Source organism: Eleginops maclovinus, chromosome 6 (assembly GCF_036324505.1).
Source record: "Eleginops maclovinus isolate JMC-PN-2008 ecotype Puerto Natales chromosome 6, JC_Emac_rtc_rv5, whole genome shotgun sequence".
In the NCBI taxonomy this organism is placed as follows: Eukaryota; Metazoa; Chordata; class Actinopteri; order Perciformes; family Eleginopidae; genus Eleginops; species Eleginops maclovinus.
The window spans coordinates 8,542,515-8,686,693 of NC_086354.1; the positions used below are offsets into that span (position 1 = coordinate 8,542,515).

Consider the following 144,179-nt stretch of genomic DNA (forward strand, 5'->3'; position numbering starts at 1 on the left):
GTCAGAGCAATGAGGGTTTTGGTACCTTGCTCTCTAGGACATCTCTGCAGTTTCTGCTGGAAAAACTGTCATCTCTTCATCTACGAGTTTGCACTCTGTTTTTGTAGTCCACCGGTGACCCTTCGGTTCTCAAGCCAGCTCCCAACAGACAGGGCTACTGCTGTCGGAAGGAATTCTCTGATCGGGAATTGAACACCGGCCGTATCGGTAAGAGCAAATCCAACCACTACAATAGAAGGTAATTTGATGCTTGCATACCAGTTTACTTATTTCTCGAGATCCATGGTATTTGATTGGTGGTGCTCACAGTATTGAAAAATTACCATTTCAGTATGTCCCAGAAACAATATCCCAGCTACTCTGTTAAGCATCATGCAAACTGTCTGTGTTGTTGGGTGAGACACAGAAAGGCAATAGATGAGTTGGAATTAAATATTGTTTGTTGGAAGGTAAAAGGTAATGGATATGTGCCAGGAGTTAGCTGAGCAGAGGGGTAGCCTGAGGGTTTGGGGAACTAGGATGATGGCATTGTTTTGAGTGGAAGGCAGAGCAGAGTATCCAGAGAGACAGGAGGGTAGATCTGAGTCAAGCCGGTCCAAAAGGGAATCTAAAGTGAAGCTGAGCTGAGTCAGAATTCAGGCCAGGGATACAAGGCCACAACGATAAGGACTGAGGCCCAGAGCAGAGGAAACTGCGGAGAGCAGAGAAACAGGATTTGTCTGGGATAAACAGGAAATAATCTAAAAGTTTAACATGAAAATGCTGAAATATGAGCTGCAATCTCGCAAGATTGATGTGTCAGAGCTGTGTCTTTGACGTAGTCTTGATATCTGGATGGAATGCTTCTGTGGCTTCTGCTACTCGTTCTTTAAATACAACACTAACAACTATACAGTAAATCAGATAACCTATGTTACTTCAGGGTGGACAGATGGATTACAGGTGGTTACATATGAAATTAAGTTGCCACATTTTATCAGAAAAGAAGAAGAAGGCACTACAGAGCATCAAAGGAAGGTTACAGGATGTCTAAAAGTGAACGGTGGCTGATGGGTAAATGTGCTAAAACTGCCTAAAACACTTGCATTAGGAGAAATTGTTGTTGGTCAACAATCACTGTCACTGGAAACTTAAAATGTAACCTAGTCATTTCAAATATACTGACAAAACACTCACAATTATGAAACAGTGATTGACAGTTGGTCAACTTTGTAATACCCACACATCAACCAGCACTGCGGTCCATGCTTTGTGCATCACTTATTGGTGTCCCTGTTACAGTTGTGTTTTTATGCTTTCTCTTATAGCGTTTCGTTTATGAAGCCTTTGAGCAAATGCTGCACATGTTTTGTCAAGTTGGTGAAGATGTTTCTTCATTTGCATGTGTTTTGGCATATTTGTGTTTTTATAATTGCATTGTTTTTGGGCTGTTAGCACGCTTGCCCATGTTGGCCACCATAGTAGGAAACAGGGGTCTTATCAGATGTCAAGCACTTATATAAAAACATATTATTCAGCTTTAAATACCAGAAGAACTAACGCATGCACAGGTTAAAACACAACATAACATCATACATAACATCTGGCACCCCTGTCTCCACTCTGATAATCACAGGCACTAACACAGAAAGAGAGAGGGAGTAGAGGGCATGACAGAAAGCTGTGTTCTATGGATTTATCCACCAACATTAGGGAGTGATGTTGTCTTCTTTAATGCTACATTAATCAATATAGCATTCAGAATCAGAATCAGAATGCTTTTATTTGTCTCACAGAGACACTCCTTTTCTTGAGTGCTATGAATTTGGGTTGGTAAAAAAAAAAAAAAAAAGGGGCAGATAGATTTTCTTGGCACCACAGTTGTCTTTTCTAACTCTTTTCAATTGTCTTTCTCATCTTTCCTTGACCTCATGATGTTTCCCATCAAGGTCAAGGAGAATAGTTTAGGAAAGACATAGGACGTTGTTTCCCTTTTTAGTATTGCAGCCTTAATCCAATATTGACTCTCTGTTAGCTCTGCTCCACCAATTCCTGAGGGAATGATCCGACTCTTTATCTGCTAAATGCTCCACTTAGTTCACCATTTAGTCTCTAATGTGTCTGTCCCCTGTTTGGGTCCGAGCAGGTAGTGTACAGTTGTGCATTATAATAAGCCATGGGCTATGGGCTTCGGTGTGAGTGTTCAGTTTGTGTTTTTTTTTGCAGCGAAAGTATGTCTTTTGGGAACTATGGGCCTTCAAACAATGGGCATAACGTTCCAGACAATCTGTGTAATGTGCTTCCAGACAAATACGCTTTTGCTCCAATAAAATACTAGTTAAGCTTTGCTCACGATTAAGCGGCAACAAGACTTTTCACGTTATGGTTAGGGCTAAGCAAATACAAGCCAGAGAGTATGGAATAAAACACACTTGTTCATGGTAAAGATAATGTTTACAGGCCATTGACAATTACAGATCTGTAATGCGACACAAACTCCAATTCTCATCCATGAACGTTGCAGCTACATGACGCTACTAGCACATACACATCATCTTTCTTCTTACAGAATGCACTACTTTAATTTTCTTTAAAAGTAGGCATTGGACACAAACCATGTTTAAAATATGGAATGCATCCAAGGATACCTGGTTAGTTTGTTATTAGTGATGCTGCCCCCTGTTGGCCATTTGAAAGATTGCAAGCTTAAGGCAATCCGGTATGGGCTTCGCTTTTAAGTTTAAGTTTGTCCCTTAAATTCTTGACAGCTGGTCTAGACTATTTAAAGCAGAGTGTTTCATGTGAATAATGTTACAATTGTCTGCTGCTAAAATAAATGCCAATTTCATGGGGAATTGTACATTTTCAGAGACTGTGCATTTAAACAAGTCATAACCCTAACCCTAAGGACTTTCATAAGGTTGCGATGTTACTGTATTATTTAAAGATTTGAATTTGTGTGGCAAAACCCCTAGAGTCGGATATTGGATAAAAATATTTGTTTGTGATTCTTTGTTTGTGCTTTTATTTCTCCATCTGTACACATTGTTGTGCAGTCAAAGGCACGTCCAAACAGAATACAAGGTGCCAACATTCAGAGCAGAGGTGTTTACCTTTTACAGGATATCCCCAGTTGCCTTTCTTCTGTGATTTCACAGGAACTCCATTACTATTGCAGACGGATATCTTGCTTCGGAAACACAATCAATACTCTTCCATTAAGGTGATGAACGGTCCGTTTCCCCAACATTCTGCAGTCAAGACAAATTCTCAGGAACCACTGATCCAAATCAGTCAATGTGGCCATGACAGCACTAAAGCCAGGCGATGTGAAGGGTAAAGAGAGTTGCTGAGTGAGGAAGTCCAGCCAACTCCTCCATCCCTACTGTGATGGTCATCTGCTGTAATGCATGCTATCATTCAGCAGTCAATCCATACAGACATTTATTCCTCAAATGTAGAGCGAGGGATACGATTTTATCCATCAACTCTCTGAGGGTTAGATCTTGTCTAAGAGGTAATTTCAAACTAAATTTAAATGGAGTCTGGCAGACCATCAACATCATTTTAAGCTTTAGAAGAGAAATGTAGACGTTGGTTATTTCCATCCTGTTCTGGCCTGTATTGGTAACTGACTTGGCACCTGTGGAAATGAAAAGTAAGTTTCAAGAGAACATATTTACCCAGAATATTTGCAGCCAAAATTCCTATCATTGTTTAACAGCCAAACAAAACAATCACTGTGCTTTATTTTATGGAAGAAATGCAAAGACACCCTTCAGGAAACAGGAATTGCTTACTAATTCAACAAATAAACATGTTATGAAAGGCTTGGCAAAGACAGCACCATGTTCATTTAATAAGGTCAGTTTTGTTGGCTTGCTCAGAACAAAGTTTGTCTTTAATTTAACAGCTGACATGTTCTACTACGGTAAACTGAAGAGAAATGCAGAGTGGCAAAGCAATTACTGAGTGACTGACAGGCTTGCAGCTGAATATTAAGGTAAAGCGAAAGAACAAATTCTGAATAACGTTCAAAGAAAGTTCACATTTTTCTGTGAAAGAAAAGAAATTGGTGTTAGTGTTTGATAGTAGTGACAGTTACTGCTAAAAAGATCAAACACAAAAAAATAATACCATAAGAATGTCTTATCAATGTTAAAAAGACACATCAAAGTCAATGGATACTCATTGCATTAGTAATCTCATGTATTTGGAATAACAAGTAGAAAGAAAAATCTGCCTCAGAAACTGCACATATTGAGTTTTACAGGTGTTTCTATGCAGGCAGGGACAATCTAATTCAAGACACTGTTGAGAAGAATTTAATCCCTTAGAGGCACTGAAGTGTGGCTAACAATTATTGTTTACAACAGATTAATCATTTAGCCTTTCATTTTCAAATAATAAAGTCAGACTAAGTGTTCCAGTCACAATAGCAGGATTTATGAGGATGTGCTTTGTTTGAACTACATGCTAACATCACCATGCTAGCAGATGACAAAAACAAGGAGGTTTAGCAAGTAAGATAAGTATGAGTAGGACATTCTGGCTTCATATGCATTTCTTTCTGACATTAAGGCCTTATTCAAGACCAAACAAGTCAAGACAGAAGTACTGATCTGTTCTAGGCCACACCACAGTCACAGGGCTGATGGTGATGAGATAATCATGATCAGCCATGAGGTTGAGGAGGATCAATGAAGAGGCCCTAAACCAATCAAAAGAGTCAGGAGCTATAGCTAATTAAATGACATCAAACTAAACAAAACCACTATAAGCATATTGATGGAAAATAATAATCGCACAAGTAAACATTTGGTAGTCAGATAAAAACTGACTAAAAGATTTGTGATGGATCATTTATTATTTTCTGTGCCTCACTAATTACAGACTTCAATCACTTCATTAATCATTTTAAAACTTATACCATGTTTATCATCTGTGTTTACTGTGTTAACATGCTAAGATTAGCTATTATTTGAAGCTAATATGAACCTCAGTCGTGTATATATATGACAGTGGCTCAGTCAGTAGGGGCTTGGACTGGGAATCGTCGGGTCGCCGGTTCAAGTCCCCGAACAGACTTGAAATATGGAAAGTGGACTGGTACTTGAAGAGGTCCCAGTTCACCTCCTAGGCCCTGCTGTGGTGCCCTTGAGCAAGGCATCGGACACCTCCAATTCCTCCCCATTACTCCCTGGGTGCTACCCACTGCTCCTAGTACTAGGATGGGTTAAATGCAGAGGACAAATTTCACAGTGTGTGCTCTGCTGTGTGCATGTATGTGACTAATAAAGAGGGTTTCATCCTCTGATTCTATTCTACATGTCAACAGTGGTAGCTTCATTTGGATTCCTGCTTTGGCAACATGGATGTGTGTACAAGATTTTAGTACAAAGAACCAATTGTAAGAAATGTTTCTGAGATATTTCAGAAGAAGCTGCCCCATCCACAGACAGGAGGATTCACATTGCCTCCCCTAAAGACATGTCACAAGCATGGCTCAAAATCCCATTGCAATTACCTAGAGCCCAAGGTGACAACTATAAATAACTAATTTTGCCGAAAGGAAAAAACAGATATAAAATAAATGTGAAGTCCTCACATTTCAGAAGCTGGAACCAAGGAGTGTTGAGTACTTCTGTTTGATAAATGACTCAAAAGTGTTCCAATGAATTATCTGTCTGACAGATAATCGTTTCGTCAATGTTTTTCTTTGTATCTACAATAATTGTGACTCTTGCTATTTCTAGACCTCTTTGGTACTTTCTCACAGTAACTCCCCCTGAACTGACAAAACCTCCCTAAAACTGTGCCTCAAAACACTGTCAAACATTGCTCATGCTATTTTGCAAAACTGCAAGGAACAAACAGAATGACATCAGGATGAGGGATTGTCCCGTTAATTCATTCATCTCGGCTAGTGTCAGATGATCTGAATAACAGTAACATCCACTCTCACTCTTTCCCAAACTTAATTAATGAAAGTGTAACGTTGTGGTGTCAGGCCGCAGATATGCTGTATATTAAAGCTGACAGAAGCAACAGCTTGCTCGTTGTGACCCTGAGCGGTGGCTGCATTTCAGTTCTGGTAAAGAGAAATGTCGGGAACTGGAGTCACCTTACAAACAAAATGCAACAATGGTCCCCCAAGCTGGGAAATTGCTTTCCGTCAGAAAAAAACACTCCAGTCGCGGAAATGTCCTTCAGCAACCCCTGATACACAAGCTGAACAACACTCCACTGCAGTGTTGTTCTGAGGGATACAGGGACTGCATACAATGATTATAATTAACAGTTACAACCTCCACAACTGCCCCCTGTCTGCTACTGTTTTGATCATACAGGCTGATTCTCTTCTTGTTGTTTCCTATCTTCTTCCAACAGCACTGTTCCAGATGATTGTGTAACTGAACAGACTTATGTAACTGGAAAAACGGCAAGCCAGTAACGAGTATAAGAAGTGTGTTTGTTGTACAGACATCTAACAAGCCATTGACATAGCTGTGTTCATGCTGTAGCTTAATCCTGTGACCTGGCTGCACCCATGATGGATGCTGTGGCCCTGTGATAAAACGGCTTGGCTGGAGTAGCTCTGCCTGTCAAACGGTCTCTCCTTATATCCACAGTCATGCTGCCCTCTTCTGATTCCGTGTGAAAGTGCATAAAGAGCCATCCTGTCAGCATTTGCCATGGAATCAAACATAAAGATTAAAGATTTGTCAGTCACAATCAATAATTACCTGCACCAAGGAAGTTATTCGGTGTATCTGTCAGCAGTGTTACAGAAAAACTGTATGCCCTGATTTTCACGGACCTAGGTGCGAATACCAAAGCTGGCACAAAAGGTTTAACTTGAAACTTAACATAAAACCACTTACTTAAAATGTAGGTGATCTCCTGACCTATGTCCTATCACCAATGTAAGTTTCACACTCCAAAACCTTTACTTTACAAGATTTCTTAAAACTAACTCAAGCTAAATTTCTCCATGAAATCTGGCAAAAGATTATAATGTTTTTGGTGAAACACCAATCTTTCAGCCAACAAAACATTGCCCATTTGCAGGTGTAATAGTCAACTAAGAAGTAAAGGCACTGAATAAAGCTTTGACTGCTGCAACATCTGTAGATTCTTATTTGCCTTATTATAAAAAATATACTTGTAAAGGCCACAACAAGGGTATTAAACAATGTTGTTTTTTTAAACCTAGTCAGGTGTTTTCAAGTCTTACTCAATAACAGAAGTCAGAAAATAGTTTAATCCAGCTACTGGACATTCAAGACATAAGCTTTGGTTGCTAAGGCATGTTTGAAGAAATGCTCTCCTTAAAAGGATGGCTTGCTGCTGCTTGCATGTAGACCAGTTTAATTTGATGCCATGCTGCCCTCTTGTGACTTCACGTGGTAAAGTGGTTTTCCATTGGTGCTTAATGATATCCTTCAGTAACCAGGACACTATTGTTATTTAGCTGATAACTTTATCCAAACCAACTTGCCCGCATGTTGACTGCAGGGGCTGGGAATCGAACCAGTGACCCTCTCATTAATAGATCAGCAGATGATACACCTGAACCACAACCATCATTTTCACATTAATAGTAATTTACTTATTGACGTTTCAGTAATATTCACATTAAGAAAGACATCCAATTGAGTACTTGGGTTTGTTTGACATGAACACCAGGTTGTTTGTAGCCACAAATGACTGTTTACCAGTGAAAACAGCTAATTGACGTAGACAGGTTATTAAAGTCCAACAGTAAAAACATTTTTGAATCAAGTTAATTGCCTTTCCAACCTCATTAAGAGGGAAAAAAGAGCTTATGGGCTGAACTATGTCAAGTTTTAATGCAATAATGTTTGGCTTTTTCACCACAGAAGATATGAGTTACCCCTGTGCAAGAGTTACTATCTATCTAAACGGTAGCCTTTCAATCAAAATGTTATTTACTTATTAAGATTATTCAAGAACCATTTAAGTTGGTGGCAAGGAAATACGCCTAGCTTCTCACTGCCCATGTCAGAACGCCTACACTGCTCTGCTTGCGTTCATTAAATGGCTAAATTTGATTACATCTTCACTCATTTCAGCCTTGCTTTCTTCTTGGCCTCCATTTACACACACCTGCTACTAATTTGTGTCTCTGCCATTTAATAGATCACGTCTGTATTTCACTCTAACTCCCTGATGAAGGCTTTTATCTTCTATCTGAAGTGTGTGGCTGTCAGCCATGTAATTGGCTTTTTATTTTACTCAGTCAGGACTTGGAGTGCCTGGGGTTATTTTGTTTCTCAGCCTCTGCTTCTGCAAGACCATACATTTGTTGCTGTGTTTTGTTTTAAGGGGAATCCTTGGGTTTTTTAAACCTGGACACATTAATGTGTATGTAATACACAACAGAGTTGGGAAAGACATTTTCCTGTAAGGAATGAATAAAGTATATCTTCTTGTTCTTCTTGTTCTTTTATTCCTAGAGTTTGTGTCTTTATTTTTAGTGTCTAAGTAACTAACAGGGACAACCGTTTTTGGAACTGTGCAGTAACTTAAAGCTACATCAATTTACACTCAATACAATTGTTTGTTTTCCACACAAAATTCTCCTTAAGAGGGACTTGATTAGACACAACAACCTTTTCATTATGTTTCCAGACACTTATTACAACAATCTGAGCCTGAGTCAAAGGAAAAACAAGTAGCACTTTGTTTTTTACTGACGCGATGGAATTGCTTTGAAGGATAAGACCTGTTTTGTGGCTGCAGTTTATTGCTCAATAATGGACCAATTCTAAATATTGTTGTCCCCATTTGTCTCAAAAATCCTTAGAAAATGGGTCGAGGTTTAAAAATACACAAGTCATTTGCTCTGCAGATATCATCACTAGATGACCTAACTAAGAGCGACCTTTAATAGGAATACAAGCAGGACACAACAGGGGAAATGCATTGTGCTTACTTGCTGTTTAGTTCTGTTGTTTTATCTTTATCTATGTAATAAGACCAAACTATTTGTATTTCTGTGCTATACTAAGAATAAATGTAGCTAATATTAGCAGATAATTTAAATAGTAAAGTTAGTGTAACCAGGTTGAAAATAACCCATACAGTGAAATTAAAACAAGATAATAAATATTTAATTTGGTTCAATTACAAACACTAGGTATCGTTATAGGTGTGTTTCACATATCTAGTTAAAAAAATAACTATTGCTATTTCATAAAAGATTAAAAAGGTTAAGTGTAATACATGTGTTTAAAAGACAAAGATGTATAGTTATTCATATTGTGTTTTATTTTGAAAGTGAATGAGGGTAATACTGGTCACTCATTGGTTCAGGTTAGCAGGAAGTGATTGTGAGTGATGGTTACGAGTGGTGACTTAACTGAAAAAGTCGCGGCACAGAGAGTGCTGAAGTTTGTATCAGTTTAAGAAAATAAGTATGTAGTTGATGTCTCAAGATTATCTACCCAACAATTTTTATCCAGACATTTTTCTATGTGCTGTCTCCAAGGAGCTAGGTATATCTCTACTCGAATGATTTCAAAGTGATTCTTCTTTCAAAAGGTGTATGCACAAACCCAAAGTCTGTCATCATTATACAATGATGTGCCATTTTTACTTTTATAGTAATATAATATATATATATATACTGTATATATACTGTATATTTGCCAACGTTTGATGAGATGTTTGGTGTGTATTAGTTTTCCCCACTAAAAAAACAATAATGTTTGTATGTAGTTTGAGTAAGTGAAACATCTAGAGTCGAGTCCTCACACTTTAAAAGCGACAACTCCATAATAGATAACACATTACAGGATAATAAATGTTAACACTCATGCATTTTGAGTGGTATAATACTTAAAATACATCATTAAACATGTGAACACTGCAGCGCACTGATCTTTAAAATAGATTTTATTTACCATTTTGTAATTCAACAGTTTACGATATACAGCTGACAGGACTAAGACATTTCAATGGATTTTGGCCCTAAAGGTTGAAGAACAGGAAGAACAGTCATGGTTAGATAGATAGACAGATAGATATGATAGAGGATACCAGAAGAACTGTGTTCTCCATCTCACTTGTGCTTTTTCTCTCCACTCCTCCCATGAAACAATGTACATTGGCATAGCAACAACACAGCATTTGTCCATTGACACCTGCACAGTTTATTTCAAACAGACCACTGAAAGTAAGACATTATTTAGCCAACTTGGTTTCTTTTTTTAAATGAATATTCTAATTATGTTTTTTCCTGTTGCTTAGACAAAAAACACAAATGACGTCTTTAAAGTGCTGAAACATAATGGTATGTTTGTATGAGCAGTAGTAAGAAATTCAAGAGGTAATGTTCTGTAATTTATGGAGAACCACAGAAACAAGGTGAAGTCACAGTTTTTTAGTATAGTAGAACACTTGTGTAGTGAATTTGTGTATAAAAATGGTCCAAAGCTTCATGTAGTTCTTCAACATCAGTGACTTTCTTCATGGCCACTTCAGTGTACAATGAAAATAGGCAATAGTATATAAGTATCTGAATACATGGGTCAGTTATGAACTATTTTAAATTGTGTTGATCTTTTTTTGAAGTCTCCTGTAGGACGTAATTGGTCCTTCTCTTTTGGTAGCCAGATAACTGAAAGTTTACTTTACCAACAAGAGAAATAACTCAAAATATAATAGTCACCGTACCCTTGTCTGATACATAGATGGCACATAATTGTTTGAATTGTCAACATAAAACAAAATGATGTCCTGATATTATAATTCAGAGCTGCACAAGAATTAAAATGTGAGTTAATGGGTCCTGATGCTAATTCAATGTTAGAGGCTGAGTAAATTTGGTGTTTTGATTTTTGCTAATATTGTAACAGCTAGCCAAAAAAAAGTTCAGTTAAGGGCCTCTGAATATTAAACAGTAATATACGACCGTTGGCACTGCACTGTGTAAAATGTAGCTTTAAGTTCACGTGACATTGTTCTTTAAAAAAAAAAGCATCGTCATGAAGCTGCAGCCGCCATCTACACCAGAGCTCACCTTAAAAACTAACCATTCTTTTGTAGTTCAAGTTTCGATCCAAAGCTTTTGTTTGGAAATGCTTTTTTAATATTAGCTGGCTTTATCTTAATATTTCACTGAATACAACTCAAAAAAAAAAAAAATGTAGTGACATTTAACATTGGACAATGATTAAAATCTGAAAGTAAAATATGTAGTTTTCTTTCTCTTCTTTTAGTACAAAATGTGTTTTTTTTTCTTAAAAGATAGACTATATTATTAGCAGAATAAGACGTGGCTAGTTCTGATAGGTTAGAGGTACATCGACATCAACACTTACACTACTCCTGCTCTACATGCAGGCTCAGCAGTACGAGCAAATCCACTACACACACAGTACACAATACACCTGACGTCGTCTACATTACACTACAAGAAAAAAGACAAATCATAAAACAAAATGAAACATTACCCGCCCTCCCTGAACCCACAAAAACACACTTACCCCCCCTCGAAATAAAAGCAAGGATAAACACACACATACACAGTCCGATTATATATTTTTTACATTACTGTACAAAAGGAGGAAGAGCTGTGGGGGCAGCGGAGTAATGGTAAGAGGTTTTGGGTATGTAGAGCGATGGATGGCATGGAAACATGGTGGTTAAGCCTCACCAACTACAGCATGAACAGGAGAGACAGGCAACCACAAACAGGAAATGGTCTGCAAGCTGTCCAAATATGCACTGAGAATAATAACTTCATATTGACCTTTTCAACAAAAAAGTGCGACACTCCTTAGATCGGAATTTTGAGTTGGATTAAGCAACGTAATATGTTTAAATTAATAGGTGGTGAATGTATTGTTTGATAGAGCACCAGAATGTAAAAAAAAAGACAACTAACTACCAAGGCTATAATTCTCCATCTATGGGAACAGCCATTGTGCTGTGTGCATTTCTAAACAAAGCCTGTTAAAAACTTAGAAATGTGTGCTTTTTCAGAATGCTCACTGCGCTTATCATGATTCATTTGAACTTCTGTGCTTAGCATTGACCACTCTTTGTTGCTGCCTTAATATGTAACCCTTTCTGTGTTGATTGGCTTTTTTTTCTTAAGTTCACAGTTCCACCTCTGTTGTGCGTACTACCCTGAGTGTCAGCATCACCCCATCTTGTGGATCACAGGAGCAAGTGCACTGTCAAGTAAATCATTGTGGGGAATAGTGGTCAAAGAAAGCAGACAATGTGTTGATATAATCTGAAGTTGTGCATCATTATTTCTGAACACTTTTGAAATGCCTGATATGCATTTACATATAGAAACTATTTGTGAAAAATATACTTTTTAGCTTGATTTCTTAGAATTGGAAATGATGATTGATACCTTCTCATGACTGTAAGTGAAATATGAAGCTGGAGCTATCTGCTCAGCTTGGTATAAAGTCTTTACAGTCTTTATGCTAAGCTAAGCTAGCCAGGTGCTGTCTGAAGCTTCCTATTTACTGTAGACACGTGCAAGTAGTATCTCAAACTTCTCAGCTAACTCCCAGCAATACATTTAAAACTAGTAGTATACTCCTTTAAGTCTCTCTACCCATAACAATGTTGTAAACACAAACAATTTATGTTTTATGCCACAAATGCGAATACAGTTATTGTAGCTCTGTAGTTCTCCAGACTTCTTTGATAATATTGGTGATTTGACAGCTCACAATAAAGAAGAACATGAAGGAACATTACAGCCAGACCTGATGCAATCCAAAAAAAAATCCTCCTTGCCTGCAAAGCTAAAAGCATCTCACTGCCACCCGAAAGGGTCCAACAAAAGCATCTTCAGATGAAAAGACAGAGGAACATGTGATCTTCACACAGCTCTCCAGATGACAAATAACACAACTCTTATCACATATTTGTTCTGTATTTAGACTGCCAGAAACTTCTATGACCACAGTTTCCAAAACCAACCCTATTGTGCATGCTATAGAGACCCCCTCTCTGTCCCATTACACCCTCCAAAACAAAACCACAATGAAAGTCACAGATGAGGAATGGTAAACATGGTTAATTATGTATTCTGTAGTTTTACATTTTTTTTTGTACAAAATAAACATATGCTGTCTTTATAATTATTTACTAAGTTACTTTACAATAAACAGAGGTAAAAAGGAGAATTCTACTGAGAGAACGATACTATACAGCTACATTTAAATCTACATCATTCATTTAAGATTTTTTATAGTGTATTCTTCTGGCAAAAAGCCTCATCTCTCTCAGCTTTTTGTCCCTCAACCAGTCACAGCTTGATTCAGAGCTTTAAAATAAATGCCGGTAAATACATTAAAGGTTCCACTGACTGTAAAATACTGACACCATAGCAGTCTTTCTCAGATATACAGTATATAATGTTGCCAAAAACATGTGCAGGTAACTCAGGTAATGTTTTTGGTAACATGCCTTAATGGGGCAGATTGCTATGACCCACGGGAGACACAGACTACGACACACCTAGCTACGTCTTCTAGCCCGGAACCTCCTTCACATCCCAAGATGCATTTCACTCAAAAATAATGCCTGGAAGACTTAAGGAGGGATGGCTCTCCTATGAACAGAGTTGCATCTGTATGTTTCATGTGTATGTATGGGTGATTTTAGGCAGCGGGGACAAGTTAAGTGGTTTCGATCCGTATAAATGTAACAGGCCACCTTAGTTGAGACAAGGTTTCCACAGGCAAGGAACAACAATAAACGTGTGCGTGTGTGTGTGTGTGTGTCTGTATGTATGAATGTGGAGGCAGAGAATACAGCACTGTTAACTGATATACCTCTGCTTAGTTTACAAAGTTTAAGCAGCTTTAGTGGGAAAACAAGTTACACATGGAGGACATTTCCACAGAAAATCAGTGTCAGTCGCCATCTCAGGTGTTAAATATGTGTGCTCTGTAAGAACTTTTTGAAGAAGAAGCAGCATAAAATAACAAGTTTAGTTTTAAGCTGAGATCAACTATGGTTGAGGTCACTGTGTGCTGTAAAATGTACAACGAATGTATCCGCGTCTTTTCCTGACCGTTTTCCATTCTACCGCATTATCAAACTGCAAATGGCCGGTTCAGGCACAGTTCACCCTGCTCCTCTTTACTACAGCACTAATGTGTAGCACATTTCAAGTCTCCGGCTCTCAAAACACTGCTGCTAGAAAGGCCCCAGTCCCTAAACAGACAAGGCTAACAGAATAAAGGAGAACAGTGTGTGTCTCTATGTTGCTGCATGCACAAAACAAACAGCGTCACAAAAGGACTGTACCTCTAACGGCATATGAAGATGTACAAGTTTTACAAAAAAAAATGAAAGGAAAAACAAACTGAATTATTAAATTATGTGTAACAAATTAACAACCCACCCACACATACACTAATATACACACAAATCTTTTGGATGACGACCCAACTATTTTCCTTTCGTCTTTTTTCTTCTTCTTCGTTTTTTCTAGAGACAACACGCAGATAGACAGAAGAGGTTAGGATAGATATAATAAGCCCTTACAATATGTAAAGGTCTCCAGCGAATGGGATCTCCCCCACAGAGGACTGTGGGAAAGTGGGGTGAGGATGGAGGAGAAGGGAGGAAGAGAAGGAAGAGATGGTGGAGTACTGTGGGGGCGCTGCCCTGGAAAGCGCTGACAGAACTGGGTGCCGTCTATGCGCTGGGGTTGGGGCTGTTGTGTGTTGTGTTGGTGGAGCCGTTGCTTCCCTGGATGGTGAGGCTGATATCATCCTTCCTCTCTTTCTCCTCCTCCTCCTTCGCCTCTTCCTTCTGCTCCTCCTTCAGCTCCTCCTTCTCCTTGAGGGGACGAGACTCCACAGTTTCTTCGGAGGCCAGGGGGGCGTAGCGGCCTGTCCGGTGTTCCTTCAGTGCAGGGCCCCACTTTGGATGTGGCCGGCAAGCGAACTTCAACCGCTGAGATGGAAAGAGACAGGAGTTACACACCAATCATAGCCTACAGAGGGCAACTCCACTGGTCACAAAATAAGTCGGATAAGCATACTTCTCCATTAATTTATTACCCAAGTAATATTTTCCTGACCAGTTTAGTGTCTCAATCGATACTTATAAGCCTCTTTCATAAGAGCATAAGTTTCATTTTTATAATATAGTCCCATTTATATAGAAATAGATAATAAAGCAGGGTATGCTTTGCAGGGTTTGCTTCGCAAGGTTTTTACCATTGTGTTGTCTGGTCTGGTTGTTGTTTCCATTTCAAAGTGATTTTTTAGTTTATGCGAGTTAATTGTAACATTTTTGTTGCCTTAAAGTGTTCAGTGTTTGGTTTTACCTAGCTCCACCCTCTTGTGTCTGTTCTGGATAATAATCGACTAAATATATGTAATGTAAAAGGTACAAGCGAGATTATTGGGTTACATCCTGTACCTCTCTGAAGGTGGCTCCTGGGGACCTTGAGATCTTGTAGAGGGCATAAATGGGTATGCAAACCACTGAGGACATTGCCATGCAGAAGCCGATACCCAGAGACCAGTTGGGATACACGTAATCATTGTAGGTGATGGGCTTGTACTGGATCACTGTGAAGATCAGGATGCACTGCAAGGACAGAACAGAGACAACCATGAAAAAACATTTACAGCAGGTGTCTGAATAATTTAACGGAAATGAATCTTCATTTTAAACACTGAGAGTAGGGATAAAACAGAGATCTATCTGTAACTCACATACAAAGAACAGAGTTTCAGATAATACAAATATATGATATGAATCATGGTAAATCAGTAAGCGTTTTCCATCCAAGTTACAGTTACTCCAAACAAATGGAAGTCAAACTACTTTCTGTATAGCACTACGGGTAAAATACTGGGATGAAGGAAATTAGACATTATGACGGTGGATGTTAAAGTAAATGTTTTACACACACACACACACACACACACACACACACACACACACACACACACACACACACACACACACACACACACACACACACACACACACACACACACACACACACACACACACACACACACACACACACACACACACACACACAAAAATATAACCCCTGAATCATGTTTAGTATTGTATAGCCAGATTGTTGCCCCACTGTCAACAGCAGCACAGCAGAAATGTGTCTTTATTCAAAAGTTGCAGATAATCATACTATAACTCATGACTGTTCCCGACAGCATCGAGTTTATTCTCAGTTATAGCAGAGGCCCTGCAGAGCGAAGCATTAATCTGTGTAGTGAAATGAAAGAGAGAGCAAAAGTGGCTGCAATACGCCCAGTAATCCAAAACAATGAATTTTTTGGTCAGCCCAGAAGCTTAGCGGACTAATACGCCTGCATGGGAAATACCATTGATAGCAGATCCATGTGTCCATTTCCCAGTCAGAAAGATTTGCTTTTAGAACTTTTATGTTAGTAGCCAAACAGATAGTGTTGGTGGCAGTTCGAAATGTAGGTCAGGTCCCTTACAATGCGTCAGAAACTCACACTGAACGTCCTTCATATCAACGTTTGGTTTGATTCCTGCAATAATGTTGCATTTTTACAACAAGTATGTTTGTGTGTGTGTGTGTGTGTGTGTGTGTGTGTGTGTGTGTGTGTGTGTGTGTGTGTGTGTGTCCACTTACAGAGATGATGACAGGGGAGATGAATCTCCAGCAGACTTTGAAGAAGAGAGGAGGAGGGAAGCCCAGCATCATCTCAACGTCTTTAAAGTATTGCTTGTGGCCTGTGATTGAAACAAAAATGATCCAGTAATGTCAAAGTTATTTGTTTCTTTTGACTATGTTGCCATGCTATGAAGAAAAAATAAATAATTTAGTTGGAGATTTACAGTGTATGTTGTGCCCTTCAACAATGTGCAATATCTCTGCTAGCGAATGGAAAATTCCCCTTCCAAACCAGAAATAACGCCCAAGTTGAAAAACACACTGTCAATATTTTTCTTAAAGAACTGTTTGTGGGTCACAGCAACATTACAAATCTAAGTTTATTTGAAATATATATTTAAAATAAAAGTGTTCCTCCTTACCGTAAACATACATGACGCAGATGCACATGATGCAGGAGATAATGACAAGAGAGAAACTAGCAGCGTAGTTGTCCATCAGTAGCAACCAATAGATTCCTGCCTGCACACAGAAATAAAGAGATTGAATGAAGACTCCATGAGAGAAAACATGTTGCGATTAGAGAGCGTCTTTGAGACGTACCCGTGTTGTAAGTGGCACTCCAAGTAAAAATCCAATTACGGCCACCGACAGCGTGACGACGGTTTTGTTCCTTATGATCCAGTCTGTTCCGATCTCATCTACGACGGCCGTCACCAGAGTCTCCAAAAGACAGAACTGCAAGAGTAAGGACGAAGGGTGAATTTATTTAAACAGTTGAGAAACAAGTAAGTACATTTTCTTACTTGATTAGGTTACCAGAAATCTTCATAGATCATTTGAGATGTTTTTTCCATGTTTAACCGTCAATAAAATCATTCCGAGTAAAAAAGCTGGACATTTTAGGACAGATAAAGTTACTGTTTAGCATTAAGTTTCTCCCCTATTTTAAATTTCCATAAACATTTGCAATGTAATGCTTTACAACAGTGTTTCCTAAGAGCTGTGCCAGAGAGGTTAATCTAAAATAGAAGTTAATTTCAGACAGGCACTTCTTATACGTGTATCAGTAACACTTTTGCAGAATATTGCATAAGGATTCTACATGGGTTTATTTTAAGAGGAAAAACATATTATGATTTTTTAAGTAGGGTTGTATGAGGTACTGTACATGTACCTACTGTAGACTGTTAGTACTTTAGTGGAAAATTGGACTGATCACCATCAGGGTTTGGATGGGTTTTAAGGCTATTTTGCTGGGCTTTTTTGTCATATAATTTACATTTTAACACATAGTATGCTACCAGTTTATGAAATATTACTAAAACCAAAGTACAGCTGATGGGCGAACAATTAGTTTTGTAGCTTTTTGGTAATAAACCAAACCAAAGTAATGGACCATTTATAAATTGGACCTGATGATGAGGCTACGTGAAAAGTCGGGATATCAAATCACAAGGATCAAAGCAACCACAAGGGGGCCCCATGGTTTAAATCCTTTTTGCTTCGGAAGATTTCTAGTGAAAAGACCCAGAAGTAACTGTAGTAAGTGGCTGCTGTGATAAGAGCTGTTCAAAAGCTTTAAAGCTTCCCTTTACGAAAGGAGAGGAGATGATGTTGTCACAATGCTTATAAAACATTTGACATATTTTGCCATATCTTGCCGAAGTGGTTTTATGACTTAAACTTTGTAACAACATGTTAAACCAAAAGGCAAACTATGAATGGTACACTACATAATATTGAACAAAAAAAAAAAGGGATTCAAATAACGTCAACATTTCAGTGTTGTTGGTTGTTTTTTCGGACCACCGCCTTTTTCTCTTAAAATCATATGGGAAACAGTGATGTTCTGTACGGTTCTCCAGCCTCACCTGAGTCCCCAGTCCCAGAAGGATGAGCATGAAGAAGAAGAGCAGTGACCAGAGAGGTGAGATGGGGAGCAGAGTGAGGGCTTCTGGGTAAGCAACAAAAGCCAGGCCCGGGCCATGGTCTGCCACCTCGGACACTGGGACGTTCAGGTTGTGTGCCATGAAGCCCAGGATAGAGAATATGACAAAGCCGGCATACACACTGGTCGCACAGTTAGTAATACTGATGATGATGCTGTCTCTGTATGAAGAAATAAAGAAGAAGAACAAACATTTTGGGCGTTAATTTAGCTGCTGGATACCAGAAATGCATAAATTAGCGACTTTGACACCATATCCAGCATTGTTGAAATGTAAACTTTACCTGGTAAGAAGGTGCAAGATTGACGAAAAGTGGGAAGTAAAAATGCACCAATTAAATATTACTACCAAAATTAAACAGGACCCCTGAATGTATGCAATCTTTCAAATGAATATATAATATATATATATATATTCATATATATATATATTCATTTGAAAGCGACGTTCAAATGAGGTACAATCCAAAGAAGCTAAAGCATTCAAGAATAATTGCGGTTCTATTTACCACCTGACACCACCGCAAAAATCCTTTTGATTCTCAAGCTGAAGGCTGACCTAGCAGCACCTTGTGAATACTTCTTTAAAATGTGCACACACCAATTTAAGGTTAGCAAAGTGCACAGGAAGTTCTGTAGATTTTGTATTGGGAACAGGGAAAATGGCACAAAACATTGGAAGTAGGGGGAAAATATGTCTCTCTGAAAGTGCACAGGAATATGTAGTAAAATAAAAAGAGAACATACTGTAGGTACGTTGGTCCATCACTTAATTTGTAGAAAATAGTTTTATTGAAGTTCTCTTAATATCAAGATCATTTTGATTCAAATGAAGACACAACGGTGTCAAAATGTTAACATAGTAAGTTTGACCCAAACTTCCTCCCGTAATTCCAGCGCAGAATTTCACCATGAAATGTAAGGCAGTAAAATTGCATAGAAATCAGAGAAATTGGGACGGGCTAAATGTATTACACTTATTGAAGACTACTGGCCATCAGCGAGAACCATCACTATCTCAGGGTAATGACACACCTGATGCATGACAAATGTTCTGCACTGTTTGCTTTTCGTGTGGTAAAAATGGAGAAAAACGCCATGTTTTTCTGCTGATACAGATAGTTCTAGCCAAATGAAAGGAGCACCAAGAATTGTGGTTGTTCACAGCGGCTCTCACTGCCAGTAGCTTTGTCAATGATTGATTTGGCTAGGTGTCAAAAAGTATTTTTCTTATCATTTTGTCATGCAGTTCTTTTTTACAACCACACAGATTATTTCTTTATCTTCCCAAAGTGTTTATCGTCTGTTTACTTTATTAAAAGCTGCAAACCAGTCTGCTCTGTTCCCTTTCTTCCTTTTAATGCTACTCACTCTCCCTGACTTGGACTTCAACAAGGTCATTTTGTGATTGGACAGTGTTTTGTTTTCTCACATCTCCTGTTGGAGTCATCACACAGGATGTCTGAGATGACTTTGATGCGAGTCCCTTCCACTCACAGACTCCCTGCACTTATGCGTGTGCACCAACTGGTGGTGTTACAGGAGTGCGGAGAGCGCCTCCACGGGGACGGAGCTGCAGAACACAAGCTGATTAGGTGGCTGTGCAGCTGTGAGCGCAGATAATGCAAGCTCAAGATCCAGGCAGAGGAACAAATGATATCTTCAGTCTTTCTTTCCTCGCCGCCTCCATCCTCCTGATGCCCTCACTCTGTCAGCACGTGTTCTCAGGAGAGTAAATGACATCTTTTCCTCTTCTTATCGCCTCCTTTCCTTCGTCTTAACCTTTTCCTTGGCCTTACTCCCTCGGTGTTCAAGCAAAGTGCAACCAGCCTCTTCACACAAGTCCAAAATAAAACACTATCTCTGTCCCTCCTGCTGCTCTACCTTATCTCACCTTCTCTTTCTAGACCTACGGCCTTCAAGTTGGCTCCTGAATATTTAACCCTCGCTGTCCTCTCACTTGATCCATCCATCTTCTCTTTGGCCACCTCATCTTCTCACTTCCTTTCCCAAGCTCCTCTGATTTGTGCAGATAATAAGATGCTGGTCTGTGTTGCCAAACAAATTCAGCAGCACAGCCTTTTGCATAAAAAGCATGGTCATTTTTCACCCAGGCCGGCAGACGCTTACACTGAAACTGCTTCTTTAGTCACATCCCATGGAAGCCTCCCATCCTTTAAAGCTTTGGAGATGCATAAATTTGAACATGGGCGGTCATTAAGCTGTCTTTGTGTCTGACAAGGACACATTTTTAGGAATATTTAGATAGTTGCCTGGCAACAGCATTGGTTTGTTCACAATTTGAATCCCTTTTCATCATTATCAAAACTCGAAAACATTACTAGGCTTTTTGTATCGGTTTTCCCCTAAATTGAGAGTTCCAGCTGACCTCTTATGGGGAGACATTACAGGTAATTATAGTAAACAAATAATGTATTCAACTAATAGATATTATTATGATCCTACATTACATTAACAATAGTATTATTATTATTCAAATTATTATTTGTATAACACTTTGGGGAAATGTTATGTTGAAATATGCAACTTAGCCTAAGAAATTGTCCTATTTGCATATTTACATTTGATTAAGCAAGGTTTCAAATTTGTGTATCGTTTTGATGACAGTTAGTCAAAGGTTTTTACAGAAGGAACTTGGATGTATATTTGAATCACTTCTTAAATGAGAAAATACCATGAACAAACACAAAACAATTTTAGCCATGTTTTTAGGATTAAATGTGATATAAATCCAGCTCTAACAGGTATATGAACAATGCACTCAGTTTTTACACAATCAAAGCCTCTTAGAATATAAATAGGAATGAAGGTGGAAAGTGTGATGTATGCAAGTGGAGATTTCTGGCTCAAAAGTTGAGAAAAAACTGCCTTTAAAGATAATCGTACAGAACGTTTACATGCACAAACACACATTTAACACACTATAGGAGAGGGAAAACCCATAAAAGCATAATTGGGCCTTCTCAAAAGGTGTATTTTTTCTCCTTCAACACATAGTCAGCTTTAGTTGATCCAAAGTCTGGAGTACCAACCTGAAGCAGTTGTTGTGGAACTTGTTATAGGAAGCCATGGTAATGAGACCGCCCCATGCGCAGCCCAGAGAGTAGAAGATCTGTGATGCTGCATCTCCCCACACCTACACAAACAAAGCCGCATACAGTCAGAAGCAGTACAAAAGTGGTAAAATGAAATCCTAACCCTATCTGCAAGTTCATCTTCCCTCTGTCTATTGATGTGTTTGAGTGAATACCTTTGCATCAAGGACCTTATGCCACTGGGGAGTCAGGTAGTACTTGATGCCGTTGATGGCTCCTTCCAAGGTGATGCCACGGATGAACAGGATGGTTAAAACAACGTAGGGGAATGTGGCTGTGAAGTACACCACCTTCACACACACAAACGTAAAAGTATTTATTATTCACAAATGAAATATTATCCGATTATATTTATTCATCACTTAACTGAACTCATTGCAATTTTGTTTATTGACTGCGAGGTAGTCAAAGCTACAGATATACATTACCATTTAAATGAATATTATATCAATATTATGATTCTGCAAAGCTGTCAGATAAATATATTGCAGAGAAAAGTACATTTTTCACTCTAAGATATAGTTGAATAATAGCTAAAACGAGCATGAAAGACCTGAAATTTGTTCTCAACTTGATACTTAGTAAATATACTTAGTTGCTTTCCACAACTGAATGCCTTAAGCCTTAATGTCAATGAATCAGTCTGTGTGTGGGTGTGTGAGAGTGAGACAGTGAGGCTGACCTTTCCAGAGGATTTGACACCCCTGATGAGACAGAGAAAGACGACAAACCAGGACACAGCCAGACAGCCGAGAATAGGGAGACGAACCTCTCCAAAGTTCCCAATATCATCAGAAATGTTCAACACATAGTGTCTGAAAAAGAGAGAGAGGGAAGGGACGTTTTAGTCACTCTGGTTTCAGGTCGACAACCTGACAACTCATGGTGACAAATCTTTAGGTCTCAAAGCATCTTCAAAATGGTAAAATGCAGCCGTAACAGCGTTGATAAGTGGGTAGAGCTATGGTGCTCCTGTGCTCTTTGCACACATTTTAATGAACCTTTTCTTACATTTTTCCCTACTCTTTCCTCCTCCTTGCATTGTGGACATTTGGATTGGACGCAAACCTCTCGGATAGGTTAAGGATGTGATAATATTAACGCAATAACTATCGAGAATCAGAGCCTGAAAAAAGGTCAGATATCAGTTGCAAATGATGTGCAGATCATGGCGCTATTAGCAAGCACCCTTATGGTATCATGCAGATCCTTGCTTGACTACATCCATGATGCAGATACTCCTTTACAATATTCCTGCACCTTGGAGTTTGATGAATGTAATCAGAAATGGTTATGCTATAGGACATTGGTTTTCACTTGACTTACTTCCAGTACTCCTCACTGGGGCTGGTCCTCTTGGTGCGGTTGACGACCTCGCTCACCCCTTCCACCAGGCTCTTGGTAGCGTTAGCCAGGGTGGCGGTGACACTGCTGTTCAACACACCGCTGCAGTCCGGTGTGTTCCAGGGATTGTTGCAGTATGTCCATGGCAACAAGTTTGTCATGGACATGAAAAAGTAGTAGAAGGCAATACAAATGACCACGTTGTAATAGATCCCAATGTAGGTGGACACCACCATCATGCCATAGCCCACACCTGAAAGTTAAAGAAGAGACGATGGGAAAACGTTAACGTGAAGCAAATGCAAAGGCTCCATCCTTAGGATGAATATGAATCAATTGTATTTGTCAAATGAAATCAAAGAACTTTAGTGAAACCTTGTTTGATTTCATATTGTCTTCAAGTTTGTCACAATGTGGGTTAATCCTCCCTTTCCTGCTATAATACATCATTTGGTTGTAGGGGCATCCACAAACAATGTTACATTTTTTTCTTCACTCCAAGACAACAAGCAGCTAAATTTGTTTATATAAAAGTGAATTCACCTCACATCACCTCACATTACACTCACTGGATCCTTAAATAACATCACATTCTTAAACATGGTGGAATGCAAAGATTGGAAACATCCTGTGCTAAAAGATATCCATCTTAACATCCCTCTCATAAGGCCAGTATATCCATACTCCATTGATGGTGACAAGATACATTTACGTTTTTCCCCCCACATGCCCATCTTATTACTGGAATTTTTGGCTGCCTGCCCTTAATATGACACCTTACATACATATTAATGTTTAGAGCACAGACTGATAACCTCTTACTGTGTATTTGTTTAGGGTTAGGACTATATATCATAACATGTTGTGATGCTTCATGTTTCAGATGAGTCTGACCTTACAATTACTAGGTATATGTTATTATCTTAAGAAGTTAAGAAGACGAAGACGAAGAAGAATAAGATGAAGAATAAGAACAAGAATAAGAATACGAAGACGAAGACGAAGACGAAGACGAAGAAGAAGAAGACGAAGACGAAGACGAAGAAGAAGAAGAAGAAGAAGAAGAAGAAGAAGACGAAGACGAAGACGAAGACGAAGAAGAAGAAGAATACCCTTTATTATATGCTCAAGGACAACTTGACAATGCCCAGGAAGTGACCTGGCCCCTGTGCCAGTCCAAACTCTTTACTTTTTGTCTGATCAAAACTTAAACCGGCGACCCTTGAGTTCACAAGTCTATTCCCTACACACTGAGCTACTGCCTCCCATGTTGCCCCCTAGTTCCACAACAGAACACTGCAGGCTCAATTTTCAGGAACCCAGCTATGACACATTGCAATCAAATGCGCCATGCAAAGTGTTAAAGAACATTTTTGATCATTTCCTGGCCAGGCTCACTTGGCTATGAGTTAGGATCAGTATAAACGCTTTAAAGAAGTTATTTGCGAAGAAACAACACTTTAACACTTACCTTTGAACATGGGGCTGATCTTCCATACTCCCAGGCACCCCTGGCTGGCAAACTGACCAAAGGACAGCTCCAGGAAGAAGAGAGGGATTCCGCAGAACACCAGCATGATGAAGTAGGGTAACATGAAGGCACCTGCAGGAGAGAGGCACTCAATCACTTCCTTTGTCTATGATCTATGGGGACTGGAAGTTGTATATAAAATAGGCAGTAAACACTCTACTGTTTAATTGTGTAAGTTTTAGTGCTTTATTGCTGGTGTGTGAGCACCTCTTTGTCCAGAAGTAGTAATAAAAATCGATGTTCTGCTTATAGAGAGTAATCCAACACACCAAGTAAAAGTTATTTCAAGCCTTATTGTGTGATTTCATGGAAAATTATACAAAACATCAGTCTGGTTACTGTTAAAAAAGTCACCAGGACATTTCCATTTCCATATTAAGCGAATGTATAACTGCAAAGTACGTTAAGCCATCTGAAGAAGCATTTGCAAAAACAAAATTGAAGGATATTGCAAAAAGAAAGAAAAGAACATAAAGAAAACCCCTTATAAACCTCATCTGTCGTGAGAACCTCCCCTGAGTTAGCAGAGAGGTCACTGTGCGAGTGTGTTCAGTGGTGCAGCAACTCTCTGGTGGTTCAGACTTGACCAGAAACCAGACTTTCATCCATTGGGAACGTCTGTGTGTAAGGACATTTATCTGGTTTGTGAGTGTGTGCGCGTGTGATTTTGAATATATGCCCTTTTGCGAATTGGGTAGGTGCAACCAGCTGATACTGTGCGATACCAAAATGTCCTCGGTGTGTGTAAACTGCTGGTAAAGCTAATGTGGGACCTACATATTGCCTAATCCTTGCATTTGAATTTTGATATTTTACAACCATGTGATATTAAAATATTTTCAGAGCTGAGAAACGGTACCTCGACCCAACTCCGGGAATTAATATTGCTACATATTGAGTCATTGTGCAGGGATGTAGGTGTTTTTACATACATCAAACATTCAAATATTAGAAGCACGAGGTCACCGACTTAAGAGTACCTCGACCAAATTCACCACTTGTCAGTATAGTTTGGTATTTGTCTAGTAACCATGGAAAAATATATAATTGTCATATCACGATGATCCAGGCCAACATAATAGGGATTCAGCATCAAACATATGGTTAAAGCTCTTAAAATGGCACCAGAACGAACTGGAATCACTTTTGTTACATATTGCTAAGATACAAATACTTTCATTGCCTTCATTTTTTTTTTTTTTTGTAAAAATCAAGAAACAGAATCAGGTTTATTGCAATACATACAAACGTTTGCTTTGGTGTATAATGGTTTATACCTAATCACACAAAAAAGGAATTATATTGAGACAAAGATAAGAGCAAATAAAGAATTGTTGTTAAAAACTTTGTAAAACTACAAAATAAAATGTAAACTGTACTATAAGAATATGTACAGTATACCTATAATACATCATAATACTCCCCTGCATTAAAAAGGATAAAGAGGTTGGTTCTTTAACATTATTATTCCCTTTTTTCATTATCATTTTTGTAAATCAGGCTAGACTTTTCACTTATCTACTAGGAAAGCGTGCAACACAGCATTTTCAAGTATGACTATTCGTGACTATCCTGATAATGTCAATTACAATACATCTATGATGATAACATCCTATATCAAGCCTTCTTTATTTCCTAGAAATATTAAGTACACATTTTAATCCATTTAATTTAATAAAGCCTTTTTTGTATGCATTTATCTTGATGGCAGAAAGACTTCAATGGATTGAATGCAGTTGGTTTTAATCAGGGTCTTGTGCTTTGAATACAATGGCTGCATGGCAAATATAGCACGTCAGCGGAAGCAGCTGGATCCACTCTGTGCACTCAGACACATTTTGACAGCATTCACACCCCAATTAACAATAATGTAGTGACGCAAATCTGGACTCGATGCTTAAAAAGCCGCTTTGTATTGAGGTTATGTGCATAAAGTGCGAGAGCAACATGGCTGGTGAAGGTTCAATCAGACAGACGTGATGTAATTAGCTGTGAAAGCAAAAAGGTGCACTGATTTGGAATACAGTTGGTGTATAGGTGATCTGTTAAGTGATGTAAAATGGGTCAGTTTATAATCACATTCATCACACAATTTAATAATATAGCTCACACTGAACACTCATGGATTTATTTTGTTTCGATGTATGTAAACCAAAATTACAAGACATTGACAGTAACGTTTTTATTTATTGTCTCCCGTCTTAATCTGTTATGTTTGGATTTAAAATTACAGCTGCTTCATTTTCCTGATTCGCTTTTGAAAGCCGACAGATGTTTTTCAGAAACAATTTACAATCAGAGACATTCCTTAACGGTTAAAGGAGTAAACTGATTGAATCAATCACTAGTTTGAACACAGCTAGTAAAGAATCTAACATATTTCACAGTAATTTAGCTGGTGAATTAGCAAAGTAGCTATGTTCTACCTATGCACTTTCTAGGCTTGATTTGGCACACTATAGGTTTTGTGAGAGCTGTTAAGATATTATAAATTATCATCCGTGAACACAAATATTACTTTTGTTTTAGGTAATAAAGATAATTTCAAAATTATATCTTTATGGAGCTAAACATACCTTACTTACAGATAGTCTACAGGTTTCAAACTTGTAAATGCTACGGGAGTTGATCATTTGGTAGCTCACAATTCGATTCTATATCAATTATTGATTCCATACACAGGAATGCTAATTTCAGGATATCCTCCAGTCATAGGTAGAGTGGCAAATTAATATAGATATTATATCTATAAGGATTATGAGGTTTTAGTGTGATGAAAATAGTTTTTATATTTAGATAATACAGTATAGCAATAATGTAATCACAAAGACAAAAGGTGACATTTATCCACACTAAACTTGCCCAATGAGACTTTATGTTCAAGTTATACAAATAATAAAAAGGTTGCCTGCATACATCAAACTGAAAGGCTAGCTGCCTTTTGATGCTTCGTAAACTTTCCTAGTTTTCAACTGAATTTTTACTTAATAACACTGTAAAACTGGTATTTCATTTATAAGCAAATCAAAATGAGTGATTTTGATTTGACTGATTATGTAGTTGTATGACTCTCCATTAAAAGTTCTTCCAAGGTCCTTTTGAGAAAAAAAACATGTTTAACCCACTTCGTAAATAAACTGTGTTTTGTTTTGTGTACACATGGATTTACAATGGGGAACTTCATGTTAAAGTTTTTATTAAAATGTACTTATTTCAACTGTACACTTCTCAATGTATGTAATAGGTTGGTCAGCATTTTTAAAGTCAACTCAATGAAAGACATACCTCCTCCATTTCTGTAGCAGAGGTAGGGAAACCTCCAGACGTTGCCCAGGCCCACAGCGTAGCCCACGCTGGTAAGGACAAACTCAATCTGGTTCCCCCAGTTCCCTCTCCGGGAGTTTTCATCCTTCTTCGCCGGCTCACCTGGAACTGCTCCATTCTAAAACAAAGACAGGGGGACAGATGTGACTTTGGATGGCTGGAGAGCGAATGTGTTTCGGAGAAAGAGCATCCAACGATTGCACAACACATGTTAAAAGCACACAATCCTGTGCTTCTGAAATGCCACATTTGCCCTATTTGTGTGTTTCAATCATACGAGTGGTGAATAATCAACATCTTTAGGTTGCATGTGGAGTTATTCATGTTTTACAATATTCCTGTAGCATTCTATCTGCTCTAACCCAGAGTGGACCATAAGGTGGGTTAGCTGGAGCAGACGGGATGTAAAGTGAAATCAGCGCCTTAAGAACAGCCGATAAGCATTTGGTCTTGTCGTCCTGATTTCGAGCTTCTCTTCTCCTCTCCTCCCTCCCTCCATCACTCCATCTGCTGGCATCAGATGGTCCCTCTCCTCTGACCTCCTTCCTAACCTCAGCTGTGTCGGACTGTCTGTGCTTTTGTGGGTGCACATGAACACACTCGTGCTCTTGCAGAAAAATAAATACAGCTAATTTTGATCCGCTCTTATTTGCACAATGTAATTGTAGTACTCTCGGATCAGCCATGAACAAACTGAAATGATGTCATTATTCAGTTATTCAAACACATTCTTCAATTTGTTGTGAAATTATTTAGCTGTGGCTGATAATAATAATAATAATAATAATAAAAGAAAGTATATGGAGTAAACACAGTTCTCTGGGCAAAAGGACAATATTGGAAGGGGTTGGTTATGATGCTATCGAAAAGAAAAAAAAATGAAAGAAGATTTAAGGAAATTAATAAAAAAAAAAAAAAAATTGTGGCCCTGAATTACATGTGAAATTGTGTTTATCTTAAAGCAAATAGCATTTTGATGCAACATGCAGAATTGGAGTTGCTTGAGTTGGCTAATTCTAATATTTGTGTGAATTGGAACATTTTGTTTTTGGTACACTACGACGATGTAAGTGTTAATCTTTCCATGAAAACGTTTGACTAAAACTTAAATAAATTCTAGAAAGCAAACGATTAAAAAAATGGTCTGTGCCACGAAGGTCTAGGGAAGAAGGCAATATGGATTATTAAACTAGTTCAATCAAGTTTTTTTTCCAGTATGATATACTTAATGTTTTGTCTGCGGTTTATAATATTGTTGTTGACACTAAAGGTGTAAAGATTTGGTTGTGGGAGTTTGTTTTCTATTTTTGGACTTTTTATTGTAATTTTTAAATATGTAGACGCAGCACTCTGGTTCTGGCTTATATGCGTTAGCAGTGTCTATGCGAGCTAGACGCAGTTGTATGCATGGCACCATAATGAAAACTACTTTCACTCATTCATGCCGCCTGTGTTATCTGTGTAAAGCAGGGCCAGATTTCCAGAGGCTCAGTGAATGAATAGCCTGAGAAAAAATGGACTACTTGTCATAAAAAAAACCCTTCTTTTATGCAGCATACGGTTCATTTTGCTGCAAAACTTTAAAAATCATACAATCTTTAGCTGTCATTAGATAACAAAGTACATTCCTGTAAACAAGTGAGCTATGGACACACAATGCCATAGCTTTTCAGCCAAGTTCAACTGTTTTATTAACAGCTTCATTTATGGACAAAAAAATAATATAAAGTGACATTTATGTTTTGTTCCAATAACAGGAACTGCTGCAGGATACCTAGCCCTAGGGAAAGCATGTTGTTACTCACACACAAACACACCTCTCCCAAGAGAACGTGCTACTTCCGACACAGGGAGAAATATTGTTCATCAGCAAAAATATCAACAAAACAACTATGACAGAAAACAACCTCTTCATGTTGCCCCCATTGGTTTCAAAATTCGACTCGGAGGCAGTGCCAAGCACAACTAATGAGAGAGAGTCAGTAAAACAGCTAAATAAAACAAAACAGCTGCCATGCTTTCTCAAAAGCTTCATCTTACTTTGAGTCTGGCTGTGCTTGCATGTCAGGAGGGCAAAACAAAAAGGCAACCTTGACCTTTTTTTTGTAAAGTAGAGCGGAGGCTGCAGGTGGTACAGACAGGAAGATCAACAAACACAAGTTGTTGATAGCGAGGAGATGCTCAGAGTGAAGCCACGATCACAGCAGTGTGAAAGGAGCAACCCTCCGGAGGATCACGCGCTACGATGTCCCTGTCTGGAGTTGATTTTGGAAGGAAAAGCAGCAGAGGAGACGTGTTCAGCTGTGTGTGTGTGTGTGTGTGTGTGTGTGTGTGTGTGTGTGTGTGTGTGTGTGTGTGTGTGTGTGTGTGTGTGTGTGTGTGTGTGTGTGTGTGTGTGTGTGTGTGTGTTATTGTGGCACCCTCTATTCAGCAGTACAGCATGTACATCTGACTTCCCTATCAGCAACCAGGTGTGGGCCTTTAGAAGATACACAAACACATGCATGAGTGCTCAGGTTGACAGCTTGGTTCTGGCCTGCACCCTGACAAACAGAAAGGAGAGAAAACTCTGGGAATAGCAATGACCCATGAGTCCATGGCGCACACTCTTTGAAAATCAACCTGACATATTGAAGATAGGCGCACGGTGTAGTTTAAATTCAGTGTCAAAGTGAGTGAGTTTGAAGGAAGTGGAGGGCTTGTGTGGAAGATGTTCTTTTACAGTGATAACCGGCACTGGCCAGTTGCAGTGTATTCGCTATATTTAGTATTAAAAAGTCTTTACTGCTGACATTGGCATTATACCATTATAAGTGAGGATAGGCAGTCTGTAGCCAATAGGAAGCTCTAGAGAGGTGGTTTAAACCTTGGATGCATATTTGTTTTAATTTTTAGACATGCTGTCACACATTAATGTTATAAGCATGGATTCAAAGCAGCATGTAAAGCCAATTTCCATGCTAAAAAAAAGCACTGAAAGAGCACAATTCAATCTCAAAATAAAGCTTAAAGCTATAAAAAAATATCCTTGCTCTGATACCAACCTGATCAAGCAGATCAAGTATGTGCCTGGCAAATGTTTTTTTAATTGATTTATTATTTAAGGAAGGTTTCTTTCAATGTTTTTTTCCAGCTTGTCAAATTTGAAAATGTGTTCCTATCTTTGTCATTTAGCTAATGTATTAGACTGTTGGTCGAGTGATACAAGCAACTTTAATGATACACTTTGGGCTGCAGGAGACCACAGTAGATGTTATTTGATGATTTTTTGCCCTTTCCTAGGCAAAACAAGTGATTAATTTATGTATACATAATTGTCTGATTTATTGATAATGAAAGAAAAAAGAAATTGTAACCCTGAATGTAGCTATAAATGAATGACACATTATTCAGTCATTGCATGCAGATTAGCTGAGAATGTTTTGGTTTATTGTGTTTTATTTAACTTTATATGCTATAAGCATTAGTTTTCATTCAAATACGGCCCAATAACAGGATACATTGTAAAAAGGAAACTACAAAAGGACAAACAGACTGAGAAAAAGTTCAACCTTGAATTTATTTGAGATCAACACAATCCAGTAGAAACCAGACAGCATCAAACACTATGTATTGGCTTAACCCTCTGTTCCAAAGTTAAACTGTGTTTATAGTTTCATTCCTCTCTCCCTCAACTGACCCCAAGTCTGCCTCTCTCAGCCCAGGTGTTGTAGCCTGTGGTGTTGGCTCCAGGGAGCCCCCTGGTCAGTCGGACAGACAGACACTCCTCTCTCCCTATCTCTCCATGTCTATGTCACATGCTTTTCTGGGGCCATCTGGGCTTTACATAAGACCACACATGGCCCCCCATCCGTCTCTTCTTGGATTTAGTTTGCAACTTTTTTCTCTGTCTTTGAGTCACAGCACGTTCTCTGTTGTTGCATCAGGACAACAATGAAATTATCAAAAGAATAGCAAAACATTTAGAACAACACATTTTTTAAAGGACTTTTCACAGAAAATGGGCGTGTGCTCTCCAATGTTAAGGTTGCGAGTATGCCATTTGTTTTGATTGAGATAAGAATAGGGACTCCATGCTTGAACCAGAAAACGGTAAACCCCAAAAAACATACGACGTAACTGCAAATAACATGAGGGTGACGCAGCTATGTTGTTGTAAGATTACTGACCGTGTAGATGATGTTTATATGACGGCTGGCCTACATACCCCAAAAAGTTTAGATGCTGTACACACAGATAAGGAGCTAATCCCTGCTGTTAAGATATCGTTGGAATGTTCTTCATCACAGCTTGGCAAGGTTCAGTTGCGAGAGATTGATCAGAGATTGACGCGGACAAAATGGAAAAACAGAATACTTATATAATATACGACAGAATGGGTAATTTGTCTCAAAGAGATTCACAGTGTGACAGGAACTGTGATTAGCTGGTTGCTCAATCACCAAATAACCAAAAGAAGGACAATAGGCCTGCTACTGTTTAGTTACGCACACCTTTGCTAAAGCGATTGTTGCTACTGTGAATTAAGCACAAACAGTACATTGTTGTTGGCAGCAGAAGAGTGGAAAAGTGCTGCCTATTTCGTAATCATAATGTCCCAGGTTTGAGACTAACAGTCTGTCAGACTGAATACACAATTCCTAACTCATCTCTCCGCTAAGCTGACCTGGAAAAGACTGCCAGCTCAGTGCCCAAAATGTGAATGAACAGAGAAACGCTGATCTATGTTGTGCAGGCTCAGACTGGAAGTGACACAAGGCGGGATCAGTGCGATTTACCCCCAAATCCTGTCGCTCCACAAAGGCCTGCAGGTGTAATGGAAGGAGTGCTGAAAACGGTCTAATGCACAAAACCTTCAAAATCTACCATTGAATTCTCCTGAAACTATTCTCTTACATTTTAACTACTCTGGTCAAGCACATACTGCAGTTTGACTGGTCATTAATGTATGTTTTATAAGGTTCTACATTTTGGAACTTTGGGTTTGGCCAGTTCAAACAACAAATGTTATCAAAATGATGCAAATAACTTTCATCAACAGCAAACACACTAATGGTTAAAAATCGAACAACACCTCAATCGGACAACATCACGTTGTATCAAGCTATGAATCACAAGGTCGCCACACCCTAAAATATATACCAATTGATTTTCTATTTTACTGTTAATCGAACCATCATTTATTAAATAAACCTCACACTTTATATATAAAAAAAGAAGAAGAAGGAATTAGTTACAATTGATACCATAAGCTCATTAGGAAAAATGATTACTTAGGTAGTAAATAAAGTGAGAATTAGGCTAATATTCTCATAGACTTCTATTTAATTGACGTAACTGGAGATGCTGATTGGTTGGAATGCATCAAGATCGTGTGCCAAAAATTCCAACTTTATTTTTTTTGTTTAGTCAAATAGAACAAATACTATTACTATCAAATTGTAAATGTAGATGAGGAAAATATAAGGTTTTTCCCTCCTATAAAAGCTGCTGCCTCTCATCCTCCCTCTACTCACACTGCAAAGAGAGCACTTCAGCTTCATTGACAAGCATAGACATGCACTCACATCCACCAATTGTGGATGAACGCCCAAGAGTTTACACACATGTACAGGACCACACTGACAGACGCAGCAAGAACCTTCGAACCGAGGTCTCGCAGACATTCTGTGAAAGACACTGACCAGAGAAGTGTAGCAGGAACTACAATCGTCCTTCTAGCTTAGGGCAACACACACACACTTGAGGTTTATTTCCTCGCTTTGAACCTTGGTTAAGAAATACAAATATGGTTTGCATCTCTCGCACATTTCACTAGGTCAACTTCTGGGCTTAAAAAAGGTGCATTACAGCTCTTCAAGCAACAAGAAGGCACACAGTAGAGTGCAGAGCTCTGCAAAGGCCTGATAATCTTGCTTGCAAAATACGATTTGTAAATGTCATTCAGTTGCTGACTGTGCGTGTCATTTCCTGCCTTAAAAAATTCCATTTAGTGACACCTCCTATAGAGCGGTGGCATTTTAATGACAGCTCACTGCTCTCAACCAAGTCGTCTATTATATGCAAATCTTCCTTCATGTAACTTTGAGTTGCTTCTTTAAGCAAAAAACATATCGTCACATGCTCTTAAGTGTAGATTGAAAAGCTTGATTGATGGGGGAAATGTGTCTTAAAACAGGTTTATGAAAAAACTAAATGTGACTGCTGGTGGATTTGTTTTAGCAAGAAAAAATGTAATAAACGTGGAGGTAGTAATGTGACATTTTTTACATCCCACAGCTGATTTTCAAAATTATAATTCAACACGTCTATGTTGTCTCACAGTTGGGAATACTACTGAACACACAGAACAGTTTCAAACTCTCAAATATAGAGATGTCTTTCTTTATGCTGTTTTACGTCACATAAAGAATCAATATATTTGGTTTTGGGTTGACCAAACAAGAAATTTAAAGATAGATTGATCTTTTTATGACATTTTTTAAGAGACAATCTGCACAATATGTAAGACATCCATTACTGTGATGATTCAAATAATATGCATCACTAATGATTACATTGAAATTAGACCTAATGGTTAGTATCCTCGGACAAGGAAGACATCAAACATCTTCTTAACTGAACCTGCCACTCGGTTGTGCACATCTTGAGATTAACGTAATTACAATTTGATGTGCTTGATATAAAACCACAGGATTCTGTGTATTATTAGCTAGTGCAAGCTGTCACATTCATCACTCTGTTGGTGTTGGAGAGTAGCAAAAACATGCAATCCTTTTTAAATAGAGTGGCATTTATTTCCTTAAAATACCTTCTTTAGTAGAGCAAAGGCTTCTAGGCAGACACCTGTTTACGAGGTAACAGCCAACACTGCATTGAACAGTTTATCTAGCATACAAAATAATTGTTTATAAAGCTTATACAACCTAAGAAGAAGTAGTACCGCTCTTATTTCTTAATTTTACAGGGGCGGTTACAGGTAGTGAGGTTGTAATGAAAGGTAATTGTTTTTCTTAGGGATTATTGTCACCGATATAAAAATATGCCCGCTGAGACAAGAACATTTATGGTTTACCCAAAAACAATTATACCAACATACAGTAACTTTTATACAATTACACTTTTGCAATTCCAGTCCATTTGAGAAGAGTCCAAAAATAGCTCTATAGCACTAAAAGAAAACAACTTTCAATTACATTTTTGCTGGTAGTTTTAGATGCTGCTATACTTGAGTTGCTGATTAAGCACAATGAAATAAGGACCAGATAATGTGTTGGTCATTGTTGTTCTAAAGAGTAATCCCAACTGTCATTCAGGTAGCTACTATTTTTGTGTATGCGAGTGAGACAACAGTGTGACAAAAAGATCAACACTTGATCCAAACATGTGTATTTTTTCAGAAGGATTTGTACCCAAACAAACTGTTGTTATGCAATGTGCTAATTTATGGAATACCTGTATTTGGTTTTAGAAAAGACAGAATATATTACAAGTGCAAACTTCTTGGGCTGGAACATGGAAAGGAAAAACCCCAGTCTGTGTTTGTAATCTTCTTTCTGGCAGACTAGGCAATGGAAAAGCACTGCTGCCTCCCACCGGTTAAAAACAACCCCCCATTTGGTCACTTCAAAAGGGAAACGATCTTGATGTGTATTTGAATATAGAGCAGAGAAGGGAGATCCTATCACAAGTGGTCACTCGAGATGCATGTGGAGACACATTCTAATGCCATGTGTAAACTGACCTACTTGGAGCTGTTGTGATCGGATCACCCAATACAAGTGCAATAACATGGCATTGTTCCAGATGGTGTCTAGATCGAGTTAAGACCCATTGCACTTCACAACTGGCACAATTTATCCAATCTTTTAAAACATTTATATTTTGCTATGATTGCCAGTGCCAGCATTAGTTTGCTCTTCTATTTACCCACTTCCATTTTTATTGCAGTCAGGGTCTGGTTTTCATTCAAACAAGTAGCTCTAAAAGCAGCTCTAGTATCTCATTTCAACTACTCCTATTTTCTGTGTTTTGTAGAGCTCTGCCAAGGTGAACTACTACAGTTTGAGATCTACTTCTCTCTCATGATTATTGGCTGCTTTATGGTATTCTGTGCTTTCTATGACTTTTCTCACATACTATTCAAGATAGACAAAAGTGTACTTCTCTGAGCAAGGACAATATCCCTTGAAATAAGTGATAACGGCTTTATAGGCAGATTCAAAGTCTTTAATGCCAGACCCAACAGTGCACATTGGGCAAACTTTATCAACTTTATGAAAATTGCCCATTTAGCACTATAACCTCTTTATGATTGGTTGCCATCCTAGACATGTTTGTCCAGTCAATTTGCTTAATCTTCTCATATATTCAAACCACTGTCATGTGAGTCTATGCTATCAAAAAACCACAAAAATGACTCTTAGATGAGCCGCTCCTCAAACTGACTTTCTGTACCCTGCTATTTATTCAGGACCCTTTTTTTCAAAGTGGCACACGTAATCTCCCTCGCTCCACCTATGCAGAGTTTAGTAAACATGTCTGTCTGCAGTGACTGAATCCACTCGGGCTATTATAGGACAAAAAGCCCACCGGATCCCCCCAAAAACAGGCTGCTCAAAGCTCTCTTTATGAGTGGGCTGTGAGGTGAGAGTAATAGGCCTAAAGACAGTGTATACCGTGGCTTCTCAACCTGCTACCATTGGGGCCACATACCAAAGGATCCCATTGGGCAGGGACTGAATAAATTCCCCGTCCACGGCTGATTAATTGCAACCAATGGATGGGTTGTCAGGAGGAGGAGAGAGGAGGAGAAGGAGAGAAAGCCGAGCCCTGTCAGATGAAGGGTGGGATAGATGGCCGCCCAGAAGCTAGGGGTCACCTACAGGTTACATCATTCCTTACATTCAGAAAGTCGCTCAGCAAATCAGGCGTCATTTGTCCCACTAAATCACTTTTTAACTATTCCCTTCCCTTAGTGCACACTGGTCTGCGTTCCGTCCAAGTGTTGGTGGTGAGCATCCTTTGGAATTTACGCAAGGTGCAAATAAGCAAATAAGAGTATTTCCGGTTGTAAATGAGGGTCAGCAGCAGACCCGGGAGAAACCACTGTCTTGTCCATAATACATGCTTTTATATATGATGTCTTTATTTTTATTTTTTCAGAGTACTCCAGATAAAACTCCTAGAATCATTCTTTGAGTGTGCAATTGAGGGTCTGTCCAGGGTGTGTGCCGTTGCCCAGTGAAAAATCTGAAGTTATAAAGTGTCAAGATGACATTTAGTTAAAACAACCTCATCTGCGTCTTCAAAAAACAATTTGAAGTTTGTACCAAAGGCAAAATACCAGATAACTACCCCAGGCACCTTTTGACGCTGAAGCCCTGTGCATTTACCATTGCATATTTGATGATGACAGGTGGACAGCTCTACAAACAGACTTGAATGCATATTGGTCCTATGACCCAAATCGGATAGATATAGATATTTATTTACGGATGTAAACTCATTCTATATTCCAAGCCACTTGGCCTTTACTCTGTTCTCAAGACTCTGCATTATCATTATCACCAGCTTTATGTTCAACATTCAGGTCCTATGTCGAATTTGACTTGGTAGTTTTATCCAGTATTAAAAAAATGTCTTTGTTGTGCAACAGTTGTAAAACACAATCTGCAAGTCACTTAGGTGGACAGTTGAGGCACCAGTTTGTAATTCAATGGCATAAATGCAACCTGCATCTTTTACAAAAAATAAATATAATTTGTTTTAAACAGACGGAATACAGGTCTATCTCTCCATTCTCTTTTTGTGATAATTACAATTACAATTACTGCACACATTAGGTACTACAATCCCCACACAACTTTTTCTTGTAAATAAAGATGTGTTATCAAGCTCCTTACCGTAACAACATTTTCCATGGTGAGGAAGTTGATGCAAGCACAGCATCAGCCCCTTTAATAGTCCCAATGATGACTGAGACGAAGTTCTCTATCTCTGTGATACTTACAGCACAAACCCTGCCAGGCTGTAATCCTCAAATATCTTCCCGTAGGGGGTGGAGGAAGTGGGCTAGTTTGGTTGGTGTCTTTGTAAAAAAGGAAAGGAGGGGGGGAGGCCAAAAGGGAGCCAAGAAGGGCCGAGCAGGGCCAAGAAGGGCAAGGAGGGCAGGTTGTTTCTAGGGCAAAGGGCAAGGTTTGGGCATCTGATGTCAGAAAAATATCTTGCACTAAAAAATATGTGTGTGACTTACTACATATGCATTCGCTTGTGGACATGTTCATTCATGAGTGATAGATTATCCTAGTTAGGAGTGCATGAATATGTGCGCAGGTGCTATGATATGATTTCAGGAAAGATAATCACAGATTCTAATTGTCATTGGATTTTCAGTAATCTCTTTGCGTCTCAGTTACATGCATGGAACATGCAAGTAGCATGGATCTATTATAACATTTTTGGTAACCACTCAAATTCTACACAATCTGTTTTGAAATTCTCTTTTTGCTATTCATTTTTTGCGAGCATAGGATGACAGCACCCTGTCATTGCATCGTTTAGACAATCTCCCAATCCATTTCAGAAATAGGTTGTTTTCTCTAATGTGACAATGGGATAATGTGAGAGCAATTAAACAAGAGAGATGGGAAGAGACATCCTGAAATAAATACGGACACTGAGAGCTCTGTGAGAAAAAGATAAATTGCAAAAAGACAGAAGTTGGAGAGCAAGGCACAGGGGGCAATGATGGCTGATGAGTACATATAGACATGCAGGTTTTAGCTGGAGCCACTGCAGCCGTGTGCACCGTCCACCCCTCCACCCTCTCTCGCTTGTTCACTCATTTGCTTAACAAGTTCATTTGTGCATGGGCCTTCATCGTGTATGGCTGTCAAGTGATGCGCGAGACTGGCCTGCGGAACTGTTGGCTCTTGCAAGCTGTTCACCTGCATCCCTCTCACCCCCACCCTCCCACTTACAAACATGTAGAGACACTCACACACAACCAATTGCAACAGCATAGACTATTCACTGGCATACATTAGGGCCAATAGTGTGAGTAAATGGTGCGTGAATACTTGGTTCAAGCTGCAACATTTCCACGATTTCAGCTGTGGAGCTAAGATTGAAATTGTTTTGTGGATTGTTCGGTTGGTTGTAGAGCTGAAATGATGTGAAACTTTGTGAGTTTCCAATTTTGCTCAGAACATGCCGCATTCCTTGTGTCGCTATGGGTGATAGCTTGAGTATTAAGAAATTGTAAGTCAGTGCAGGATGTTTTGTTGTCGTTTTAGTGATGATTGTCTCTCACCACTTGGTAGTTTTAACTCCTTATTCGTGAATCAGCTAAACCCACTTGGAAACTAGGACGAGTTGGTACAAAAACGTAACCAAGCACTATCCACAACTTTTGTTTATGGAGGTCAGATTATGTAGAACCATGCTCTACCACGCGGTAAAAATGTGCCAATAAATTGCAATACAAAGACTTTACAACAGAAGTCTCTATAGACTCCACAAGGTTTGATAAAAAAACTTTTTGTGTTCTTTATTTAATGTTTTGTTATAAATGAGATTTCGCCCGTTGCATGGGAAGCATAAGCCCTTGGCACAACACATTCAGCCAGTTCTCTGTTTGAAGAAATAATACATTTATAAAGTAAAGCTTTTAATCAATTTTCATGGCTTAAACAATCTCTAATCATATTTAATATCTTACGGGATCTCCAAGGTAACACGATGTTAACAGCCAAAACCCTAAGTTGTGTACGTATCTTAAATCCAAGCAACAATTTCTCATTGTTTTAGACTTATTCACTTGAGGCAGTATTAAACAGCATCATCTCCATAGAGTTGCCCTCTATCCTGCTGCTTCAACAAGCCCCCCCCCCCCCCCCCCCCAATATCCCCTGCTAACACAGAGAAACTGCTGCTTCCACAAGCCTCATCATCAGCTCTTTCTCCCCTGGTTCTTGCTTCCTAAAAATCCATGACACAGCTGAGGAAAAAGCCTCATCAGCCTTTTCTCTTCACCTTTCTTCAGAGTATTGCTCATACTAAAAATAGTTTTTGCAAAAACGTCACTATTGTACTGTAAATGTGTACAGGTTGGAGCAGTAAATCACATTTGAGTATTGGGGTGTTTGCTCTGTTGCGATAACGCTATAATTTATAAATGGTCCATGTTAGGCGTTGGACATCCCACATATAGTATGGAGAACGGTTTTAAATGAACCCAATGTCTACATTAGCCCTTAATAATATAATACAGTACTCAGTGTTAAAATGTGTAGGATTGAAGTAGACTAGTAAATCGATGTTAAACCCAGTGAGGTAGGACAAGATTGAAAACGTTTTTTTTTTTTACAATTGAAACAATATCTGAGCTCCTTATGACTTCACTGAAAAGACTTCCAGGACAAATTATAGGAGCCAATCAGTAACCAAAATGATTGTGAATGTCCTTTTTGCATATGCAGTAAACCAGTGTTATGTTCGACTTTACAGTAACAAAGCACCAGAAGCAGGGTAAGTCAACAGTCAAAATGGTATTCTGGTTGCACAAATTTTTATATCTGTTAGTCATTAAGTTCGCTTTTAAACTCTTAAACCATTGTTGGTGATTGTTGGCAGCAGAAAGACTAACAAAGACCTTTTCTGATGAGGTTTTTTTTTGTTTTTGTTGAGCTTCAATGAAGTGTGTTTAACAATCATCAGCGATTAAAATGACTGTTATTTATCCAGAATCTTTGTATGTTACCAAATTATAATAGTCCTGGTCTTAAAAACCTTGATAAGCCCATATTGAGAAAATTAAGATATTTCAGCATGTCAGGCCAAACATGAATGTGTGTATTTGGGTTGATTCATATAACTTCTGGCCACTCTCTTATACAGTAAGAAGGAGAAGCCAATTGAAGCACAATTGTGAAAGGCAGAAACAATGAAGCAGACAATTTGAAATGGATAACACAATAAAATCACACACCAAAAAGGAAAATGAAAGTTTCAGCGTTCAATGTATTCGGCAAAACAGATTATTTTTCTATGGTTTTGAATATTCATGTTTATTTTGGCTGCCAGCATCTTTGCTAACATTATGGGTTGCTACTTCTTACGTTTACTTAAATCAAACTGTTTAGATTATGTGGCAGAGAAGGAAATTTGTTTTAAACTATTTAATAGTAACACGTTCCCCATGCAGTCATGCAAAGGTGATTATAAGTGTGTCTTGTGTGTCTAGATCCCATAGGTTTAAAAAAAAAAAAAAAAATAGTTTGCAGCTCCCACAGGAAGCCTAATTTGGGACCAAAATAGTAGATGAGACTGTATCAAGAAAAAGCCTGTTATATCACAGATGCAGGGGCAAACATATGCCCATCAATGAGGACACATGAGTGTATACTGGAATGCACATGAATTACCATACAAATAATACAATGAATACCTGGTATGCAGGATTTACTCTGTACCTATAATCAGCTGTAGGTTAATGGCAAAGTCAACTATGCATCCCCTGGAAGGTTTGGTGACAATGACTTTCCATACTATTATCCCACAGTGCTAGTAGTGCAGTAGTCTGAATTGGATTCCTGCCATTTCAAGGGAAAAGCAAATCTGAACTCCCAACAATGGTCCAGTTTGATCCGGCTAGTAATGAAGAGTTCCAGGAACTTGAATAAATGGATAACCATGCTAGTTTGGTACAGTTAAGGTTCAAGGGCTTCTTAGGCAACCTAGCAGTAGGGTATTCCTTGCAAATGCTTTGCTTGGAAGCAAATATCACCTTGAGTTCTTCTTGGGAACTTTGGTTGGATGTTTTAGAAGTAAAATATACCCAAGTTATTTTACGTGTTATTTATTTTAATTTGATTTATTTTGGCCTAAAGTCAGGGCTATACAGGAATTCTTAAAGACCACTGAATATAGCCTATATTCCCGACAAACCAAATCCCAGTGGCCAAAGGCTTCAGGTTGAAAAATGCTGCCATATGCCACTGAAGGCTCATGGCAGTGGACCCTTACCATGACCCCAAAATTCTTGGGGGGTAACTTTAGTACGGCTTCAAACTACTTTCAGCGTCTATATATATGTACACACACACACACACACACACACACACACACACACACACACACACACACACACACACACACACACACACACACACACACACACACACACACACACACACACACACACACACACACACACCTTTATTACATGTTTACATCAGATTGCAAAATAAAAAGACATAACAGTGCCATGATTGACAGCTGATTCTTTGCTCAATATTGAACTCCCTAAATAGGTGACCCCCTTTAAACCCAGTCAGGTATGCAACTCAATCCCTTCACAAAATGCAGTCATTTTTATTGGGGTGAGAAGCATATCCTGAGACTCCAGACTGCCTTATTTCACTTGACTAATTTAGCAACTTTCTTATTTAGATATTGACATCAAAAATGCATATAAGTCAAAAGGGTATCACCCCCAATTTCTCATAAAAAAACAAAGAAACTTGTATTGGTTCACTTTCAAATTTTGGTAACAAGGAAGGGTGTATTTGGGTGCGATTTGCAGGGTTCGGATTTCACTAGAGCTCAGATTTGCAGCTCTGAAATGCTTCCTCTCCAAATCAACTGTGGTGGAGGCTCACATATATTGTAGTATATGGAGCCTTTGGCCTTCAAACACACAATTTAGATGAGTTACAACTCCTTCAACTCCACAACCCTAATTTCCAGCCTCATTAATGTACAGTATATACATTATACAAATAGCATCCTGATTTTTTAAGCCTGTCAAACAATTGACTAACCCTAGGCCTAACCCTTTCCTTCCAGTGCTTCAGTCCTTTAATTAGCTATCCAGCTCTCCTGTTAGTATATGTATTCACCTTCCAGCCAGGCATTATCCATCTTTAATTCCTCTAACCTATCAGTCAAGCTTGCAATTATTCGTCCACCCAACCATGCATGTATTTTTTGTATGACTGTGCTTCTGCAAGGCAGCTGTGAGCCCGCAAGCTTAACTTAGTGAAGTCAGAGGGAGACTGAAGGTTAGGGCCACCACAGGGGGATGGACAAGGGGTACACACAAACACGAATGCGCAAACACACACTCCATATTTTTCCTGTCTCTGTTTTCCACATGTGTCTGTTCCCTTCCTTGCTAAGCCTCAGTGCAGTGAGTAAACAGAGCCACTTTGCACTTCCGCTCCATAAACTGCAACACCTGCCCCACGATGAGCAGAGTTTGTGCGTGTGTGTATGTGTTTTTTGTGTGTGATTGTGTGAGGGCCCCTGCTGGCTTCCTACGCTAAATGTAATGTACTGAACTACATATCAGCAGCTACCATATTATATTGGATTTCCGTGGATGTTTCAAAGCCAATTCCATTTCTAAAGTTTTGGGATGTGTTTTCTGCATATTTCTGCCAAAACCAAACACCAAGGGTTTTAAATATCACTCTTTGACAGCCTTCAGGGCAATTGGATATATATGTCTACGTATTTCCCCATAAGAGACAAACAGAAAAGGTAGGTGTTGGAGTGTAACATTGATCTGGATAAATGCCACTAAAAGAATTTCTGCTTTTTCTATACAACAGGCCTCATTAGCTTATTGGCAAGGCCACCAATGATCCAGAACATCTGTTTATATACAATGCCATCATTTGGGTCAGTCTGTTAAAGCAATACTTTGATTTATGACTATTTCAGATTGGTGGTATCGATTAAGGATTCAAGGAGTATTTACATTTTTCAACAGAAGATTGTACGATGAACTAAAATTTTAGTCCATTTTTGCTATACAAGAAATGCACAACAACAACAACAACAACCATAAAAGTATTTCATCCCTGTAGAGAGTCTTTTAGATTTGTGTCAGTAGTTACCACAAACGGCAGTCACAAAAACAGCGATTCTCTCTGCAGATTATATGGCAGGCGTCTAAAAGTATTAAAATTCGACATCAAAACAATTTGAAACAATGTCCGTCATCTTTGACAATTTCATTGATTTTTTATTTAAAAAAAAAAAAAATAAATCCTTCCTAATTGTGTGCATTTACCAGAAATACAATGTGCGGTACTTAAATATAGGGTAATAAAAATTAAGTACCGTATAATATCCTAGAACTACATTAAGTCAAAGCAATGTGTGCTGTTTTCGGGATGTGGGAATGGTTTCTGATCTGATCTTTTCTTTCAGTAAAAGGATGTCAAAGGCAATCACCAGCACTCACTTAGCAATTAGCAAATCTGTCTGAACTCCTTATTACTCCAATTATTAGTGGAGCATGCCCTAAATGCACACATGACCTCGGAGTATTGTCCCAACACCGTGAGGTCAGTCTACCGCTGAGAGGACGGATGCGACCGATGCAATGACCGAGGAAATTAACAAAAGGGGCTTTGATCAGAGAAGGGCAATTTTCAATTAAATTATTTTTGCAGTCAGAAAAGAACATTTTGAGGTGGATTTTGGGTGGTTTTAAAACTGGGAGAAGATTCTTTGGAGAATGACAGAGATCAAGGAAAGTTTTGGATGGGGTGGTGAAAGGGGCAGTTATGATAGAAAGTTCTTATATCTAAAAACAATTGTTTAAATGTATTACAAAAAGTGCTATAGGTTTATTTGTTAATAGGGGGTGTTCAATGACTGCTTGAAAATGAATGCAACCCAATGTAGTTCCCGTAAAAAAAAACTACAATTGCAAAATAAAACAGGCAGTGAAAAGTGGCCCAATTGCAATTTAAAAAGACAGGGTTGTTTTTGCATTTTTGATAATCAAAGCACAGCGCAGCAGCAATTAAAAAACAAAAAATGTTAATCAAACTGCTGATTTCTTCTTACAGGTCCATCAAACCATCAAAACTGATCCAGATATGGTATATATTTTCAGCATTATTATACATTTGTGTTGTTTTATTTTAAACCCAACTTTTAATGACCCAAATAGGTATTTTTTTCAACTACTGCTGAGATGCAACCCTGAAACCCAAATTTGACCAAATAAAAACGTACCTTGCCTTCACAAGACTTAGTGGTTAATTTACAGAAGACTAGAGTCATATACTTTAAACCACAAATCATTTTTTTGGTTGGTTTAGAGTTCAGCATAAAATTTGTGTTTTTAATAAAAATAAAATACCCTTAAAAGTCTCCGTTTTGAAATAATTAGCAAGTTCTAAAATAATATAGTTGAGTAAGGATCAACAAGATAGTTATATTCATACACTTGTTCAATGTGACCAGTGTTGAATCTATAACACTGATTCAAAAGGTATGCATTTTTTACGAAAGAAAGCTAAATGTTTGAATGAACAAAGGCATTCGTTTTTGGCCTCTATAAGAACAGTGACGTGACTGCTGAAAGCCGTATAGGTACATAAACATTCTGAATGATATAGATAACCTTTTCCCTTCTTCCGTTTGTTTCCGAATATCAGTGTCAGAGCCATATCAGGTTTACTTGCATCATTGCATCTCGTTTATGACATTTAACATAAGCACATTGATAAATCCAATATTTCCAACAAAGCTGATAAGAGTTGGTGTGGAGCAAGACAATTTCACCTGAAAACCTTCACTCGGTTTCTGATGATAACACTCGTAAATGAAGATTCATAATTTTGAACCACACAGTCCTGTCAGTCAAAGCTTTGGGAGAAATACAAAAAATGTATGTTAACAAATCAAAAAGATCCAGAATCGGTGCAGAAGTGTCCTTGCGACCAATTTAGCTAACATAAAAAAAGCATCTGGACTAGAGTCAGCGGAATAGCATGGAGACTGCTGAGTTTTTAGTTTTGAAACGCATACACACAAACACACACACACACCCCCACACGCCCCCCCCCACACACACACACACCTGCATACATATTATGCAAATCGAAATATCATCAACCTTCCACTTACAGCACATTCTTGAATTTTCTGTGTGAGTAGCTGTGTTGGTGTGTCCGTGTGCACCTTAAACTTTTTTGCCCATCTTTTAATGTGAACGTGTATATGTGTGTGAGTGTGTGTATTTGCCTTCAGAACTGTAGCAAGCTGAGTCAGCCTTGACAGTAGTAATCGGAAACAGGAGACAAGGACTTGGCTAACAACATCAACCGGCAGCAAGGTCGGATGCACACACACACAGAACAACAAAGAAACTCACACACACTTTTTGTCTCTACCTGCCATACTGAAATTAACTGTATATCTTATCTTAAACGGATCAGAGGAGTTAATTGTTTCAAAGTTTTTCAAAGTTACAACAAAAACGAGCAAAGGATGGATGTGCCAAAGTGTGCGATTAAAGCAGCTTGTGGGTGGGGGGGCTGGAGGGGGGTATAAATATCTCCTTTTTCTGGACACTTCGGCTTTTCTACTCTGTCACTCTCTTTCACACACACGGCGGACCAGCCCACTTCCTTACCAACCCCATCCCTCACAGCACTGCCCAGACTTCCCACTGCAATTACTTATAAAAACTTTTCAGGGCCGCCACACGTGGTCAGGTTTTTAAAGAGCTGCGTCCCCCTCCTCACGTGGTGCGGGGGGTATTGAGTCGTCACAGACCCCCTGAATGATCACCGAAAAATAAGGCAGCGTAGACAATAGCTCGTCTTGATGAATTCAATTCTTTCAGGACCCTGTACCGTTGTCCAGGCAGCTCCGGGCAAAACAATCGTTGCTTTGATAGTCCAAGAAACACACACTCGCTCGGTTGCTCTTAGAAACTTCCTCTAACTACTTCCGAATTGGGATCTAAAGATAATATACATCTGACCGGAACCTGTTCGGTTCTCTCAGTTCAAGAAGTCTCAGTTCAAACTCTTCTACCAAGACGTTTCCTGCTGCTTAAGCTGGTTTGAGGCGCAACTAATAAGAGAAGAAAGATCAACACGCTCGCTTGTGATGCCAGTAGAAAAACAAAAACTTAAAAAGCAAACAGAATGACAGCTTGAACTGACCTGGTCTGCGGTGGAAGCGGCAGTGGTGTTCGAGTCGGACATGATTTGATGCTGTGACCCAGTGGTGCTTCTCTGCTGGCCACTGTAGGCTCCTTCATTCACACCTTGTCTTTCAGTTCCGCAGCGAAAGAGGGGGGAGAAAACACAGTATACCCTCCCTTTTGCCCTGGCTTGATTAATGCCTGAATTACTTTCACCTCATTTCATCTGATGGAGCTCTGCTTCCTCTCCGCCTCTCTTGCTCATTCGGCATGGTAGCCCACTCTCTCTCCCCTCTCTCTCTCACCCCCCCTCCCTTCCTTCTGCCTTCCCGGCTGTGCCATCCCTCCCTCCTTTGCGCTCTTACTTTTTTTACTCACCCCTCCCTCTTTCCCCTCTCACTCTTTTACTTTCTCTTTCTGCTCCCTTTCTTTCTGTCGTATTTCACCATTTCAGGAATATGCGCCCTCCCCTCCTTCCTCCTCCGCTGGTCCCCCCTTTTTCCCCAACTCCCACCAAGCCCCCCTTCCAAAAAAGAAACACAGGAGAGATCCACAGTCTTTTCCCTCTACCTCCACAATGAATGGCCCGTTGTCACTCCAGCACCTAGGCTGAATACAGAGCAAGTAAGCGGGAGAGAGGATGGTGGCGTTGGTGGTGGGGACATGGTGGTGGTGGTGGGGGGGGGTGTTAAACTTCTAGTTAAGCTGACCGGAGTAGTGGGGGGAGGTCTCGAGCACTCATGGGCTACGGCCAAGCTTTCTCTCTCCCTCACTCTTTCTCCCAACAGATTAAAGCGGGGGGACCCCAAAAAAAGTGAGGAGCCCACAAGTGAGGAGCCCGCACGCCTTCAACTGGACTCCCCTGCCACCCCCCTCCACTCTTTCTCCCTGTCTCTCTTATTTCTTCCGTTTGTTTTCAGAGGCAGCTGCTGCAACTCTGCAGACCACCAACAACTTCCCTTTCAGCGGCACTTGACTCTTCCAAATCCTTGTCCGTCTCTACACCCTGACATTGCCAATGCCCCCCCCCCCCAACACCACTCTCTGCCGTGTCACACCAAGAGGCCAGCAGAGCCAAAGCCCTCCTCCTCTGCCTCAAACGCGACATGTTCACAGAGTTACACCCTTTCAAATTCAAGCGCTTCCCTCCCGAGCCTCTGTTTTGTCGCACACACATTGTTATGCCTGTTTGCAACCATATGGCTAATGGCTACCCACAACAAAAAGAGCGAGGAAGTGAGGGTGAGAGAAAAAGGTAAAAGTGCATCCGCTATAGAGCCCCGATCAGTGATCAACAAAAACATCACTCATGCAGCAGAACGAGACTGGTCGTCAATTCTCTGACAGGATGTGGTGCGGATAATGTAAAAAGTTGACAAGCAACTGGCGCCTGGCCTAATGGGTGTTTGATAGCCGGGGATAATGGCCACTGCCGCTTGAGTGGAGGCCCTCAAGTTATGTTTAACACAAGACGAGCAACGCAAACAGGATGCTATTCATTTGTCTATCAATTCAGAGGATTAGAATCTCACAGGGGATCCAATGAAGGAATCATTACCATATACCCGCCCTATTCAGTCTGCTCGGAGGAAGTACTGAGGGCAATGAAAACAAGTGCCCGCAACAAATAGTCAAACATGTTGACACGTAAAATGTACAGCCCAGTATATAGATCATTTACAGTGATAAGAGGCTTTTAAAATTACTTCTGTCTGACTAAATGAGTAGATTAACCTTCGTCTGGCAAATAGCAGTTTTCAACATTATCTTTTCTGGGGTCCAAACCAGTTCTGACCACATTTCAACAGCCAAACAAACAAGTAGCTTATGCAACTTACATTCCACACAAACGCACACAAGCGCCAATGTACACAAGAACAAGACTGGCGACCCCCTTTATTACTTGTATAAAGACCCTTTAGACAATGTAACTTCCGGCATTTGGTTTTGTTGCAAAACCTTTGTACCATTGGGTGTCCAATGGTACAAAGGTATCGGACATATTGATCTTCAGGACCAAGTAGTCTTTCAACTGGCCTTTATAAACAAACATACTTAGGTTTCAGCCAAGTGGCCTTAATCAGAGCTTCGTTTTTTATCGCATTCCTTAACAGGGAATGAGTAACCAGAAACGTTAAAGTCTCAACAAAATGACATTTAATATATAAATTAAATGTGGGCCTAGTTTAACAATAGCAACAGCGTGTGTGCGTGTGTGTGTGTGTGTGTATTACTTTCGCCACAGGGATCGCACTTCTTACTAGATCTGGGCCAGGAGGGTCTGTTGGATGTGGTCAAATCTAACTAAGGGTTTAACACACACACACACACACACACACACACACACACACACACACACACACACACACACACACACACACACACACACACACACACACACACACACACACACACACACACACACACACACACACACACGCACACACACACACACACACACACACACACACACAATAATCATGCAGGCATTAGGTGTGGGGAGAATCTGTGAAAACTCAGTATAAGTCATTGTGGAAAAACAGATCCCGACATGAATGCGTGTTGAGGCTGCAGCTGGCTGTTTGAGGAGGGGGAAAGATTTGTTTTATTACTTAATTACCCTTTTATTTGAGGTCATTTAACTCTAATTAGAGAAGAACAGATGCTGCCGCTGATAACAACACCAACTTGTTAAAATGTTCACTTGTTTCTTGATATGTCTACTATCTACAATAGCGAAACGGCCAGAGTGAGAGAAAAACAATGTGGACAATGTGTTTGTTCGCTACATTTTGGAAACGGCTGAATCCTTTGGATGTTAAAGACATCAAGAGCCTGAACTCTTCTAATTTGGACTCTTTAATATACCTTCACGTCCACAGACAGCATACATGTCTTTACTACCTGTTTTAATTATGGGGCAAATGTTTCCAGAAAGACTCTACTGACAATTACAATTTGTCATTCAGTTTTACATTTAAAAAAAATGATTGTCGGTATGAAAGGATTGCAGAAATAGTTGGATGCAGGGAGGTCTACAGCTAACAATTATTAAACCTACAACAGTTTCTAAATTAAGAAGTTAATCGGCAGGTTCAAAATTTAATTTTCAGCTTTTTACAGTGAGACGTTTGGATATTGCTCTCTATAAATTGCCTGTGGTGTTGGCCTTAAAGAACTCAATAAAGGATTCATTGATATTAAAAATGGTCGCCCAATTATTTTTCTGTTGAACAACTCAGCTGTAGATCCTGTAGAGTTCCATTTGCTTTCCAGTGTAAACTACGACAAGCCAACATTAAAAAGAAAAGAGGAGAAAGACAAATCGACAAGGAAATGAACACTGATAAGGTCAGGAAGAATTTCCTCAAGGCTTTCCTGTCAACCAGCGAGCACATGCCAACATCAATTACAGGTTAACCCGGGGATAAAACACACACATTGATCCAACAAGCCATCACTACACATACATCAATAAAAAAGGGAGATATAAAAGAGAAATAAAATAAAACATTTAAGGCTAAGAAGGCTTCCCCTATCTCATCCTTTTTAAGCTCCTGCTCTGACAAACCAATAAGCCCCCTGACGACCTTAGCAAGTATGCAGTCATTTTTAGATAGTTGGAGCAGAGGTCTCCGGTTTAGGATTTTAAACTAGACATTAAATCAAGCAGGTAATGAAACATGCTTGCAGCATGATTGCAATCAAGCTGAACTGAAATTAGGACGCAGTTTGGAGTTTTAGCGGACAGATAGTTTAGCTATTGCTCTTAGTTTGATAAGGTAAGCAGCTTAATTTGACACTTTGGGTTTGAACTGCTTCGGGGGACACTGAAATAATTTATTTTACACTCTTTTTGTATGTAACAGGTTAGCAGAAATAATTAATTTGGCTTCAACAGGGTATTAGTTTGTAACTGTATTATAAAGCAGCAAACGATTTACAATTAGATAACAGTATAGGAGTTTACAACCAAAGCAAACCATACGTTTGTTGAAATTGTCAGCAACACTTCCTATGATTCCTATGTCTTTGATGCATTGTCTTTAGCGCTGTATAATTAAAGTAATAAGCATTCAAAAATATGATGCTTTATTACAGTAATTATAACACAGTATATAGATGTATACAATGACTGATATGTATCATAAGAACTCATGATTCCTGTAGCTGCTTCAAAATAAAAAGCATCCCGCTGTTAACGAGCAGTAATTATTCAGTTGCACTCAATAAACACAGCTCTATTACAATTGTTCAAAAGCAATTTTTAAACACTTATTATTTAGATATCTCTATTGGAATCAAGCCTGTAAAGGTTTCCTGTTGTCAGCCGGCCTCAGATGCATTTGCTTAGGGAACACTTAAAAGCCTTCTCTAAAAAAATCACCACTTTCCAGTCCAGGGTTTAACATTTTGCAATGTGTATATTGCAGTGAAGTTCTGGGTGTCTGAAGAGAGTGAAGGACAAACTTGTTTGGGGAGCCAATGACTCCCTAAGCAAAGTGGGAAAAGTAGTGGATGAGTGACAGATGAAATCAAGACAAAGGTGAACCATCAAACATCCAGACAGGAGTCCCGTAACAGAAAATTATCTCCTTTCGTTTGAATTTCTTCCACTTCATCTCCTCTCTCATGTTTTTCTCTTCTTTTTTTCCAAAGCACTCTTATCTGTGTTGACAAAGAACTTCAAATATCACCAAAAGGCTCAGGTAAGATATACTGCCCCCCCCATGCTTTTCTTTTATGAAAGATTGGTGACTCAAAAGGCCAATGAAACACAAGGAAATATTCACGAGGGATTTACAAAACTGTGCAATTGTACACTATGTTGTCACAGATAGAACACTGAGGGCTTTCTGTTTTTGTGTTACTTTGAGTGTGTTTCCTCCCCCAGTTTGAAGGCGATGACCTGAAGCAGGAGGGGGGCTGTGAGGCGGGAGGATCTGTGATAAGGACAGTTTTTTTTTTCCTTCTAAGGCCTTTAAAAACATTGTTGTCTAATAGATAGTAGATTGAGCTTAAGTGCTGTTACATATGCAAGTCAACATTCACACAATTATGCCTATTCATACAGAGGTGCCACCTGCTAATGGACACAAACATTCCCACACCATTGGCCATGCTATCAGGAAGAACGTGGGGTCGAGTATCTTGCACAAAGATACATCGACATGTTGACTGCAGGGGCTAGGAATCAAACCACTGATCTTCCAATTGGTAGAAGACCACACTGTCTTACAGTCACACATCTGACCACCTTTCAATAGTAACAAAAACCAGGAGCTTAAGCAACTTAGATTCCACTTTGAAGTGAGCACACAAACACACACAACCACCAACATACAGAAGGCAAAGAGAGCAAAGTCCAATGCTGACATAAAGCAAACTCAATTTCACTCTTAGAAGTTGGTAGTCGACAGTCTTGCCATTACGGGTGCTGTTGAGCCCGACCACTTGCCTGTGTATTCTAGTACTTTTCCCAAAATCAGTTTTTAAGTTTTCCTCCTTTATATTTTTAGCAGGATTAATTGGATTTTTAATAATTCCAATTTTGTTGAGTTTTTGATGTATTACAAAAAGGAGATGAAGTGGAAACAAATGACAGACAGGATGTGATCCACTTTGACTCAGGTCATCCGTAAGACTTAAAAACACATATCAAAGGGGGCTTGTTGAAATTGTGTGATGTTGGTGAGATGGGCTAAAGCCATGTAAATCCAACTATGCAAATTACATACAGCCTCTTGCTTTACATCCTTATTTCTTGTCCTTTAATGTCGATGGAGCAGCATGCTTTACCCTGAAAGGCTATTCTCTGAGGGACCCAACATCCAAGTCTGGGCTTATTACATCATCCTCGATCTATATATCTGTCCCTTACAGCAATCTTGTTAATATCTCTTCACCTCTCATTAGCTCAACATGCCTGTGAGGGGACGTCTGACTGTGAAGGGGGCCTTGAACTGAAGGAGGCATCGATAGGCCGGACGTTCTCCTCCCTCCTGAGCGCTTCACATTAGGAAAGCCTAAGAGAGTATGGCAGAACAGTCCAGAAGAAGATTTGATAGGAGAAGTGACAACAGGATGAAATAAGTGAAGGGACGGGCGGTGAGGAGACAGAACTGAGAGAGAAAACTTCACAGGGTTGAGGTTCTCAATAGGAAATGCTACGCAGAAGCTATAGAGGAGAAAAAAAGGGTAGAAACACAAAAAGCTCAGTTTTGCAACAGCAGGTCTGCTTTGTCTAGCGCAACAAAAGGACAAAATGTGTGGAGGCTTTGTTGGAGGGGAAAAAAAATCTTTTTTGTTCAGTCCAAAACAACCCAGTTCTTAAATTTGAAGCAAGTAAAGCAAGTGTGCGAATAAAAACAGGCAAAAAATATTTAGAGACCAGATAACAAGAGAAAAGATAAGAGAGATAACTGATGTTTGTTTGGCAGTCCAGCTGACCTGAGCCAAACACGACCTGGCCACTTTGGACACCCAGGGGAAAAAGACAAATGACGGAGAAGAAGACAAAAGAGCAAAGAAGAGGGAACAGAGAGATATTTCCAACGCTTGGTTTAACCTGAAGTTTCCATGATAATTTCTCTACCCATCCCTCTCCGCTTTGGCTGGGAGGGCCCCAGCTGTTCGGCCTTGTATAAATAGCGTGAGGCTTTGGCTAGGACCCCCGGGGAGAGCGGGACTCATTGGAGAGAAGGCATGGGAACAAATCGGGCCGGAAAAAGCACACAACATACACATTTCGACAAACATATGGGACCATTGCTGGGGATGAAAGTGAGGAACACGTGCCGGAAGTTGGCCTCACGTGGCAGAAGTCAATGTCGCGCTTGGAATGTGACGAGAGGTGGAAAAGCGGAGGCAGAAAGGGATGTGACATTTTTCATTCAGCAAAGCAATTATAAGGCATCCAAGATTGCAAAGATTTGTGTACATCAACAACTCCCCTACAAGGTGTTTGCAAAGACGGCAAAATCCCCAAATTACATTTTCTGTTTACCTTTTAATGACATCTCTTCATAACTCTATTGGTGATAAAGATAAGGGTTTAGTTTACCGAATGCCTGAGTAAGCCTTGACTAAGCCTTCTCAGCCAGATTACAGCCCGACCTGACCGACGGGCATCAACTGTGTCAATTAACAGTTTTGTTCAGTGTTGTTTGTCATATGTCCTGACAGAAAGACTAATATATTTGATTATTTTGGATACAACTAAATGTTCTCTCAGAAACTGACCAAATCTTATCCAGTGAACATCGGTACAGACATCGTTAGAAAACTGTGTGGTTTCAACCCAGAATACTTACTACCACTTACTACTTTCTCACACCCTCTCTTTTTGCTAGGTTAATTAACTTTTAAGATTAATAATTGATTCAATTATTGCACACCATTGAGCAATTTAGTGTCTTTCAGCTTATTGTTTTGATTTTCAGAGCAGGCTCATGAGTTCAATGTGTTCTTTTTCACAACTAGCTGGGTAACATCACAAAGCATTTAGCAGCTAATGAATAAGATCAGTGTGAATTTAGGACGTAAATTCAGAAATATGACTCCAAATGAATGCTAATGTTGCCGTATGACTAGTTGATATATACATAGCAAACTGCAAACACGCTCCCAATTATATCAATGTTGTGTTTACAGTTGTTTCCGATGCTCCCGATGTGTAAAAAAAATGATTACAGTTGATTACCAGACACTTTTATTTTCAGTAGTACATTAGTGACAAGTACTGGAAATGCCAGTAAGCAAATTGGTTTGCCTTGAAAATCAAAATCAAACTCCAATGGCTTGGGTACTTTAGGGTTGTATAAACGTCTATAGCAAAAATGATAAACACTAGAGAATGTATCTATGATGTTACTAAAAAAATACTAGTATGGCTACTCTCTCTCTCTAGATAGTCAGCTCTTAAGCTGTGAGTATAAGCAGTCAAAAGTGGAATATTTCATAACCGCCTGTTTGATTGCCCTTCTTCCGTGGTGACTTTATTTTCCAAATAACAGATGTTGTCCAGCAGTGCTGCACCTCGATCATGTTTGACCACATTCAACTAGGAACTTTCCCATAAAACCAAATAGCATTTTTTGTTTCCTGATCAACTGACCAATGTTATAGATTCCCTGTCTGAATGGAGCTAAAGAAGGGAAGAAACAGAGAGGAGGAAAAGTGATAAAAAACACTTAGGAGTTGTGTCCGGCCCTGAGAAAAGCAGATCCCATCCTAGGCTTAACACACACACACACACACACACACACACACACACACACACACACACACACACACACACACACACACACACACACACACACACACACACACACACACACACACACACACACACACACACACACACACACACACACACACACACACACACACACACACACACACACACACACACACACACACACACACACACACAGGTTGGGTTCAAGCGCAACAAATTACCTAAATATGGTTCTTTGAAAAGAGTTCAATTGGAAACCGTTAAAAAATTATAATAATACCAAAGAAAACCGGGGGAGATTTAAGAGCGCTGTTGTGCGGAGACAATGTCAGAGCCCTGGCCATAATTTCACTGACTTCAAAGGACGGAGATGGAGAGTCCCCCTTTTCCCGAACTTGCTTGTATTTTTTGGTGAAACTGTAGGGAGGGAGACCCATTAAACCAGAAAAAAAAGGAGAGGAAGAGAGTCAGAAAAACGAAATTTTCTGCCTGAGTCGTTTTTTCCAAACGAAATCTAAAAAGGACAGAAACACAATGGAGCCTCTTTTTTTTCCCCTGTGTGTGTGTGTGTGTGTGTGTGTGTGTGTGTGTGTGTGTGTGTGTGTGTGTGTGTGTGTGTGTGTGTGTGTGTGTGTGTGTGTGCATACACGGGGGGTTGGATGGTGGTGGGTTACCTTTTAAACAGTGCCCAGCAGTGGACGTGTTTGGCATTTGTGGCCCTTGTCCCTCAATTGTACGTTCTCCACAGTGGCTGCTGTTAAACTGACGTTAGGCGCTGCCTACGGCTGGTTGTAAAAAAAAAAAACTGTTCTCTTCTCATTAAGCCGGTAAGTCAGAAGGAGGAGGGAAACCAGAAACAGAAATCATGCCTGACTCTTCTTCTCCAACCTGCCCTTGCGGCTCTTTCTGTATTTCTCTCTCTCTCCCTCTCTCTTTTAGTTCACATCTGTTTGTTGGCTCCTCACCCCAGAGGCAGTCAACACGGTTGCTGAGCACTCACGTTAACTAAACTGGCTCACTGGCAACTCAATATGTTTCTTACATAAGGACCGAAAGAGGGAGAGCGGGACATAACCTGTCTAGTTTCACCTGTAATAAGTACACTCCTGTTATGTGGAGCACTTTTGGTAAAAACATCGCTCTAAAGGTCATGAGCAAAGACATATATTTGGCAACACACACACACAGACCAGGAGATGGGGGAAAATCAACTAATGCAAGTTCAAATTTGGCCCATGGGAAAAAGTTTAGGCTTCACAGTTTTGTCGTAGCTTTGAGCAAAAACATGTAACTAAGTCACTAGACATATCGTGCATTTATTATTTGATAGTGTGAAATATCATATTGGTAATTGAGGTTTTGTTCATATTTTGTTTGGTAAATGAGCATAAATGAGCATAAATGAGTGCAAGACTCTGCTCATGTATGTTTTATAGTGTGCATGTGTGTATGTGTATGTGTGTCTGTCGTGACCTCAGGGAGGTTGTGGTTTCCAATATTTCTTTCCATTTAGTTTCCACTTCACAGCTTACAGCACACATTAGCCATACAACCTCTGGGAATTATGGCCACACAAACACCCACACACAGTCAGTGACAACTCATTCTCGCACTCACACACGGAAAAAATTAAGAGACCACTTCATCATTATAATTTTCTCTTGTTTTATTATTTATAGACATGTCTTTGAGTTAAATGACTATTTTTTAATTGTATTGTATTCTATAAACTACCAACAATTTTCTTTGTGTTGGAATTCAACAGACACTGGAATGGCTGCCATACATGTAGAGATAAAGATTTAAGAAACATTTGGAGTGGTCTCTTCGTTTTTTTCGTTGTTGTATATATTCAATAACACACAGAAGGCCCATCATTTAAGGACTACACAGAACTAGAAAATGCATTTCCTGCTGAAAATGCGTGTGACTGCTGTAAGCTGTGCACATTTGTTGCTGGAACTTAGCTGAAAATGCAGTAAAAGCTGAATATTATAATAGTTGAATGGTGTCTGTAGCTGCTTTTAGCTACAAAAAAAGTGTGTTACTGAACTTAACAGAAAGATGCAGAAAAGTTAAATTATTTGAATTGAAATTGTTGAAGCTCAAACAGCACTGAGTTTGATGGAAAACTTGAAAGTGAAATGTAAGACTGGCAGAGAAGGGAAAATAGCAATGATATAAAAAAGCTTAATATTTAAAAGAAAAGTTAAAATAGGTATAAACAATTTCCTGAAATAGCTGAATAATTTGATAGTTGAATGGTTTCTGTAGCTGAAAGTAGGCTGAAGTAGTTCGATATTAAATGCACGTAGTAGTATTCTGTAAGTGGTAGCTGTTGTAGTAGCAGTAGTAGTAGCAGTAGTAGTAGTGGTATTAGTAGTTGTTGTGGTAGTTGTATAAGTAGTAGTAGTAGTTGAAAATGTAGTTGAAGGAGCAGTAATAGTAGTAGTAGTAGTAGTAGTAGTAGTAGTTGTATTAGTAGAAGTAGTGGTAGTAGTATAAGTAGTTGTATGGGTAGCAGTAGTAGATAGATAGATAGAATCGGAGGATGAAGCCCTCTTTATTTGTCACACACATGCACACTTGCAAACCCATCCTAGTACTAGGAGCAGTGGGCAGCTATTGTGCAGCGCCCGGGGATTAATGGGGAGGGAGGATTGGAGGTGTCCGGTGCCTTGCTCAAGGGCACCACAGCAGGGCCTAGGAGGTGAACTGGGACTTCTCCAAGTAGCAGTCCACTTTCCATATTTCAAGTCTGTTTGGGGACTTGAACCGGCAACCCTACGATTCCCAGTTCAAGCCCCTACTGACTGAGCCACTGCTGGACTAGTAGTAGCAGTAGTAGTAGCAGTAGTAGTAGCAGCGGTAGTATAGTAGCAGTGGTAGTATAGTAGCAGCGGTAGTATAGTAGCAGCGGTAGTATAGTAGCAGTGGTAGTATAGTAGCAGTGGTAGTATAGTAGCAGTGGTAGTAGCAATGGTAGTAGGAACAGTGACAGTCGTCGTAATGGTTGTGTTAGCAGTAGATAACTGCCACATGCAAAATGTACGGAATGATTTATGAGACGTGATGAGATGTTTGAATGAAATCTTCTTATGTCTCCCACAGAAGCACTTAGGGTTGTTCTGTAAAACAATGTACTAGGAACCGATAGTGTTAAGTTTTGTATTTTTGAACCAGGACCGAGTTTCTTATTAATAAGCTTGTGAGGAGTTACATTTTTGTTGCAAATGTGGAAAGTATTAAGTGTTTATCATTGATACAACATGCAGGAATCAGAACCACGTTGGCATCACCTGTCACCCTAAACCTCTTAATAATTGAGGATTAAAAGGAGAAGATAAGATTTAAAAAAGCTTTGCCAATAACATCTTTGATCAATGGTCAGTTTAAGGTGACCTCTTACTCCACTTGGCCTTCACGGGTGATTGAGGTGCAGTGGTGGTTTGTACAGCCAGACATATAAACATGCGCTCAGCAGTCAAATACGCAAAACTTCCGTCCAACTCCTCCTACTCTAACATTTTCTTTATATGTACTTAAAAGGTAGGCTGCCAAAAAAGGAGTCACTAAGGAATAACCACAAAAGAGACAGCTATCCACACAGTAAAAGCTACTGCCGGGGCACCATCTGCTCATCCGTTGGGTGGAAGTGGTGGCTTCCAGGGCACTCAAAGACATCGCAAGAAGATTGAGGTGAAGGGGGCTCCCTTTGAACGAGTAGGGGAATTAAGTTTGTACAGAAAGAGTCCAGGCAGAAGGCTATCAGCCAAGCCAAGCGGTAGCAGGAAGCGAGCGCCTTGTGTGTCATGAGATTTACGGTGACGGGTCCATCCACCGACCATCTGGACCCGGCATAAATACATTTAAGCAGACTGCAATGAAAGGGCTGCGACTCCCAAAAAGAAAGGTGTTTAGAAAACACAACAGGAAGGGTAATTTTCACTCTCCGAAAAAAAAGACAAAGATAAGTGGATTTAGCATGTGATGACAAAACAGCAAGAAGAGAGGGAGGAGTGGAGGAAAAGTTGAAGCAACAGTGGGCGATGGGAGGGCAAGGTCTAAGATTCAGTCAGTAATTCTCTCTCGAGCAAACACACTTTCTTTCATTCTGTGTTGTCGTCTCTGAGACACTGACATCACTGTCTAACAGCGAGTAAACCCGTCCCAGCCCCAAGAAGCGACCAATCAGGAGAAGCGGTTTGTGGGTAAGTGAGCATGAGCCGTTATCATAGCTGGGGTGTTATTATCTTCCCTGCAGCTTTTCACCACGTTTACATACACAGATAAGAGTTGTGGGTCAGTTACACTCTAACCTCTGCAGTTCTTCTGAGGAAAATAAGTGACTGATCAATGTTACGAAATCCTTCTAAAATTATTGACCTCGGAGAGAAAAGAGTACAGCTCAATGCCCTAAATGTTTTTTGAAGTGCAGTTCTTATGAATCTAATTCCAAGTTATACATATAAAAATGATATCTCATCATATAAATAAGACGATGTCAGAAACCTTCTGGGTGACTTTTTAAGTTTCAAGACCCTCAAAATCACCAGTTACGTAGCTTCTCAAATGATTACATTTTAGCAGCAAAAAAACATGTGACATACCTTAAGCCAAACACATTTATATGAGTGATAAGAGGAGGCTCTGTCCAAGAAAGTGGGACTGACAGTCAAATCTCAATTATAAAGTTAAAAGTGTATTAGGAAATGTAACAAGGACTGCATTCTCTCACAAAATCATCCTCTTAAAATTCACTGATGGCACATTTTCAACTTTTATATCAAAGTTTTAACTTTACTAAGCTTTTATTAAGGTAGAACCAAATAATAAACTGCTCTTTTTCCCCCAAAACATCTAATGTGTTTTTAAAGTGATGCTGTAAGATGTGATACACCTCATGAAATTAAACAGAAACCTTTTAAATGTGAATTTCTTCTGTTGAAGCACTCAATCACTGTTGGCCTCAATCCACCTAGTGGATGTGGGGTGAAAGGGCGTTCCCTACTGCTTGATTAATCTATGATAGGTCATTTTGTCATCATTGTGTTATACTTTCCTGTGTGTGTCTGAGAGGAGTTAATACACAACTTCATAGTGACCAAAAAATACAAAAACAGGCACAAGCCTACAACTAAATCTCTTCCATTGGGAAACAATTCAAATCTTCTGTGTGATATTTAAATACACTCCCATTGATATCCATATCTACCCTGACAGAACTTTTTTTAAACCCCCCAGCAGTGTTTAAAACAGGTTGATTGTCACACTGTCACTGAGCTGAAATCGCAGACAAACCCATGCAAAAGAACAGAACAAGAATAAAATCTCCATTCACCTTCAAATACTGTGAGAGAGCGAGAGGAGGGAGCAGACTGATAACGCCTCCTCCCATTTAGTTGAGACGCTGTGTATGCATTTCAACACGGATATGCATCTCAAAACCACACGTCAGAAAAAAAAGAAAAAAGGAGCCATCTGGGAGGAACGCGAGGCTTCAAATGACCAAAATGTCAGACGGTAGTTTGGACTCAGAGTGTGGACTCAGAGTTGTGTTTATCATCGTCTCAAGACGGACAGGGGAACTTGGACCGAACTGAGAGAAGGGGAGAGAAGTGACCTGACTGCTAACAATGACAAGCCTCTATTTAATGCTTCCCCCTTGCAAAGCACATCCCCAGTCACTGACACTTTACCTCTTGGCCTTAGTCTCTTATCAGTGCACACAGAAAACATGTTTATTGTCTACGACGGTTGAAAAAAATCTGATAAATGGGAAGTACTGTCAAAGCACGGTAGGGAGTTGTTAGCTGCAGTGAAATTGTTGGGAGTTTCCGGGACAGTGTTAACGCTGATGAGTGCTTGAGCACCGTGGTGAACAGCAGGTGATGACAGCTTAGCTAGGACTGAACACAACGATCACTCAGAGGTAAAATGCAGGATTTTCATGTAGTGCAAACGCGTGTATCTTTGTTGGAGGTGCACATAAGACATTTTGAAAGTTAAATAAAAAACAAAGTGTAAAATAAGCAAAACAAAAGCCTGTTTGAGACCAAAAGTGACCTAAACCACCCTGACTTTTTTTGATTAAATTGGGGACAAGGGCAGGCAGAGTGAGACTCAACTGGTGGTCCAGCAGCTGCATCCCACCAGAGATGAGGCTGCATCCATGTATGACATCTGTGTGTGTGTGTGTGTGTGTGTGTGTGTGTGTGTGTGTGTGTGTGTGTGTGTGTGTGTGTGTGTGTGTGTGTGTGTGTGTGTGTGTGTGTGTGTGTCACTGAACAAAAGTTCAACTCACCAGGATCCCGGCAAACTGCTTCTCTTCCATCCTTCAGGACCTTGTCGGCAAAGATCCCCTGCCTCTCTGCTGCCGTCTCTCTCACTCTCACTCTCTCTGGGATGGACTCGTTCTGCCTTTTCTCGCGATTGCTGTGATTCGAAGTATTTCTGAGGCGGCGTTCGCTCGAGTGTCTTGGTCCCCCTCGTGCCTCTTCTGCGTTGTTTTGCGAGTGTAGCTGGAGTGGCGTCGCCGCTTTGTGTTAATTCTGCCCTAATCCAGAAACTTTTCTATGCTGTGAAAAGAACATGTGACAGGCAGAGAGGGGGATGGAGGGAAGGAGGGGAGGAGGGGAGGAGTGGGTAAGGGTGGGGGGGGGGGGGGGCAAGGCAACACTTTTTTTAGTTACTTGTCCCCTTGGTCACATTCAAAACAATTCTTCAGTCTTTGTAGATGACCTGCTTCGAGGTTAAAATAAAAAAAACTGTTGCACTCAGAGTTTAATAAACAAAGAATCTGTTAGAAAAGTTGCAGAGAGAACATTTAGAAAACATGTAGTAACAGATTTGCATTTTGTAGCAAAGCAGCTGCCATAACAAAGTGCCCTTTTGTGTAGAGAGATTAACTGTTAGGGTAACGTTTAGACTGCTCACTGACTACCGCTGCAGGATAGCCAAACTTGAAAAGAACACTGAAAAACAGCTCGGATTTAGAGGAAATTGGCAAAAAAAATACTTGAATTAATCTGAGAAGTTCATGTGGGTGAGTTACTTCAAAGTTTGACTGTTGATTAGTACTTTTTGACCAATGCCAATATATAATTTTTCTATGATAACACTATTGGTTTAAATAATTGCATACAGTAAAAATGCATAGATTGTTTTTGTTCTAATATAACATTTCTGTAATGTAGTTTTAATCATAAGACAATAAGTGACGACTGGATTACAGAATTTAGCCAGGATGAAGTGTAAAACAATGTCTAATTATTTGTAACTGAATAATCTGTAGATTATTCTTTGGTTTGATCGATTTGTCCAAGGCCCAATGTTACACAATAATCCTAACCCCAAACATATAAAAATGACAATGGTATAAAAAGACACAAACTTGCAGAATGTCTGTCAAGTATTTATTTTTTTCTAGATGAAATACTTTGTTGTTAAATTTCCCCAAATAGTTGCCAAGTAATTTTCTGTTGATTGTGTCAATCTAATGTTTTCAGATTTAAAAACAAAAACAAATTTTAAATCATCTGCTTACATCACTTATCGGCCGTGGATATACTGCAGTTCTTAGTCAACTTGAGCTGTGATGTGGACACTGGAGCGTGTGAAATACTGAAACTATGCAGCATGTCTCCCTTCAACTGACTGTCACAGACTCAAATGATAAAAAGCCTAGACAGTGTACTAAAAGCATCCCAGCAAAAGGAGAGAAAAGTGGTCAAATATAGCTACCATTGTGTTACAAACACACATTTATGTGCAGGAGCATACAGGGTACCGAAATGCCCCGGGGCATCTATCATACACAGCACGCTGCACATTGCTGAAAGATAACTAGAAACAAAACTATGGTAAAAAGTGAATCTTACCGTCCGCGCTAAGATGTTTGAAGAAGAAACATATCAAAAGGGAAACACCAACTTCTATATCAAGTAAAGAAGCAAGGTGATAAACTAACAGGTGTGAAGATAGAAGTTTGGATCAAGTCACAGCACTCTGAGTCAATCCCACGGGTTGACTCTACTAATGTATGTACACAAGGCAAGAGTTGACTCAAGCCTATTGGGCCATCCCAGGAGGAGTGGCAATAAGAGGTTGACCTGACGAGTCTGTAAGCTTTAATAAGGGATGATGCAGAGAAAAACAAAGAGCTTTCAGGCGCAGATTTAAAAATTGATGCTGACATAAAAGCCCAACAAACATTATATGTTTTATTACAAATTTGCTATTATCTTTGTTCTATCTGAGAATAATATTGCGATGTGAGGGTCACATGCAATAGACAACTTTTCAAAGTTTTCCAAGACGGTAACTTCAGGTCTTACAAGGGAAGGCAATTATAAAGTACCTTTAACTTAAACTCTCTCTTCACTGGTTGCAAAAACAAGTCTGGTTGTATAAAAGTCTATGAGAAAAAGTACCACATTCCTCAGTTTCTTGATGAGTTAATGGTTCTATGACTAGTTTCAAGTCTTCTTCAGTAAAGCAAGCTAATGTTTATTTTATACATTATTTTTCCTTTTAGAGTAGAGTGAATATATCGCATTGGTTGCTTTAAGACAGGACTACCTTGTGATTGACAAGTAGCAACAACGGTGTTCTCTGGTCTGGGTTTCATTTAAGTTTCAAGGCTCTTTGTGTTTTGTCAATTTGTAACCTTTTCACAGTGTTTCCAGTCCTAAACAATATTTCTAAAAAAAAAATCATCAAAAATGTATTTTTCTGCATTCCGTTGTAACAAAAAACCAAGGTGGTGACGACCAAAGACCAAGATGGCCAACACCAAAATGGCAAACTCAAGGCATTAAAGCAATAGTCCACAAACCACTTGAATGAGTCACAGTGACTGCGGACACTTAAACAGTTTTAGATACTTCTTGCATGTCGGGAAGATATGTTGTGAGGACAAGTGTTTTTTTTACCGTAGTATCAAATTGGTTCTAAGAAATGTACAATTTCAATACAAAATATCTGCTATTGTTTCACCCCTAGCACATGGTAACAAAAATAATGAAAGCTAAGCTGAGCCGTACCATGCAGTGAACATCAGCATAGTGTGAAAGAAGTTCAATAAGTGACAAACAACTTGCATAGAAAGAACCAGTCCCTAATATTGGGTGCAAAAGTCACTAATGACCCCATTCAAGGTATTTGTCACATGCAATCGGGTTACAATGGTCCTTTCACAATGTTTTGCAAATTGAGTTAACCCTATCACAAATCTTTAGTTTAGGCACCTTAATGTCAGCCCTACTGATATCAATTACGCATTAGAATTGTGGAAATATTAGTCTGTTGTTGGTTAAAAAAAAAAAATGGGAGGATGCCACATGGTTGCACGTTAACCATCATGAGTATTTCTTTGTTAGGGCTCCATTTTCTGGGGACAGGGTGACCTTTTGAGGCACAGATCTCCAATTCACAAGGCACACAACTGAAAGATAATTAGTTTTTTGTTATTTTCTTAATTTTGTTAAGCCATCATCAAAGCAAAAAAAAAAAGGAACTGAGGTAAAGACGCATAAGAGTGACACACTAATTACTTTCCTTCATCTGGAATACAGATGAAACACAAGTCTTCTGTGCTCCCACAATAATCGTAGCTTTTTTAGATTTCGACTCTGCAACTACACTGCAGCAGTGTGGGGTTGGCTCACTGTCTAACATGGTGTGTAACAGTGGGTTCAAGAAAAAATAGCATCCGTTATTGCCATTTCCAACAAATCATGTTTTTAGGCTTGCACAGTAGTTGTGTCTATTATCCATAATGTCAATATGCAGCGGTATGATTGGGACTTCACAAGCTCTGTTTTGCCGTGATAGACAGCCTCTTTCTTACACTGTGCTCAGAAAGGTTAATATGACTTGGGAATTTGGAAAGCACTCAAAGCAGCACCAACTATGCTTAGGCTTTTGTTAAGCATCCAGTAAATACAACCAGCAAGCTATGCATCATGTAAGACAGCTGAAAAAGTAAGGAATTCTTACAAAAAGGAAATGGCATTGGGAATGATAAGATAGGGGATTTACAAATTAAGCGCATATCAGGGATTTTTAATAGTGGCAATCAAATGACAGTTACAGCTGTATCAGATGATGATGGCATGATGGCACTAAATCAGTTGAAATAACTCTAGCAGTTGGGATTTTTAAAAACCTGATGCTGTCAAATAACCTAAATAATTCAGCCACAATTCAAAAAGATCAACAAAATTGGAATGATAATCAATAAAACTCAGATCATTCAGCGCTCAAAAAGTGGTCAGCATTGCCACTTTGAACGCGTGCCGTTTAAGGGATTCCCTTGCCCCCGGAAGTGCTGCTTGCAGTGTTGTCAATAATCACTTATACAGTCAACTTCATATTGAATGCTTATATCAATTGGTTCCTCTGTATGAAGTGGCTTGAATGGGTGTACTTTATCTTTAGGTTACACCCTTTTTTTGGTACACCATGTGTCCTCATTTTGCTTTTTAAAATAATCACCCATGGACTAATTGCACATAAATAAAACTGGCAATCCGTGGTGACTTGATGAACCTTTCATTCTTAATTGTAAGTGTACTATTTGTCTGTTGAAAGACAAGAATATGATGGTCTGGCAACAAATGCTGATACTTAACTCCACAACCTTTAGAGCAAAATGGTGAGCAACCTACAGATACCACGCAAGGAAAGCAAACAGTGAACTCTAAGGCTGGATGAAAGAAGGCCCTTCTGTGTGTGGATATGGATATAGTGGGAAGGGGGTGGTATGCATGTGTGTTGGGGGCTGGGGTAGCTGCCATTCATGCATGCGAAACTACTGTTGACATACCCTACTTTTACCAATCATTGGAGCTGCCTATTTTCTGTACCAGTAGTAACACTGAAACATATATTTTTCATTATAAATTATTCAGCCCATTTATTTTCTTGGTTTGTTTGGCTGATCAAAAAATGCAAAAAGCTATCACTATTTGGCATGTATATATGTATGTCTCTGGTGTATAGTTACAACGTCACATTATCATTAGAAAGGTGTTTTATTTTACACAATTTAATAATTGAATTTAAATAAAGCAAACATATTTGTGATATGGGTATGGGTTATATAAGGCTGACGATTTCTTAGAGGTGCTGGTGCTCATATCAAATGACACAAATGCAAATTTGAAGGAAAAAAAATACATACTCAGAAGATACTACTATTCTGAGTTGAGGCACTAGCAATAGTGTTGAGAGCAAAAATAGTACCATCTCCTTCGTTCTTCTTGTTTATTGAAAAATAATGTTGGCTTATGTTGTACACTTTTCAATTTCAATAACAGTAGGATAATAGTATTGTCATGATTTTCAACAAGTGTTGTAATTGGTTCTTGAATATAAGAATGTATATTAAAAAATATAGCATTTTAGGAATACTACTTGTACATTTCCCATGATGAAAGTCATCTAATCTCCCTCTTACGTAGCGTCACAACAAGGGGAGGGGCCACGTCTAGTGCCACGTGGTTCTCTGCGCAGAGGTAAAAAAAAAACGTATTTTCAATAGTCAGCATCACACAATGGATCACTTAGCATGGGTTCAACTGAGTGTCCCCTTCACTGACACGTGTTTAAACGCTACCAATAGATCGAGTGTCATTGTGAAACAGACTCAACATCAAACATTAGGTTGCTCCTTTAGGGGGGGAATGATCACAGTATAGCAGATGGTCTGTTGGCCCCCCGAAGCCACATACTACAAGACAAACCCACAGCATTACAACTGAAACACAAAAAAAGTCTATGGTTTATGAGAAAGCTTCCTACCGCGGAATTGAGTTGATCACTCTGCTCTCAGTGTGCCAGTTGTTATTTCCGCCACTATTTCATTTTTTAAAAAGTTGCATCACCTTTAATGTCCGGTCTTCCTTCGAGCCAGCCGTGCCAAAAACTTCTTCTTAAGCCCCTCCTTCTAAACCGAAATCAGGCGGGGGTTGGCAACATGTGTAAGGGGCTCCCTGTGTTGTGACACCAAACCGTCAGAGACACTGCCTGACTGTCACCCATCGTGTTAGATGGTGTGCTTGCCATTAAGACCAATACTTATAGGCTATGTCAACGCAATTGTAAAAGAGGATTTATTAAGTGCTTGTTTTCCTCTGTAACCACGTGTTCAGCGAATAAATCAATGCAAATGTTGATCATTCTTTTGTTAAGAGAGCATGCCGCAACGATTCCTCACAGACAACTGTGCACTGTTGGTGTGTAGGGAAATGCGATCGCATCTGTTCTGTAGAGTGAGGTTTCACAATAATGCGAATTGCTTAAGCCATCCCTCAGCCATGCCAGAGGTACAAAGAGTCAATGCATCCCCCAGACAGGTGTGGTAGCCTCGGCTACTGATGATAGACGCAAGCCTCCACATGTATGAAAAAAGAGAAGGTATGACAGATGACAGATGCAGTCGAGGAATGGATGATGGCAATCCGAAGGTTTTGGCATGCAGATTCAGGCTTTACCTTGTTTTGTTTTGTTTTTTTTGGGGGGGGGGGACCGATCAGGTTGTAGTGCTGTTGGGAAGGAGGAGGAGGAGACACGCAGGCAGGCGGCAGTCGTCAGAGGAGGGAGTTGAAGGACTAAATATTTTGGGTTACGGTCATAAATATTTTACACAGCCTTAATGCTTTAGGTTCACAAATGATCAACTGGTGCCTTAAAGGCAGTGTTGGGGAGTGTAGTGACATGTAACGTAATAATACTACAAACAATGGTAATTGTCCTCAGTGAGTTACTGAGAAAAAAAGTAACCAAATAACAGTAGCCTACTAATCAACATTTCAAAGATATAAAAAAGCATCTGACAAAAATAACATTCTTGATGTTGTGTTGTGCTAGTCTTAATTCAAGTTAGATTAAAGAGCTTTAAAGAAAAGTGTGAGACTAGATAGAGTACTGTTGTTAGTTACCATAAAAAAGGTATTAAAGGCTAATATATATATATATATATATATATATATATGTATATCTATATATATACATATACATTTATCTTTGAACTTGTATCATTTGATTTTCATTTACTATTTACACTGTTCATGTAATGGAATAAGTGACCTACATTTAGCAGCCTTAGGTGTATATATCCCTATAACCAATACAAACATATACCAGGAGTAATAGTTACATAGCTGAATTTCAGCAAACAGAGCAGATGGCACTTTCCCAGACAAGAAAGATAAATGTTTGCTAGAGCACACAGTGCATCAAAAGTTATGTAAATCATCAAACACGGCCTGAAATGGCTGATGCTGCCGAAGGAAAGAACCCAACAAAAATGTGCTGAAAGATGCTAAAACACTCTAGGCTAAAGAGAAATGGAGGGTTACTAGTTATCAGTCAGAGTCATTCTGAGATTATTTCAATGTAATGTTTTTCATATAAAGTTACACTTTAAAAAAATGGTGTGTTGTAAATATGCAAATAGACAGTATACTGTATACGATGTTAGTTTTTTACGACTAACATACCAGGCACATACTGTTACTTGTTTTTTAAGAAATGTGGTTTCTCATATTTACCCAAGAGGACCAGAATGTTTGTGGATGGCCTGAGGACCATGGCATGCCATGACTGCCATTGAGAACACATGATTTACACAATATCTTCTACCTATGCTATTACTCGATCAGACTGAAAAAGCTGAGCGTTTCCTGGCAGCAAAGAAGCTTTTATCGAAACCGTGTCTAAATCAGTATCTGTTTTTTTTATCAGATAGGTTTTCATGTATGGGAAATGTATGTTTGGTGGCCAACAGGTGCAAATGAGTTACAACGGCCAAAAACATTTCCATTAGGGAAAATGCGAAAAGAAGATGGAATTATAAAAACATAAAAGGTGCCAGAACACATGCAAATGAATAAACATCTCCACCAATTTGACAATACATGCAGAATTTAAAAAACATTCACCAACCTGACAAATATTACTATTAGAGCAGAATATACACATAGTTAGAGAAAGCTCAAGTAAACATCAAAGAAAGTTACAAAATCAACAGAGTTATATATAGAAGACAACATTGCAATAAAGTATAACATTAATAACATCCAACATACTTGTCATACACTATATTATACCTAATCACCTTTGACCCAATTTTGGTTTTTTTCATTCATTCCCAAGTAACTAAATAAAATAGAAGCATTGCCCTTATTTAACTAACCTGCCTAGTTTATGTATATGCTAGTTTTAGATGTCCTTCCTGAACACACAGGAACTGCGTAGGACATGGATGACTGAAAATGCATTCAAGTAATGTTTGATCATTGCAGAATGCTATTCAGGTTACATTTCTGAGTAGAGAGAAAAAAAGGATGGAAGATGTACTCGTTTAAAGAATTTTTTGGGCAACCAATGCCTTTAATCTAGTGCAGTTCAGAATCAGGGAGACAGAGGGGAAGACGCACGGCAAAGGGACTCAGGCCGAATTCGAACCTGGGTCCACCGCATGGGGATCAAACCCCAGTATACAGCCTCCTGCTCTACCCACTGAGCTATACGGCGGTCGCAAAGATGTACTCTTGTTGTAGACACTTTACAGTAAAACACGTTGCCACATTATGAGTTTGGACAGGATTCATTTTTGGGATAACTTCCTTTTTTATCAAAAAAGAAGCTGAATGAGGGGCATACATGTAAAAGTCATCTTCGGTATAGATGCTTTGGTGTCTAGAGCTTGCAGGTGCCCTTTTTTTGACCTATGGGAGGAAGAAGAAGAAGGGCCCCTTTAACATGTATGTTTCCTACACGGATTCTTCTGCCGTTGGTTTTCTTATGTACGCAATTTGTTATATTTATAGGCATTATGCCACTTAAGGTTAAACTATTTATATTAAGGCTATTTGGTTGTTTCCCTGGTTTTAACCTAAACATACTGATTGTGCAGTTTGACTTCTGACCTAGTGACAGTTTACAAAACCCAGAATTCCTCAGGTTAGATAAACAAGGCTACAGGGGCACACATAGCTTTGCCTCCTAGACAACACACACATGGACTCACACAGAATACTAAAATGGACGCTAAAGTGAACTAGTAACAGGGTAATGTTACAAAGTGGGTTGATGCACAATATTGACTTACAATTAAAGAATGAATCGGAATCGGTAAATACTATTCTCATTGGACATGTTTTTCTTTCATCAACAGGGCAATGTTCTGCTTCAATTTTATGAAACTAAGTCGCATACAAGAAAAGAAAATTAGCACGGTAAACTCCCTTTGACGTTGAGATTCTTAATCCTCTGAGTCATCCAATATCAAGAAGTACTTGAGAGCTACTTGCTTTGCTGGTTTTTTTAAAACTTGCAATCTGCGCAAGGGGAAAGGCAAGTATCATGTAAACCTATTTTAAGCCTTTTTCCAAATGAGGAACTTTTCCAGAAGATTTCTAGGGATTTATGAACATTATCGTCCAGATTTTGCTGACTGGCCAACACAGACCTTTCCCCAATGCCCCAGGGTTCAACTCTCGCCTTGTTTCACAGTATTTTAGATAAAAAGGAGATAATTTAGTGGGTTGAAAATGTAGGCAAGATAATTGCCAAGAGAGCACATCATACATACATGTGATATGATCTGGAAGCTGAACAAAGGGGATTAAGGTAAAAAAAATAATGAATGTATAAATTCTTTTTTTTTGTTGAAATCTGATTTTTTACAGAACTTTAAAAAAAAAAACATGTTTCGTCAGATCTCAAAAAAACGTTCATATGTGGCCCTCATCCGCTTCCATATAGGTGAGCCACTTAAGCATTTGTCTTAGGAATTTGATGGTGCCAGTATGCTCCATAAACCATACAATGTACAGTCTGTTAAATCGCATGCATAGTTCTGTAATTTGGTGAAATGATTGCTTTGCAAGGCAATAGTCACTCCCCTGCATTCCTGCAAGCAGCTAACAAAAATGCAACACAGTGAACACTTGGCACTGACCTAAATCTTAGTTGATCCAATCACAAGCTGCACAGAAAAAGACAGCATAGCAGGCAAAAACAAATTGCAAGACTTCCTCAAATTAATCAATAAATCTGCTTTGAATCTATAAAAAAGTCCACAAACCACAACATTATGCCCATTTTGGAAACTCAAACATGTTATTCCTATTGTCTTATACATTAAAACACTCAAATGTGTAAGTAAACAAGTCTAGGATGGCTCCATAGATAAATAATTAAGAAAGTATGTTATAGATTATAATGGGAGGGCAAAGTTATGAGTATAGGGGGATATTTTGTGCAACAGAATATATCTAATCTACGTATATAAAAGAGAACGTTAAATGGGTCCACAAAACCAGGATGCGATTCATTGTCTATGAACTGGTGACGATTTAGATTTGGATTCTGGTGTCTGGCTTTAAGAGAGGACTACATGTTCGCTTACATTTGTTTTTTAATTTCCCAGGCCGTGGAAAAACGTATTGGAAGTATGTCCTGCAGGGCTACATTACAGGCAACCTACTCAACTGACGTGTTTTGCGTAAGCAGGAAAACGTAGCTTTTCAATTGTGTGCCAATGGTTCAAGTGAAAACAGGCAACCACTACATGCCAAATGCATGTTGGATAGTGGATGGAAAACACACAAAACACACTTGATTTTGACTAGGGCTGAGAGTTGTTGAATGAGGAGAAGGTGTTTATTATCCAATTGGTTCTCACATCACATAGAAGCTTCATTTGTAATCTGAATATTACAAAATGTTCTTAAACATATATTATGGTGAGTCAAAAGTCTTGAACAATTTGGTTTGCCTGGAACACGCCAAGGGAAACTCCCAGGTCTGTTTTGCTCTGCCCATGGACAATAACCATGGAAAATGTGTGAGCTTGATAAAGTTGCAACACCTTAGTTATACATTCTGGAACTGTATTTTCGAGAATTCAGACTGTAAAAGTGAAAGTTTATTAATAATAAACAAAGTCACCAGTTACTGTCCTTACTCAGCGCATAAATATAAAGCTGTGTGCCAGTAAGTGTTATGCTACCAAGCATTCTCTACAAATTGACAGGAAATATAAATGTAATCCTTGTCTGCAGATTTATGTACAGAATAAAAGATAAGGACTGTGGGCTCCGACACACACAGTTTGAAATTGAATTTGGCATTTCTCTAAAGCTGTCACATTTCCAGCGACAGCTGAGGAGTGTGGATGAGAAGGCCAGTTAGCTTGGAAAACCATTCAGATTACAAAGGCGATGAACGGTCAAAAACAATTTGTTTGTTGTCTTATATTTCACTCTATGGAAGATGTATTTAAATACCAGGGGAATGATTCAGGACCAAACTATGATAATTACAGGATTTTAGTCATGCTTAACTTGATTTCTTGTACTTTTGCTCTGATCTGTATGCAAAGTAAGTATTTTTAACCGCAATTAGCATGAATGAGAATAAAACAAGGAATTTCTGTAGATCTGTGTGCATTAAGGGCTGGAAACAGAAGTAGGTACCTAATTTAGAGCCCATCTTTTTGAGTTGCACCGAACTGAATCATTTTGTTGTCACTTGGTATTGTTCCAAAAAACACAAGGTGGGATAATTGTGCGCCAAGAATACTACTGGATTAGATTCTGCTCTACACTTAAGCTGTCTGTCAAAACCTCATCGAAGCTTGGATGCCGAAGAAATACATTTTTTAAAATCTTTGTTCAATTATAATGAGAAAGCATAAACATAAGAAATAAAATGCCACAAATACACTGAATAGCAGATTTAAAAATACACACACAAATATAGAGTTAAGAATATTATATAATTACTGCAATTAACTTTGTAACAGGATATTCGTTTTTTGTATCTACACTTTCAACTATTTCTAAGTGGAGGAATAAAATACCTCAGCGAGAATCTTTTGACATGCAATCTGTTGATTTAACAATCATACAAGAAGCATGTAATTCCCCTTTTCCATTTGGACATTTCATTACAGAAAAAATCACAGGTGTGGATTATAATGATTAACAATGCCAACAAATTAATGTTCCACCTGTGCTTTCCTGCTATCAAAAGTCTTGATTTTGCAACTGTTGAAGTCTATCACTGTCAATTGTCAGTTTAATTAATATAGTATACCAACATTAGCAAACATCTTGTATTTATACTCTGAGTTTGTACTTAATTGAATTTCTAATGAGTGTTAACTCTCCTGCTTGTTAACTCATTGATTTGTCATTCTCCAAGCCTAGATTTAACCCATCGCCCTGCTCACAGTCAGTGTGATGCTATGCTGCCTCTGTGTGGCTAACAGCAGCACCTGTCACTGACAACTGCTAAACATGATGTGCTTCCTACCACACAAGCTCCTGAAATGAACTATTTCATGTCATGTCTTCTCTTTTTTTCAATATATATTGAACCAAAACTAACTCAAACCCTATTTTATTTTATTTTATTTTTGGTACACTTTTAAACAACATTTTGACCTGAATAAAGCAAACCTCAGAAGAGAAGTTATGGAGTTGTTTAAGATATGAAATTAATCTTTTTTCTTTTTTTTTGTCACACATGTACAAAGAAATCTAAACCCTGTCATTTGATCCTGTCCCAGTCCACACACTGTATTATGTCCATTGGGGTACTTGAACCAGCATCTATTGTGATTCCAGCCTTGGTAACGGAGCCTCTACAGCCAAAAAACAACTCATCATAGGGTTTTAAATACAGAATAAGAAAATAATACAGGTTTAATTCCATATACTTGTTTCAACGGCTCACTTTCAAACTTTCATTACTTACACTGGCACACATGAGTAGAATTGAGGCCTCGTTAATGCAATCAGTAACACCTGTGCTTTTTCCTATACTAAACGCAGTCTCCGCGGAAGTCATTTTGCTATGCTGACTTCCATTGAGCCTCTATGATTTCAGGTTTCTGTTATCTTACGCTCCGACTCACTGCCCCTCTCATTGTAACACATGAACAGAACAGAGCCATCGTTAATGTTGTCATTAACTTTTCCTGGCCGAATGGCCGAAAATGTAAAATGTGTTGCTGACTGAAAAGACATCTATCACAATCACCCAGGGACTCTATAAACATTTTACCACAACTTCAGGAAGTAAAGGTTGACATCTACTATTCCCTTTTAAGTTGGTTTTTAAATCATCTTTATTAATCTCAATACATTTGTATTATTTCTCTTATTTGGGTTTTTATTTCATTTTTATTACTATATTTGACAGGTATTTATAATTTATCCTATTTTTTGATTTTGTCTTCTTTTATTTTACCGAGGGATCACCATTTCATTTTGTTTTATTTTTTATTATCATACGTTTTTACTGCTTTGTCTCTTAAAGTTTTAAACTGTTAATCATGCTTTGTTTTTTTTGCTGTTTTAAATTGTGATGTGTGCCTTGTTAATGCACTTTGAGCAGCACCAAAAACATGAAAAGTGCTATACAAATAAAGTGTATTATTATCATTATTATTATTATTATTATTATTACACATTATTTGATATGAAACAAGTGGCAAATTGGTTCTTTTTTGTTGTAGGAATGTAGGAAAAGTAATGTTTAGAAAAAAAGTCTTCAAAGGAGAAAATACTTAAATGTTAGCATGAAAGAAAGAGAACACTGAGAGATGCTGTGGCAACATTCAAGCAAGACACTTCAACAAAGGAGATCAGCATTAGTAATCAAAACAGGTGTACATAATTAGCCTGATTAACCAGAGACTGTATGCAGAAACTAAACCAGTGGCGACATCTAGTGGGGGAAATAAGGCATAACAAATAAAGCATCACAGCACATTGGTAATCCAAAAATAACAGCACTTATCCAAGGTTGTTATTGCTGAGCCTTTTGCACCTTGAGAAATTTAGATACATAAAGAGGAATGATATTTCATAGTTTGTGACATTCTTTGGAACCTTTATGGTATTATTTCATAACATTTATTTTTCGATATTTCGAAAACTGCTGAGTTCTCATTGAACATTGAAATTAAACATAATCAATTGACAATAATAGAAAAGAATACTCATTGTTGTAATGTGATTATGTATTTTGTAAAAGTAATGTGTGGTGGTGCAGGTGGTGTTACCGTCTCTGTTCAAGTGATTGAGGAGGTGCATCCCATATGATTGGTATTGGTATACGTAGGCCTACAGTAGGTTTTCGATGCCAACTACCAACCAGCATCCGTTCTTCAACCGAGTCACCCTAATGAGTTGCTTTGGTCTTTTAGTTTTTTTACAGCCCTTTGACTTTGGTTTAACATACACCAAATGAAAATCATTTTAATGTCCTTAATGAGGAAAGCAACAGCTTGCAACACAATGAAGTTGGGAATTAATGATATACACTGCCTGGCCAACAAAAAAAAGGTCATACACTCTAATGTTCGTTGGACCGCCTTTAGCTTTTTGGCCGGGCAGTGTATCTTTCAATGACAAAGAAGGATTTGACATGCTGCTCCATTCAGTTCCTAAACCCATACGGGAGAGGGTCAACAGCACATTAGTGTAACTTATTGGTTTCTACAATTAAGTATTAAGTATTATTACCAACGATTGCCCAATGTATTTGTAGCTTCCAACCATGCAAGCAACGGTTGAGCCAATTGAAAATGGTAAACCCTGCATGATAGGTTAGGAAGATGTTAATATATGAATGAACACTAGAGGACAGTATTTAATCAGCAGCGGTACTGCGTTTGAAATGAACCTAAGAATTTCGTTTGCCCAAACATCACTTGTGATGGTGCTTTCTGTTTCTGTTTGCTTATAGTTAATAATGTTTGATGACGTTGACCCTTAAACAGCACTTGCAATTGGCACAGATGTTGATGTAAATGCACTACAATAGCAATTACAATATTCAGTTTGCTTCTCTGAAGAATACTGTGTCCTACAACATCCTGAAAATGGAGGACTTACACAACATTTGAAATTTCTGTCATTGTCTGTGTTAAAAGTGAGTCCATACAGAAAATTACATTGTAGAAAAAACAAGTCTGCATATTATTTTTTCTTAGATGAAGTGTTGATAACTTAGTAGAAAAAAAATAAAAGCATAGGAGCATAACTTAATGTAGTGAACACATGTTTGTTTGAGTGAGAAAACAGGCAGATTACAGATATATTTGTAAAAGTACTTTTATTTATTGAGCCCTTAAGCACATAAACAATTGCCTTGTTTAAAAGTGACACTTTGAACAACCATTGGTTGCAGTAGATTTCTTCATTCTTCAAAAACACAACATAACAGCATACATGTGTGTTGTTTCCCCAGAAAACACTGCTCTGTAAATGACATTTGAATCGGGTGAAGCAAGGTTCTTTGGAATGCTCAAATTGATTGACAAGGAGCCATAGTACCTGAATTTGCTAGCAATGCTCGAGCAAAAGCACAGAGCAGGAGTCTGAAATGTAAGCCAAGCCTACACTCTGCAGCATATTTATAACATCTATAGTGTAGACTAACAACAACCTTGAGAAATAGGAATAAAAAAGTGTCAATAAAAACCCTGACCTGATTTGAATAGTATCAAAGATATAAGAAAAATTGAAAACATTTTTTTACAATATGTACAAAGTTCTGGGTCCTGCCCACAGTGAATTTTCCCTTTTGGAGGGTAAAACCCAGTCTTGTTAAGGCACTCACTAACAATAACTTATTTCATAGACAGGGTGAAGTGTCTTAAATACAAACTCCTATAATTTATCCAAAGTTCTTATGTCCAAAGATATGTACACAATCCACCAGCATTCATTCTTTGTTTACATCGAGAGGCACCTGACTAAACATTAAAAGGGTCCTATAGAGAGAAATGTGTGTTTTGTGTAAACTCTCCCCACACACCAAGATTCCTATAGGGACATTTCAGTGTCAATGATTTGGGCCATATGCACAAACTGTCCAAAAGTGAGTCACCAACTTTTGCTTCTTCTGCTTGGATGCTCCAGGCATGCTCCCATGAAGGATGGATACAAAAGTTCAATATGGTCTACATGTGCCTTTTCATATGAAGAGCCAGGTGATCTGAGCGTGAAAATGCCCTCTCGCACATGTGACATTGGAAAGGTCGATGTCCGGTGTGCTTTCTGAAGTGACGGGTCAACTCATCTGACCTTGCGAACTTCCAACCGCATCCTTCCCAGTTACAGTGGTAGGGCTTTTCACCTAAGAGACAAAAAAGGTTTGTTAGATTTACAGTATTTACAGTGCATGAACACTAGGTTTATAATCAAAATAGGTGAACTGACATTTAAAATGACTTGTTGCTTACCTGTGTGTGTTCTCATGTGGGCTTTGAGGTGGGAGCTCTTGGTGTAGGTTTTTCCACAGCCAGGGTAATCACAGCTGTGCGTCGCTGCCCGTTTCCGTGCCCACGACCTGCGGCCTCTCTTCTGCTTGATGCTCCCTACATCATCCGGTGTGTAAAACTCCATTAACGATGGTGAAGATGGAGGAGTAAGCATCATCCCATGAACAGAAGCGGGATGCTGCTGCTGATGAACGCGGGCAGGCTCTCTCATGCTGTACTGTCCTTGAAACTGTGCCAAACTCTGGTGCGCGTACTGCGGCTGGTAAGGCTCGTGAATGTACTGATTGTGGACATGGTGATGATTAAGATGAGAGTTCATTTGCGCCAGGTGACAGTCTGTTCGCCCTTGCGATGCATGTTGCACATCGAATCCCTGTAAAGCACCTGGAACTGTGGCCTGGTGGTGTGTAAAAGCTGCTTGGTGCACGGGGCGCACGTGGTGCCTTTCATACATGTTTCCCATAAAGTCCCCACCTGCAGCCATCATACATGACTGGTCTACAGGCTCGGTTTTAATTTTGTATCCAAGCGGGGGAGGAGAAGTGGACGCTTGGTGATGAGCGGGAGTTGCTGGAACGGTGCACGGATTTAACGCTCGTAGTTCGGTGTACTCCATCTGGTTTCTCGCCTTGCCTGCGCACTCCGGTGAACTCTCCCCGGGGTAGCCGATCTCTGGCGTGAGAAGCTCCGCCATGAGACTGCGGACCGGGCTGGATCCCGTGAAGCTCACCATCCCCTTGTAGCTCTGTGCAGCCATTGGAGCCGGAGGGTGTTCGCTGCAGTCTGGCGCAGAGCTACAACTCTCCGGTGACTCCGGCAGAGAGTACACGCAATGCTGAGCCGGGGAAATGTTCCCGTTGTTGCTCCTAACATCGGAGTCGATTGTGTTTGATAAAATGAACTCGAGGTCCAAGAATTTCCCCAAGTCGTCGTCGTCTTTGGGAGGAAACGCAGGAGACTGCACTATGCTGAACTCCACTTCGAGGAGAGGGTTGTCTGCTTCACCTGTTGCGCTGCGGCGAGCACACTCATCCACCTTGCACATCTGCACAATAAAGCACTTAAGTTAGAATACGTTTCTTACGCGAGCCAACGACAACAACTACATATTTTTCATTAAAAAAGTGTTAAACTTTAAATAATTTACTTACATTGACGAACTGTTTTCGCTCCATCACTTGGACACTTGGAAACGCTGCTATGGCGGGCATCATTTGTTCAGCCACAGCCATAATGAGCGCTTAGATGACAGAAAACAAGAATATAAACTGTAAGTGAACTGGGACTTTTCTATCTGTCCATGAACCGCCTGTTTAGTTACGTAGAGGAACGTTCCAGGATTCAGAATGTGAGTGTAAACAGAGCTGACGGAGCCTCTTATAGCCTCCTCTCCTAATACTCGGAGGTGTGGTTTATACACCCCCCCCCCCCCCCCCACACACACACACACACACAAGCAAACACTTCCCCCACGGCAACCAGAAGTGCAAACACAAATAAATAAAGAGGCATTCAGGTGCGTCAATCAGGTAAGTTAATGAAATGCATGAATAAAACAGTCATCCACGATTTCATATGAATGATTGGTTAAGCATTTTTTTGCATTCCCGATTCGAGATTAAAGACTTTTTCAATCTTGACAGTGGTATATTTCTTAATTAGACAATATTTTCCCATCTCAACTTTAAGTGAGTAAAACATAAAAGGGATGAATTATAAAACTCACCTACACTGCAGCAAGTTCTGTCTCATGAGAAAATCAAATATTTCCCTTAAGGCACACAGGGGGCGACACCAAACCTGGCAACACAGAGAGTACTGGAAAGTCGAAATTCCAGTGCATAAAACGCCATCCAAGTTCCTGGTTGTGTTGCGTTTAAAATTAATTTAAAAAACATCATTTATAATGTTGTTGTCTTTTAATCCGAATATTTCGAATTCGAGAGAATTTGCTACACTAGTATCAACACAATAAACGAAAATGCATTTATTTTACAGTTGAAAACTCTCCATCAGTTTCACCCAGAATCTTCAAACAACCCACGCACACTCATTCATTTGTCCGGAGTTGATCCCTGCACGTTTCACAAAAACACGGACGCGTGAATCGTTGGCTCATCGAAACAACCTGTTAATCTGGGTAGCCAACAAAGAAATACATGTTTCTTCATGATCTTTCCCCGGCCAGCACCTCTGTTAACCCCCTGCAGCCATTGCTATGGTAATGTACAGGTGGATTGGTGTCGATGTGGAGAACTGATAGTGAAAATGCCAACTGGAGAAAAAGGTTTATGTGAACAGTCCTATTCATTTTAAAACCTCCAAACAAGGTGTTATATTATTGTTCATTGATTCAGTAACCAGTAATAGTTTTGGTTGCAACAATTTTCAAATAGTTTAAATTTGTCACATTAGCATGAATAAATATCACTTGGGGAAACATTGAAATCATTTAAAGAATTTTAGTTGGCTTAAAAGTGCTCATATTAAAACGTATTTCATATGAAAAACTAATAAAAATAGACCATTTGAATAGGTGGGTGTTTCATTTTCATGCAATTAAATACACACAAATCATAACCCTAATCTGATTTTAATAATAGCATTGATGCATAACATAAGATCTAGCAGGCATTCAATATTGTATATTGTGGCACAAATTTAAAAAGTTGCTTCTTTTAGTGATCATTATTCTTATTTGGACACAGAAGTAAACCTTTTTCTGAGGTTTTTAAGCCATGCTTTATTATTTAAACAAATATCATTAATTATTATAACTTGGTTTAGAATTGTTGCATTCCAAATATGGAGCTAAACAGAACAAACCCACTTGGGTCATTTTGTCTTTCCTCCTCTCTCTGCTGCTGCAGATGCTGTGAGGGCAGTGTGCTGAAGCTCTCTGCCTTTATACTCCGTTATTTTTAACCTGGCTTACGCAAAACCATTTCCGGTTCTGTCTTCGAGCCAAATGGAAGTGGACTCTGTTTCCTGAGGAAAAGCTAGACACTTGCTTCCTTGCACTCTGCAGCCACCTTGATATGCTTAACTCTGGATAGACACATGCATGCTGCAGGACAGCTATCATGTGTCTATGATAATAATTATGAAATTATATACAGTGTATTCAGTAGTGGTGTTATCTCGGGGCATACACTTTGTCCAGTTTATGGTGAACTTATTTAACTACTGATCATCCTACATTATTACCGATGTTCTAAGAGGGGCTTTTCCCTTCAAAATATTACCATACCGAAGTATAATTTAGGGGGAAAAAAACTAAAACCTAACTAAAAAATGCAATGCTCTCCCCCTAAAAGAAAACTAACCTCTATCTTGTTCCATCAAAGGCCTTATCAAACCCAGGTCATGTAAAAACCACCTAAGAATAGAGAGATAGATCCAGATAAAGAATCGCCCTGGGCTCAGGTTTCTCCTTTTGTTACTCGCTTTTTTGAAAGGGAGGCAGTCTTTCAGCTCAAGTGTTTTCTAAACACAATTACTTAAGATTACAGTTAAGGAGACGGACTGAGAGCCAAGGCATCTCAGCCTGGAGGATACACTGAAAAGTTGTACCTACGTGGTTGTAGTGAATGTCTTAACATAATATCACTGAAAATAGTCAAATAAATCAACAGTTAAAAGAAGATATTTAATAATAATGACTAAATGCTGAAATAGCTAAGTCACTAAGTCAACACATTGTTTTTTGTGTTCCTGTCCAACAGTTGCTGTGCTCGGCCAGGAGCCATCTATTTGGTGGAATATGGGGACACACAGATACACACACACACACACACACGCGCACGCGCACGCACACACACACACACACACACACACACACACACACACACACACACACACACACACACACACACACACACACACACACACACCAACAGCAATTATCCTCCATCACCCCCAAAGTGAGGGGAAACCCAACCGTTATCTTGGATAAATACACCGCCTTGCATGGCATGAAAAACTAACAAAGTGATTAAAGAGAAAAAACAGAAAGTAAAACTACAGCGCGGCGACGGGCTGGTTACCTTTTGGAAAGTTATCAAAAAGAGGAAAGGAAAAAAGTAAATAGGCTAAGAACAAACGTGAACGATTACAAGAATCATGGGAACAAAGAATAGCAATAACATCAGCCTGGGGCCCTGTTATCAGTAGGTCTGCTCTTCCTGAGGCCAGACTTTGACGCCTGTTGGGTCAAACAGTCTGACTGCAGGGGTGGAAGACTGTGTTAGTGTTGTCACGATACCAAAATTATTGTTTCGATACCGATACCAAGTCAAGAATTGCGATTCCGATACTTTTTCGATACTTTTCCTGAAAAGGGAGAAACACTCTCAAATATCATTGATGTGCTTTATTTTAAAACTGGGGCAACATTCTTATCATAACACACTAATAAATGAACATATGAACAGCAGATATATTAAACATTTGAACAAAATATGAAATATCAAAATATAAAAAATAAATTAGAGCAATGACACTCAAGGTAAAAAAATAAATAAATTTAGCAGCATTATCTCAGTCATAAGAAACACAAGCGTTACCAGTAATAAACATAAATAACAAATTAAAGCAATGGCATTCAATTTAAAAAAACAAATAAAATGTAGCTGCATTATCTCTTATACTCACAACTGAGTTTAAAAAAACAAATAAAATTTAGCTGCATCATCTCTTATACTCACAACTGAGTTTAAAAAAACAAATACAATTTAGCTGCAGCATCTCTTATACTCAAAACTGAGTCTCTTAAGAGCATTAGCCCTAGAATGGCCAGCAGATATTCATTTCTTACACTTATTTAAGTTCTTGGCCAAGAACACTAGCATGTCTAAATGTTCTTCAGTCAGCCTGGAACGTCTTGGGCTACAGATATTTCCAGATGTGCTGAAGACTCGCTCTGAAGCACAACTTGATGCTGCAATGCAAAGATAGTTCTTTGCAAAGTGTGCCAGGATGGGCAGTTGTGCCTCATGTTGACTCCACCAGGCCAGGGGATCCTCTGCAGGGCTGATTTCTCTCAATTGTTTGTATTCAAGAAACTCAACATTTAGTCGTCTATCTGTGGGTGTTGCAGGTGTGGGAGAATGGTGCCTCGTTTCAGAATTATCTGCCCCTTTCTTCTCTGTGGTTATGGTGCAGAGCAAACTTTTTAAGTCTCTCTTATTCCTCTTTGGTGCAGCACCTGTTCCTCTAGGGTCCACTGGACTGTGGGGTGGAAGCTGAACGGCCTCAGATTTAAGGAGCAGCTCCCTCTTGATATCCTCCTCCATTGTTACAAAAGTATCTTTAAATCTCGGATCAAGGAACGTAGAGGTGTTTAGGGTCATCTGCAGGTTGTGGTCATCGTACCTTTTCTCAAAATCTCCTCTAATTTTGTTCTTCATTTCTATGGCCAAGGGGCGGTCGCCTTCCTCTTCTATTAGGCAGGCTTTGATTTTCCACATCAGTGGCAGGACTGATGATATGGTGGTTTCTTTCTCTCCACTCAGGGCATCAGTGAAGTCACTGAGTGGAGCCAAGACATCCCTCACTATTTCTATAGTGGTCATGTCTGTGTCTCTGGGCATCAGGTGCCACTTCTTCCGGTCCTCAGCCAGAACCGCAGAGACAGCTTGCTGCTGCTCACAAAATCGTTCCACCATGTCATAGGTGGAACCCCATCGGGTGGGCTCATCATGGATTAATGTATGTTGTGGCAGTTTTAAAGACTTTTGTTTGTCTTTGAACAGTCTAGACATCTTGTTTGATCTGGAGAAGCCTGACACAGTCTTACGGAGCCTGGACAGACAGCTTGCCACACGATCAATATCTATGGCTTTGTTCACTGCCAAATGCAGATTGTGCCCGAAACAGGGTATCCAGGTGTATTCACTGAAAGCTTTGCGGTTGTTTGACGCATTATCTGTTGTCATTCCAGCCATATTGGCCATGTCTAGCCCCCAGGAATCTGTGATAATTTCCTCCAGGGTTTCCTTTAGAGTGTCGGCTGTGTGATCAGAATACAATGCAGAGCACCCTAAACACCAGGACTGCATCTCCCAGGACTGTGTAATGAACTGGAGTGTTACTGCCATGTAAGTGTCCACAGTTCTGCTGGTCCAGAGATCAGTGGTGCAGGAGAAAAATGTATTCGGTGTGTGACTAAGTTGGGCACTGATTATCGCTCTTGTTTCATTGTACATCTTGGGAATTTCATTGTACATGAAAAAATTCCTGGATGGGACGTCATACCTTTTGTCGAGATTTTGCATAAGGTTTCTAAACCCAGCTTTTTCCACTATATAAACTGGCACTTGATCCAGACAGATGAATTCTGCTACTGCCCTGTTAAGCCGTTTTACCTCCTTGGACTCCCTGGGGTACTTGTTGTGCTGCTCAAACATAGCTTGGAGGGTTGGCTGCTGGGTTGGCTGCTGCCTTTGAGGAGTTGCTCTTCCAGAGCCCATAGCTGCAGACCGCTGTAGCAGAAGAAAATGGAAATATTTAAAATATGATGGTGATAAATGTGTCATAACGGAGGACCTAAATAGTTTATGTGTGATAGTAACAATAACTTGTGACTAACTTAACATCTCTATGCAGTGGTAGTGATAATTGCTAACATTCACTTAACCATAACATTACCATTATTCATAGGATATAATGAGTTAACCTAATGTTGTTTAAACTGTGACATGGATTAATATAGGCGTTTCCTGTACTTCAATGTCTGATTTCTTTGATGGTTAACTTTATATTTGAGTCCATAATTTCTTACAAGGCAAAGGTTTCATATAGGCCTACACCTCCTTTGCGTACAGCAGGTTCATGCTCTTTAAATGCTGTAACCCAATACAGGCTAAATAAATCACTGACAAACATGCACATGCTGTGATTTTTATCATATAGGCTAATAAAGGCTATAGATCATTTTAGCTGATGTTTTGTATGCTTTATTTTAGCAGCTTGCGAATTATTTACGTCATCTATGAAAGTTGCGTTTTCAAAGAAAGATGCTGAACTAGCGTTAGGCAGGCTATTGTGGTTAGCCATGAGGATAATGCCCATAGTTAGCCTGCTATTTCTGTAGATAGCCTGGTCAAACTACGGTGGTGCAAAACAGTGACTTGTCACAAAATAAACTATAGCCTTCTCATTTGACTTGTTTTAAGGGCATGAAGTTCATGAACGTGATGATACATGTTATATTTCACATACTAACCTGTCGGTCTTTAAACTCCTTGTGCAACTCGGCGTGCTTGTCGGCCAAGTGTTTCGCCAGGTTCGAGGTGTTGGCTCCCTTAGTTTGCAATTGTTTGTAGCACTTACGACAAACAGGTCTCGACATATCGGTAGCTTTGCCCTCACTGTCAGCAAGGTAGGCAAAGTACCTCCATATCTCACTCCTCGCGTCATCTTTATCAACCAGCCGTGGACCGGCGGCCACAGTATCACTCGCACATGCAGCCATCTCTCTGTAGTGTTTGTTAAATGACAGCAGCAGTGCAGCCTCTTGCTGCGTGCGTGAGGAGAAAAAACACGGACGTCCATAGGGAGGCACTCGAGCGTGCGTTGCACACACCAACATGAAATATGTCTCTTACAAATATGGAACACGGACATTCTAGAAGTATCGATACTAATAAATTTAGGAATCGTGACATTTTTAATTTCCAAGAATCGCGGTGCTTTTGAAGTATCGGTACATCGTGCAACACTAGACTGTGTATGTCTTTTTTCCTGAATAACACATAGTCTATATCAAATGGTGAGCCATATTGATGTACTTTTTTTGTTAGAAATACAGAGAGGTCTTGACAAAAGCCAGAACATGTCAATTCAATCACACAGCATGATTGCTTATGCTAAATAATGTACTTGTTATATCAAAAATAAATATCATTATTTATCAATGGTGCTTAATGGCTCAGCTTCTTGCAGTAGGTAAAGTCTACTGTGGCTAAATGGTTTAGCAGCATACAGCACTAATGAAGCCATTAGCAGCTAGCTGTTAGGCTAATGAGATCATGGTCCCACATACTCAGCAGCATGTTGGCTGATTTTCATATCTTGCGTGTGTGATCAGGATCAGACGTAATTAAGAACTGGGATGGTAGTGACGAGCCACTGAGTAAAGAGAGACATGGAGAGTAACTGCATCATGTTCTTTAATTAGCCTTGTATGCTTACCTATCGCTAATCCCTGGTTAGTGTGATGGTTTGTCAATATGGATTAAAATGTGTGACAGCTATCTTTACTTTTGGGGCTTCGTCAAACATTAACATGAGCATTGCGTGATCTGGTCACAAGAGAAAGACTCTACGTTTGTGGAGAAATCAAGAGAGAGAGGTATTATTTCTTGCCATTAGGCCAACCAAATTGCCAGAGATGTTGATTTTTCTAAGTTTGCAAAAGTCATGGACAAAGCTATTTTATGTGATGTAAGAACCAATTCGAGGATGATAAAAAGGTGCACCAAGAAGACAGCTACTTTTTTTATTGAAATGTATTCCTGTTACATCATTTCAATGTGTCTTAACCCTCAGAGCCAGATTGTGTAAAAGTCTATGAATAAAATACCCTTTTTCTTACGTGTTGTATTACCTTAGTTAACATTTTCCTGATAAGCTAATAATTTCAATTGTTGGTTTCAAGTCTTCTTCAATAAAGTATAATCTTCATTTTGTATATTTTGTGAAAAAGAGATGCTTTATGGCATCACTATAACCATGCTGTATGGCCTTGTCCTGCGAAAGGCTCAATGAGATTTACCAATCTTTATGCTTTACGTTTGTAAGTGGTTTCAATGTGAAATGATTTTGTGTCACGTTTGGCATCTGAAAAAAGTTGTGGTAAAAACACATCTTGCTCAAGTACAGTAACCCAAGAGTTCTTTGGACACAACATCGACCAGTGACATGCCTAGAAATGTGGATGAGTCATCCATTGCTTTGGGATGTGGCAGTTAATTACATGGATGCAACCTTGAAAAAGTATTTTGAATGAACAGTAGGATGAGGTTCTTGCTTTAAAACAAAAGTGTCAAAACCTCTAAGGGAGCCCTCTTCCAGGATGGACAGAGGTGCAATAGATGTTGTGCGAACATCTAAATGTTAAAGTCCACAGCTGTAATTCAACTCATCTAGCATTTTATTCAAATGTAATGGAAGTAACCTGTCTTACTTCCTTCTGTCTCGGTTTCAGCTCTTTTCTCTCCATATTAGCCTGTAGCAAGAGCTGAGAGTCTCCCTGATCCCTGCTGCATCTCATTACCTCAAGGGCTATTTACTCGTTCCACCTGTTGGGACTTCTTTTGTGTGTGTGTTTTTGTGTATGTTTGTGGGTCTTGGGAAACAAACTAAGTAAGGCTTCATGTGTAATAGATTCTAACTTTTGCCTTATTGAAAACAACTCACAATTAGTTCAGTTGAAACACAGGTGAGCACCTAATACAGTGGCAGGAGAGCTAACGCACAAACTTTGCACCCAATGATTGAGAAAGTCTTAAAGGGGAGTAATGTATGTTAGAGTGGGACTATTTTGAAACTTGCATAACACTGACAGCTATCCATCAAGGCTGACAAATGGCATTATCCCTTGCAGCCGTAAAAGCAAAGATAAGCCAATGCAAAAGTGCCATAGAGATGCATTATCTCTAATAGCCAACAGTGAGTGACTCAAATGATTGCATCTTATAAGAAAATGACCTTACTTCTCAGTTTTATTATTACTTAGTACCTATTTATTAAATTATCGTCACATTTAGAACAAAGAAAATATAGCAGTGTTACTTCATTCCTGGGCAATGCCTACTTGTAATTTATAAGTCGCTACCACAACGTGGTTAATATGGTTATTGTTGTCACCTTGGTCCCGGAAAATGTCTGAGGTTTGGTTGTGCTAAACTCCCCCCTCCCAAAAAAAAAGCAAAGACGTCAACTGGACAAGTGTAAACGTTTTTAAACTGTGTTATTACTGTAAAGGTCATCAGTCAATAGGCACAACAATATGGGGACATTTTTGCAGTTATATAATCACTGGCAAAAGTACCTTCTTTATCATTCACCTCATCTTAATAGCAGCTGTGATTTTGGGAACATGTTAGGCCCTCTGAAAAGAAGGCCTGGTAGCTAATAGTGAGTTGAGCATGGACATCGTATGATTTGCGTTTTTTACCATTTCTTGATTTGGTCTACACCTGATTTCAGGGTTGTTTCTTTAGTGTGTTGTGTTAAACACCTAAACAACATAACTATTTGACCTCTTTACTGTGGCAAACAAGCATCAAGATTAAGCTTCGTACTCAACATCTGTTGAAGAGTAAGACACATTTATAATTTGGCTGCAATAATTACATTCAAAGTGTCACACAGAAATTTAGAGGCTTCCAAAGGTTGGCTTCTTAACTCTACTGGCAGTGTGGCACACAGCCCCCTAATCATCACTGCGCTGGCTTTCTCCATTGTTGTGTAAAAACTCTGTGTATACACTGAAGAACCAAACCAGAGATTTACACACTCTGTGGAGTAAAAAGAAAATTCACTCCCAGCTCAATGGAGATGTTCTGCCACTACGGCAGAAAGCTTGGTAACAGATATAAAGCTAAGAGTGTAAAATAACAACAATTAACATATCAGGATGTTACAGAGACAGCACAAAGAAGTCAAGTGAAACCTTTACTTTATCTATTTATTTGAACCAGTTGTGACCAAGTATTTCTGGAACATCAACTTCTCCCAAAATTTTAAATACATTCCTTTTGGTTTCTAATGGTCTTGGTTAGCTTTGCAAATAACTATTTTCTGACCTTGGGACATACAGTAGCAACTGTTTTATAGGTACTTCAATATATATGGACATTCTCATAAATTCTTGTATTCACTAAAGGCTGCTATATTTTTTGTATTTATTTTCAAGTAATTCTTACCAAATAAAATTGGGGTTAAATGCGGCTTTGTGTGAGATTAGTTTTTCAACTGTTGGTACCAATTTCCGCTCTATTCTGTTGTATTCTATTATGTTCTATTAAAGGTCAGGAAACACAAGAGGCCTAGTCATAAACCCCTTGAAACTGACACCGCTGTAAGTCGTCCAACTTTGTGCCATAAATAGCTTGCTTATATCCTTGCAAGTGGGTTGGTGTTTAAAGAAAATGTCTGACAATAGATGTGTCATTTAAGAGGTTATTGGAAAAACATTGTGCACTCAAACATGGAAATGCTATAGGGTTGCTTTTGCAGCACAATGTTGACATGCTCTGTTAAAGAGCTATCCTTTTGCACTTGGGCAATAAGCAATAGTGCTACGTTCCATCTTGGCTGCTCCACTAAGCTCATCTTTCAGTGGCTGAGCTGTGAAACTTTGCTAACCAGTCTTGAAACTCTTGATAGACAAACGAGTAAAGGACAGAATTACACCCATTGTTCTTATCTTTTGTTATAGGCATAAGGAAAACATACAGTGCATGATCCTTTTGGTTATTATACCACATTAGTGTTCATTTCTGCATGTGTGTGAATTAGATTACATTATAATAGTGTTGTCCACCATTTGTGCAACAGTTTCACCCTCAGATCAAAATAACAGAAACTCAGTGTTACCGTGGAACACCCCAACATTAACCATAGCCCTAACCCAGTCTACAAACAATGTAAACATTGACTTCTCCGACAGTTATTTAACCTGTTCAACTATTAAAAAATCTGAACCACTGCAATCCAAATCAATTCAAATATCTTTGATGCATGTCAAATGACATAGTGCTCGCCGAATTACCTCATCCCTTTGCTTTCTGTCACGGGCCATGAAGAGTGGGAGCCCTAAGGGTGATGTATTGTGTGTAACACACAGTTTTTTCTGTGTCAATATGGTGTCTCATGGAAAGGCCATCCCAGCAGGACCACCCATGCAGACCATTAATCAATGGGGGAAGAGTTTTGCCACTGAAATATGCAGCCCTCAGTTGGTTATTGTTTCTCACTGTTGTAACGTTTTGACAAATAATTCTGGCCTTATTCTTAGAGCTCTGGAGATGGTAATGCCACCAGGGTGGTAATCTGTCAGTGGGTGGTACCACCACTTTGGTCCAGAATGGAGCATATTATTGCTTATTGAATGAATTGCCATGAAGCTTGGCACAGGCCTGTTCCCTAGAGGATGGATGCAAAATCGTCTTAAGGACACATGGAAAAGTCACAGGATCCCCAACTTCATATGACTTCAAACTCTGGAAACCATGATTGGCTGTAAATACTGTTCTAACACTCCAGTCAGTACATGTTGAGATATTTCACAATAAGTTCAACGTTGCTGTCATGCTGTTGACACTACAGGAAAATTCAAATTGTCCCCAATGTTGGTGGCTCTATTCTCAGGGCACACTGAATGTTTGTGCACCTTTTTTGATTGTAATCCATCACATAAATGTTGACATATTTCAGTCTGGATTACTAGTGGTTCGCTGACCTTACTTCTAAGTTTTATTATTACCTATTTATTAAATTATCGTCACATTTAGAACAAAGAAGATATAGCAGTGTTACTTCATGCCTGACGTGGTTAATATGGTTATTTTTGTCACCTTGGTCCCGGAAAATGTCTGAGGTTTGGTTGTGCTAAACTCCGCCCTCCCAAAAAAAAAAAAAAAGCCGTCAACTGGACAAGTGTCAACATTTTTAAACTGTGTTATTACTGTAAAGGTCATCAGTCAATAGGCACAACAATATGGGGACATTTTTGCAGTTATATAATCACTGGCAAAAGTACCTTCTTTATCATTCACTTCATCTTAATAGCAGCTGGGATTTTGGGAACATGTTAGGCCCTCTGAGCATCTCTTTGTGTAAGTCATGTTTGTGCAAGTGAATCTGCACCAGTATCAGCTGGCAGGACATTTTACATCACTTTCTCATACATCATGTTGAGCAATGTGTCATCATGCGCATCCTGCGGTGCTTATCACAGCATATGCCTCAAATCATTTATTTCCAAAGCAACAGGTTGCAAAGCTGTACAGGACACAGTTTGAACTTAAACATTTAAAAAAGAGGATTACACAACCAAAAAAAATGTGAAGCTAAAAACTTACAAAAGACACTATATCCAATGTATCCAACAGAATCTAGAGCAAAGAGAATTAGTTTCAGTCCCTGTTTCTTCTCAGACCTGGTAGCTGAGTGCTCTGAAAGCAACAGACAGGAGAGCAAATAATTACCTTCCCCAGGTAGCTGCAGTGATTGTTGGGGTCTGTAGGATGAGTGAAGAGGGCTATGTGTGTGTGTGTGTGTGTGTGTGTGTGTGTGTGTGTGTGTGTGTGTGTGTGTGTGTGTGTGTGTGTGTGTGTGTGTGTGTGTGTGTGTGTGTGTGTGTCCGAAAACGGCATGCACTTTTGACCTTGTGGCGCTGCAGACACACACAGAGAGACGGTTTTGTGTCCCCAGACAAGAGGTCTGCTTTCACCTGAGGAGCAGGCTCTGCCAATTACACCCCCCCTCACTCCCCAGCAGAGACAAAGAAGACCAGAGCAGGATGAGTGACTGGGACCAGGCCGGGGGACTCTTCATCAGAGGAGGGGGGTGAGGAGTCGGTTTGGCTATTGGGAGAGAGGGACATTTCTGAACCTTGCAGATTTTAAAAAACATCATTTGCTTTGAAGATTGATAGACACACTTTGCTTTGCAGTTAATGTTTCTTCATTGAAATGGTCAATAACAAAATATTAACAGCACCGACACATTAAGGGTTTGTGGTGTTCTCTACTGAGGATGGTTTTGGCAAAATGACATTCCTCTGTGCCTTCAGGTGCACAAACAGGTTCAGGCTTGGCCACAAGCACTTCCAGTGGAAGGTTTTATACACTGGTTTGGTATTGCCTTAGAATTCAGCTAGCATCAGATCAAATTTAGTGATAATATATTAATTTCTGGCAGGGAATCCACATTCTTTTTCATTGATGTGTGCGCAAGAAGGGATGGCAGGGAAAGCGTGTGAACATCTGAACATCGAAACTGACTTGTGTTTACCTCATTTGACCTCACCCGACCATGATAAGGCTTCTGCACACACTGAAGAAAACATCTTGATATTTCTGCTAATAATGCAAAATCTTCTGTCTGGTATGTTCATTTTCAGTCTTTTACCTGTTGTTATGGTGATTCTTGAATGCTGAGGTCAATAACCTTTCAGTTCAACTTTACATTGTTTTGGTTATTCACTAATTAAAACACTTTAGAGATATTTGGCACCATCAGTTGAGGTGCACCAACCTGTCTATGATCAGTGTTACATTACATAAGTTTTGCACAAGACTGTAGAGTGGAAAAACCCTGTGGAAACAATGCCAGAGCCTTGACTAAAATGATTGATTGATTCAAATGAAGCTGTGGTTTAACATATGAGCAAGTGGTTGAGCTGTTAATTAGAATCTTGGATGATCGCAAGTTGGCACCAGAAATAAAACATTAGTTTTAGATCAAAGTGGTTTATAATCACTTGACCAAAGCAATGTATAACCACATTCAGCACCCAATAAAAATTAACCCAATGCAACACCATCCAACCTAAATCAGCACAGAAAGTAGCGTTTAAATCAATGTGCAATGATTGTGGGTGAATCTTTTTAGAATAAATCTGCAACCACAAGTAAAACCAATGACGTGATTGGCCTTCACCAAGCACTTTCAAACATTGTGCTTCCCCGGGAACTGGAACTGTTAATGGCAATGACCAGGCTAAATTTGCTTGAACTCAATTTCGTTAAAGGCAAAGATTGAAAAACATTATTGGATGATCTGGATCCAAAATACACACTTCGCAGGCCAACATTTATCACATCATTTATCCTTTGGCTCTTAAAAACAGCCTCTGCAAAAAAATGTTCAGGCATTTAACTGTTTTGAGTGTTTCTTGGATTAGTTGACAAGTCTAAGTTTAAAATAGGAAATTCATAATCAGGAGCATCCCTAGTGGAAAGGAACATGGTTTTGAAGAGCAATTATGAAGTATTTAATATCTTGATCAGAACACAAGCCGTATTTCAGTTTCTTAGTCCAGTTGTACTAGTAGAAACGTTTAACGGTGTTCATAAGATCTTTTAGTGTAATGCAGACCCTAACCTCACCCCAAACCCTAATCCTAACTCTAACACCTTTATCATTCCCTAAAAGAATTTAACAGTTGTTTTCACATTGCTGTCATTATAATTAAAACATGCCATTAAAGGGCTACTACCGCACTAAGCTGTTCTGTAAACCTGTCCTAATGAAAACACTTTTTATGGCTCACCTTGCCAATCATTTAACGATCCCATTTCCATCTTGATTTTTTTCCTTTGCTGAGTTAAGGTGTTTTATAATCTCTTTACTATTGTCTGTCTTATGCTGTCAGAGTGAATTTTGGTGTACAGTACATTTAACTTGCCAGGCCTTTGAAATAGCTGTCACGAAGATATGGGGCTGTTATTGAACCCATTATAAGATTTAAGACCTGAACAGCCGTAGGGCCTGCATCAAAGAGAGCCAGTGCTGGCTTCTCTTAAGCAACGATCCAGATTAACACACGCAATCACACGCACACGCACACGCACACGCACACACACACACGCACACACACACACGCACACACACACACACACACACAAACCCAGTGATCCAAATATCAAACTGTTAATGCAAAAACATACATCGAGGGAGAGTTTGCATGTTTAAACATGAATAGTCGTTGTCATTACTCGTTGGCTTTAATACAATGTATTATTTCAACACATTTCACATAAGTATATCAGGTTTGTTGAAAGCAATAATGTTAAGTTGAACCTAAAAACTTAATATTATTGCTTTCAACTAACTGTGAATGCAGCTTTAGGCCACCATGACCTTTGACCTCACGACCATGACCACACCTCCCCTTCCTCACTTATTCAAGCCAAACTTAAGTTTTAATGTTCCTCAAAACCTACACTGTCTTCGTGGGAATGATGCTTTTGGAGATGATGCTGCGATGATGCTAGGATTTAAATATATATATATATATATATATATATATATAAGATGCTCCACTGACAAAGAAAGGGAGATTTATTTTTTGGACTCAGGGGTTATCAGTCTGTTCGTCTTTCTGTGAGAAAGCCAGCACTTGAGTCTTCATTTGTCATTATTGTTTAACTATTGGTGTAATTTCCCACAAAGTAGGCTATACCACTGACAGGGTAATTCCTCTCTGCTGTGTAAACCTCCGTGAGGTGGTCTTTGTTTGTTTTGCACAGGGCTTAGCTGACATATATTCATCTTTGCCCTTTTCAAATTGGTTTGACAAGTTTTCTCACCCCTAATTTGTCATGTGCTCACTGACTTTGCTAAATACTCACTCCGCTCTGCTGTCACATTTAGAGGGCTAATGGGGTCCACTTCAGATAACTGGTGTTTGACCAAGTCTGTCTCCAACCTTTAATAGTCTGTTTCAACAAGCCGAGCACCAAAAGCAAACTTCACCGAGGAGGTAATGGCACAGCACTGTCACATGGCTGCACACACTCTGAAAACCTCAAAGTAAGACACCCCCCCCCCCCCCCCACACACACACACACACACACACACACACACACACACACACACACACACACACACACACACACACACACACACACACACACACACACACACACACACACACACCAATTTGTTATACTACCATGGCTTTCACATCTAAATTCCAATGTGTCAAAAGAATGAGTTTTGTATTTACAGTTTCTGGGTCACTTGATTCAGTTAGAACCAACCCTGGCAGATTATTTAAGGCATTTTAAGACAAAATGACATTCCTTTCAATGACGGCTGCCATGCAAAACATTTTTTTAAATGGCCTTTCTTTTTGTCCTTACATTTATTCTTGTTTATTCAATGCAGAGATCACCATTCCCATGTTAATTTAGTTATTTTATCTTCCAATGATTACAAATGTTAACCCTGCAAACGTATAGATATTCCTTTCTCTTCTTATCAGCATAATATATGCCATTAGAAAGATATAGCAAAAAGAGATCAACACCATGACTCACACGGATCTGGAGTAGCTCTTATTGCTCTGTCATTTTTTCGAATAAACCTGTGTTTTGGCCCGTGTTATCACTTCCTCCATGTAGTGCGTGCAGAGGGCTGGACAGATCTTTGCAGCTCTTATCAAACACTGGCCTCTTGCATTTCCGTTAAAGAGCAAGCGCTATCTCACCTAGCCTTCTCTTCTGTCCAGTATGTCCATCACAGATTAGTTAAGACCACTAGTATACTTCTGGCTTGTTGTTGCCCTAGCTCGTGAAGTTATTTAAGTTGATTATCCATCAGTGGTGTTGGAAAAGTTATATAAAATTGTGTTTCTTTTGTATCTACCAATACATTAATGAAATAATGAAGCATTTGGGCACTCGATTACAGTAAAAGGATAGTGAGTATGGTATATTAATAGGGAGTTCTTCTGCTCTGAAAACTGTCCGTATTACAAACCATTACAAGCTCCAACCATAATTGACGTGCTAACTATAAAACCATTTTATGCAGAAAGTTCAGATTTCCATTACTATGTCTGAATTCAGTCATAAAAGGATGTTTGTCCATACAATCATTTCAACAATCAACTATCTAATTCTTCTTTATTTCAGTTGTGTTACTGATAATTCATTATATATGATAATGTGTGTGTAATAAGCTGAAAGCTCTTTTATTCATGTGGAAATTAAATCTTTAGACGACTACACCAAAGGAAACTAAATAACACTTGAAGTGTTGACCTAATTGGTAAACATGACTCTTGGCCAAGGCATAACTATAGTTTTAAATGATATGCAAATATAAGTAATACACAGTTGGGTCTGAAAGAAAACGGTCAGTCAAAGTAAGTATTGTACTGTATGTGTCACAACCCTACATTAACATTAACAGCAACAGCCAATCCTGGGTCCTGTTCTCTACGTCACTATTCCTCATTAACAGACCACACATATAGAGCCAGAAAGCAGACTGGCAGTTGTTGTTTTTTATTCTATCGTTTGACTGCTTTGGTCCAGTAATGGCGCCTGTGGTTTGCTGATCCTATCGCTCACAGAAACCACATGAAAAGAAAGTCAGCAGTTAATTAAACCATTAAACCATTATCACACACACACACACACACACACACACACACACACACACACACACACACACACACACACACACACACACACACACACACACACACACACACACACACACACACACACAAAGGTGGTAATGACAGGTACAACTTGTAGGATGGTTCATGGTACCAAGTTATGCAAATAAGGCTAGGTATAAATAAATAATTCGCTTTGCTGTTCTCAATCATAAAACTATGACAATGCCAAAAGTGCAGTAAGCACAACTGGCGACAGTTTGCTGAGTCCAAGTCTTGGGTGGTGCAAGTGTCAGAGAGACAGGGACCAAACAAAAGAAAGAAAGCTTCGACATTGAAGTGAGTCACCTTGGCGTGCAGAACAGTACTTTGGATATGCCCATCCCTCTGTAACGTTTACTGCTTTATAGGCCAAAATGACTGAGTAAAAACTTTGTTTTGTTTCTTCTATCACTTATATGAATGATGATAATTAGTAAATGGACTGGATTTATATAGCACTTCTTCTGATTTTGACGACCCCTCAAGCGCTTAACATTCAACAAGTAAACATTAACCAATGTACAACTCGTTCATACAGAATTCACACACAAACTAAACATTCACACACATACTGTACTAATCATTCACACACCATTGGCCATGCCATTAGGAGCACCTTGTGAGTAATTGGCCAGCAATATTGCCTCACAGGGAAGGTCCTGCCATGTGTGAGTTCTCAGTTCCCTACAACAGTCCTGTAGGTTGGGCCAATTTAAATCTCCAAATTGCCTGTAGACGTTATGTCAGTGTGAAAATGTTGGTTGGTAGGTTAGCTCGGTGCCCTGTCCAGCGTGTTTCCCTGCCCCTAAATCAGCAGATCATCAATCGTGCGTTTCAAAGCTTGTCGGGTCTTGATAAAAGTGGTTGCTAACAAGTGGCTAAACAAGACAACTAAAGTAATCTAACCGAAAACTAGTCCATCTATAGCTGCTGGTGGGAACATTTTCAAGTCTGTCCCTTATAATGATCCCCATATCTCCCAATGGCTAGTTTAGTGCCTTTCAGCTCATTGTTTTGGTTTCACAAAGGACAACATCATTGTTGTGGTTAACCATCACAGCTCGTATGAAACTTATCCCCACGAGATGGCAGTTGTTTTTTTAATCAATAAGATCTGATAAATCCATTGTATGGCATCTACCAATAAAGAAATGTCAGACTGACAAAGTTAGATTCTGGCTGGTGAAAGTATTGCAGCCCAGTGGCTAAAAAGATGGACGTTTTCTCCCAAGGAATATTGATACATAGTAAACTACTAATAAAAGAAGACACACCGGACATTTGTTAAGTTTTCAGAAACACAACTCCAATGTTGCTCCACATCTGCTGAAGGCACTTTGAGTGAAGAATGAAAACCAAAAGAAACGTTTATCTGAGAAATTACGGTCTTTTGTCTTTTTTTATATATAACTTTCTATCTTTTGAGTTGTTTATCTATGTCATTAAAGGAGACATCACACACAGACAAAGAGAGACAGGTACATTTGACGACGGAAAATGACACATTGGTCACATCTGAAACAACAGATGTGATATGTGCCCCAGGCTGCGCAACCTCATTAATCCTCCCCTAGGGCACAATGGCTAACTGTTGTATCGGGAACCTTTCTCTGGTTTAACACCTCAGGCCCTCCCCAGACAGATGGGACTCATTGGTTTCCTACGGGAGCTCTTCCACACTGGAAACCATATACCACCCCCGACAGACAGGTTATCACGAACAGGTAACACACACACACACACACACACACACACACACACACACACACACACACACACACACACACACACACACACACACACACACACACACACACACACACACACACACACACACACACACTGTAAAAGAAGCCTGTTACCTTTCACTGATAGTGTTTGTATGTTTGTTGAAGTCTGTAAAATCAGATGAGCTGATTTTTGATTATTCCCAAGGGTTGCACGATAGTGAGTGTGTGTGTGTGTGTGTGTGTGTGTGTGTGTGTGTGTGTGTGTGTGTGTGTGTGTGTGTGTGTGTGTGTGTGTGTGTGTGTGTTTGTGTGTGTGTGTGTGTGTGTGTGTGTGTGTGTGCGTGTCAATGATACTGTAACTGCAGGCCAAGTGTTAGGACTGGATATCCAGGAGAAGTTGGTTTCCAGGACTATAAGAATGTGTATGTTTGCAACGCTAGCTGGCTATACTACTATGTTTAATGGCTGGGTATCCTAATGTACCCTTAGAGGATCTCCATGTCTATATCATTTATTCACAACCTGCATTATAGGTCTTCTGTGCATGCAGCGTTTTACGACCGATATTTTTGGTATTGTTAGTTGGCTAATTCTAGTTCCTGAAGTTATTATATCTGGAGCAAAGGAGGAAGTCAAGTGATGTAATCAAAATAGCGACAAAGTCCGTGTAGGAATGGGGTCAGGTAGGTGGGTAAAAAAACAAAAACAGGACTTCCACCTCCCACACCATAATTTGTGTCACAGAAGTGTTTTAACATTTAACAGTGTTGACTTATTTTAAGCTACGTACTCAAGTTGACCTTCGTATCATAAATAGAGTACGTACGTACCTAACTCAGGAAAGTACACAACAACACCTTTTTTTAAAGAAACTTTTTTCCTCCTTTATTATTTAGTGCAGCTAAGGCTTGACAGAAATGGGTAGAGAGAGGGGACGATGTGTAGCAAAGGGAACCCGCATTGCTGGAGTATGGGCTCAACCTTAAAACATTGACCTTTACCTGATGAGCTACCAGTATGACAGCAAATGACTATATTTTAACCCAAACCTTTTTCTTTAGCCATGTAGTTTTGTTTCAATTCACCTCAACCACTGGTTCAAGAATGGTACTGTCTCAAAATGTTCGCCTGTTGCTGATTCAGTCGAACTGTTATGAATTCAGCCACTGGCATGAGGAATGTATGAGGAAGTATTAGCTTTGTTTATCTTTCAGAAGTACACAGGATACGTTTCTCATGTCACTCATCGGATATGGAACCATACAAATTATACAATTATATGAGTGCTGACTCTGTGATCATTTGAACATTTAAAATCTTACCAGATCATCATACTGTATGTCTGGCATGAATGGAATTTACTTTGTTATTTCTTCACATGCTACACTACAAATACACCCCCGCTAATAAGTCATAACCTCAAAGCTTCCCAAACATGTCTTAGTAATACTCTGCAAGGGTTTCTCTAGAAAAATGTTGAGGGTGCCAAAGTTACGCTGTCTTAACTTCCTCTACAGAAAACGGACAGTACGAGAAACAATCTCATTCAGAAATCACACTGAGAAATCACAGTTTCAGTGTAAGCCTGCTGCCTGCCACTCGTCACCGGCAGACCAACCACAGAGAGCATACAAGTGATAAAATGCCATTAGAGGTTTTCAAATGAGTCCCTGAGCAGTATCAGAGTAAGGCCTACTAACAAGGTGAATGAGTTTCACCCAAGCGTGGCGGATAGCCTTGACCTTTGCCTTCTCGACACTTTGTGTGCCCCGGGGACAGGAGTAATTAGTCAGAGGACACCTCACATAGCCCAGCTATGTCTTTGACACTCATCCCCATTCAAGGTGTCACTTACCACAATTCATTTTATCCTGTAAACTTTTACATCAAAGCCGGAGTAGCTGTTAGCTGGGATTTAAGGTATACTAAAGCAGGATATTTTCTCTAGCAAAGTGGGATATTTTCACAACATAATTGTCTTTTTTATCTATAATAATACAGAAACAAGAAGCAATCTTGCCAGTACAATTACTGAAAATGATAATGCTTCAAGTATACTTTGGACTCACAATAACACGATGAAGCATTCATGTAAATCAGAGAGCTAATTTTTTGGCACATCTTGAGGGTTTTATGTAGCTTGTACAGATTTTTGTGGCTCCATTTTCAAAGTTACAATCAGTTGTGACATAGCCAATTTATCTGGTTACTTATTAGTATAGATGTTACTTTTCGAACGAGCTCTAGAAATAAAAATATTTTGCATACATTATACTAATAGACTACAAATCTGAGATATCTCACTATCTTGTTGTTGAGGAAGTGTTTCTTGGAGCAAAGGTGCTAACCTTAGATTGGTTTTTTTTGTCTTTTAGAGTACAACCCCTCAGTGACATGTTATCCTTTATCTGTACAACCCTTCTTAACTCCCAGGCCCTATCACCTGTCGCCATGTGACAGTGAAACATAGATCTTTGGATGGAGTGATCTCTCCGTCCTCTTTTTACTTGACACTTTGTATTCTCTACGTACGTAACTCAAAGCCCTCCAGAGTAACCCGTCACTTCCTTAATCTCTTCCCCCTCCCTCTGTTCTTCATTTTTCTCTTTCACCACTATGATCTGTCCGACCTTCTTTCTGTCTTTACTTACCTTTGTTTCTTCCTTTCCCTGTCATTCTCAGATGAACGGGTCTCTACTGTCGGTGTCATCGCCTGCTATGATGTATTCCCAAGGGAGAGCCCTAGGATCAAAGGAAAGGCTTTCAGATGTCAAACCAATCGGAAAAGAAAAAAATCTAAAGCTCTAAAATAGTGTTGTTACTTCTTTGAATGTCCTAGAAGCGTGGACTTTTACAAACCTACAAGCCTCTATAACGCATGGAACTATCGGTTTTAGATAGTGGTTTGTTCTGTTTACACAAAGGATTCCTTTGCTGAAAAATCAAATAAAACGTTTGAAGCCCCAGTTTGAGATAAAGGAGATCAAACATGTTAGTCTTGTCTCTATCAATGGAAACCCACCACTTTGGTCTACATTGAAATATCTAAAAAGCTAGTTTCCATGACGGTTGGTTCAGTTGGTGTGGAGCCCAGAGGACGAATCCTGATGAAAGAGTCACTAGCAAATCAAACTAATTTATATCCTTTTCCACCAACACCATATTTATGCAGGTTTTTAAAACACAGGAAAAACTGCTTAAAATAGCCATAGACTCTTCCCATTTCCAGTAGAATGATGTAGATAAGAATGCTTTTAGTTTAGTTGTTCTGGTTTTCCCTGTTCATCTGCATGAATGTCAGCCGGCACCAGAAGCAGGTTTGGTAAACAAACCAAACCAGAGTTGGTGATTGTTGGAACGGTGGAAAGACCAACAAAGACAATTCTGTGAGTGTTATTTTGTTTCTATCAAGTTTGACTGAAGACGATCAGACTGTTGTGGAAATCCTAGTTGATTTTACTCAATATCTATTCAATTCAATGCATGTCATTGAAAAAGGGTAAGAATAAGCGTTTCCACTTGGGTGTCAAGTTTCCAAAAGGGCTAATCAGAACCGTAGTCTTGTGCAGACTCATTTGTCCCCAGATTCAATGTCAATTTTCATCTGTCCCACTACGACAAGATCCAGATGTCACTGGTCTTAGTGTTAGTTTGTTTTTAACCCTGAGGAAAGAGGCTTTATCCTGTGAAATGTCTCAACATTTTCTTGTTGGGTTTGCACTATTGTGTACAAGTCTTTATGATTCCCAGAGTACCACAAAGGTTCAGATGCAAGGTTTTTCAAGACACAGAGACCCATCTATACATGGAGTGACCTCTCTTTTCATGCAAATGCTTTGTTTTGTCATGTTTCTGAGAATCCGTAAAAAATGACTTGTGTTTACATGTAAAAATCATGTTAAAAATAAGTTTATTTATTTGTATTTCATTAAATGACTTTCAAAAAATCAACCTCCGACTAGAAGCTGCAGCCACTCCAACCCAGCCAATGCGAACCTCAGCAGTAAGACAATAATAACAACAACAACAACAACAACAACAACATTATTAATAATAATAATAATAATACATGATGGTAATAATAATAATAACAATAATAATAATAATGATAGTAATAACAATAATAATAATAATAATAACAATAATAATAATAATGATAGTAATAACAATAATAATAATAATAATAATAATAATAATAATGATAGTAATAACAATAACAATAACAATAATAATAATAATAATAATAATAATAATAATAATAATGAATTACATTTATTTAGCGAGCTGCTCAAAGCGCTTTACATTACATATTACACATATAAGACATGTAACACATTAATACTGTGGACCATACCCACAGGATGTTACTATTTTATTGTTCAATGTGTAAATGTCATTATGTTGAATTTAAAACACGAGTCGTTTTAAAAGGCCTGCAGGTTTAGTCAGTGGTTAATCTGCTTTTTCAGCTTGGCTATAAAAGCCTGTTGTCACTTGAATATTTTCTTTTTTACTACTTATTTCCTGAACTGTTAGTGAATGAGCATAGAAGAGCAGACTAAGCTAAAAGGTTTGATGATCATGAAGTACTGTTCAGGCCTTTTAACTGAATAATATCCAAATGTAGACAAAAAAGAATGTGAGAATAATCACAAGGATTCTCACATAAAATCAATTTCTGTGGTGAGAGACCCACACAACTGCCGTCTCTCTAATTGGACCTCTTGTCCTTCACAGGGCAATTTTCTAAACAAAACATATGCTTTACCTTCTCATGTCCAGCTGCAGACTGGATGAAAACAAGCCAGACAAAATCCATTCAGACTTCAGATTGTAATTTTCCTGAGAGTTTTGTACCGAGGTACCTTTTGTACAAGTGGTTCACTCTCCCACAAATACACCAATAGACGGAAACACTTCATGATTAATTGCGACGCCGTATGCTAACATACACATAGTGAATAAAATAATATAGTCATTAAGTCTCATGCTTAAAGGGGCAAATGTGAATTCGAGCAGTCTTTGTTTGTGATATTATCTATGTTACAGGCTACACAATGTCTACACAAAATAGTGGAGACATTATAATAACTGTATTCAGATATGATCAGAAAGCAGAAATAGTTTTAGTTTTTCAAATAGAGCTTTATACTGTAGATAAAGGAAGTAAAGTGCAGTGCAGTCATGAAGCCTTAAAAGGGCAGAAGAAGCACGATTATATAGAATACCATAACAATAAAAGGGCAGAAATCATTTTGACACTGAAAAATGATGCATACAAATATACAGATATCCTATTTTAATCTTCAATCAGATATTGGCGATATTTAAGAATTCTGAAGCACTGGGGGCTGAACTCAAACTTACAACTATTGACTTGAAGAAACATTGAAAATTCCTAATACAAACAGTTATGATTGACCATGTTTGCAGTTTGTGGTGTCCCTATCTCTGAACCCATCAGAAATGGGCCTGACAACGATAAGCCTGCAAAGGTCAAAGTCTGATTTGCAGCTTGAGACCCGTGATATGACTTGAAATGGAAAGAGGACTTACAAGACAAAGACAAGTAATAAACTAGCCAAGCTGATACAATCAACATGTCTTTATACAATAGCGATGGATCCCTAGATTTGCCATATATATCTTCTTATGGTTTCCAGCTGAGCTCTTTACCTGCACCAAATAAAGTCGCCAAAATGTGATTGATCAACACTACTCAGACTTCAAACAGAAACCAGAACGATTATGTTACCCAACTGTTGTCCTGTTGCCTAGGGTTAATGTTAGGGTTTAGCGTATTTTGCATCAATTAGCAAATTGGGGTGCTGAAAAAGCAGATGTCCCTTTAAAATGTTTTTTCTGAGGGAAAATGGGGATTATTTTTTATGTAATTGCAACTGGTAACCTCTGGGAAAAACGGCATCAAGGCTTAAATCATGAAAGTGTTTTTTACCCTGAAATTAAGCTGTTAATTATTTACATTGTAATAGAAACACAAATTATAAAAGCCAATGCACCAGGAAAAAAATCAATTTGATCCCATAGCCCTATTTGGCAACATTTAAAAAAATGTACTTCATAAATGTTATACATTGTATTTCAGCTGATTAAAGCTGGAGATGGAAGTTTAACCTGCTAAAAGTCAGCATAGAAGATTAGTATGAAGAGAATGGGATGTAGCGGAATGTAGTTCAGCTCAATAATAACTCTGACAAAACCCAATGCATTGTGCGCGTGTGTTGGTGTGTGAATACACTCCCTTCCATGGAAAATCATTTCAGCTGAATGATAAGGAGTTCCCATACTTTAAAACCGGACATGAAACCATCCTTGGAAAAAGGAAGCTTGCAGAGTTCACAACAGGTCACAGCCTAGTGTCAAACAACCAGTCACATGCAACACCTGCAACGTGTTTAAAAGATCAGTCTGCACACACTAAGAGAACCTAAAATAGATTAACAATAGGGAGCTGATGTACACAGACATTTCCATTTGTCATTATTCATTCTGCAGGGTGTAGAGGAGTATGGAACACATGTGTACTGTTTGACACTGAATCCCGTGACTGGATGAGGATGTTTTGATCATACAGCTTTTGTGTGTGTTACTGTAACTGGTGGATGGTCATGTACCGTGCATATAACCGGTCTTTACACAATGGCCTGAATGAGAAAGTGAACCGATAATACATCTACAACAACCCCACAGTTTGTGTGTATGTGTGTGTGTGTGTGTGTGTGTGTGTGTGTGTGTGTGTGTGTGTGTGTGTGTGTGTGTGTGTGTGTGTGTGTGTGTGTGTGTGTGTGTGTGTTTTGCGTCTGTGTGTGGGTCAGTGCATTGCCAATTGTGCGTCTACCTTCATGACAATCCATCTTGCCAAATATTTAAAATTGTACAAATTTGTAAAGCATGTTTTTGCAAACTATTGCCAAAATCATATTAACTGTTCTTCTCAACATTTTGGAGATAAGGTAAGAAATACCATACATTTCCATTCATTTTCACAACTGAAAAGAAAACCAAGATTTTATTTGAAAGCAGTTCAGTCAGACAACTCGTGTGTTTCTTTCATATGATTATAAGAAGCAGCATATAGTTTGAGTTTGTTGTCTAGACTCGGGCCTCATCACTCCATAGAACATTGAGTGATGATGAGATAACTATCCCCCCCGAGCCTACAGGTGGATGCTGGGTTGGAAGCTGGGGTTATTGTGGGGCAGGCGAGCAGCAGCCACGTGGAAGCAGCAGCAGCAGCAGCAGCCAGCAGCAGCAGCAGCCAGCAGCAGCAGCAGCCAGCAGCAGCCAGCAGCAGCAGCAGCAGCAGCAGCAGCAGCAGCAGCAGCAGCAGCAGCAGCAGCAGCAGCAGCAGGGTGACCAGGTGTCAACAAGTCACATGTTGGACAAAAAGTGTCTTTTTGTGGGACAATGCGGGACATGGTACTATGATGCTAAGAAGTAGTTTAGATTTCAATATAATGTCCATCTTACTTCAACTAAATCTAAATCTATTGAAACTATAGCCACCCTTAATAATTACATTACTTTACTACAGGTAGATTTTTTTTCGCCCAACAAACAATCATTCACATAATATGTTTTTTGCTATCTCTGAGTCTGGTAAAATTACCGTAGCTTAGTACCACAGACTGCTGAACTGTATGATCGTAAGTGCTGAACATTGTGGTAAACATTAATTTACCTTGTTACCTTCTCTTTTTGGTAATCATCTTTTGTTTTTTCTTTATGAGTTAGACATTTCCTGTGAGTTTCACATTTAGTGTCGCCTCAAATTGTATTCCCCTCCATGCGGCATTGAAAAAAACTCTGGCAAACAACACATAAAACTCTGCAGGAACCACACTTTTTGCTCGCATTGGCTGCCTGAACGAGCTCACAGGCTTTGCCCTATTAGTTTTTCTGTTTTTTACAATTACGATCTATATATATATATATATATATATATATATATATGAATATATTCAAATTTTACATATTCATTGGTACCTTTAATCTTTTTTTTTTTGTTATAGTAAAAGACAAAACACTGGAGTACATCCAATCAGATGACGCATTAGTTGTCAGCACCGCCTATCTAATAAATGTGTCATGAATATGTGAGAATGACTTCCATCACCAATGGCTTTTCTTAACCCAACCCAGTTCCGAAAAAATACATTCTCATGCCAAAGGATAAGATGACGGTGGCAATTTCATGTATCCGTGCGACATTTTGGTGTGGTCGAAGAACGTATTTGTGCTTCGTCAGAGTTCCAAAGCAATAATGTGCAAGAGAAAGAAAAACAATTGTGTAACTTCATTGTCCCCACCTCATTTGCTCTATGGCAGAGTGGATGCAGCCATTGCTTGGAGCAACGCTAGCAAAGAGTACCATCCGTAATGTTCTCAGGGTTTTCTTTGAATCAGAACAAGAGCGGTGCGAGAAAGACAGACGGAGGCTCTATGATCACTATGATTGGGGGGTTTGATGCTGTCCACCCATCCTGGACACACCTGAGCTCAGCAAGGGAGCGAGTGCCCCACCTTATCTCAACTTAAAAGTAAAGGGAAGTTGCCAAAAACAGTGGGATGCTAATTCAAGGCTTTACTCTTTCTATGCCTTGAGGTCCAATTTCACATTTATAAGACCTGTTGCTTCAATTATGAGCATATGTCTACCTGTAGTACATACCGATTTCTAAAGTATGGTGTACATATACTACAACCTCTGGTGGCAATATTTTTTTTTAACGGCGTATCGCAAACTCACTGAACTGAAGTTTTGCTAAATATATATGATAAAACCCTTTTTGTTATTGGCTACAAAAAAATCTGTTTTCTCAATCACAATTCTGCTACTATCCCTTTAAAGAAAAATAGGATTTGAGAATTGTAATAAAAATGCATATATATCTGGTAGTCTGATAGAGTCTGAAATGTGTTAACATGTTAAAAAAGTAAACTTTGGAGAATTTAGGGTTTGGTTAAGAAAATTAAACAAACATTTTATTTTTTAGATTAGATTTTGGGATATTTTTTTTATTTTCAGTGTCCTTCCTATTAAACATCCCACATCTTGTAAGAACCCCTTGGATGCATAATGAGTTATTTTTAAAAAAATCATGAAAATATTCAAAAAATTGCCCTTAAGCTGTTTATTTAAAATGCAGCATAACGTTATAAAAGTCATTGAAAATGACGTTCTGTTGAGGAAAAAACGAATGTAAGGTTGCAGGAAGTTTAAGTGTAAATTATTTTTTCTTGCTATATCTAGGAGCCTGAGAAACCTTCCTCAGGCATCCTAATACCAGCCAGATTAAACAAGACACACAGTACTGATGTTCCACTTTACAGCTTCAGCCCTCCAAATGATAGGAGAATCTAAAGTTTACAACCAGGGTTGTTTCACCGTGATTCTAACATCAATGAACATAAATGGGCAGTTTACAATGGGAATCCATGGGGTTTATACACCTCGATTACAAGGTTTATTCATATTTAAATGTGGTCAGCTTGCAGTAAAAACAGGATAGGTCTGATGCTATCAGATACAGAACCTTGTGTCTGCTATGTAAAAAAATGTAAGGAATGGAAAAGGGATTTTGTAAGTGTAGTCGTGTTTGTGTGTTAAAAAATGTGTATTTTTTAAAATTACCTGTTTTCATGTTTAATGGTGGTGATAATGTTTAGTTTACACGTCCTAGAATTATATCCCTCCCATCAACACACTGATGTTGATAGTACATTTTAGTTTATTAGCACCATTAGTCCATTGCTTTGTAAACACAGTAATTCCAGTTCCCCATGACTGGCAAAAATAACTGTTAGTGTTTCTGCAACCACACCATAACCTTTACTTTGCTCTTTCTATTTGTGACTCAACACACACTCTCACGCACACACACACACACACACACACACACACACACACACACACACACACACACACACACACACACACACACACACACACACACACACACACACACAGAAAGGTTTGTGCCTTAGATAAGACATCAGAGAGAGTTTTTGTTAATTGCTTTGCTGAATTCCTGGCTGAGAGGAAGAGCTTCCATAACAGTAGATCAGATACCAGAGGTCAGATGGCATTACAAAAATTGGCAAAAAGCACATGATCACATGCCAAAAACAACAGTTGCTCAGCTACAAAAGGAAAACAATAAGCAGAGAAAGTTTCACTTTGATCCCGCCCTTTGTTAGGCTACATGTTGAACATTTCATTAAGTTTGTCAGTGGTAAAGTGGTGGTTGGAATATGCTTAATATACATAATAACCTTTGTAGTTTATTGCATTTTCATATTTAGTCAACTTTAGTTATAAAGTATTTTATTCACAAACCGGGTTTGTTATAACTGGTTTAAACTGGTTTAAACTGGGACTCACGCTGTCACGCACATTGGTCCTACAAGTTGAAACTGCAGCCTTCAAATTTCATTCTTTGGGTGTGTACAGTGTCTATGATTCAGGTTGACTCACTGGGGGATGGTATTTCAACTCTCTTTTGTTTCTATTTTATCTTCATTAAAGGTGGATTTCATTAAAAATGTTATTACTATAATGTATCATTACTCAGAATCTAGTTTCTGAATAACTGGTCTATAAAAAGGTGTGGTGCCCAACCCCTTAATCTTTTAATTTTGGTACAATGCACACATTTTTATCTCTCCTCTTGTGTGTTGCAATCATTGGTAACAGCTGTTTTTTTATGCTTTACTAGCAGTCAACAGACCATAACTGTGTATAACATTAATCATCTGCAAATGCATACACCCTATCTATATTTGGAAATGTATTTTGTTGAATTTCCTGCAGAAAGAAAAGCTTGTATAAATGTTTAACATTTCAGTGGGATGGGGCTGCCCAGTGGGCTTCACGGCAGGGGCTACAATACCTCTTCAGCCCTTTCCTGGGTACCCTCCTACCATAAAATCACAATTCATGGAAGGCATGCAGCTCAAGTTACAATCAGACATAGGTCACGAATGTCCTTTAAATATATCTAGTAAAATGTGAACAATGTGTTTAATTGCACCCACGCCTGAGACAGAGGGAGTTTAAGATGGGATCCGATTAGTTTACCCCATGGGGTTGCACAGTGGGCTAGCAGCAGGGGCAAATATACCTGGCCAACACCTTTCCCCACGGTCTGTCCCACACAGTAAATAAAGATCAAATAATTAAAACGTCTCCTCAACTGTTTGAAAAAAAGTATTTCATAGTGCTTAAGTCATTGTAATCAATGCACATCAATGCAAATCAAAAAATGTGCATTGATATATGACTAAACGTCACAGTGTCACTGTGTTATCCTGCCACCACTGTGCTTCCTGGGGCTACCCAATGGGTTTCACAGCAGGGGCAAAAATACCTGTCCAACCCCTTTCCTGGTGTCCTGCCCACCATAAAATGCCAATCATTATTTATGGATGGCCTACAGCTTAATTTGCTATCTGATTTTTGCCCTAAATAAACTGTAAAATTCTGCTAGAACAATGAAAAGGGAGATGACTGTGAGGGCACTATACCCAACATGCCAAAGTTTCCCAGCAGATGAAACAAAACCTGAACAGACCTCCGCCCTAGGCTTTTGGTACCATATTGAGTGATCTCATTGGTTGTTGTGGCGAACAATGGTGATAAAAAGGTCAATGTGATTGATAATCACTTTTAAAAACTAGAATGAACAACACCCTACAAGAACATTGACAAGAAACATGAACTAATTACCAATTGAGGTAAAGTGGCTTTATTATTGATATACATTTGGATTTGACCAAAAGATTGTATGATGCGTGCCGATACATGCACAGGCATGATACAATGTGACTGCATTCAAGTGAACCCTCTCCATGGCTGTACCATCCATCCCTCACCTGTTGCCCTACCTGTCTCCAGCAGTGGGAGAGGCCTCACACAGTGGAATGCCTGTTGCCATTTAAGCACCATTACTACCTGCTGCTGCCCTATTCTCCCTGCCCTCTATTGCCTGGGGTTCATATTGGATAAGAGCCGTAAAGCCCTGCGTTTCATGGGGCTGGGTTGGGTGTAATTGGAGGGAGGCAGGCCCCTCATTCCCAGCACCACGGGGGGCTACAATCACAGGCTTGCCCTAGCCTTTGGGCCGCCCCACCAGGGGCTAAAGAGGGTCTAAAGAGGGCACCATGGGGGACGATATCAAACACCCCCAGAGTCTTGGGATAACAGCAAATAACACTGCTGGAGAGAGAACACACACACCGGCAGAACACACTCCCACACATAGCCAGTCTGTCTGTCAGGACTTGTTTATTGCAGTAAATAAGGCATTGTGCTCAGTGAAGCGGCATGCAAAAAGGGGGGATTTAGAAGGGTATCTCTTTAAAATGTCGTGCTTTTGTGAATGGTTGTTTATGCTGTTGATGTGGGGCTTTGTGAAGCAAAAATAATCAAAGCATGTAAAAAACCAGGACAACAAAAAACAAAATGTGCAGATTTGAATCTTTGAGAAACAAAATGTTAATATGTATCACATTCTTGGCAAAGATGAGACAATGCATGTCTTCTTTTTCCTGAATAAAAACTATCTTCATCAAAATATGCTCAGTTTAATTCTGAAACTGCAAACAAATATATCATTGAGTGTCAAAATGATGAATTCTTTTTTACATTTTTGGAAAATGTGCTTATTTGCTCTCCTGCAGGGGGGAAAGTTACTTTGTTTCCCACTGTTTTCAGTCTCCATGCTAAACTAAGCTGACCGGTTGCTTGCTGTACATTCATATTTAGCAGATAGTGTTGATCTCGGAGGGATGAAAGAAGGAAAAAGGCAATCCAGTCACCAGATCCAACGCAACCGACAACTTTTCCGGCTTGAGGGGATGTCATGATGCAACTTAAGCCCAGACTTGTCGTTCCAAAATTGCAGAGAAGTCCTGACTTATTAACACAGCCAACAATAATAAAGAGCCTACAACTCAAGATGTGCCTGACAGCGCAAAGTAAACAGCAAACGCTGCCATTAATCTCTCGTGCGGGGATCAAGGTGTGTAAAGAAGTGCTTAAGTAACTGTGACTTTACAAGAGAAACAATAAACAGTCGGTAGTGTCAATATAAGAGAGCAGGTTCCTCTGTGTGTGTACTTAGCATACTTATGTTTGTGAAAATGTAGACCTGTGTGTGTGTCCATCTTTATTGTCTTGATCAAGATGTGTTTGTGTGCACTGAAGTCTACTAGTCCGTGTTTGGATATGTGTGTATTGTGTGTTACTGTATATTAAAAAGTGTATATATCCAGTGTGGGTTAGCGTGTGTGTGAGGAAGAGGAGCATGAGGTGTAGATGGATGTTGATCCTACTAGAAACCACAGAGTGACAGAACAAAGCTCAGCTCGGGCAATTATCCGGTCATGTTGAGTTAGCCCTAACAGCCTGTTGAAAATCTATGTGTCAGTTATCCATATTGTCACGAACATATCAAGCTTAGGTTGAGTGAGGGGCACAGTTGGGACGAAACACTGAAGCTTTTCAAATCACAAGACTGGCTAAACGAGACAGAGGATGTCAATGAGATTAGACCTCATCACTATTCTGCCTTTACAGTCGCTTTACCAAACAATATTAATTTTCTAATTTAGCTAAATCTAAGTACAAGTTGCACTGTAGTGTTATATCTAAAAGTAGTGTTGGTTTAAAATGTATCATATTATTTTTGGCCCCAGAGCCTACTTTCTAGAAAAATCCCATTGTCTTTATGTCGAGGGGAACCAGGGTGTTGGTAATATCTGAGTTAGTGAACAAAAATATATAAACCTTATGGGCTTTGACACATTAAAGGGTCATACAGGACATCAATACTCAATTGTTTTTCTGATACACTGTAACTTATTCCTTACGCAGATGGACTGAACTGTCCAAATAAATACAATAACCTTGGGTTAGGTACATTGAAGGAAGGCAGCTCTCAAAGGCTGGAAATTATTACAGCAGAAAAAAGCTGAAGTTCAACTTTGGTGTGGTTCTTTACATTTCCTGAGTTTTGTGGCTCTTGGCTGAAGCTAAGAGATTATACCAGCGTCATAACTCCCCAGCATGCATGACATTATTGCCTTCACCCTTCCTGCTTTTTGTCGCTGCTATGAGGTTGAACATGCTGAACCTAATCACTTCCACTTACTTGAGAAAATGGAAGGGCACAACAAATACAGCTCAGGAAAAAAATCACTGCAGCATTAACAGTTTCTCTAGTTTTACTATTTATAGACATGTCTTTGAGTTAAATGATTTCTCATTTTTAAAACTGTATTCTATAAACTACTGACAACATTTCTCTGTGTTGGACTTCAACAGACACTGGAATGGCTGCCATACATGTAGAGATAAAGATTTAAGAAACATTTGGAGTGGTCTCTTACTTTTTGCCGGAGCTGTACATTAAAACTTTATCATAAAGCTTTATTTACAAATCATTAATAAAATGAGACAATTTGTGTTTCTTTTGCAAACTTTAGCAAGAAAGTGATATAAGTGACTTGCATTTGTGTAGAGGGGAACAAGTCAAATGTGATTCAAGTATGGCCAGACAGTTTTCAGAATGATATGAGAATAATGAAGGTACGGGAAAATTTGCTGATCACAAATAAACAATTGTTATGGTTTTTAAGTTTATAAAATTGGCCACAAAAAGTACATACACATTTTGTAAACAATTGGCTATTGCTTCCCGAAAGAGGAAGACAACAGGATATTCATTTCTTACTATATATTTTATAAGCTGAAATTACAGCTCAAGCTAACTACCAATCAAGCTACCGTAAGCTTCATGAGTTGGTTGAAAACATTCCTTCAATTCATTTACTATAGTGTGAGATTGTTTAAGGCTAACATGTTCTCATTTTCTTTCACTGTGAGACAACACTAAATGAAAAGACCAAAACACTTTAACTTTAGAAAGTAGCATCAGTTTTAACTAAGTTAAAGTAAACCAGCTTAGTGTAAAAACACATGTATTCTGAATCTAGTTTCTGCTCCACAACTCAGCTTTTGAAATGATGCCAGAAGCTTGAGTCATGCTCTGCTTAACTGTTAGGCCAGGGAACTGTAAGGACAGTTCCCAGCTTGGCATACATCTCCATTATTCCATACCTGATTTTAAGTAGTATTTTATCCCCCTTGGAGAAATAACACAGGTTCCTTCACTTCTTAATCACTCAATGTCACCACGAATACTGCCTTTAAGCAGGTACCAGGTGAGCAAACACCCCTTGCTATAAGCTATAATTATTCTGCCATTTCAATTTAAATACCTCTCTCTCTCTCAAATGGTCCCTTTGAATTAAAATTCCTGTCCCTCCAAGAACAAATTCTCACACCAATTATACTAAATTGCATTAGTACGTGTACTTATTCAGGCAGATTTGAATATGGCTTAATATGGTTGAAAATACATCCATAAAAGGCAGCTCGAAAGAAATACATTTGGATATCCAATGTACATGTCATCATTAAGAGCCATATCACCAATGTTATTACAAGGGTTGAGTGTCTCAAGTTTCATGAGTTACAACACTCTTCATTTTGGTATCATCAGACTGGCTCGAGTCCAGCCAACACCCATTCACTACCATCCCAGTTGGAACACACACACACACACACACACACACACACACACACACACACACACACACACACACACACACACACACACACACACACACACACACACACACACACACACACACACACACACACACACACACACCTTGGTCATGTCTTGGGGTGGCAGTAATGACGGTGTGTAGTCCTAGCATTGCTCAGTGTTTGCTAACATTTCTTAGGAATTCAGCCGGAGGGGAATCGACTGTCAAACTGACACTTAGGGGAGCAATTCATGTGCTCAGTAGAGAATGCACGGATTTGGCTTTTCAAAGAAGATGATGGGCAGTGCGGGAACGGAACATAAGAAAGTCTTTCAACAATTCTAAGTTTTAAAGATTAATATAACATAAACCCTCTGATTTGACATCTGTTAAAGCTCATCAAAACATGTCTTAACAAGTGTGTGACTTTCCAAATTATGTGTCAGCAGAGTTCCTAAAATCATACCAGAGACATAATTAAATTTGACTTATTAAATTCAACTACACACTTTATTCATTGTTATGCCCTACCCTTTTCCTGTATTTTCTCAACTATATTGAGAAAACTGCTTTTTTGATGTTCTCAATAGGAATGATAATGGTCCAAAGAGAGTTTTAAAACCAAATTACTTCCCCTTTTATCCAACCCATAGCTTTTTACTTTTGGACAGATTGAGCAGGAACTAAAAACCCTCATTCTACAATCAGAAGCACTCTTGCATATCACCCATAACTTGCTCTATTGCTCTGAGTGAGATAAATGTTTTTCTCACACAGTGTTGTCTCTGCTGTTCACCTCAACCGTGGAGGTAGGAAGTGGAAGGGAAAACCCCCTGGAATCCCCACTTTCTGTGTGGCCTGTAAACCCCCGATTCAAAAGGTCTTACCCTCAACCTTCATAGCTGTCTCAAGTAACACAACATCAATATACATATTACGGGTATCAACTCAAACTGAACAAGAAAGAAATGTAAATATCTCAAAATATGAACTTTCGGAGGAAAGCAAACACGTTTTGAGGAAAAATGCACATCATGTTTTGTAATGTAGCATGCACTGCAACCACTCTGCTAAAGGGGTGCTCCTTTTCTTTCTTCTAAAGTAAAACACATTTTCCTTAGAGACTGAAAAATCTGAGGTCTTCGAAGTTAAATTCCATTCTTTCAAAACCATGAGAAACCTAGACATAGACCATATGAGACCAGGAGTGAGACCATTAACAAGCCCCCACTGACCCTTTTTAATAATTTGGGACTAACTGATGGAGACAACCTAAAGTGGGGGAAGGAGCCTGGATCCCTTAGTGGGCTACCGGAACTACTGTAGCTCTGTGTCTGTGCTTCCTCAGCAGAGGAAATACTACCCCTCTGGAGACTATTACCCAGTAGCACCATTAGCACTGGAAGACGGAAACTGAGCTGCTTTGTGTTCCCAACTTCCCACTGCTGTGGAAATGGTACACATGCAGACTTTAAATCAGATAGATAGTATGACAGAAGGATATGGTCAACTGGGTGGTGGTGTGGTTTGTTGTTGGAGTCACTTTAATCAACAGTCTATACAAACCACTAAATACCTTAGCATCCGACAATTGACTAAAGGGGTGGCTCATTGAGATGCTGATATTGGTCCGTTGGATGGACTACTGATCTAATGTTTGGATTATATGAAACTTTGTACAGACATGGTCCCCAGTGGATGAACCCTACTGATTTGGTTATGCCCTGGCTTTATCTTTTGTTTCATAATGACAATTTGTTTTTTTACAACTACTGGATTTCCATGGAACTTTGTACAGATATACATGGTCTCCAGAAGATGAACCTTAATGATTTGAGTGAACCCCTGACTTTTCCTCTCGTCTCACCATGATATTCTACTTATACTTAGGTTAATGACCGAATACTGTACCTGCACAAATAAGTACATTCCCAGCAGTGCTCAATGTCAGCGGGTCACATGCTAAACTAAGATAATAAAACAAGAATTAAAAGATGAAACCCACTAAACACCACTTTGTTAGCATTGTCAATATAAGCATGTCAGCATGCTGACGGTGGCACATATTTAATAGCTCTACTCAGTGCAGTAGGCTGGTGACTCACTTTTTTCTTATTAAATCAAATCAGGTATCTTCTGGGAACAATAGCAAACTTGCAACATTGCTTAACTACATCCTGCATGTTAAATCGTAACAGGTTACTTATTTTATAACATTTTGGTAGTTGAAACGTATGCTATCTGTCAATATGTCTTATCATACCAAGGTGTGGCTACTTACATTGAGAAGCTTGGCTTGGTTAGTTGTCCACCAAATGACTCACTCACGCAGCTTGGTTTGATTTGTGTGTATAACAAGAAAAGGGAGTATTTACATGCATTTATTGATGTCATGGTATTTTAAGGGAAGCTCTGGAGCTTTGCCTATTCCTTGTCATGTAGTTGATAACTGATGAACACATCTATTATTATTGGGAGCTGTGTCTCTTTTGCTCTACCTAAGGTCTTTCCCTTTCCCCCTATTTATGTTTTTCATTTATTCATGTATTTATCTTGACTAATCTCAAAATTAAACAGTAACCCGAAATTATAAAGAAAATTGGGATCCTGCTCCGGATACTGTCAGATAAGATCAGTATTTATTTTTGTTACTAACCATAAACAGATACGTTTCTCAAGAACTATAGTCATGCTCTCAAGTTCCAGGAAGACCAAAGTTTTGTTTATCAATCTCTGACTATTAATATCTCTCCAGGTAGTTGCTTGACAGATTCAGGAAACCAAGACTGAATAATTATCCTGAGCTGCAGACCTGGGACTTACAAAAAACACCTATACATCAAATGATAGAAGAATAAAAGAGACTTGGTTTTGTTTAGCCCTCAGTGTTTTCCAGAATCACCTACATAAGTCATTGCTAATTGTTAAGCCTTCATGTGCTGCATTAGCTTCTTCACCTTTAGTGATGAATGTATACCCTATTTAAAGTAACTAAAGTAGAAATCTATTGTTTAAATAGTTAACGTAAGAACTGAGGACTGATTTGCGATTCCTTTTGTAATGCATTATCTTCTGCACTGTTATAGTTCAACATTCAAACATGATACGTCATGTATAACAGGTGTTAAATGAATCTTGAATGCTATCTGGTTAGAGAGTAACATCGTAGATAAGAGTTCTAGGGACAAGCCAAGTATGATGATAAGATTCTCAATAGTGCCTACTGGTGCACCTGCAGAATGTGGAGAGCAGAGCAAACAAAGGATATTGAATCCTGTTTCTGAGCAGGCACAGAGCTACGTATGGATGATGGGTTGTTGAAACATTTAGAGACAATTGAAAGTATTAGGCTTTAGTTAAATAATGTATTGAAATAGCATTACAATCTGTATACGCACTGTGCAGATGCAGAGTTTTTCCGACATTGGATCATCCAACCTACTGTTAATAACTGGAAGTTGAACAAAAACATACAAGGAAAAAAAATAAACAAATGATTAAGCACCATCTTATAAAAGTGGCAAAATAGTTCCTCTGACTACTATACCGCAAAGGAATAGGCAAGTGCTTTGTTCATTTTTCAATCATTTCAATGAGCCTTGCTTTATTGCCATTCTTTAGGAATATCATTGAATATATTTTTTAGTTACAGATGCTAAAAATATTGCCTTAATAAATGATCTTTGCAGAGGGAAAAGATATTAAGCCCAATCGGGCTGGGAGTACGTTTTTGTTGGGGGTTAAAATGTTATTATAATGCGTATAGGGAATTAATCTAAGCCTAAATAAGGAAGAAATACAAGGTAAAGCAAATAATTACACGGGAACTGTGGTGGCCTAGGATATGTCGTTTCATTAACTAGCTTTGGCCATGACAGTCGACAGCTGTTTCTAAGTATTGTTCCATTGTGTTTCTCTTTGTCCCAACTCACCCACAATGTCCCGTCCCTTGTTGGTCCCTCTGTGGGTGGGTGTGCACGTGAGTTTTGTTCTTGCCCTGCCTTTTACACCTTTGCACATTCTCACACTTGTTCTGAATCAGCCTTGTTAGTCCTTTCCGATCAGCCAATCAGCTCCCTGCCCGCTCTCCTGCCCAATCACCTCACCTTTTCTCCACCTTCTTTTTATCAGCTGATCAGATTTCCTTGTATTTAGGTTCTGGTTTGGATACTTGGTTGGTTCTGTTCAGTGAAGCCTTGCCAGCACACATTTTGAATAAAACGTTATTTTTTATCAAGATCCTGTAAGATGAAGACTCCTGTGTTTTTTGGCCTTCCTGGAAAGAAAAGCTAGAAAAGGAAGAAGTGTTTTATATGCATAGGCTTATAGTCAGATGATAATCAGCAGAGAAGTCTTTTTTTGTAAACCAACATGTTCTTTATATCTTGCTTAAAATTATTTATAATTTTCAAATAATCATATATTCCCTTTATTTATATATATATATATATATATTCTTAATTCCAATTTGGCTAATGAAGTTTCATTTTTCATCGGGATGTCCCTGATTATATTTCCTGTATGAAACACATGGAAAGAACATGCAGGGCAACGTATCTAAGATGCACTAATAGTCCACCTTCAAAGTATTTAGTTTGACATTAGTAAGATCCACATAAGATATGACATAACCCAGTGTAAGTGCATCTGGATTATTTTAAATCTTTATGAAATGTCTTTCACATCCTTCCTTGATCACATGAGGTTTTCCGTGGGGATAAGAAAGGTAGTTTCAGAAACAAACATAGGATGTCATATTTGGAATTATTCAAAAATAGCCTTTGTCTTTCCCCAGGGTTCTTGACAATGACAAAGAAATCAGGGATTGCCTTGAAATCCAAGCTGACAATGAGTTTACAAGTGGTGGCAAAACAGGTTTTAAAAAATGTAAAAGCGGACTTCCGGTCTGTCTGATGGAGGAGTAGGTCGCACGCCGGGAGAGCTCTGTTGAAATCCTATCCAAAACTGCAGTATATCTGCTTATTTGCACCAGCTAACTTGTGCGGCCTTGTCTGAGAGACCTATGAACATGGGGAAAACTACCAAGAAGCAAAGTCAGTCCGTAGACGGAAAATCCTCCGACAGTGGAACAGACGACTGCACGCTAGCTAGCCAAAACGTAGAGCATGCAGCTAGCCACGCACCGCTAACGCTGGCTCACATGGAGAAGCTTCTCCACTCAATGGAGGACCGCATCATAGCCAAATTATCCGTTCAACTTTCGGCTGACCACGCTATCATTGACCGTCACGACCAGACAATTCAACGAATGGAAGAGGCACTCAACGACATGGAGGCCAGACTAATTACCCTCGAATCCACCTGCACAGCCTGGTCCAAGGAAAACGAGAGCCTCAAACTTAAAGCGGACGACCTTGAAAACAGATCGAGACGTAATAATATCCGTATAATTGGCTTACCTGAGAGAATTGAGGGCTCACAGCCAACCGCCTTTGTGGAGGTGTTCCTGAAGGAGGTGTTTGGTTCAGAGGCCTTTCCTTCTCTCCCGGCTGTCGACAGGGCCCACAGGATGGCTGCCACCCGCAGGAGGCAGGATGACACCCCGCGCCCGTTCATCGCCCGGATCCACCACTTCCAGACCAAGGAGCGCATCCTGAAGCTAGCGAGGGAGACCAGACCTCTCTCTTTTCGCGGAGCCCAGATACACATTTTCCCGGACTACAGCGTGGAGGTCTCCAAGAAAAGAGCCACATACTCCGCGGTCAAACAGCAGCTGAGAAACGCCGGGTTCGCATACAGGATGTTTTTTCCTGCAAAGCTCCAGGTCACTGACAAGAACGGTCAGAAATTAATTTTTTTCTCGCCAGAAGAAGTTTCCTGGATTTCGTGTGGAGCTAAACCCGGGACAGACAGACTTTTGTTGAACTTTTATAGTTGGTCCACACAACGCTGCTCCTCTTTAATGACAATTAAGATAGATGCGCTCATTGACACACGCACACACACACGCGTACCCGCATGCACGTACGCACGCATACACACACCACACTCCACACACCACACACAAAATAGTTTTCCTCCATGTTACCTACTTACGTTACGTAAAGTTCTACCATTCATTATAACCAGTCTCTCAGGGTTTTTTGCACAAGTTCATGTGAACCTGTATACTGTTTTTGCAAATGTTACTGCTGATAACAGAGTTCTGTGTAAGTTGAGTGTTGTGAACTGGCAGTTAAGAGCACAGTTCGAGTTCCACGTCCCCTCTGGGATGCTGTCCTTCACCAAGTATTTTTTTTGTGTTCTATGCCATCTGTTCAGTTTCCTTTTTTCTTCTCTTTTTTTTTCTTTGCCCTACTCCACTCCCCCCTTCACCCCTACTGCTTGTATTTACCTCTCTAATCTCTTAGAACATGACAACTGCATCTAACTGCAATCAAACTCAGCCCATCCACTTTATATCTTTAAATACTAAAGGTAGGAATAATTGGGTGAAAAGACAGAAAATAGACTCCTATCTCCGAAAGCTACATTCACACATAGTCTTTCTACAGGAAACGCATCTCAAAAACGATCACGCTAAGTATCTCAAGAGGGGATGGGTTGGCCAGGTTTATCATTCGCGGTTTAATGCCAAAGCAAGAGGGACAGCTATCCTCATACATAAGGACATTGCATTTCAAGCTAAGGAGGTGATCGCTGACACAAATGGGAGATTTGTCATTGTCTCGGGTCGGTTATTTGCCAGCCTTGTCATTATGGTGAATGTTTATGCTCCAAACTGTGATGATTATAATTTCTTTAACAAGCTATTCTCAATCATACCCGACGACAACAACTACAATTTGATAATAGGGGGAGACTTTAACTGTGTGCTTAACACTGCATTGGATAGATCATCCAGCAGGGTTCAACCTCTCACCAAATCTGCCAAAGTTATCAACAATTTTATTGTTTTTTCCTTTTTCTCCAATGTTCATCACACATACACCCGTATCGACTACTTTATTTTAGATAAGAGATTACTGGGAAATGTTAGCTCCTGCTCATATCACAGTATTACAATATCAGACCATGGAGCCGTTTCATTTCAAATAACATTACCGAACTCCTTTAGACCCTCTCGCAACTGGAGACTTAACTCCCTCCTCCTAGCTGACACACAATTCGTAAGTCATATTATTTCTCAGATTGTTTTTTTTCTTGAAACTAATGCCTCCCCAGAAATCTCTCACTCAACCTTATGGGAGACCCTTAAGGCCTACCTTCGTGGGCAAATAATAGAATTTTCCTCCAGGGCAAAAAAAGCAAGAGAGTCCAAAATCAGTGAGATCTCACGTTCTATTTCAGAGATTGATAATCGCTACTCATTATCGCCTTGTCCTGAACTTTTTAAAGAACGGCTACGCCTACAGACAGAATACAACTTACTTACCACAGACAGAGCCACACATCTACTTACAAAATCTGAATTCGCTGTTTATGGCTCGGGTGATAAGGCTGGCAGGCTACTGGCCCGGCAGGCTCGTCAAGCCCAGTCCTCTCGTCTTATTCCTAAGATTCATAATAAAACAGGAGAAATAGTCACAGACCACAAGGAAATCAACAACACTTTCAAAGAGTATTATAGCGGCTTATACAGCTCGGAGTGGGATAATTCTTCACAACTCAACCATTTCTTTGACAAACTTCCTTTCCCTTCTGTTCCAGCCGAACAAAACTCTTTATTGGGAGGTCAGATCTCCAAAGAAGAAATTCTGGAAGCGATCAAATCTTTAAAATGTAATAAAACACCTGGACCGGACGGTTATATTTCAGAATTCTATAAAAAATGTGCGCATCAACTATGCCCCTTGCTTAAAGACATGTTTAATGAATCCCTCTCATCTGGCCTTCTTCCACCTACTTTACGACAAGCTGCAACAACTCTCATACCAAAAGGGGGCAAAGACCCACTTCAATGCGCCTCATTTCGTCCAATCTCCCTACTTAATGTGGATTACAAAATTCTATCTAAGGTCCTAGCATCACGGCCGGAGAAGATCACTCCGCAGTTAATCTCTTCAGACCAAACTGGCTTTATCTCAAACAGACACTCCAGCTCCAATCTCCGCAGGCTTTTTAATATAGGTTACTCAACTTCATCCTGCTCTCCCGAAATGGTGATATCTTTTGACGCTGAAAAAGCATTCGATCGAGTTGAATGGCAATATCTTTTTTCTACACTTAAAAAATTCGGTTTCGAAGACTCTTTTATCTCATGGATTAAACTCCTCTACTCTCAACCGCTAGCCACTGTAATTACTAACGGAAACTGGAAACTTCCCTCTTGGCAGAGGCACACGCCAAGGCTGCACTTTATCTCCCCTTCTGTTCGCCATTGCCGTGGAACCTCTAGCCATAGCGCTAAGACAATCCGATGACTTCCTTGTTGTGACACGCGGAGGCATTACACACAAAATATCCTTATATGCCGATGACGTTCTTTTATATGTTACAGACCCACTCACATCTGTCCCCCCTATTCTCAATATCCTACATCAATTTGGGAAAATCTCAGGCTACAAAACTAATTATGAAAAAAGCGAGATGTTTCCCCTCAATCAATCTGCCTCTTTAATCCCCGCAGCAAACTTCCCATTCAGAATTGTCAAAAAGGGCTTTAAATATCTTGGAGTTGAGATTACATCTTCTTTTTCATCTCTCTTTACCAAGAATTTTGGCACTTTATTCGAAAAATGCAAAAAAGACATGTCTAGATGGATGAACCTTCCACTGTCCATAATCGGTCGTGTTAATCTAATTAAAATGTCTGTGTTACCAAAATGTCTACCTTTTCCAGAGCATCCCTATCTTGATAAAAAAAGTCTTTTTTTCACTCCTTGGAGAGGAGCATATCATACTTTATTTGGAATGGCAAACCTCCAAGAATTAGGAGAAATGCACTTCAGAGACCTAAAAAACTTGCCGGCCTGGCCCTACCTAATTTTATTCACTACTATTGGGCATGCAACATAAAAGCACTGTTACAATGGATGAGGGGAGCTGAACCTGACAGGGGTAAAACCTGGGTACAATTGGAACAGTCCTGTACTCCACTTAATCTGCGTTCTGTACTATGTGCTCCGTCACCTCCTCCTTTATGCCAATTCAAATCTAATCCAGTGGTATATGACTCCATCAGAATTTGGTCACAGTTCAAAAGGCATTTCAGTTTGCAGACAACATCGATACACTCTCCCCTCAAGAATAACTACAACTTCCCTCCCTCCCTCTCTGACTCTACTTTTAGGATCTGGGACTCGAAGGGCATTAAATCCATTGGTGCTCTGTACGTTGATGGGAAATTTGGATCATTTACACAACTTTCTCAATTATTTAATCTACCAAAATCTAACTTCTTCAGATATCTCCAGATTAGGAATTTTGTTAAAAAAAAGACTTCCTCTTTTCCTGACCGTCCTATGAACAATGCCGTCGATCATATTCTCTCATTAGCCCCATGCAACAAAGGGCTAGTTTCTATTCTCTATAGTACTATAAGCAATATGAACAATTGCTTGATGAACAATGGCAAAAAATGCTGGACTTAATACATACCTCTTCCCCGCGTGCTAGGCACAGGTTAATACAACTTAAAATTGTTCTGAGAGTCCATTATACCAAAGCAAGGCTGGCGAAACTGTTCCCTAATATAGACCCTTCATGTCCTCGCTGTGGCAATCAACCAGCAGATCACATGCACATGTTCTGGTCATGCCCCAACCTCAGCACATTTTGGGGCAACATTTTCAGTGCTTACTCCAAGATGTTTCAAAAGGACATCACTCCAATCCCTATATGTGCCTTATTTGGTTTCACTCCTATATAGCCGGCTCCCTTAAAGGTAGAGCTCAGGCAGTCACAGCTTTTACCTCCCTGATCGCTAGACGACTGATCCTTCTCTCCTGGAAGGACCAAGCACCTCCCAACTTTACAAGATGGATTAGAGACACTATGCACTTCCTTAAACTTGAGAAAATTAGATACACACTGAAAGGCTCTTTGCAGAAGTGTATACAGATTTGGACCCCCTTCTTAGATTATTATGATAGTCTTCAAGTACCACTAAACCAGGACGAGTAGGGCCATTGTGTTTTATGATGAATTGGCAATCCAAGTAGTGGAGATAACCTATTAATACAAAACGTATAAATGAAATCTTATCAGCATGGTGCTCAGCTTAGCCTCTTCATAGGTTTTTTACTGATGTTAAGCTATATTACACACAACATCTAATTAGCATCAAAGTCATTACGTGTCCAGCCACATCTTTGTATGATGTTCATGTCTGTATGTGTTTGTATAGAGGCTATGAGTAAATAAGGATGAAAGAGGGGAGACAAAACAAATGGACAACTTATTGCAATCTTGGAGTGTGGCATCCATCCCTTACTCTGTCTCACAAGCTTACTGTATAATGAACAAACACACACAAAAAAAACACATGCAAGCATGGATCAAGGCACGTATTGTTAATTCCCTCGAGAAACCAACCGCAAACTGTTTCTGTAATGCAAAGAGGAAGCGTCGGGTCTCGCTGCCGAGGAACTTCAAAGACCCTAGATGGGACGCTCATTTACTCATTTAGATGGTATTGCAGCGGTGGCACCGCAGCAGCACTATCACACATCTAGGAAACCCCACATTTGGAATTTGGTTGTTGCTTTTATCCTTTTTTCTTTCAGTTCTCATTTCACCTCATTCTCTTTCCTTCCCGTCTCCTGTTGCTTTCTCACACATTCATTTTTCCACTGTGTTTTTTTTTTCTCTGTCCATGCATGCTTGACATAGCCTTCCACATCAAAACAGTACAAACACAGATGATAACTTCAACAGCCAATTAGTTGTATTTACACACTTTGATATGCATCACTGTGTCATGTGTGGTTTTAGTCAGAGCTTTCAAGTGTCCCAATGAATCACAGCCCCCCCCCCCCCCCCCCTGTGCTGTTTGGATACATTTTTGATGTCTGCTTTCACGTTCTTCATTCTGTTTCTTTAACTTATCTTAACAAAGTTGCCAATACCTTATAAACTTCCTATAGCTTTTACAAAACATTGTATAAACAGTCATAAACTTCCATTTATGACAGTTTTACTACTTGGTACAAAGTGTGTGTGTATTTGTGTGTGTATGTGTACACATTCCTGGTTCCTGACAGTCATTATGTCTATACAGACAACTCATAAACATAATTGACTGATAAGGAAAAGGAGACGTGATGAATTAAACTCAGCCTACCCCATGGCGCGTACACACACACACACATACACACACACACACAGGATTGTACACTTACAAAGATAGCCTCTCTCGAAGGATTGTGATCACAGGCTGTTCACCATACACAAACAAAGAGACAGACGAGTCTCTGGACAGAAAGGAAAACGTGCGCCGAGAGACACACAGACACACACACACACACACACACACACACACACATGCAATTTTGAGATACCTGTACATCCTGGTAATTGTGTGCGTGACAAGGGAAGTCAAATAAAGATGGAAAAAAGGAGGATGTTAATGGAGAGGCTTAAGTAGTGATTCAACAGTTTAAGTATTACTGGCTGGACAATTAAACATCAAGCAGAACTAGTTACTTTCTTTCAGTACATTGGAGATCACCAAACTAAAATGGGTTGTAATTAAAAACAATCATTCAGTATTAACAGATAAACCAGGTTGGTCATTGTTGGCACACATGCAAACAATAGGTAATGGCAGAAAGTATTCATGTATGGGCAGGCCTTGTGCAACACATCATCTCACTCAAATTCCACACCTTAAACAAGTTTCATTGAACTTAAATCCTTATTGACACTTTCTCAGTTGTTTTTAAGGAGAATCAAACTTTAATTCTAATACTTGATTTATCTTATCAGCGGACTCTTTTCACCAATGTCCTTGACTACAAACACTACACACATACAAAGCTTTCTATATTGAATCAATTTGTCATAATTAGCACTGAAATATACGTCCCTCAGGTGGTTCATGTCCAGAGTGCCTGAATGTAGTCCTACTCTATACAAAAGGAATACACCATGGAAAATGTGCTTCACGATTTTTTTTTTAGCATACTACAAGTAGCTATGGTCACTTAAGATAAGGGTCAATAGAAATTTGTACCGATCAATGGTAAAATAAAAACAACCCCCTGAGCTGCATATGTATGTAGGCCTGTTTCCAGGTGCAATTGTGCAACACATGCACAATACCTCCAAGGGCAAGTTTCCAAGCATTATCTAACTGTGTTGCTGCATGTTTGACCCCGTATCAGTCCAGTTTAGATCACAATCTAAACCCATAGACCAAATCATGATAAAAGAGTTGTTTGTTTGGGATCAACCAGCCAGCACTCCCCCGGCTCTGAATGGCAAACTGTCTCTGATTATGGCTAACTGAGTGTTTTCCACTTATGGATCAGTGGATATGCTTAAAAGTGAAATGAGATGAAGTCAATGGATGAAACAAATGTTTATGGACATAAAGAAAAATGGAGCCGCTGATGTCATTTGCAGACAGGTGCTCTTACACAAACCCTAGTTGCACTATATCAACAAGCACAGGATATTAAAGGGTTGAAACTGAATGGAAAATCAACCAAAACACAGACAAGAACATGACATATTTTGTTAGTCAGTAAAACATGTTAGGGCATCTTTATTTTCTACAGAATTCATTAAATCCAAAGAAACACAATGGCACATCCATAAAAATAAGGGGCCATAAAAATATGAGAGCACACATCCTGATGGTTGACCTGCATTCATGTCGGTTTGATAAGATCAGCCAGATAAATGCGTATGAATAGGTAGTAAAACCTGGTTTTTAATGACTGTATCTATTTCACAACTGCTGTGTTCAAGTTGTGTAAGATTGATATCAACCAAAGAAAAGCTCAGCGGGCTTAGTTTTATTGCATGCATTATTGAACCCTGCAGGAGTTTACTAAGAGAACATGAGGATGGAAGACCCAGAATGCCTTGCAGTCCATTAACTATATATTAACCATATATGAGATATAAAATACCAGAAGCTAAACATAACGGAGTTTCAACTAACTAATAGCTGAACTTTTTCCCGGGTGGAAGTTTTACCACATTTGGTAACAATAGACAATAGCAAAGTATAGTATGTCATAAAAATTCAACCCATGAAGCAGACTGTAGTTTATGAGTTTGATGATTTTTCCAAGTGAACTAGGGGTATTCAACGTTTGTTGCCATAACTTGGGTGTGTGACGCAACTAGGCCAATAGCAGGTATATTGCTTAAGACTGAAGGAAGTGCAGCAGTGCTAAAAGCTAAGCATTCGTCCTGTCATAACAGCTATGTTCTGCATGTTTTCTGCAGTATAATATAACAAAAATGAAGGTCATTCTCATGATGGCAGCAGCTGCTAAGTTTCAACCCTAATTCTAAATTACATCAACAGCTGCACCCTTAAAAGATAAAGAGAATTACATTCTATTTCTGGATAATAATCTATTTTGTTTCATAGACTCTCGAAATAAACACTACTATTTCTCTCTTCTCATATTTCATATCCCCCCTTCTCTCTTTCTCAGTATCAGCAGGTTTGATCACAACATTTCACTCACATCTATCTTCAATAAGAGGATCCAATTACACACACACAGAAATGCACGCATGGCTTTTGTTGCGAACACAGCCCGATGAAGCTTATCTTGAAGAAGGACAAGCATTGTGGAGGCCCCTCTCGTGTGCGTGTTTTAATGTGTGTGTGTGTGTGTGTGTGTGTGTGTGTGTGTGCGTGTATGTGTGTGTGGTGCACAATGTGAAAGACCAAGTGTGTGATCAAAGCCAACAGGTCTGTCTTTGCTGGAGGTCGGAGGAGGTGACAGACAGAGCTGCATACACACACATTCAATGTTCAGGGCAATGTATGAGGAACATGCTGCCATACAAAAAATCCTAGAAACCTTTGGATTTTGTTGTTTTTTCTCGTAGTTATGGACATTTCATTAAAGTTTGCTCTGCATACCAATACAGTATATAAGTCGAAGCCCAGTGTCTGAATGCTATGTGCCAAACTCTCAGAGACCCGTGGAGTTAAAACTCTTTTGTTTTCAATTCCTTTAAAAATGATGCACACTGAGGACTGACAGGTGGGTTAAACCTACTATCTATTTGTTACCTATCTACTATAGGACTTTATTCGGGAAGCCAGGAAACATTGAAGGGAATGCAGGAACTTTCATCAAGGGGAAACCAGGTCTTACAATTTGTTCCTTGTCCCTAAAATTCCTTGCTTCAGAGAAATTGTTTACCAAACCGGGATCTGAAGCGGTAGCAGTGTTAAACGTTCACTGACAAATGTTCAAAAGCAATACGAATATTATACCTTGTGTATAGCATTCCTTTTGACAGCATGAATATTAGTTATTGTTACTGTTGCTTTAAATCCATTAAAGCAACACACAGAAAAAAAGACCATGTTGGGTAGGGTTGAGGTCATGTTGCAAGGAAGAGTATCTTCATGGTTCACACTTACAGTACTGAAAAGATATCTTATGCTCAAACATAGGCAGTGGCCATGTCGTCTAAGGCCATGTTCAGGTCAACATTAGTCGCGTGAACCCCCTCAATCCTTTTCATTGAATTGAAACAGCAGACATTTAAATTGTCTGCAAGAAAACACATAACTATCCAACAAAGAAGGTAAACTTGGCCACCTTTTTGCCACAACAATGAAACAATAAATGTAATGCCTTGGGCAATCAAACACCTGCAAGGGGTACATTCCTGATAGATTAGTTTGTAACGTGAGTGAAATACCGTGTGATAGTTGTGAAAAACTGTGCAGTCTGGCTGATTTTTCAGAAATGTACCATAAAATGGATACTTTATAATGTTGTATTTGGTTTGGGATCTTCCTGGATTGTATCACAATGCTTCATCGGTTGTCAATGCAGGATTGTTTTTGGTTTGGTTTTAATTTTCTGATGTCAAAAGCCAACGAGCCAACGTTTTTAAACAGTCAAGCGAGACTTTGGTCATTCAGATTAGGTTTAAACTTTGTAGAGAGCACATGAAGAGACCACTTCAGCATTATCATTATCTTGTTTTATTATTTATAGGTATGTCCTTGAGTTAAATATTTTTTTATTTTAAATTATTGTATTCTATAAACTACTGACAATGTTTCTCTGTGTTGGAACTCAACAGACACTGGACTGGCTGCCACACATGTAGAGATAAAGTTTTAAAAAACATTTGGAGTGGTCTCTTCATTTTTTCCAGAGCTGTATTTTGTTTCAATCACACTAAACACTTCTCATTTAGTTCCTGACTAGAGCTCATAAGTTCTTTCATTTGTTGTCACGCATGCAATCACACCACCTCTAACTGTCCTATCTGAATGGATTGCATAAGTTGGAAGTTGAGGCCTAGGGTTCTCACATCTGTAACCTACACGCACTTCTTTCATGTCCTCAGGTCAGGAACATGCTGGAGCAGCAAGAATCCCATCAACAACGCTGGCATTTCCTTATTAGGATCATTTCAACCATCCGTGTCAAACCTGATAAGCACTTGGCATTTCATACAAACATTTACAGACACTTCCTGATCATCATCATGTCGGTTTTACTTAGCTCCCAGACCTGTCTGTTCCACACAGGCCTCTTCCTCGGAAATCGCCGCAACAGGGTAATCATTTTGCAAGATCATTGGCTTGAATGAAATTCAAAAGCTCATTTAATCTGAACTTTGAAGAGGAAAATAAACCTGACAGTTAGGACGTCATTGAAATTATAAGACGATTATGTCAATTATAATGCAACTCAAACATTAAAACCATCTAACCAACCACAGGAACGTGAATACCCTTTCTAAAACCTCTATTATCCAACTCAACAAAAGCTATTGTTTACCACAATGCACAAGTCTTTCCTATGTGGAGAGACTATCCCTGTGAAAGACCTGGCTGGTAGTATCAAATACACAGTTAACACTGCATGTCAAACCCTCAGTCATTGGATCCAATGGATAAATCAGTAAATCACGCCACAATAGCTGCGGACTAGGCTCATTCACACTGGCAACATGAAAAGGGAAGGAGAGAAAGAGGGAAGTCTGACTTCCATGGCTCAGGCCAGCCAGACAAAAGGCTCTGGAACAGTACTGCCTCGGGACAAAATCATATGACACTGGCGCACAGGAAGTCACCCAAATTGTCCATTGTCTGGGACAACATCAAAATCGCTCTGCCTCTACACAGGGACAGCAAACTGGGGAGGGAGAGTGCTGAGGGAAGATGGATATAGAAAGTGGAAGAAGGGGGAAGTGTGGATAGCAGAATATATTTAGGTATTTTCACGCCATGTTGGAAAGGTCGCAAAGGTAATCTACATTTGGAGTTGGCATAAGTTTCAGAAACTGATGTGGTAAAAGGGTGAAAACCAAGTGCCAAATAGCACCTTGAGCGGCATACCACAACCATAAAACATTGAGAAGGTTATTTGCAAAGCCAATCACTACAAAGGAAGCTAGAGAGGATCCATGTTAGTACTTTATTTCTTAATGCTCTTAATGTGTTTCATTTTTGTAAAGCACTTCGAATTGTGTTGAAAGGTGCTATATAAACTTGCCTTGCCTTTGTATTGACATTGGCATCTTTATTTTCCAGGTCCCTCTCAAGGTAAAAGTATACAAAGGCTTGTTATTTGTAAGGTAAACAGTCATATTGATGCAGCATGTATCATGTCAGGAACGTTTCTACAATATTCTTCAACCAGGAGTCCAAAGATCTTCAGTAGATGGATTTTAATTGTACATTTAAGCTTTCTTTCTCAGCAGTAATCTGAAGTCTGTTTAAAGTCGTGATATTCAGTTTTCTTTATGTGCTGAACACTCATACATTGTACTGCCCAGAGATTACCTGCCACTCACATTCTGTGTGCCGCACCTCGTCTTACTCAGCATTGAGAAATGCAGACCAGTCTCTTACATCAGCAGTCCCTGTAGTTTTCTCTGAAACGGCAAAAATGAAAAATTGTTGGGGACTATTTTCTGCTGTTGATTAATACACATTTGGTGCACTAGTGAGTATCAGTGGCAGCAGGACGAGCAAGTGTACAGTATTTTGGATGAACAAACATGTCAGTTCAGTGCCCTTGTTCTTAGTAATAAAAGAACATGTAACCCAATGCAACAATAGGTCTCATTTATGTACTCGTTTTTCCGCAACAATGGGGAGCTGTATGGCACAGCTGTATCAGACAAATGGGGTGAATTTATTTATCTTATCATGGGATTTGTTGATAATAAGAAACATAACGCCAGTCGTTTCTTTAGTAATAACTGGTGGCCATATTCACATTCCTCTGCTGAAGCTGCTTATTACTTCATTAGCGCCGGTTTATCTCTGCCACTGTTCTGTTTTTTAGTCGCCTGCCAGAAAGAAAAGATCTGCGCAAGCTACAGTCGGAGCTGCTAGATAAGCTCAGAGTTGTGCTTATCATACTATAGTTTTGAAACTATCTTAGCTTGCAGTTGAAATGCAGCTTGGCGTTCGACTCACCAGTAAGAAAAACAATTTCCTCTGACAAACTTTAAGTGACTGCATGGATTCAAAAGAACAACCACAAATTCTCAGACATGACCAGATATTTTGTGGTTATAAATCAACATTGTTTACATGTACGAGCTGACTACATACAGAGGTGGGAGAAGTACTCAGATCTTGTACTTAAGTAAAAGTACAAGTGCAAGAGTGTAGAATTATTCTGGTATAAGTAAAAGTCCTGCATTCAAAATGTTACTCAAGTAAAAGTAGAAAAGTATTGGCCTAAATATACATTAAAGTACCAAAAGTGCTCATTGAGCAGTTTGGCCCATTTCAGAATAATACATATTATATGTTTTGATTATAATCCCTAAAGTGTTATCAAAGCTGGTAAAGGTGCAGCTAGTTTGAGTGACTGTGTATACTGCAGGGTAGCTTGTGAGTTTACTCCAGGTGTAACTCAAGTCTAATTTAAGTGTTGATTATATTTCACATCATTAATCCAAATCTGTAAAGGAAAGTGGATGAGAAGTACAAAGTAGTAAAAAATGGAAGTACTTAATGTAAGAAAAGTACAAGTACCTCACAATTGTACTTGATTGAATCTACTTAGTTACTTCCCACCTCTAAGGCATTTAATATAATATATAATATGCATAGAATTGAATGAGAAATCCAGGTTTTGTGAGCACATTCAAATAAAGTGTGGGGGTTTAATCAAACCAACGCAAGGTGATGTGAAAGTTTAAACCAGCCTACAGCTCACACCCCTACCCCACCCCCCAGGTGAGTTCAGTCAGCTAAAGAATGATGTGCAGGTAGGCAGCCAGCCAGCCTGTCAGGTAGAGCCCGGGGCTACACTGCCTCTCATCTATTCAGCTACACAACCCTTATAGACAGATAGACAGACGGCTCTCCTCTGGCACTCTCATTCATCCCTCATTTCACCCCCCTCTCTGGGAACAACACACACACACACACACACACACACACACACACACACACACACACACACACACACACACACACACACACACACACACACACACACACACACACACACACACACACACACACACACACACACACACACATCCTTGTACTTTCTGTTCCTTTCATTCACAGAGTTTTTGTGATGGTCTCTCTGATGAGTTTCTGCATTGTTTTCTGTTTGTTTGCACTTGCTTTAACTAAACACAGTATGTCTGCTTCATGTGTAAAATAAAAAAATGACCAGATATGTAACCAAGCCACTTACAATATAATGTTGAGTTGTTAGAAAAAGCCTTTATGAGGTTCAATTCAACCAAAGTTTTGTGTATGTTTGTACATCATTTCCACAGTTTGTAATGTAAATGTTATTACAAAACAACTGTAATGTAAAAGCAAAGTGTAATAATGAATTACACAGTAACCTACAGTACAGTTACCAAACAAAATAATACATTACAATAAAAAATGTTTGTTTCTGATAGTTCTGACATACTGTACTAAGACTTTTTCCAAGATACTATATACAATGTTTTGACATATTATTCTATGTTGTCTTTTCGGATATTTCTTCGACATACTACACTGTTTCTTTCTGCTTATTTCCACTTGTTATGGATTTCTTTCCGTAACTTTCAACAAACTATACTTTATTCTCCACATTCTCTTCCATGAATTTTTTGATATTCTATAGTTTGCTCTATATTTTCCACATGCTATACTATGTTCTTTTCTACCTAAAATACTTTGTAGTATTTCTTGAAATGTTCGCGTACCATACAACGTGAGTTTTTTCAGATTTCTTTGACATACTCGAGGATCTTTGTTCAAAATATTTCCACATACTATATTATGTTGTTTTTTCTGAAATGTTTTGACATACTATAAAGGTGTTTTGTTTAAATGTTTGTCATACAATGTTGTTATTTTGGATATATACTGTAATATGTTGTTATTCTCTTTAAAACATTGACAGACCATATTATGTTGTTGTTTTAGATTCTGGCACATTATAATATAACATTTTCTGAAATATTCAACATAATATTCTATATCATTTTTTCAGATATTTTTGACGTACAGTATTACTTTTTTCAGAATTTTTATGACATTACAAATGTCCTTTTGGGGGTGATATTTTTGATATACTGTTATGTAGCTTATACTATGTTGTTATTTTCTGAGTACATCATTTCTTTAATGGCATACTTTGTCATTTTTTCTGAATTGGTTACCAAATTATACTGTTTTTTTTCTGATATTCTCAACATTAATGGTTCATGTAAATGGACTGTACTTATACAGTGCTGTATCCATTATTTTACGACCCCTGAAAGCGCTTTACATACTACAAGCCATCATTCACAGAGAGAGCAGATCATTCAAACCATCCTCCATAATTCCCCTTAAACTGTCAATGGGCCTGTGTGTGTTGGTGGGTGTATGCACGTGCTAAAACAGCAGGACTAAACTCCCTGACAGGACTGTACTAAGTCTCCGCTAACCAAGCATTGTCTTACTGTTTGAGTATGGACATTAAGTTTACCCCTCTGCTTGCAGGCATCTTAACAGCAATAACAGCCACACTTGACTCTTCCCCTTTGGCAAACTAAGGTCTTCATCATGGGATTATGCCATGGATTGAAGGCAGTGATAACAGCTGATTACTGAAGGATAATCCACAATGAGTTAGGAACAGGCTGCATAGGGGACTGTGCAAATGGCCTGACAGAAGGGGCAATGAATAATGCTTCGTTCACAAACACCAACCACAAACTCAAGGATATCCTGATTCATCCTGTTTCTGGTATCAGGTCTCAGATCTGAAAAGGGATGTTTGTACATCATTTCCACAGTTTGTAATGTAAATATTACTACAAAAATGAATTACACAGTAATCTACAGTCAGTTACCAAAGAAAATAATAAATAAAAAATGTTAAATGTTTTTTTTAAAAATATTTTTAACATACCGTACTCAGACTTTTTCCAAGATACTATATATAATGTTTTGACATATTATACTATGTTGTCTTTTTGGATATTTCTTCGAAATACTACACTGTTTCTTTTTGCTTATTTCCACTTGTTATGGTTTTTTCCCATAACTTTCAACAAACTATACTTTATTCTCCACATTCTCTTCCATGACTTGTTTGATATTCTATAGTTTGCTTTATATTTTCCACATGCTATGTTTTTATTCTACTTCCAATACTTTGTAGTATTTCTTGAAATTTTGGCATACCAGACTATGTGAATTTTTCAGATTTCTCTCGGAGGAGCTGGGAGAATTCCATGATTTCTATTAGCTGTGGACAAGCTCCATTCCATGGATACATGTGTGGACAGGTTTTCTTTGACTTATTAAATACTTTGGTAAAAAAGCAAATGAATATTTTCTTCTTGAAAGCTGTAATTAATTCTTAGTTTCTTCCCTTAATAATATTAAACTTAATATTACTCCCTAGACTGTTATGATGAAACCCTCTTTATTGTCACACACATGCACACAGCACAGCAGAGCACACACAGTGAAATTGGTCCTCTGCATTTAACCCATCCTAGTACTAGGAGCAGTGGGCAGCTACCGTGCAGCAACCGGTGAGCAATGGGGAGGGGGGATTGGAGATGTCCGGTGCCTTACTCAAGGACACCACAGCAGGGCCAAGGAAGTGAACTGGGACCTCTCCAAGTAGCAGTCCACTTTCCATATTTCAAGTCTGTTTGGGGACTTGAACCGGCGACCCTACCGACTGAGCCACTAATTTCAGTAAGACAACCGTTATTTCATTTTATTACCCTGTATCCATTTTGGATTCTGACCTAGCTCGACCTTTAAATTAGAGTCAGACTTGTCTCTTATTTGACATAGCAAAGTGACCTGTTAGACATTGTTTCAAATTTGTTCCAACGTCTTGCTTGCACACTGTATATCAGACGAAGCCTTTAATTAACTGTATTTACCTTTTTCTTATATTATCAGTTTTTTAGCATTTTCGCCTCTAAATAAATATTAAAGTAGAGCTTAAACTAGGTGTGTGTGTGTGTGTGTGTGTGTGTGTGTGTGTGTGTGTGTGTGTGTGTGTGTGTGTGTGTGTGTGTGTGTGTGTGTGTTTGTGTGTGTGTGTGTGTGTGTGTGTGTTAATCTCGTTCAGGATTACCAAGAGGACAAGGCAAACAAACCCTATCATTACTTTATAGCCAGATTTAGGAAAGATTAGTTGCACCTGCAAACAGACCTGCAGTTCAGTCTACTTTAATATAGGAACCCTGCATAACATAGATATCAAATTCAAGTTTACCAACAATAGGGAAAAATAAAGACCATGTCGTAGCATGAAAGCAGCTATAAAGTGTTTTGCATGACAATCGATGCTTGATTAAATTCTTGCTCATGGTTCTTACTGTGAATACACATAAATCAAAGGCTGTCATACTTTAATACGGAGTTAGCGTAAGTGTTGAGTCAAACTGACAATGTGATGTGTTGGAATCTGTCACTCCACCTGTTCTGTCAACATTTTGTCTTCTGATCCTGCCACGCGATTAGCATGAACACGTTGATTCTAGCAGAACATGACATGCCTGACTTGTCTGTTTTCACACAAACAGGATGTCCGCTCTGTTCTACATGAGAAGCATCAGTCATGTGTTACCAATGAAGACAGGCCAAGGATATGATCGGATATTGTGTCAACCTGAATACAAAAATCGGATATGTGTTTAGCAGGTTGTTTTATTGTTTTAACATACTCTTTTAACCTACGTATTGTTGTCCGTAAAATGTTTAACCGCTCTTCTGTCTAGATCAAGTATCAAGCTCCTGAAAAGTGAAGCCAATGTAAAAATATCTAAAAATGACTTTTTCTGTGCTTGGTTGCTCCACCTCTGTCACTTTTTGTTTTAAAAAATGCCAAACTTGAGCGTTCAAAACAGTAGGCCACAAATCAATGGACATCACAGCAACTTTGTCCACTTTCTATGTAAAGTTTATATTTTGCATTTTAAAGGTACTAAACTTTGGATGTCAACAAGTCCACAATTCAGACAAATTAAATGTTTTATGTATTATGTTGAGTGAGCAACAAATCGTATCTTTTTATTCTTTCTGATGAAGTTATTTTGAGTTCACATCTTGCCGGATCGCAGGATGCTTAAACTCCAAAAGAATACCTTGATGAAGCTTGAAAATACAAATGAAATAACATTTTGTACAGCCATACATATCTCTTTAAATGATCCTACACACGATTCTGAAAAAATAAGTAGTTCTCTTCCAGAAAGACAGCAATGTTCTGAAAGTGAAGGGTTCTTATTTGGGTTTTGGGGACACGACACTTGCTCACGTTCCTTTTCACCATTATCTCATGTTGTCATCTCCCCCTTTCAAGATGGGATCCTGTGGCAAGACCCCCCCCTCTTTTCCCAATACTCACACACACACACACACACACACACACACACACACACACACACACACACACACACACACACACACACACACACACACACACACACACACACACACACACACACACAGAGCACCAGTGTTCTCCCCTGGGGGGCTTGCCAAGATGAAAGGAGGAGTGGTGAAGGGCACTGGAGGAGCAGATGAAACAGATGAGATGACCTCGTCTTCTCTCGCAGCTTGCTCTGTATTCCTGCTTTAAACTTTACTGGGTTCATATATATTCTCGTCACTGTTTCAATTTGTTTCATACCAGTTCTGACATTTTGCCATTGTGATATAGCTTCAAATCCTCCAAGATCTGTACAAACAATATAATCAGTGGACTAAATTCAATTAATTATGTTTCATACATTTCCTAGCATTTGTGCATGGGCTCTTGTTCTTTTTATCGAGGGCTTGAACCTATATGCTAACAGGTTTGCAACAAATTAACAAACGGCTAAATTGTTTATTGGATAATCCAGTGCAAGGTGACTCGGTTTAGTTATAAAGATCATCTAGGGTCCACCATGGCAATTGGGAATGGTCTTTGCTGTTAAACAATGCCCCCCTGTGGAAACTGAGTGTCACTGCAGGAGGATAGGCTCCCTTAACGTAAATGAATAAGATAGCAATTATGAAAATGAAACAAACTCATTAAATCAGCAAAGATTATCCATTCATTCGCTTGTGTAAACATTTATTGATGCTTGTAAACTGATACAAGGTGAGCTCAGCCATCCTATAAAAGCTGTTATTTTGTATTAAGTAATTAATATGGTGACCCTTGACCCTCTGATTTGATTTAAAATATTACTTCATAGCATTTCATTCGAATTCTTAGGCAAGAAGCTATATAACTGTGTTTGTACAGTTTGTACAGTAAGATGTTTTGTTCCTAACCCTAACTTTTGTATCAACTCTAAGTCTGTGTAACATTTGTAATTGTTATTTGGTGGTGGTTAACAACTGTAATTTGTTGCGTTATTCCCTCATGTACATTTTCTATCGTTTAATTGTAATCTGTGTTTTAGAATGTGAGAAGGACTCGTAGACCATGGGAACTTAACTTGTGGTTTGGGTGGAGCTAGCTGATGAGCTCAATGGCCCTAATGACTGTGAAGCAGCCTTCAGGGGGTTCTTCTGTCAACTGCTTCAATTTCCTGCCTCTTTCTGCAAGCGCCGCGTGGATAGATTTCCTGATACCTCTGGCCCCCCACCTGGAGTTAAACACACACACACACACACACACACACACACACACACACACACACACACACACACACACACACACACACACACACACACACACACACACACACACCTTGACCCTTGACCCTTGAGTAGTCTTTGAATGGTTAAACTACATTATGTTCCATACTTAATACTCATGGACAGGATTTCGAGGCGTAGTCGTGGGGGAGGGGGTCTGCAGTTTGGTGGGCTGAGGATTGCACCACTGCTTTTTGCGGATGATGTGGTCCTAATGGCTTCATAGGTCTGTGACCTTCAGCACTCACTGGATCGGTTCGCGGCCGAGTGTGAAGCAGCTGGGATGGGGCTCAGCACCTCCAAATCTGAGGCCATGGTTCTCAGCAGGAAACCAATGGACTGTCCACTCCAGGTAGGGAATGAAGCCTTACCCCAAGTGAAGGAGTTCAAGTATCTCAGGGTCTTGTTCTCGAGTGAGGGGACAATGGAGCGTGATATGGGCCGGAGAATCGGAGCAGCGGGAGCGGTACTGCGGTCGCTTTACCGCACCGTTGTGACGAAAAGAGAGCTGAGCCAGAAGGCAAAGCTCTCTGTCTACCGGGTCATCTTCGTTCCTACCCTCACCTATGGTCATGAAGGATGGGTCATGACCGAAAGAACGAGATTGCGGATACAAGCGGCCGAAATGGAATTTCTCCGCAGGGTGGCTGGCATCTCCCTTAGGGAGAAGGTGAGAAGTTCAGTCATCCGGGAGGGACTCGGAGTAGAACCGCTGCTCCTTCGCGTTGAAAGGAGCCAGTTGAGTTGGTTTGGGCACCTAGTGAGGATGCCACCTGGGCGCCTCCCTGTGTTCCAGGCACGTCCAGCTGGGAAGAGACCGAGGGGTAGACCTAGGACCAGGTGGAGGAATTGTATCTCTTCGCTGGCCTGGGAGCGCCTTGGAATCCCCCAGTCAGAGCTGGTTGATGTGGCCAGGGAAAGGAAAGTTTGGGGCTCTTTGCTGGAGCTGTTACCTCCGCGATGTTATATGTTTCTGTTTGAAGAAAAAGGTCAGCTCTGTTGAACATCTATCAGTGTCTTTTTTAATGTCACCACTGGGAGTCGATAGAGGCAGGATTTGAGTGCCACAATACTGTATTATAGCATGACCAATTTTGAGTTCATTTAAAGCTGCCCCTGCTGCGAGGGAAAAATGTTCAGAATTAATTGACTTTAAATAAGGTTGTGTTTTTTTACGCTCCCTAAAGGGGTTGTTTTTTAATCTTTGAAGCATGTTTGTATAAGGTACTCATCCACAGCCTGTCAGTGTATTACCTACAGTAAATGGTAATCAACACCCCACCAGTTTGGAGAAAGACAAGCATACCAGCATGCTGTACAATGTGGACGGGGCAGCAGCCAAACGTAAAGCGCAAGGCCCACCTACACATATCAAAATCAGTGGAAGTTTTAACTATGTTTAGAACACTTTCACTTGTTTCCCTAGCAATCAGACAGCCTTTACTGACAGAACCTTTGACTAAAACAATAATTTTTACCTCGTATATCATGGCAGTAACTGGTCTACCGGTGCCCTGATCGGTTAGGTTGTTTGTGTTATTGTGTGACTTAAAAGGATGTTTAAAAAGGGTTAGTTTGGAACTTTATTAGCATCTGAAAGCATTTACAGGAGTGAATAAGTGAGTCTAATAAGGCCTCACCTTGGTTGGTCAGGGTAAAAAAGGCTTGGATGCAGATCTGAGTGTGGTGAGAGTGATCATATTGTTGTAATTCTTGTAAATAAAGGTACTGGCGGCTGCTAAATGAGCTCTGATGTTTGGCAGGGGTCCTTTCTATAACACTATTTAACAAGATTATCCAGGCAGGCACACAAACACACACACAAATACACACCTTTTCCCCCCTCAGCATGCTGACACCATCTGGCCCTGCTGCCCGATAGCAGTAGTGAGATTATGTGAAGTCTCATTAAGACTACATGTTAAAGTCCTCTAGATGGCAGTGCTGTGTTCATAACCAGAGAAATGGGAACTGAGCCCTACGTCAGCCCACAGGAGTGTGTTGCTACTGCTAGAGGTCACATTGTGATAAAATGTATTTTTCTGTCAGGTTTTTTCTGTTTTTGCACCTGTTCTTAGCCATATCGTCAATGTAAACATAATTAGAAAATGTCTTTGTGTCTCTTTGAAGTTGTGTTTCTCATTGTTTGTTTTGTCTTTTTGTCTGCAGTTGATTTGCCCCTTATTGAAGTAATGTTGGATCTCTCGGTGGGCATTTTGAATCTCTTTGTAGTCTGTCTCTTTAGTTATTTTGAGTGTCTTTGTATTCAATTGCTGTCTATTTATGGGGGTTCTGTCCCACTTTTTGTCTTTGCAACATGTTTTCATGTTTTTTTGATCTTTTTGAAGTAATTTTGAGTCTTTTCTGGTTGTTAGCTGTCTGTTTGAAGTGAAGGCTGGAGGGAGCCCGGAGAGTTAAGGCCCCTGGGTTTAGGAAAGCACAGTCTGTAACTCACCCATGTCATGGAGACCACACATACTCAATGACAGCTATTTAGCAACAGAGTGTTACATCTCTACGTCCATGCTGTAGTTTTGGGTGGTTAGGAGGGATTCATTCACAATGGCAGGAATCTGTTCTGAACCTTGTGGTTTTGGGACTGGTGAAACAAGTTGGATTGAAAGCAAGACTCGCCTCCTACTGTGGTTTCCTCCCTTGCAATAAAACTTTATTAGCATCTGACAACACTTGTTTTAATGGCTCACGCTGACATGATGATCTAACACATATACATGTGGTTATTTCTCCTCATGGAAAACAGGCTCTAACATGCCCTCTACAAGCTCACATCTGAGCCAGCATGTGTTAGCAGTGGTAGGAATAATATCTCTAAAGTCATTGTACTTTCATTGTGTCATTTAAGTACTTTTGAGGATCATGGAGCAAAATGCAGCTTTACCCCCCATCCACAAGCCACGTTTTGTGCAATGCGGGCACAGCTTCTTGTTCCTCTGTGAAAGATGGAGAGATGAAAGTAAGCATTAGGAAAGGAGTTTAGATCATTATCTAGGAAAGTAGCAAATGCATTCACTCCGGATTATATTCTCTTAACCCTCTGAGTCCGTTTTTGTATATTTTCGTGTGTGGCCTTGTAAATGATAATTTCTTACAGTATAATAAAGTTTTACACATCCCAGAAATCAGCACAACTTCAGGTAATGTTACATGTCACTCATTAAGGCATGTTGAATGTAAGGATGAGTAATCCGAGTTGAATCAGATCGTTATACGCCTCAAGTCAAAGGGTGATGGCGTAAGAGAGCTACCATCCACAAGCCAGCTTTCCGTCCAAATGTAACTTAAATATTATCCTGAATGTTAAGAAACCCGACAAAAGACAACATGAATGAATGCTTATTTCAAGACACTAACATTAAGCAGTTATTAGGATTTTATTAGGATGGAGAAAAGCAGTGGGTGGCTCCATTTGTGCAATTTGTCATTTCTAGGGCAGAAAGTGGGAAGAATCACAATGTGAATGCCATAATGTGGCATGTGGCAAAAAAAGGCGAGTGTTAAGACTACAGTGATTGCACATACTTCAAACATAAAAGTGTCATCTGTAATAAGGCCATCTTCCCCAGCTTTTTGTCATCTAACATGATATCTAACATCCCAGTTTGAGAGAACGAGATCACTCGTGGTATTTGAGAACTTTTATTTTTTCATTTTTTTTCAGCATTTCTTACAACAATACAGACGTCACAGAATACATAGTTTTACAAACACAAAGCACACCACCACCTTGGTTGCTGCTGCCGTAAAGAGAAGGGGGTAATGCTGCGGATTCTGGAAGTTGCCAGTTCAGCCTCGGCACATCCTTCTTTTCCAGACACTTTCCTCATTATTTATAGCTAGAAAGAACCTGCCCTTCAGGGGAGGGGGGTTGCCATTTTGGGACCTTTTTCGCAGCGTAGCAGTATGAGAACAATGGGAAAAGCTTTCTTTTGAGACATGTAGGGGTAAAACAAAACGGTTCTTGACTATGATGTGAGCCTGATGTAACTCCAACTGAGAGGAAGCAGAGATGGAGGTGGAGGCTCAGTTGGACGTTGCTGCAACAGAAGAACAGTTCCATAGCTCTGCTCGTTTGCAGTAAATCTTGGGCAATAGGAAACTCTTCATTCGATAAAACTAACAAAAGATTTTTATTTTCTTTGTGTTCTACAGTATTTCAGGGTACTCTGCAGAAAAATTACACCAGCTAAACCTTGACCATCTAGTCTTGAGTTATTACTTACATGTTTTCATTCCTGTACAGAGAAATCACAGATCTTCAAATTATCTTTTTTTAAAAATACAGAAGGCTTCTTTTATTCCAGCCATTTTTTCCCCCCCCAAACATCATTCCCAGACCCTTCCAACTTACAACAGGACTTTGATATTATATACTTCTGTGTGTGTCTGCTCATGGAAATGTGTGTGTGTACATGTGTGTGTGAACTCTATGTCATTTACACCCAACATTGTAAACATACATAGAACTATATTACATGTGCTTGCACCGCATCTTGGAGAGGGGGGACATTTTGGTTTACTTCACTAGAACACCACAAAAGGGGGGGGTGGGTGGAGAGAGGGAAGGGCCCGCGAGAAGAAGAAGAAGAAGAGGTGGAGGAAGAGGAGTGTAAGCTCCTCTTCAAGGTTGTGAGGTTATTCTCAGTTTGGTTGAAAGCTCAGTTTTAGAGGACAGTCCGTTTTTTTTTATTCTGTTATTCAGAGTCGAGTTTTTCTCTCTGGGACAGGGGTCCAAAAAAAAAGATAAAGGAACTTTCTGTCGGGTCTTCAGGGTAGAGCACGTTGTCCAGCACCATCAAAGAAGAGCTAAGTGGGGGGGGGGAACAAAGAAGTCTTATATTCTGTATGAAGGAGTTACTTTCAGGTCCAGCTCCAGCAGCATGGAGCCTGGGTCCTCCACTGACTTAAAAGTCCTTCAGTGGATGAGCCCATGGTACATGTACAGGGAGTCAGGGTGGGAACAAGCCCAACGACCAGAGGGACCGCAGGTCTCCGTTTCTTTTTTAGAGTGGTTGAGCGTCAGTGCTTAGTCTTTCACTTAAAGAGTTTGAACCTCCTGAAAAAGAGCAGGTGGAGTCTCAGACAGCCGTCTCGTCTCTGTCCGCTCTAGGGAGGGTTTGGAGCTGCTGACCCCGGCCATGAGAGAGAGAGGGGAGAAACAAACGGACGATCGACGGGGAGGGCGATGGATTCCGACATGAAGAATGGATCTGAACGACGAAGAGGAGAAGGACTGGGAGGGGAGGTGTGCTCTTTACAAGTAGACGCGCCTCAGGTCTCCGGGCGAGGTGATGGTGTTGCACTGCGGGCACAGCTTCTTGTTCCCCTGTGGAGGAAGGAGAGAGGAACGTTAGCTTTAGGAAAGGAGTTTAGATCAGGATCTAGGACACTAGCAAAGGCATTCACTCTGGATTATATTCTTGTAAGGCATCTCAAATTTAAAGATGAGTAATCTGAGCTGATCCGATCATGACGCGTCTCAGGTCAAAGTAAGGTGATGGCGTACGAGAGCTTTATTTTGAGTTCCAGTGCCTCATCTGTGTTTCTGATATATTGACCCTCAATATTGCCTGTTGTGTTTGTAAGCGTGTTCGTTTATATAAGAATGCTAATTTAGCATTTTAGCCAATATGATACCAGAATAAACAGTGTTCGCTACCATTACAAGACTTGGTGATGGCGCAGACGTTGCACATTTTTTAAAGTGTGTTGCTCCTTGAAAGGGTGGACTAGCATCGTTACTCTATGATATAGTGATTCAATCAGTAAGCAATCATTTCCTAAGCAATATTGTAAACAAAAAATGTTATTGTTGTGACATGCCTAATTAAGCATTTATAGGTCTGGTACAGACTTCACTGGCAAAAAGTAAAATAAGCATTGGTGGTGATCTAAACGAAACATTGAAACAAGATCACGGGGCTTCATGTTTATAATAAATGATGTCTTTTGTCAATGATTGACAGACGAGCCCAGATTTGTCTAGAACTCCTGCTGCTTCCTCCCTGGGTGGATGTCAGCAGCAGCCCTGCTCCTCTGCTTTGATAGTGTGCCATCTGCAGTAAAGCAGCAGGTGATAATATGCAGCACGTTGGGACTGGGTGGTCTCCACCACTGTCCTCCACCTCTCCCTGCCAGTCAGCTCATTCCTCCCCGAGCTAACCGCTGACTGCAGGCACATTCCGGCTCTTTCCACTCTGCATTGGTTACAGATGTTTAAATAAATATAAATGTCCACATAGATTATTTAAATAAATGTATGACAGAGAAACATCTGGAGTTAACTAGGAAAGGAAGGGATCATTTCCTTTATGTGATTACAGCTACGACAGAAGTCCTGACCTGCATATTATCTGGGCTACCAAATGGACTGTCCCAAAAGTATCTGTTGGGCTGTATCAAAGTACATTGAAGTACTTTTTGGACATATTTTGAGTATTATTTTTTCTACTCTACTACATTTTGGAGGCAAGTATTGTACTTTTTACTCCAATACATTTATTCAATATCATACTGGCTACTTTGTTGATCGACCCATTCATTTAAAAAGCATCGGAGATTATCTCCAACAACAATATCAAAATAATATGACATATTTGTTGGTAATAACATTATATAATACTGTAAAGAGTACTTGTTATGCTTTAAAGGGGACCCGATTATGCTTTCATGGGGGTTTTCCCACTACTGTAGTGTGTTATATAGGTTTGTGTGCATTTAAATGGTCTGCTAAGGCTAAATTCCCAAAGTTCTCTCCAAAGGGAGTTTCTCTAATCCTCGGTCTGGTTTCAGACAAAAGAGGTGCAGCCCACTGTTGTGTGTGCAGAATGTGTGTTAAACACCAGAGTGAGTGTGATATTTCACACAGGTACAGCAGAATGCAGAGATCTCCTAACTTCCAAATCCTTTCTTGTCAGTACAAATGCACAAGTTCATCTGACCCCCGGAGATTTACTGGCTCC

The 144,179-nt window shown here is 39.3% G+C and overlaps 4 protein-coding genes across 10 annotated transcripts in view; all 4 read right to left on the reverse strand.

Annotated features, from left to right (window-relative positions):
- Positions 1-3,482: 3,482 nt before the first annotated feature.
- slc6a9 (solute carrier family 6 member 9) lies at positions 3,483-66,981 on the reverse strand. 4 transcript variants are annotated; one of them, XR_010166024.1, is made up of 14 exons: positions 46,862-47,106; positions 27,843-27,999; positions 24,498-24,629; positions 23,009-23,279; positions 22,365-22,497; positions 21,838-21,972; positions 21,620-21,723; positions 18,490-18,727; positions 17,219-17,353; positions 17,038-17,137; positions 16,634-16,734; positions 15,415-15,585; positions 14,530-14,943; positions 3,483-3,622 (listed from the first exon to the last, which is right to left on the reverse strand). XR_010166024.1 is itself a non-coding variant. In XM_063886180.1 (14 exons), the coding sequence occupies exons 2-14, from the start codon at positions 61,413-61,415 to the stop codon at positions 14,683-14,685; spliced, it is 1,968 nt and encodes a 655-aa protein (XP_063742250.1). In that variant the 5' UTR covers positions 61,416-61,659; positions 66,887-66,981; the 3' UTR covers positions 9,883-14,682. The 4 variants fall into 4 exon arrangements, 3 of the variants coding, with proteins under 3 accessions (XP_063742250.1, XP_063742251.1, XP_063742249.1); XM_063886180.1 differs by lacking the exons at positions 3,483-3,622; positions 46,862-47,106 and adding exons at positions 61,386-61,659; positions 66,887-66,981 and having other exon boundaries at positions 9,883-14,943; XM_063886181.1 differs by lacking the exons at positions 3,483-3,622; positions 46,862-47,106 and adding exons at positions 61,386-61,659; positions 62,962-63,078 and having other exon boundaries at positions 9,883-14,943.
- A 9,224-nt stretch (positions 66,982-76,205) lies between these two features.
- Positions 76,206-78,751, reverse strand: klf17 (Kruppel like factor 17). The gene is made up of 3 exons (XM_063886877.1): positions 78,545-78,751; positions 77,355-78,438; positions 76,206-77,248 (listed from the first exon to the last, which is right to left on the reverse strand). The coding sequence occupies exons 1-3, from the start codon at positions 78,623-78,625 to the stop codon at positions 77,073-77,075; spliced, it is 1,341 nt and encodes a 446-aa protein (XP_063742947.1). The 5' UTR covers positions 78,626-78,751; the 3' UTR covers positions 76,206-77,072.
- Positions 78,752-81,750: 2,999 nt separating this feature from the next.
- On the reverse strand, positions 81,751-85,110 carry LOC134866632 (E3 SUMO-protein ligase ZBED1-like). The gene is made up of 2 exons (XM_063886888.1): positions 84,619-85,110; positions 81,751-83,875 (listed from the first exon to the last, which is right to left on the reverse strand). The coding sequence occupies exons 1-2, from the start codon at positions 84,982-84,984 to the stop codon at positions 82,199-82,201; spliced, it is 2,043 nt and encodes a 680-aa protein (XP_063742958.1). The 5' UTR covers positions 84,985-85,110; the 3' UTR covers positions 81,751-82,198.
- A 55,730-nt stretch (positions 85,111-140,840) lies between these two features.
- The window catches only part of rnf220a (ring finger protein 220a), a 164,072-nt gene continuing 160,733 nt past the window's right edge, over positions 140,841-144,179 (reverse strand). For all 4 annotated transcript variants that reach the window (XM_063885569.1, XM_063885567.1, XM_063885568.1 and 1 more), the window contains one exon: positions 140,841-142,543. In XM_063885569.1, the coding sequence (XP_063741639.1) occupies positions 142,472-142,543 (72 nt within the window). In that variant the 3' untranslated portion in view covers positions 140,841-142,471. The remainder of the gene's footprint in view (positions 142,544-144,179) is intronic.

Excerpts from the sequence above, each read along its gene's own strand:
- slc6a9 (XM_063886179.1), bottom strand. The coding sequence starts at position 46,903 with ATGTCCGACTCGAACACCACTGCCGCTTCCACCGCAGACCAG. Across the intron at positions 28,000-46,861 it reads CCGCTTCCACCGCAGACCAG|AATGGAGCAGTTCCAGGTGA; the intron begins GTCAGTTCAAGC and ends TCTTTGTTTTAG. Across the intron at positions 24,630-27,842 it reads CTGCTACAGAAATGGAGGAG|GTGCCTTCATGTTACCCTAC; the intron begins GTATGTCTTTCA and ends TCTCTCCTGCAG.
- klf17 (XM_063886877.1), bottom strand. The coding sequence starts at position 78,625 with ATGGCTGTGGCTGAACAAATGATGCCCGCCATAGCAGCGTTTCCAAGT. Across the intron at positions 78,439-78,544 it reads AGCGAAAACAGTTCGTCAAT|ATGTGCAAGGTGGATGAGTG; the intron begins GTAAGTAAATTA and ends TTTATTGTGCAG. Across the intron at positions 77,249-77,354 it reads CCACATGAGAACACACACAG|GTGAAAAGCCCTACCACTGT; the intron begins GTAAGCAACAAG and ends TTTGTCTCTTAG.
- LOC134866632 (XM_063886888.1), bottom strand. The coding sequence starts at position 84,984 with ATGTTGGTGTGTGCAACGCACGCTCGAGTGCCTCCCTATGGACGTCCG. Across the intron at positions 83,876-84,618 it reads AGGAGTTTAAAGACCGACAG|CGGTCTGCAGCTATGGGCTC; the intron begins GTTAGTATGTGA and ends CTTCTGCTACAG.